Source organism: Peromyscus californicus, unplaced genomic scaffold, assembly GCF_007827085.1.
Source record: "Peromyscus californicus insignis strain IS unplaced genomic scaffold, ASM782708v3 Scaffold_17__1_contigs__length_78620276, whole genome shotgun sequence".
NCBI classification, from domain to species: Eukaryota; Metazoa; Chordata; class Mammalia; order Rodentia; family Cricetidae; genus Peromyscus; species Peromyscus californicus.
The window spans coordinates 71,791,215-71,935,393 of NW_026294469.1; the positions used below are offsets into that span (position 1 = coordinate 71,791,215).

The following is a 144,179-nucleotide window of genomic DNA, read 5'->3' on the forward strand; positions in this document are numbered from 1 at the left end:
AGCACACACGCCATGCGTTCCTGAGTAGCTCACCAAGGCAGTGGCAAGGACAGCGCCAGGCAGTTGACTCCAGAGCACTGTGGAGAATCTGGGCTCCAGGATCCCACGCTACACTTCCCCATCTCTACAGCTTGCTGTGCTCTGGCTATCTCTCCATGCACGCTTTCCCAGGCTCTGGTTGTCTCCAGAGACGAGGCAGCCTCTCTTCAGCTTATCTACGGCCAAGAGAGGGGGGCACAGATGGCAGACACCTCTGGCGAAGGTTTGACATCGGCAGCGTGGTGCAGCTGGGGCTACAGAGCACGACCCTCCTTCTCTGCTCATTGCTTGTTCCTCAGCTTTCTCTCTGACAGGAGCAGGACCTGTGTTTACTCCAGATGCCTGTGTCTCACCACATTTCACAATAGTGCCTTCTAATCCACCATCTGACTCACAAGTTGATACTATGATTTTGGAAAACATTATCATGGGGAAGATGGGGAAAGTCAATAAAGGATTTCTCTGTAGTATTTCTTAAAACGTGTATGTGAACCTATGATTATCGCAACAACATTTCAATTAAAAGAAGAATTAATCAAGATACTATTTAAATGTCAAAATAATTATTGTGGGTATGGGTAAAATTTATTACATCTGCCAATCTTTTTAATTGAATTTCTACCTATTTTATTATTTTTTTTAAAGAAAGTAAGAGTGAAAGGAGATAGCTAAGACTAAGAAACCAGCAAAAATTAACAAAAGAAGAATGAAAATAATTAAAAGTGCCTAAGTCCTCTCATCAAAACGAGCAAGAAAAGTTTTCTATTGTGGAGTGTTTGTCTGTTGCTGACGCCTGTAAATTAGTCAAGAGTTGGTTTCAATGGGTTCTGAAGAGCTCGAAGAATAACCTTGTGAATTAGCCTGAAGTAACTAGCGCCTGCTTCCCAAGTCAATATCAAACGAAATCTCTGCCAGTCTTCCTGAGGAAAATGCAGCCCCCAGACTCTGGACTGGGTACTCGAACCCACGAAGCCGTATGTGGCGCAGATCTGACACAGGGTCTGTCCTGTGCGTGAGTTTCGAGCCTGTGTGTGAAAGCCCCGGCCTCCAGCATTCTAGGAAACAGGGATTCTCAGATCTGAGGTCAGACTCGAGCAGGCATCCTGATCGGACAGGACTTGGGTTCATCTAAGAAGGAGAAGTTGAGGCACGGACATGCACAGAGGAAAATGCCATGTGGCAAGGCAGAGACCAGGTGCTACTGTGTCACCTGTCATGAGAAGGCATAAACAAATGTCCAGCGACCCCAGACAGGACATCTGTGATTGACTGGTGGAGCCAGTTGTTTATTGTAACAATTACAGGACAGGTGAAAAGTACTTACGGGAACATGGGAGCCTCGAAGGCAGCGGCGCTGTTGACAAACCCAGTATGAGTGACCGTTCATAGCAGCTGCATTCCTGGAGCCCCCTAAATTATTGCCAGGCAGCTGGGTCCCTGGACCTATTCTTGGTAGAAGGCAGCAGAGGTGAATTTGGTCACGGGGTATTGTGTACAAACAAGACACTTAAAAAAAATCCAAAACTTGAAAATAAATACATTGGAAATGTGATTTAGAAACAGTCTATAGTCAAGAATCTTTTAAATGATGAGAATAAAGGGCCCATGGAATATGTTGAGTCTTGCAATAATTGGCAAGTTGCAGAGGAAAACCTGCAGCTGCAGAGAAGTTTCCAGAAGAGCCGGGATATAATACACACAATGAAGGGGACAAAGAAGGCCAGTGGCAACCGCACAGCAGAAAATCTGCAGAGAAAAAACTCACAGGCTGGGGAGATGGCTCACGGGGAAGGTGCTTGCCGCTCAAACCTGATGACCTGAGTTCGAACATCCAGAGCCCATGAGCTGCTGGGCAGAGCATCATGTGTCTGCAGTCCTAGTGCTCCTGTGGTGAGAAGGGAGGTGAAGACAAGGAGAATCCCTAGAAACTCATGGGCCAGCTGGTCTGGAATGCACTTGTATCCAGCAAGGAACAAGATATCCTGAGGACACCCAAGGGTTGTCCTCTGCCCTCCTCACATGCGCCCTCACATGAGTATTCATGTAGGTGTGTGTACACACACACCCAAAGATCCAAAAAGCAACTTGCATAATACTGATAGTAAAGCCTCTGTTTATTTTTTATTCTTTTTTATTTTATGGGTGTGGTTGTCTTTCCTGCTTGCACGTCTGTGCACCATGTGTGTACCTGGTGCTTACAGAGGCCAACGGAGGGCCTAGGATCCTCTAGAGGTGGAGTTGCGGATGGTTGTGAGAGTCATGTGGGCGCTGAGAATTGAACCCAGGTCCTCGGGAAGAGCAGTCAGTGCTCTTAGCCTCTGAGCCATCTCCCCACTCTCTGTTCTTTCTTTCATTATCTCCCCCTACAAGCTACAGAGTTGGTTTGCCACTGAGCTGTGTCCCCATTATCATTTTCTTTTAAAGAAAGATTACTATAAATCAACCATGATTTTATTTCAAAGATTTATTAAAAAAAATGACCTAAAACAAAAAAAAAAGAGAGAATAAAAAAGTACTAAGACCATGACAATGAGGCATCCAAGAGGTTTGGGAAGGACAAGTGACATACAGAGACGGTCAGCTAAGGCAAGTCACACCACCAAGGCAGTCGCGATAAAATTATGAAATATGACAAGAGAGACATAAATTAGCCAGCCGTGTGGTAGACTTAAGCATGTTGCAAGAAGGCGGTATAAGTACTTTAAAAAAAAAATGAAGAGTCTTGTTAAATGGAAACTACTTAGAAAAATAAAAATTTATAGCACCAAGTGCAGAGGATCTTTACGTACACAGATAGAAGAAGTTCACAAGTGATGAAAAAATCTCAGACTTGAATGTTTCCAGAGTCTTAAGAGGCCAGAGACTCTGAGAGCGCTCAAGTCGTGGCAGCTCACAGGGTAACTACTCTTCTACCTGACCTGCAAGAGTGTAAGTTCCTTCAAATAAAAGTCCCTTCATGATTTGGGCTGGCCTCTATGTAACTGGAGTTTTTGGAGCGAAGGAAGGTAAAGCCTCCAGGAACCCCAAGAGGCCAGGCTCAGCCACCCATCTCCAATTTGCCAATTACAGAGCTCAGCGCTGGCGAAAAGAGGAGACTGATAGATGTAACCACAGTGGGAAGACGTCCGCTGAACCCTCCACCCCAGTCCATCCGCCCATCCTTTACCTTCAGTTTTAATGAAGAAGAAATTAGGGCAAGGGGCAAGAGGTACGTATAATCAAGCAGTCCTTCCTGGTCAAGCTGCAGAGTGCTTCAAAGAAGCTCTGATTTCTGTCTTCATGTAAAGGACTCAATCTGATCCCTGTGAGACTCATCCCTTCTGCTTGCTCCAGGAATGCAGTAGCCTTGGCATCATGGGTAATTGCCTTCATCTTGGATGTGGTCTGCCCTGTGAACTTTTGTTCTTCTGGAGAGCCATAGAAATTCAAGAGGAGCGGTTAAGGACAAGGACTTCTGTCTGTGCCGTCAGATAAAGTAAAGGACAGGGGCAGATGTAAGAGGAGGGCAGAGACACCAGGTGTCCCCTTGGTTTTATTTACCTCCTGGGCCACAGTGAGGAGCCAGCCCTTCCTAGTGAAAGCACGTCTAAGTGTGCTTCATCTACAGCACAGCCAGTGTGCCTTCACCTCTGAGGCACTGGCTCCCCTCGCTGCATCTTGTGAGGACAGAGGGAGCTTGCCCTGAGTCCTACTGGCATTGGCTCCTGTAAGCCACACAGCTACTCTACAGGGACATGTAATTCACTGCTTTTTAGATTTGGGAAGCACAAAGATACCTGCTGTCCATGTTGAGCGGGAGGTCTTTCCCCCACCCCATTCATTTTCCCCATCCCGTTCCTGCACTAGCTTGCCAGCGGTGGACACTCAGGCTCTCTTGACGGCGCTCTGGAGCAGCTCAGAGCATGTACCGAGTCCCATCCTCAGAGGGACAAGCACTTTCTATGTGCTTGGCGTGCACACAGTAGTGTTGGTTTCAACATCTGCTAAAGATGGAGCAGTGTCCCAGAAATGAAACAATCTTGCCCGCTCGCCCCTGGTGCCCATGTATCCAGTGGCTCTATGGGTAAGCAAAGTCTTTACAGATATATCAAGTTGAAATGACGTCATTAGGTTGGGTCGTGATTCCATCTTAAGCCCTCACTTACCCTTAATGACTTCTCCAAAGACCTTCTCCTAAATGGTCACTCTGGGGACGAGGGCATCAGCATACGAACTGGGGCAGGGTTCTACCCAGAACAGAGATTTGCAACACTCAGATAGGTGTCCGTTGCTTTCCTTGAAACTTAAACCGCTGCCTAGTGGCTTTAAAGAAACATTGCGTTCCTGACAGTTCTGCAGGTTGATCATTTGGGCCCAGCTCAAGCGCACTGAGATGCGTCACTGCAGGCCAGCAGGAGTATTTGCCCAGGATGGTCTTCCATTGAGGAGACTGTCTGCTTGGGGCCCTTTCACTTTGCAGAGGGCTAGCTCAAGTTTGAGCCTGAAGTGTCTGAACAGAGCTACGTGGGGGTGTGACAGTCCTCAGGGCTCCTCGCAGAAGGCCAGGCTAGGGACTGACGCAGAGCCACATCCACCTAAAGGGATGGCCAAAGCAAGTCACAGGCAAGCTGAGAGCCCAGGAGTGAGGAAGTGCCCCCCACCCCTGGATGGGGGATAGCAGGAAGACCTCATAAGGGATGTATGGAAATCGGGAGGGGAGTCATTCATCACACTATGAGCTACCTGCCTGCCGCCAATTCATTTGTTTAATTTTGTCAAATTCCAAACAGTAATTTTATTTAAACATGACAAAATGATTCTAAAATTCATCTTAAGTAATTAAAATTAATATATTTTAAAATTTTTTGAAAAGAATAATGAGGAAGTCATGCTAATCCGATATTAAAATTTATGAAACAATTATTAAAATGATGTGGTACTGGTCTATGATGATGGCTGTTGGAAGAGACCAAGATTCCAACCTAGGGCACAGTTTACATAAAACCTCCATAGCTGAAAGAAAGCAGTCTGACCCAGCTACAGGTAAGAGGTAAATAAATACATAAAGCTAAGGAGCCACTGAGAGGAAGTCCGGTCCAGTGTGTGTCTGAGCTCTTGATGTGGACGAGAGGGAGAGTCTTTTACCTGATAATGCAGAAACATGCCATGTCCTGAGAGAACCCAACATTCAGCAAAACAACTCTACCTTTAATGTCAGCAAGAGATAAATAGTTACCCAGTATGAATAAACTGTGCAAAGTACTGGAAAACTGTTGGAAGCATAGCTAAGGGCCGGCAGGATGGCTCAGTGGGTAAAGACACTTGCTGCTACATTTGATCAAATCTGAGTTTGATTCCTGGGACACACATGGTGGAGGGAGAGAGCCAACTTCAGAATAATCATGCTCTTGGTGGCAAAGTATGTTGGAAACTAGTGATGGGTACAGAACCATTAAGGAATGGGGAATCCTGTGGGCATGGCACGATAAACTGTGATCTCGTCTGTCCTCTGTTTTCTAATATTGCAACATGAACAGAGGGCACCCAGGAGGTGTGTCTGGTTGGTGACCAAATGTCCTGCAGGTGCATCTGGGTGAGCCAGTGTTCACTTCAGGATGCTTATGAAAGGAGGGGATGTCCCTGCTCTCAGGGTTCCCACATGCTACCTAGCCACAGAGGAACCCTCTGAACTGTATCTGCAGATGATCATTCTGGACTTTATCACAACTAAACTCCTGGGATCATTTTATCAAATTCAGCACTGGGGCGGCATGCTGAGACCTGCATGGAAAAGCCACGCTGGGCCCCCGTCTCAGCCGTGGCCCTCTGGGTGTCTGTGATGTGTGTCCTGGTGCACTAGCCTGTTGATCCTAGCATCATTCTTACTGCAAGCCTTTGATCTGCCGAAAGGCACTACAAAGCCTCCAGCCCAGGTAGGCACATGGTGAGCTGCACAATGTGCCTGCAAGGAGCTGTGGGTCCCTGGGGGTCCCTTGCTGTGCATTGAGCAGCTAATTGGGCCTTTTCGGGTCAGCAATTAGCTGGGAGCTATTCAGAACCCCTGACAGGGTTGCCTTTATCTGCAAACTAGCTCTGTGCTGAACAATAACGCCACAACCAGGCCTGGAGACATCCCACTCTGTACAAAGCAGGCCGAACCTGTCAGCCTAGACAGAGCTCCGAGGCTGTGGAATTAGCATGTCACTCAGCAAGTGAGCCCTGCCACCGCTGGCCTCAGAAGGACCAGCTGAGGACAGAGGACATTCCTTAGTGAGAGAAAGGGTTTCTCTAGTTTCAGTAATTAAAAATAAAATGACAACACAAATTTTACATACTAGGAGAACTCACCATTTATATTTTCCTTTCAAACACTGAAAAATATAAAATATTTCACTTAAAAATGATCTCGTAGAGCTGCTTACAAAAACAAAAAGCTATGAAAGCGCATAGGAGACTAGTTGAGAAGAGAGGGACCAGGAGAAGCAAGAGGGGATGGAGGGCAAACAGGGTCAAATCAGACACACACACACACACACACACACACACACACACACACACACACACCCCATAATAAACCTGTTATTACGTATAATTAACATGTGCTAATAAAAAATTTTCAAAGGTTAGGACTTGGGGAGATGGCTAGTAGGTAAAGCGAGAACTTGAATTCAAAACCCCAGCACACATGTAAAAAGCCGGGCATATTTGAATGTGTTTATAATCCCAGGGATCCTATGGAAGGATGGGAGATGGAGACAGGGGAATCCCTGGATGCTTGTGCCCTGGTGCCCTGGAGTCTTCATCAGCAAAGAAGAGACCCTGTCTCAGACAAGGTGGCAGCTGAGGGCCAATGCTCTCCCCTCCATACGCATGCCTTAGCACACAGGTACCTGCCCTGTACTACCACAGGATTATGTTCACACATGCACATGCAAGCACACGCACACACGTGGTGGTAGGAAGAGTACACTTTGGAAGGTGACAGGAAAGCCATCCCCAGGCATCTGACACACTCCTGTGGTGATACTGTGTTCCCCAAAATATTGTGCATCCTAATAAACTTATCTGGGGTCAGAGAACAGAACAGCCACTAGATATAGAGACCAGAAAATGGTGACACACACATCTTTAATCCTAGCCTTCCAGAGGCAGAGATCCATCTGGATCTCTGTGAGTTCAAGGCCACACTGGAAACAGCCAGGCATGGTAACAAGAGCCTTTAATCCCAGGAAGTGATGGCAGAAAGCAGAAAGGTATATAAGGCGTGAGGACCAGGAACTAGCCTGGTTAAGTTTTTAGGCTTTTGAGCAGCACAGTTCAGCTGAGATCTATTTGGATGAGGACTCAGAAGCTTCCAGTCTGAGGAACAGGATCAACTGAGGAACTGGCAAGGTGAGGAAGCTGTGGCTTGTTCTGTTTCTCTGATCTTCCAGCATTCACCCCAATAACTGGCCTTGGGTTTGGTTTTATTAATAAAACTCTTTAAGATTCATGCTACACACTCCACTCACTCCTGCTTTGGGTAGTTAAGAGGGGAACTCTCTCCTTCATGGGCGATCCTCACCCCGGGACCTGATGTTCACACTTGCAGAAAGCCACTGGCCTTTCCCAAATGGTCCTTCCTCTCCTCTCCCGAGATCCTTTCCACAAAGCTGTTTTCCTTATGCTTCATGACTGGGTTGTGGGTTTCTTTTTAATTTGTTCTTATTGTGCTTCCAGTGGGGTGGTGGGTCTTTTGGCTGATGTAAGCAAGCATGGTCTTTCCTTGAAGGGGGTCCCCAGAGGCCCCCCACATCCCTCAGACTGTGGAGTCCAGGTCCTTCTTGGCCCTGCTGTCTCTGCCCAGTGGCTCAGGAGCCTCAGCATCCTTTCTGGAGAGGTGTGAGCTCTCATCACCAAGGGAGAGGCCCCCAGGTCTGAGCTTGACAGCTCTGTAATTTCAGCATTATTTTAATACAGCATGAGCACCCTATATATTTACCCGGCTTCATTTTACAGCTGCTTTCTAAGATAATTGTTTTGTACTTGTCTTTGCTAGACTTCAGTAATTTGCCTCTCTTTCTTCTTTGCTATTTTTTCTCTTCTCCTAATTGTTCTCCATCTCTGCTGGGGGAAAAAAAAAAGGAAAAGCACTCCCACAATGCCCTGGGCTCTCTGTAGACCCTGTGCCGCTGGCTAGGTTGTATGGAGTGTGTTGATGTGGGAACCTGGAGATACTCTCAGTTGACTTTACCAATGTTGCCCCCTGTAGAGGCTTAGGAACCCTTAAAGAGAGTGCAGGGGCTGAGGGGAGAAGCCAGTGCTGGTCCAGTCTCCCCTGGCAGCTCCTGATGTGGGGATATGTCATCAATCAGGGGAAGGCTTAGGAGGTAGGGGGCTTAGTTGGTGAATTTACCGTACAAAACCAATTTGATGTGTCTGTGACACTGATTTTTCACCAAGAAACAAGCATTTGCCACCCTGCCACAAGTTTACTATTCTTTGTGTGTGTGTGTGTGTGTATTTGTGCACGCGCATGTGCATGTACACACACACACACACACACACACACACACACACACACACACATTTCTGCACCATTGGGTTGACAACTGAGTCGTCTCCCTCCCTCCTGTGATGTCAGTTGCTGGGCCAGCCTGGCAGAGAGAGGGAGGAAGAACAGCTAGGGGGGGAAATGAAGCCTTTTACAATTGTGACCAGTGGGGTTGAGACTGTGTGTCATGTGTCAGAAACACCGCAGCCCGGCAGATCTCCGTGGATGTATTTCGCCTCTCCTGACACATCCCCAAGCTCCTGGGATGCCAGCCCGCACCTGTAGCTCTCCAGGCTGACGGGCGGGCGACCAGGCAGCTCAGCAGAGAGGGAGGACTGGGCGTGCGTGCGTGCATGGGGAGCTGAGTCCAGCCACTGCCTGGTAGACAGCCGGTCCAGGGCTCCAGGATGACATGCAGTCAGGAGCGCACTGACAGACAGACCGCTCTGCCGTCTCTGCTGCTACTGCTGCTGCTGTTTACTCGGCTCACAGAAGGCTCAGCTGGCACCTGCGTGGCATCTCACAAGGAACTGGGCTGCCAGGCGTCTCCATGTCATCTCTGAAGGGTCTGCAGGGTGAGAGGAAGGAACAGGAGGAACGGGCGAGGTGCAAAGAGGGAGCCCCGTGGAAACAAAGCCTGGAGATCAGCAGACAGTCTGGAAGGGGCAATTACCAGGACTGGTAAAGGCTGTTTGCTTTCTTCCCACAGTTGCAAAATAAAACATAGATGCCTATGTGTCTACAGGAAGGTTAATTGGCTTTCGTATTTCCCTTCAGTTTCTAATTAATTAAAAAAAATAAAAAATCCTTGCTTTGGGGAACCAAAGCTTTTTTGTTTTTTTGTCTATATTTATAGGATGGAAATAGTCAAAGTACATTTTTAATAACAAAATTGGTGGAAATAACCGAAGAGAAAGTTTCTAAACTCTGGAGATTGTGTTCCAATATTCTGTGTGCAGATAGGTGAACAGAGAACCCAGGGTCAGGGTCGCAGCAGGAGGCGGGTGATGAAAAGCCCAGGCCTCCTGAGCTCCTAGGTCACAGGAAATGGCCCACCGTGCCACAGGTGCCCACTCAAGAGCCTGATTTCACTTCCGGGCAAGTCCTTGCAGATTTTATTGCCAGTGCCTGTGAATGGCCGCTTACAGCTTGGGGTAGCTGTCCTCCCAGATGCCCCAGAAGGGAATCTACCAGAGACAGACTTCATCAACAAGGAAAAAACAGCACACAGTACCACAGTCCTCTGGAGGCAACAATTACAACACGGATGTGGTATTTCTCCAGAGGTCAATCATTCTTGGACTGCCTTTATCAATTACAGAAATGCGTCCCTTTGTGAACTAGTGGTATCTGTTAACTTTTGTTAGCGTTAGTATAAATGCTTGGTTATATATATATACAGGTTCCTATGACATATATGTATACTTATGTGTGCATACATTTGTTTAATTTTGAGTTAAAATACATGTATTATGATAATCCTCAATGTCAGAGTTTTTGGTTTTGGTTTTGCTTTTTTTAAGTCATTTTGGGAAGAATGCAGTTTGGTAATCATTAGTTGTCAGGATCCACTTGTGTTTTCTGGGGCCTCTGCTTTTTATATGTTAAAGAGATCATTAATTTGTCAGAAGTTATGCAATTTTTTTGTTTGCCATTGACATTCTACATTTGTTCATGATATGGGTTTGTTTTTTTGCTAGCGTGCTGATTAAACATCCCATAAGCAACTGTTTATACACTATTATTTTGTGTTTGGGTCTTCAAAGTCCCCAGTTGCCCTGGAATCTCTCTAACATCTTACTGTCTCATGACTTATGATGGGATACTTAGGCCCGCTGTACACTGTGCTGTTTGGGTGGACAAGACAGAAGTTTTGTTCCCTATATAATTAATTGATTAGTTATCTCTTCAATGACAAGGAATTCGTGGATTATTGAATGACAAAATATGTAAAGAATTTGACTCCTTCTGGCTCTCCTCTCTGCTCAGTGGTGTTTCTGGCTAGCTTCACAAATATTAGCCCACGTTTGGCCAAGTTAAATGTGTGCACCCCTATACTCTTGTTTTTTCAAGTCTTTATAATATGACACATTCACTAGTCTCCAGATGATTTAGCATTTTAATGTTTTAATTTGAGAATAAATACTATCTTTAAAAATATTCACTCATCCCATAGGAAAATATGGCTTTGTATTTTCATTTTTTAGAGATTTTATGTATTCTGAGGTTTTTAAATATCTTCAAGAGTTTTAATTCTCCCTCCCCACAGTGGCACATGTTCAAGTTGAAGCTGTGGCAGATAATTTTCTACTTACTTTTTTCTTCTAGGGTTTTATAGCTGTAAATAAAGAGCTTTTATTTTCTAACTGTCTTAAAATTTGTCACTGTTTTGGACTCATTTATAGTTCTCAACTCTTTCTTTTAATTGATACCATGTGTTTTATTTATTGAAAAATATTCATTAAATAGCCATCTCGATAAATCAATATTTATGACAAACCTATAATAATTTTATCTCAAAACCTATTATCTACAGCTCCTTTTCATTGCATTAAACCAAAAGAAACATTCTTTAATATGTTAAATCTGGAGACCTTCTCAAATAGGGCCTGATTTTAAATGGATTGCTTCTCCATTGAAAGTGCATGCTACTTACTTAATGTGGCTTCACTCATTGCTAGTGTTAAGGAAATAGCCTATCCGTATTGATTTGAAGAGGCTTCTGAAAGAAAAGACACATTCAGGATTGACATGGTGTAGTTTTGGGATCAGTGTCTACCTTTGCTCAGCCTCTGGCTGTTCTCATTTCTCTGGGAGGCCAGCTCCTTGTGGGCAGCTCATCCATTGGACTCTTCTGAGAACTCTGCACTCAGCAAATGATCAAGAAATTAGATTAGAAACCTTACCCACTTCAACGTACTATAGAGCAATGTGAAGGATAAAAATATCCCATTCTTTCAAGTAGAAAATAAGCCTGAATTTGCAGTTTTGAGATTATTTCTGTAGTAATCATTTCAATTATACTACTTGAAAATGTTCTCATTATTTATCAGTCAACTTTGGTAATTTTTCTGCTAGAAAATAGTTCACTTTACAAAAACTTCATTGTTAATGTAAAACTTAAAAATTATTTTTAATAATTCAAAATATTTTCTATAGTGAGAACTCCTTTTTTTACAGTCATGGATTTGATTGCCTGACATCTTAGCACCTTGATTATAACTGTCAAAAATTTGTCTACACATTTTGTTATTTTAGAAATTAACATTGAATGAACCTAAAAAAGCAACTTTCCCCTGCTTAGTTTCTGATCTATCAATCTGATTAATCTTCATTTTCTTTCTTTTGACTTCCTGGCTTCCCCCTTGAAAATCTATGGAGCTAAACATTTAAATAATTTATTTTCACCTTTCCTTGTTTAAAAATTAAAGTACCATGTCTACAAATTTCCCTTTGACTCTGTCTTTGACAACCTGGCACAAACTTTCCATTATCCTTCATTTTAAAGACCCTGAAGTGATCTGATTGCTTCTGAGTCGAGGTTATTTGTTAATCAGACACATCGCCTTCGTTAAAGCTTTTAAAACTCCATTTAAAATTATTGCCTCAGCACCAGAGAATACGGTATAAGTTTGAGAAGGTTTTACATCTGTGGAAACATGTTTTGAAATTGACACATAGATCTTCTTTCCCCAAATATACAGACACACTTTTTCTACCTCTCTCATTAAACACAGCTACGACCCTCTGAAGTTGTATACGTCAAACAAACTGTGAAGCCCTGAGTTAAAGCAAAACAGAGAAGTCGTGGACCCTGGTGCCCAAGGATGATGGAAATTGCCCCACCTGGGTCCTCTATTTGCCCTATTCACACAACAGACGGAGATGAGGAAGGGAGTCACTCAGAACCACTGCTAAGCGCCTACAGAAGCAAACCATGGACAGTCTGTTCTCTTGGGGCAAAGGATGAGAAAGCAGAAACTTTTAAACATCCTCCACATCCCATTCCAACAAGATACGCAGACATATGTTTACCCAGCAACGGTCCCAGACTCCCATCTTGCTGGGCTGTACCCAGGAGTTCAGGGCCCTTCTGGGGAATGGTGCCTTTCAACCCAAATGTCCTGGTGAGAGTGTAAACGTAAATATGGACTTCTCCACAGAGGTTAGCGGGAAGAATCATTTTTCCCCCAGTGCTAGATGAAAAGCACTACTGGGGCCTGTGGAATGGCTCAGCAGGTAATATCATTTGCCACCAACCCTAGTGACTTGAGTTCAATCCTTGGAATCCACATGGTGGAAAGAGAACCAAGAGAACTGAATCCTATGAGTTGTTCTTACACACACACACACACACACACACACACACGGAAGTGAATAAATATAATAATAAAAAGTTTTTTAAAAAAGAGAAAAATCCCTGCAAACTAGAATCCTTTATTTACGAAAATATTTTTCATGAATGGTGGAGGAGTTAAGACAGATTCAGATGAACAAAAACTGAAAACTCATTTGTCAGCTAACCTATGCAGGAATGGCCACAGGAATTTTTGTAAACAGAAGGTACAAGAAATGCAAGAAATTTGAATATCTGGAATTCAAATAAGAGCAGGAAAGAGTGAGCACGCAAGTGAACAGAGCAGAGATTACTTCTCTACATGTTTTCATGTTTGTGTGTGACAGCTGATGCACATCATGATACTATCTAATGTGGGGTGCAGGAACACAGGGCAAATACTTGATGCCACTGTGAATGGAGGAGGGTAAAGGGACCCCAAAGGAAATAGTTTCTACATGTCGATCTTACTAAAAATGTTGACAGTCTAGACTGTGATATGTTCTGGACATACCATGTTTGGAGCAGTCACTTAAGAGCTGTCCAAAGAGATAGACTCAAAATATTACAGATGAATCAAATTAAATTCTGATAATCCCCAGGAACACAGAAAAAAGAAACCAGAGAAACCCCAAGTAGACCAAATAAACTATGATAAAAATAATGACACCAATAGATAAGCAGTTGACAATTAGTTTAACAAATGATTTAAAAGTATCACAGTAATGAATAAGATCTGAATTAAAAGAGTGAGAGACAGATTGACAGAATGAATGAAAACAACCCAGCTATAGTTCAGCTGCATGAATCTCAATTTAAATGTCAAGATGTAAGTAGGTTGAGTTTAAAAGGGTATAAGAGATATACCATGTACACATGATTTAAAAGAATGAAGAATGGCTATATCATCGATAAAATGTATTTTAGAGGGAAGGAAATTACCAGTAAATAGAGGAGAGACATTAGAGACAAGGACGTTAATCCACCAGATAGACTAAACAGTCCCAGGGGACTCTAAGAACAGTTACAAAAACAAATGGAACTAAGACAGAAGATACGTGTCTTAGGGTTTCTCTTGCTGTGAAGAGACACCATGACCATTTAATGAGGTTGGCTTACAGTTTCAGAGGTTTAGTACATTATCACCATGGTGTGACATGGTGGCCTGCAGGCAGACACAGGGCCAGAGCTGAGAGTTCTACCTCTTGATCTGCAGGCAACAGGAAGTGAACTTTCTCACTGGGTGTGGCTTGAACATATACGAGACCTCAAAGCTTGCCTCCACAATGACAGACTTCCTCCAACAAGGCCACACCTCTTTTTTTTTTTTTTTTTTTTTTGGTTTTTCGAGACAGGGTTTCTCTGTGTAGCTTTGCGCCTTTCCTGGAACTCGCTTTGGAGACCAGGCTGGCCTCGAACTCACAGAGATCCGCCTGGCTCTGCCTCCCGAGTGCTGGGATTAAAGGCGTGCGCCACCACCGCCCGGCACAAGGCCACACCTCTTAATAGTGCCACTTCCTGTGAGCTTGTGGGGGTCAATTGCGTTGAAGCTACCACAATAAGCAAACTTGTAAATCTATTTGGAGAAATCAAAGCACCTTTCTCAATAATTATTGGAATAACCAGAGAAAATATCAGCAAGACTATATGAAAGAACTCAACAGCATTCCTCCCAACAGAACCTGCTCAACCTTACACTAGCTCCCAACAAGCACACCCAGACTCTCTGGTACCCTTACTCAAATCTCCATGATTTTGAAGTATTGAGAGCATGTTGAGGGAGCAAATGAGAAACCAATAACCCATAGATGACATGAAATCCCCAATAACATGCAAACAAAGTACTACACCATGCCAGATGCCTTGACACAAGCGATAGATGAGGTTAAAGTAGTTCCATTAAAAGTGGAAAGAATGCCCTAACTACAGAACCGGTGGGATGTGGCTTTAAGCATGGTAGACGGGAAACCTAACTGTACACAGTATGTAGCTCAGCAAAGAAGAAAAATTGGATAGCCTGAACACTAGAAAAGGAGAGAAAGATAATCAGCTCAAAGAAAATAAAAGAAAGGGAGTAATAAAAGAAAGTAGAAATCAATGAAATTTGGAACAGCAAGAAGGCTCAGTGAAACATGTTTCTTGTTTAACAACAAACAAAAAAAACCATCGTCACTGAAAGCAAACAACCAAGCAAGCCACAGATCTCATGCACATATCTCCTCAGAAATGTGGATGAATGATTATCCAAGTACTTCAAACTTTGCTGGTGACATGGCTCAGCAGTTAAGAGCACAGACTGCTCCTCCAGATGACCCAGGTTTGATTCCCAGTACCCACATGGAGGCTAACAACCATCTGTAACTCCAGTTTCAGGTTAAACTTCAGTATCTGCCTCCTTCTTCTGGTTTCCATGGGTACTGCATGCACGTGTTGCACAGACATACATACAGACAAAATGCCCAAACACATAAAAATAAACAAATGTAAAAAAAAAAAATTAAAAAACATTTCAAGCGAAATTCAGCCATGAGGCTGGAGATGGCTCAGCAGTTAAGAGATTTGCTTCCTGGTGTTTGTGCCGTTGACACCCCACCTTCTCACCCCCTCCCCCGAGGGAGCCCTTAGGACCCAGCAACAGTTGGTCATAACTCCGGCTCCAAGGGATTCAGTGCTCTCTTCTGGGCCTCTGTATTTGTGAGTAAATGCCTCCCTAACTCATATACATAATTAACAAATAATAAAACAAATACAAATTCTATCCTATGCAAAGTTAGTTTTATTACAGGAGTGCCAGGTGGGTTTAATATTTTTAAAAATCCAATGAGTGCAATCCATGCATCAGAAAGATAAAACGGAATGACCACGTGACCATACCAACTAGGACAGACACATGACAAAACTTAAGACCCCCTAACAATCGAATCCTCTCTAAGCTGGGGCTAGAGGTCTGTGCTCTCAGCTTGACAAAATCTTTAAGACTACAGAGTGTTTGTCTTCAGTGATGGAAGAGTGGGTGCTGTTCGTTACGGTGGAGAAATAGAGAAGGAGGCTCGCTCTCCTCACCACCGGACAACTCAGTGTTGGAGAGCGTAGTCATTGCGAAGGGAAAGCAGGAAAAAACAAGCCAGCTCCGACCAAAACAGGGAAGCAGAGCTGGTGCTGTATGCGGAACACACAATGTCAGCAACAGAGAAAGGATGCCACTCCCCCGCAAACTGATGCTCATACTGAACTCATTTCCTATCAAAAGTCCAGCAGGAGTCTAGACAATTATCCTAAAGTTTACACGGATAGGTTGTAGCTTGGACAGCTGAAGCATCAATGAAAATGAATGAAGGGCAAAGAGATGCTCGGCCTGGATCCAAAGCTCACTGCTTGGTGAAGAGCAGTGTGGTGTGTGGAGGGAGGTACACAGGACCTAGGATAGATGGGCAGAGCAATGGGCTGGGCCGTCACCTCACAAGGAGGACCAGTGGATTTCCACAAAGACTGGAAACGGAGAAGAGCCCTTTTAACTCCACTTCACGTGGAAAGTAACTCAGAGTGAACTCAGAGCAGAAGGTTGAATTATTAATTGCTTTTTTTTTTTCCAGAAGAAAACATAGGACTATTTTCAGGACAGGCCTATAATCCATCAGACTGTTTACCCCGGGAGAGAGTTCAGAGAGAAGGGGACAGGACCTGTGTGGACACTTATAAAAGGTTGCGGAGGGAAAGCAGGTGGGAAGGATTTTAGGGAAGGAGTCACTGGGTTCAGATGCTGCCGAAGCAGAACCAGGGCAGTGGTAAGACACCGGAGACACTCACTAGAGCAATTTCCTTCCATCCAATTGTTGACTAGTGTCATAAGTATGAATATGGCTGGAGAGACGACTCAGCAGGTACAGGCGCTGTACCTTAAGCATGAAGATCCGAGTTCAAGTCCTGGATTCTACAAGGTAGCAGGAGAGAACCATTTCTCAAAGTTGTCCTCTGACCACCACATATGTGCGTACCTACACACACACACACACACACACACTTTTAAAAAGAAATAGTTTGCTAGCCTACATATCCTTCACCTTCTGCCTGAGGCTTTGTGAGGTGAAGCGTTCTGCCCAGCGGCACACAGTTTGGAGTCTGACACTGGCTGACAGAGTCCGACAGCCCTGTAGGCACTATAGTGTGGAAGGCGAAGGGCAGTTATTTGGGGGGGTCCACATTGGTCTTTCGGTCCTTTCTCCTGGCTGCCAAAGTGCAGTTCACATCCTGAAGAGTGGCCCTGAGACACGCACTGTTTTCTTCCTGTACGAAGTGTTCACATGATTCTTTCCGTTTGACCTTCCAGAAGCAGTGTTCGCCACACTTCTGAGTAGAGAGGACTCGTGTGGGGACCGCCTTGTCCTTTTGTTGTCCTCTCTGTTCTCTCTTACCAAAATCTGCTGCTCACAAGGGTAGAAAACCCGAAACACAAAACTATGTGTCCCCGAACCTCAAATGGAGCCTTCCAGAAGGGTGTTGTTAATGTGTCCCATTTTGTGGAACTCAATCCCAAATTCATTTTTATATTTGGTCACATCTGAGTGGAATGAGGGTCCCCGACACTAGAGACGTCTGGCTCACATGTTTTTCCACTGTTTTTTCCTTTTTGACTCTCTTTTCCATTTCCAGCATTTTCCCACTGTGTGCTCAATTCCATCAAGCCTGGATTCTCAGAGTCCCACAAGTGTGAAGCTAATCACATCCCAGACTGCTAATACCGACCCCCTGCAGTGTCTGGAATTTGCATAGTTGTTTATTCACTTGCTTTGGTGAGGGGTCATTTCACCATGGACCTCATGGTCGGGCAGACACCAGCTCATAGACACGCACCACAGACAGATAGATATCTTCAGTTAAATATTCATGACGCCCCACATGAGCACAGGGTTGTCATACAAAGCAATGACCAGCGTTGTCATTCTGAGGCTTCATTCCTCAGGAAACACTGAGCAACGCATTATTACATCCACCCTGTGACAGACGAGTGCCAGCCCGGAGACTAGTAACAACAAATGACGGTACGGTGGGTAAGGGAGCCTGAGGTCCAGCATCCCTGCTCATGTGGCCGTGGTCTTTCTTCAAACAGGCCTGAATGCCACGCTGAAATCCTTTTTCCATGGATGTCTGTTCCAAGAGAATGAGGTTGGTGAGCAGGAAGGGAGTCAATGGGGGAGAGTGTGGTGGAGTAGAATGGGGGGCCAGGGAGAAAAGGAAGTGCATTCTTCTTTCTATTTCTCTGGATTTTATTTTAGACATTCAGTTATTGTATCTTATTAGTGGGTGTCCTTTAAAGGGCAATCATGCAACCTTTGGATTCCGCGTTTCCCTTCACTTCAGCTCATGTGTAATTTCTGTTGTGGGAGTTTAACATGGAAGGTCACGTACCAAAATGAGGAAAGGGGCATTCAGAATCTGGTCCATGACCAAAGGCTGACATAAGCCTAGGGAAATAGACAATGGGTGGAAGTCACATTTCAATCCCAAAGTTGCAATTCCCAAGGTCTATTACGGCCACAGATCCCAACACACAGCCCCCTCAGCCTTATGCTCACTTATAGATAAAGTAGTGCTCTTTGGGCAGAGCTGGTAGCTGTGATTAATTTAATTGAAATTGCAAACTATATCATTGGACTCCAAGGACACCAACGTATTACTAGAATTCACATGAAAGCCATACCTTGGCTTGAAATAGACATGATCTGAGTGTTTTATGCAGAAAAAAATGCATAACAAAAATGCACCCACATGGATATAGCCACCTTGGGTATATTAATGCATCCATTAAACAAACACTGAGATGTTTCATTTGTATTTTTATAAACCATGTAACAGGTACTCTAGTAAACTGCAGGGGCCCAAAATAGGGTAATTAATTCTTATTGATAAAGAGTTTATAATTTAATGAAATAGTACAATGCTTCAGAAATGACACACTTATTGCAGAAGATACTGGAAATCTAAGAATATACAAAATGCCTAATAACTACGGAGAGGCAGTACTTGGGAAAGATGGTTTAAGGACACAAGTTTCTGAAGAAAGGTCAGGAAACAAAGTGTCAATGTCAGGAGCCACATGGACAGCATGTGGAAAAGATGGGAGGTTGGATTCTTTGAAGAGTCTAAATTATCCCTCTTCCAACTGACTCTATTCCTGGGCATGGGGCAAAGCAGGGCTCTTGCCTTGACTGAAGGTGCTGCTGTATCAAGTCTAGGGAGAACCAAGGAGCCTGGAAGCCGGCCTTACCCAATCAGAAACCTCCAAGGCAGTGTCTAAACCCCTAGGAGCCAGGTCCAGGAACACCAGAAACAGAACTCTCTACAGACGGTGGTTGGGGGTGGGCAGAAGCCATTAAAGGTAAGAAAGTTGGTTGAGGCACACTGGCAAGGTCTAAGAATTTGTCAAAGCCATATTTGAAGAGACTGGGTAGCTAAACAATTCTCCAACGTTTCAACATTTTTGGATAATTGATCAGCAAATGCATCCAGTTGAGCACTGTGTACAAGATGGTGTGTTGTGATGCAGGAGCAGGAGATTCAGAAATGTAAGAGAAGGTTCAGGATGTATGGACCATCCAGTCTCTTCAAGCAGCTTAGAGCTGATGTACTTCAGGTTCTTCAAGCATGTTGATCTGTGAGTGTGTGGGAATATTAGGGGTCACTTCAAGCATAGAAATATGGGGAAGGAAGCCTTCTGTTATGACAGAAGGCACTGATGAACACAGGGGCTTATTTGACCATCCCTGTGGTGAATGGAGTCTACCTGCTTACACTTTTAAATAGTTCTAATTAACAGGGGGATTGGCAGCGGCTGTCCAGGTCTGCTCCTGTGCCTGAGTCAAGGACGGTGTCTCACTGAGTGATGCTGCCATCCCTTGAACAGAACTTAAAGATAATGTGGGCATATTTGACAACCATCCTAATTACATTTTAAATCTCAAAATCACTTTTTCTTTGCTCAGGTTATTTTTGGTCTTGGAAAAATAGTTCAAACCTCATGTTTTCCTTACTAACAAGGAACCGGATGCTTAGTGTGACTTTTTATGACTATGTCCTGTATCAGAATAGCAACTCCAAAATACTTATAAGGTCAGGGCTTGCCTGGATAGAGATTTCTGGTTATAGTTACTGGATCTGCAAGGGTGTTGAAATACGTATTTTCAGCCTTGAACTTTCTCAGTGTTACATCTGTTTTCTGCCTTCCGGAGCTGAAGGACCTTGAGTATTTTGTTTTGTTTTTCATGTGTGCATGTGCATGCATGTGTGTTGTGTGTTTCATGCATGGGTGTGTCTCTGTATGTAGCGCATGCCTATGAGTGTGTGGGAGTGTGCACAAAAGCAAAAACCAGAACAGGACGTCAGGTTTCTCCCTCTGCCTCCTCCACTTCATTACCTTGAAAGGGGCCCTTTCACTGATTGGCAGCTCGCGGCTCAGGCTAGGCTGGGTGTTCAGTGAACGCTTGGCATCTGCCAGTCTCCACTCATAGGTGCTGGCGTTGTAGGCACACCAGTGCCTGGCTTTTTACATGAGTGCTAGGGACTCAAACTCAGGTCCTTATGCTTAAAGAGCAAGTGCTCTTAACCACTGAACCACCTCTCTAGCTGTTGGAGCTCACCAAACTCTCTCAGAGCAATGCTCTGTAATTTAAAAAATAGTTTGTTTCCCATGCCACCTTCCTCACTGTCATTACAGATGTCAACAACAGCAATGTCGTAGCCACTGCCATCTGTATAACTTATCTGCCCCAAGCTCTTCATGGTTTTGTTGAACCATCACACCAACCTCACGGATAACCCATTTTTAAGTGAGAATGCTAAGTGTCAGGGAGATTGCTTTATCCAAAGCGACGTGCTAGAGCTTGACTCTGGAAGACCAGATGCTGGAGGCCCCAACTCCTCCTGGCAGGCAGGCGTGTTGAGTCTTGTCACCAACACGCTCCTTTCCTGACAAATTTCAAAGCCAACACATGCTATTTACCGGAAATACAAAGCAGAAAGCCACCAGCCTCTTTAATTGTTCACATGTGAAATGAGATGCCCAAGGATGACCTCACCTATAAGCAGCGAGTTCTGGGAAGTGTGAAATCAAGGCCAAACCTCAACTACTCCCAACACAAAATATGTGGATGTGGAAGGAGGGGTACCCACTCTCACCTCTTATTCAGTGCTATTGCCTTCTGGTACCTGTACACCCAAGCTGAGTGACAGCACTTCAGCTGTCTTCAATGGCTGCTGAGTGACAGCCTCGAATGTAACAAGTGCCTTCCAAGGTCTGCATCCTTTGGTCATTGGAGAACCTGCTCAGGACACTAAGCACTTAAAATACTGTCTCTTCCCACAGGGGAGCAATAACCCTCATGTTACTGAGCTGGGAAGAAGCACACACAGTCAGAGCCAGCCCTGAGGTGTGGACACCTCACTCTGTGCTCTCCTCATTAGGATGAGAAAATATTATCTTCAAGTTGTAGGGAGACTTTGTAAGGGAAAAAAAACAAGCAAGATTATTCTTGACTATGCAATCGTTTCTGCTGTGTGAAGGGTTTCTGCTTACCAGCATTCCTCCGAATTTTGAATTTGTTTTAACTCTGATTCAAGGTTAAACTTGGAATCTGAATTCTATTAAATAATAAAATAAATTTACGAATAGTAAAACCTTGGTTTTTTTTCCCCCACTGGGATTAGAATGTTTTGAATTCGGGCCAACATTTCCTTCTGTCAGAAATCACAGATAAATTGAATTCAGCCTTAGCCAAACCCTGTGGCTTCCCCCATTACAAATACTATGTTTTATTTAGTTTTAATTCCCATTTTACATGGTTCCTAGCCTATCACATATATTCAGATATTTGGTAAATTTTGATAATGCTAGTAATTCTAAGGCATCTGGGGCAAGACTCCTGTTTAGGATGCAAAATTCATAAATATGAAATGCTATTTTTGCATCCTAACACCCAGGAGAAATGTAAGCAGCCACTGTCCTCATGTTAGCAACTCTGTCGGCTTTGTGTGTTACAGACAGACATGAACAAAAACATTGGAGTCACTTTGTTTCGTAAATGGCAAGAGAAATAAAACCCGGAGCAGAGCTTATTTAGTTTGAAAATTGTATTGATCTCCATCTTCTCTTATAATGTATTAGTCTGGGCACTGAACTAACTTCCTCTTTATCCAATTACACAGAGAAAGAAAGAGAAAATGTACCCTTAGCCTCCCCGTATTGAGGTTCTGGTACAATTCTCAACTTCACATTTACCAAAGAAATTATGTTCTCATGGACAATTTGAAAGCGTTCACAAAAATTAATCAGTTTCAAATGTATTGCATTAAAAAAACCTATTGCCTTTTTTACTAGTACTGTTGAGTTTTTTCAGACATTTCCATCTATCTTTACAGCTTCTCTCTCTAAAATAGTAAAATCCTGCACTACAGTTTTGAACTTGGAATTTTGCTGAAGAAAATGTTTTTTCTTCAAAACTAGCTGCACCCATGTCTTCATTTCCTGCACAAAGACACGGAGTAGTCTCAGTTTTTAACCCCAAACCTCATTCCCTCCAATAAAAACCACGGAAGGGAATGGATCAATGTTTATTCAATCTGCCCTTTGGATCTACCAGTCCTTTCTTTCCCCATGCTTCCCTGGTGAGGTATAATCAACTCCAGGCTCTTTGATTCTTTACTTTCTGCTTACTCACTGCAAAGCACCCGAACATTTCAATCCTCAGATCACAGAGGGTTGGGCAGCTCTTGGCTTTACTTCCGAAGGGAGTTGTAACCCCTACACCCATGGAGAAAGGACGTAAAAATCACAGTGGCCCTGCTTAGCCACAGGAAGGACTATCCAAACAATGCCCTGTGCTTCCACACGCGTAGTCCTTGATGTGGGATGCTGGCTCTTGGAATGGGAACTGCCATGGGCTAGAGGGATGTGTTTCATTAGCACCCTGGTTCTCTAAGCATGAACACTGAATGTAAATTGTGCTCCTTATTCACTCTGGACCAAGGACAAGCTGCTTTGCCATTACTAAGCACTATCATATGAATGAATTTAAGAGGGGAAGTTGTATCTGTGGAAATATATTTGCCCAGATCACAATTTGATTAGCAATTAAGACCAAGTTTCCACAGCTGGTCCTGTGTGTGGTCAGCTTGCTCGTTCTGACGACTTGTTTCGCTTGGAGTCCCTTCTGCATTGCAAGGTCAGCTGGAAGAGGCTGGAAAGGCACCAGGAGTGAATGCCCTACGACTTCAAAGTCCTGGGGTCATTTCTTCCCAGCTTGGTGAAGAATCTCTATTTCTTGTACCGTCAAGCAACAAAAGAACATATGCCAGCATTAAAAAAGAAAGAAAAGAAAGAGAGAGAGGGAGGGAGGGAGAGAGAGAGGGAGGGAGGGAGGGAGGATGGAAAGAAGGAAGAAAAAGAAAGAAAGAAAAGAGAGAGAGGGAAGGAGAGAGAGGGAGGGAGGGAGGGAGGAAGGAAGGAAAAAAGAAAGAAAGAAAGGAAGGAAGAAAGAAGGAAAGAATTTTTTTTCTAATGAGCCAATTCAGCATATCACATGTTCGAGGGAAGGGAGTAATTGTTTCTTGGGGACTTGGTGCTGAACCAGCCACTTTCCTGGACTCCTACTTCTCTCCAAGTGACTAAACTTTAAGTTAAAAGTATGAGCTACGTGTACGGATCTGGAATTCACAAAATTACTTCCTCTGACATCCTTATGCCTCAGTCAGAGATAATTTGATTATAATTGAGCTTCATAATTGAGCAACATGCAAATATGCTTTGTGAACGGATTTCCAACTACCAAAATACACTTTCACCCAAAAAGCAGAATGCACACGTGTAGCACATCCCCCCCCCCCCGCCACATCTTTATTCTCACTTGATTGAAGAAATAAAATAAATAAATCCAAGAAGCCTTGCTGGGTTCTAGTGGGAAACATATTTCAAACTCCAGACAGGGAGGAGAAAGAGAGCAATTGTGATTAATCACGTTCATTACCAAGTCACTCTTCTGACCAGCACGCGGTGTGGAAGGTCTCATTACTCCCTTCTGTAAGAAATGAGGGGAAAATAAGCAAGAAGAATGCGGAAAAGTCAAATCCTTGGGTACATGTCTGAAGCTGGTAAAACTTCATTAGTCAGGTAAGGCTGGGTGTCCCCTCTGGGTTTGCTGTGGGTACCTGAGAGCAGGCACACAGTGACCGAATTGTTTCAACTTATCCAAATAGCATTGAAATGGACTTAATTGTTGCACTAGAGGAAAAACCATGTGTCCCCAGAGACTATTAGTGGCATTTAAAAGGCTAAATGTATCATAAAACCTGTCTTTAACAGAATAAAATTGTACAGACCAACACAATTTTCGTTAATGTTTTCCACATTTCTTGAAATGAGAGAAAGAAGGGAGAAAGAAAAAGAAAGGAGAAAGAAAAAGAAAAAGAGACAGGCTGGAGGTAAGTGTCCCGAGTCACTGAATTTTAGGAGTGTTTTAAATATACAGACCAAATAGCTTTTAAAAAGTTCAAAAAATATTTCTAAGTTCAGTTTGAATAAAAACATTCCAATCTGAGAAGATAAATTTAGTCCATGTTTCTTTCATAAAGTGGGGTTTTAAACAAGAGTAAAGTTCCAGCCACCTCCCGTTCTGAGCCTTCAGAGTCACAGAGGCTCTGTAGCCGGCCTCATTGACTATATTTTTTTTATTTAATTTTATTTCTCATTATTGGAAAATACTGTCCAAGGCAGTTTTCTTACGCTGCTGATGTTGTGCCTGGTGGACAAATTCTCCACTTCTTCCAAGTGATATCCCGACAGGAAAGGGTGGAGAAAAGGCTGGTGAAGCATTGCTTTTATTCCACCAAAGAGACAAAGGGGGATCCCTACTCTTTAGAGGGGTTCAGTATATAATGGGGGGATCAAGAGCCCAGACAAATAGCGGATCAAACCTGAACTATAAGAACAAATGTTTTGTTTATCTGTCCCAGTTTCTCACCCGCTGGTATATCTGGTATTAAGAAAGCTCTTTCAAATAACTTTTGTGAACATAATTGTTACGTTACCCATTTAGTTGCTATAGGAATGTGTGAGGCAATGCTCTGTTCCCATCACAGCCCGTGACTTTTCATACCTAACTGGCATATTCCTTCCCCATTTTCTCCCCTGGTCCTTAGTGATCCAGTTAGTCAGGGGTTCAAAGCAAAACAAAACTGTGGGTATCACTTTGTTCTTTCTTTCAAGCCTCAGAGTTGGGACCTGTGGCCGGAGATTTCCTGTAACTGAAATTTTAGGATTTCTTTTTCTGCTGCAGTTCTCACATGATCCCCATTCAACTCTCAGGTGAGAGGAAACAGTGCTAACTTCTTTATTGTTTGTCAGGGGACAAACATTCAAGACCTGCATTTCTAAAAGACACAGAAAATGTGGCAAGTGGCTGTGACAGAGGTGTGACCACAGAGAGAGTCAGAGGCTGGCTAGTGCCTGTTCTGTTGTACTACAGAAAACCCCAGCAGCACCCCATGTTCTTCTCCATTTTACCTTATTATTTTTTTTATTTTTATTGTTTTACTTTTGAGGCAAGTAAAATCTCAGCTATTTCAGGATGGCTTTGAACTCACTATGTAGCCAAGAATAACCTTGAACTCCTGATCCTCCAGCCTCTACCTCTTCATTACAGACATGTACTATTGTATCCAGTAAATGCTGCACTGAGGATAAAGCCCAAGGCATTGCACATACCAGGAAAGCATTCTAGCAGCTCGAGCTACATTCCCAGCTCCAGGACCCCATTTTCAAGGACTGGCCAAAACCAGCTGTGGCTCTAGACGTTCCATGAAATGACACTGTGGCCGAAGTGTGACTAGGTTAAGAGGTCAGGGAGCTAACAGCTTTTGATGAGAGATGGCCTTCTCTTGTCTAGGGGACAGAATGGATACAGGGCACAGGAATTTTCTACCTCGTGTGGCTTTCTCATGTCACACGTGAGCATGGCATCCTGGTGAAGTAGTGTGTCCCACAAGCCCGTGGGCTGTCGGAACAATGTCGTTTGCTGCCTCTGGACCCGAGAACAGTCTTTGCACCAGCAGCATGCAGAAAGGGTCAGTGGTGACCGGCAAAACTGGATTTGGTCATTCAGCCAAGTTACCCTCCGCCTGCCTGCTGCCATGCTCAGCCTCGTGGATCTTCTCCCAGACACCTCCCATTGCTCTACCTGCTTGGGCCCCACAGGAGCATGGGAAGCTCTTCACATTTCGTCACCTCTTGTTTTGAATTGCAGTGTTCCTGAAGCTCACTTTTGCTTTGCTTTTCTCCACTTTTATTTCTCCTTAAAAAAACAAAAAAACAAAAAACCTTCTTTTGTGTGTGTATGCATATGTGTATGTGTGTGTACATGAATATGGGGGAAGGGCAGATACCCAAGCATGGTAACTTCTGGTATTGTTCCTCAGGAAACATCCACCTTATTTGTTTTAAACAGGGTTTCTAACTGAAACCTCAGACTCCTGTTCAGTTAATCTGGCTGGCTATCAAGCTCCCAGGATCCTCCTTTTCCTTCCTTCTCAGCACTGGGACTGCAAGCATATACCACCATGGTCACCTTTTCACACGTATGCTGAGTCCTAGTGCTTACGCAGGTCCTCTTCTACACCCTTTAAAACCTACTTCGTCTCCTCATACTCACCGGGAGCCATCTTTACCACTAAGGCAGTCTCAGTGCTGTGGCAGGAGGAACAGTCCTGTCTGTCCGTCCAACTTTGCTTGTGTAGCTTGGCTCGTCTCATTGGCTTGTCATCTTTTCTGAAGGAGAAGAATGCACCTCTCTCCCTTCTCCATCTCTAGCTGTTGACTACAGGCCTCTTGAAGGTGAGAACCAGGTCTCCATCACCCTTGTAGCTCCCAGAGTGCCTTGGGTGGGATCTACTTCTATGCAGCGCTCCATGGAGGAGGAAAGGACTCCTGTCCAAACCCCAGTGCTGCAAAACCTGCATGCTTTCCCAGAACCGTGAGCACACCAACATTTACAGGATGCAATACGTTCTTCTAAACTCCCATAGACTGTACACCAACTCCTGAACCCATTCCTTAATTTTATTTCCTATTATCCAGGGAACACATGTTTTTCGAATTGATGGATTTAAATATACACTGGCCCTGAATTCAGTTGCTTTTCTTGCCAGTTTAGGGAGAGAATCAGATTCCACTATTCCCTATACTCTTATATATTTTCCCTGATATACGCCACAGAAAGGATTTCTGAAAGCCCCTGAAAGACACGTAATAAATCCAGTGCGTCTCCTTTCTTACGGTTTTGTGTTATATTCAGAAATACGATAGTTCTGTTTCATATCTGTGTTCCCTTAAGCATAGCATGTAAATAGTGAGTAAATATTTATTGAATTCAAGATGAAGAATGCAAGGGAAGGAAGGAGAAGGAAGAGAGGGAAAGTGGAGGGGGGGGTACGGGAAGAAACAGTACATCATCCCCCATCTTATTCTAATTGCTAATGAGATACCTAGCTCCCTCCTCTTAGTTTCAAGGCCCAGTGGGGGCCTTGTGCTGTGATTTTCAGTGTAGATTATGAAGAAGCCACAGGGTGAGTCACTGAAAAGGAGACTCAAAGGTTTCATATGTTAAGATGAGGCAGAAGGCCGCTGTAATTGTGACTGCGCACTACTGTCAGCGGATGGAATGACTTCTCCTCTCCTTTCCCTAACTCCCAGGTATTTTAGTGCGAGTTGTGCACAAGTTCATTTTCAATACACGGATGTCCAAACGAGTCTTCTTGAGCCATTCTCTTAGGTACTTCCATCACCAATGGTGTTTGGTGGCGCCTCGTTTTCCCCACCACTCTAAATAAAAAAGCAATTAGCTTCCTTCTGACTTCAGGCGAGGTTCTCTGGCTCAGGACAGAGGTGGCTGCAGAATCCTAAGAAGGTAAAAGAGTACCTTCCAAAAGCAGTGTGCACCCCTCTACTGAGCTGAAGATTCATGCTGATCTTGCAGGGGGTGCTGCCTCTATGGGTGGTGAGATCCTGAAGGACAATCTCGTTTACGTTGGGCAGCTCCGGAAGATGCATCCACAGTCCCCTTCTACTTTGAAATGAATCAGGATGGCTGCAACAATGGAGCTCTCCAGTGCACAGTCCCAGGCAGGTAACTGCTGGATGGTTTGATCAGATTTGCTCTCTCTAAAACCCTGCACTGCGTGGTTTACAAAAGGCTGTCATCCTGGGTTACTATGTTCAAGCTTCAAACTGCACATTTTCCAATCTTTGTCATTATGCCCATTGTACAGATGGGACAGGAGACGGACTGGTGGATCACAAAGTTGGACGTTCAAGTCTTCAGACTGCGTGACTGCTTTCAGGATATGTGAGTTCTCAGTACAAATGGTATGGTCTATCTTTGAAGATTTAGATGATGTATTTTTCTTTTGGAAAATATTTGTAAGAGGGAAAAGCATGAACACAAGTCCCCAGTACCATAAGTTGTGCAGTCGGATGTTCTGTGTTTGGGAAGTTGCAGGGGTCAGCATACCTGGAATACAACTGATAAGCTTCACCCTGGGAAAACCACCTTCTGGATCATGGTATCTCAGCTGCCAGGTAAGCATTAAATAATGCCTTCTTATGTGACTGTGCCTTCTCACTGGTGTTCCTGGGTGTTCAGTGACTTCAGCATTGAATCCAGAATCACGGCCAGATGAAAAATAGTTTGTGTTTTCGGACAATAGTTGGGGCTGTAGCTTCTCACTCATCTTGTGAATATTTTCAAGGCTGCAGATAACTCAGCAGCGAGAAGATGTTGTGAGCCTGCGAGCAGCAGCTGTCCATCCACCCACTTCTGTCACTCACAGGCTCTTTCCTTTTGAGGGTTTGGCTGGTCTCCATCACGCTTTTCCACACCCCCCTGCTGTGGGGCTGAAGGGTGAGCCTTGTCCTTCCTTAGTAAGGGCTGACAGTGAGAAGCATCACTTAGTGAGCTTGTCACTTAGTGAGCGAGTTGTTATTCCATCCCAATGTCCTTTTCAGAGGAATGCCCCTAACAAACTGGTACACAGGTGAGTCGCTCAAACCCCTTACCTGTTACAGGGGACGTCACAAGCTTTCTGAGATAGGTCCGCCCTCCTACTGCAGATAGTGTGAGGGGAGTGTGTGCTGCTGTTCTGTTAGTGTGTGTGTGTGTGTGTGTGTGTGTGTGTGTGTGTGTGTGTGTGTATCTGTGTCTGTGTCTGTGTCTGTGTGTCTATTTGTCTGGGTATGTGCACTCAGGTGGAGGTGCCCATAGTGGCCAGAGGCATGGGCTCCTCATAGGCTTAGAGTAACATGTAGTTGTGAGCTGTCCCACATAGGCACTGGGCAACAGACTTGTATCCTCTGAAAGAGCAGCAAAAACACAATTAACTGCTGAACTATGTCTCTGTCTCTTGTGAATTGCTGTTAAAGCTATATATCTATTAATTGCTGCATTAGTATTATGCCTATTAATTAATAATTAGACCAATATGTTCATGATAAAAATAATTCTTGATGCAAGAAATAAATGCGAGTGGTCTGAAAGATCATTGGAGTTTGCAATCTCTAACTATATTAGAATTTTAAATTTGTGTTAAAATTATTTAGTATTTCTCTTTTTCTACCAACCAGTATCCTTCTAACTTAAAAAAATTTAAATTAAATACTTATTAATTTCTGTTAGTTACATGTGATAACAGGATTCAATGTAACCCTTCTGTACATACAAATTTTGATCAAAATGAGCACATTTTTATTTATGAAAGTATGCCGCAGGAAACAGTGGAAAATACACCACAATGCAGATTTAAGTAAAGCTTCCATAACATGAAACATCCAAGATACTTGGACATTTCTTTGAGTCTTTTCTCTGTTTTATTTTTTTGACTTGAGATTTTCTTCTCTGAGACACTTTATGTCAATACTACTGCATATCACATGTGGTCAATGGCCATAGCTGTGGAACTGACATACCCTTAGATGTTTTTAAGATTCTGCTATGATGAATGTGTCCAAAAAAGCATACACGCAATTTATTCATATTAGTACATTCCTAACATATGTTTGTAAATGTATCCTTATAGAATAGAAGTATTTGTTGTTACACGTCTTCCTATTATTATAAAGTATTGCATGCATTTCTAAAACTATTTTCCCACACACTATTTTGTCTGAGAAGATGACATTCTAGCTTGCAATGATAGCTATGTGTTTTTAAAAAAGCATTATATTTTTGCACAATCAAATGTAACAGTTTTTCTTCCCAGTTTCCTTGTACTTTTAGGTAGAGAAATTACTTTTTGAATATTTTTAATAAAATTACTGCTTCAAAGGGCAGACACAGGGTCCTGGAAGGGACAGCTGTGACCTTGAGTGATTTCAGGGTTATTGTCCTCACCGTGTTTGAGTGTTTCAATCTGTTGCACCCATGCCGATATTAAGTGAAATAATTTTAAGCGCTCTATTTTGTCTTATAGTGCTAAAAATCTGCACAGCTTCATCACAGAAAGCTTGGGAGATGTTGTGTCTAAAGAACAGACAGAGAGGTGGCTGTCCCTGTGCTGGAGGGACGGCTATTACAGGCTGCTGTCTGGTCTTCCTGTAGAAGGCTCTGGACTTTTACCCCACACAGGATGTTTCCTTCTGCTGCATCCCATCCACTTAGCACTCCACCAGAGCATTTCCTGGACCACGTCGAGCCTGTCACTTTTGAGAGCTGAGGTATATCATCACAAATTCAGCTAGCTGTTCTATTTGTAGTGCTGAAACTGCTTCCGGTATTTCAGTTTTAAAAACAATGTAAAGGACGTCCTTGAAAACGTATGTTTTAAAACATGACTATGTTTTTGAGGAGTACTTTTAATGTGGAATGTTGAGACCGAAGGCTATGAATTATGTAACTTTATTCCTATTTTCAACTTTGTAATGCGCAGGGTTAGAGTGTACTATCCGTTTGCAAAGTTCAGCTTTTCAATTTTAGTTTGACTAAACATGGTTCTATCATTAAAATGTGTATGTGTAATAATATTTTAGTTAAAATATGTGTTCCATGAATTCTTTATGTTTTACTGTCCACTATGGTTAAAGATCATTTTTCCCGAAGGAAGGGAGAAATGGCATAATTAAATTATAACCATATATATATATATATATATATATATATATATATATATATGATGAAAGAAAAAATATCTCTTTCCTACCTGCCATTTTACTGAAAAGGTAAACTTCAAATTTTATCCACGAAGCTGTGGATATCACATTGTGTATTTTTGTCCAAATAAGCATTATTAACAGCTTGTTTTAGAGTTTCTTTCATTAATTTTACATGTGGAAAAGATTTTTTTGAATCTGAGATTGTACAGACATTCACCCCGCCCCCAGCTGTATTTTTTCCCCTTTCTTTTCCATTTTAATTTGATTTATTCAGAACTCTTTCTGGTCTACAGTGAGGGCAAACTCTGTGTTTTCCCTCCACTTTTTAGTCACCCACCAGGCCGCTCTTCCCTCACTTTCCTTCCCGCGGTCACTGCAGCGTCCCTCTTGGGGCCCTTGCTGCACTTCACTTTGGCTTCATCCCCCCCACCCCCAGTTTTATTTGCTTCGGTGACACACAAGGATAAAACATTTTTCCAGAGCTTAAGGCATCAAAGAAATGCACACAGCTTAAATCGAAGGACAGAAACAACTGCCCCCGTGCCCACAGCTGCCTGTGAGCAGCGGTGGGAAGGTCTCTGCTGACGGGTGGATCGGGAGTTGACCACAGGCGTGACTTTCAGGAGGAGGAGGAAAGTGCTCTGGTGTTGTCAGTTCTCAGACAGATGGGAGGTGGGACTCCAAGGCCTAGATTAGAGAAAGCTGAGAGGAGGCCTGGCCACTGCCTCCACATCCTGCAGGGAACGCGCGCTCAGCCCCTCTGCAGAAAAGGGCCAGGTTTCCGGGGCAGAATTCCCGGCGGACACACAGCATTCAGGTTTTCGGAAGATCGATGTCTCTTCTTGCAAACACTGCGTTCTTTCCCATCCCTAGGCGTCCCTGTCCTACTGCCTGGCTGTTCAGGTATTTCCGCTGCGTCGATGCCCAGCAGAATGGCAGCGGGCATGCTCTCCATCTACTTACTTTGCACTACCCTTCCTGCTTTTCAGCAATGCTTCTGCCCACCGGAAAGACTCTGAGTAGGGTTTGCCCTGTTCAGAGTCTGGACGGCAGTATTTCCCTAGCTGCCAAGTTGACGTCACAGTCTTTGTCCCTTGAAATAAGCTCTGTCTTTCAAACTGAATATTTACCTGCCAGGCCTCACTGAGCTCATCTCAAGTGCTTGAGTTACTAAATGGATCCCATGCTAGCTAGGATGGCGTCGTCCCCTGGTTTTTGCGTCACTACAGGATTTGGGGCAGTTTGAGTGAACCCCTGATGTGCCATGGGCAGGGGACAGTTTCCTGGGGTTGGCCTTATGAGCAGAGAAATGATTTCCAAGGCAGAGTTTCTTTTTGCCCTGTCCCTGTGCTCTGCACCCTTCCCAACTGTCAGGGTCACACGGCCACTAGAAGGTGGACCACCACCAGCTGACCCCAGTGGAGACTTTTGAGAGTAATCAATCATCCTCTGGGTCTTAGGAGAACTTAGCTGGCACCCTCTGGGGGATGTGTTAACTGACTTTCGTTGTATCACTTAAAATTAGTATCCAATACTTATGATCGATTCTTTATATGTATTTAATTAATCTCATTAAAGTTGCTTAAATTATTTCAAATTAAATATACTTAGTTTATTTTTAATCAGAAAATAAGTAACTAAGGAACTACTAGATGGTCTGAAGTCTTAGGTGGCGAATTTGAGCCCTTTTCCCAGTAATACCAGAGAGCTAATGATCAGGCTATTGTGAGCTGGAGAAACCTACCTCTCATGTTTACAGTGAGAAGTGACCAAGGACAGGATCTAAGCATAGATCTTCCCACAGAGGATGTCTTAGTGTGTTGTTAACCAGGCTGTCACAAGGTTTTGGCTCTCTGACTGCCCTTCTGTTGCTGGCCACCCAAGTCAAAAACCACTCTAAGGAACACGGCCTTTCACAATCAAACCAGCTGCTGGGCAAATCCGATTCAGGAGAAGTATGCTATCTCATGGGAGTAGGGACTAGAGTTTGGACTTCTCTCCATGTTGGCTTTGAAAAGCCTTACTTCATCTCTGAAGTGTCAGACTTCCTTTCTGACTATGCTACTGTTTCAGCCTCAACACTACAAAGTAGCGTTATAGGATCCACGTCTCCTTCTTCATGATTTTATTTTGTTTTCGCATTCCATCTATCATTGTACTGGCTCATCTGCAATCTGCTGCCTTTTCCCACTAGCATTTCCTGTTTCATCTGTATAATCTGCCTCCATCCCGCTCTGCCCCCGTACCCACTGCTCATCCACCTAAATCATGTTTTATTTCTGTCCCGGAAGGCCTTATGGTAATTAAATAATGGTGTTTCTCCTAATATTTCTAGGAACACTTTATTATTTTATAGTCGACATATTGGATGCTGTGAATTGGAATGGACTTCAGGCAATTGCTTACTTTCAATATTGGTCTGTCATTGGATTATGTCTAAAGGATAAAATCAGGCATCTATGTTCTGATGTCATGGATATAGTTGAAGCTAAGACATTGTCTGGGTAGGCAATGCCCCAAACTGTAGCTGAGTTTCTGCATAGTTTCTCTTTTGGCACACAAGGAGCAGACACTGAAGTGAAAGAAAACATTCACTGTGACAGGCCGAACTTATCAAACAATGCCATGCTAGATGGAGACACCCTGGCAGTTCCCTGTGTTCATACAGGGGCATGTTCTAAACCCTCCACCCCACTAAGTATCCCTTAAACAGCAAGAGGTACCAATCATGTGTGCATTGTGTTTTCTTAATGCATACATACCTGTGATGTAAAGCTCAATTCATAACCTAGGCATGGGCATGATAAGATAATAGTAATTAGTAAAATAGAAACACTACAAAATTATACTATAATAAAAATGACTTAAATGTGTGAATTATTTATTTCTATAACATTTCATTTAACATATTCAGACTGAGGTTAAACTCAGATAAATCAAATGGCAAAGAATGAGAGACTGATGATGTATTAGTCTTCAACTGTAATGACTGTGATATAATTTAAAGCAAAAACAAAAGGCACTTCCACCTGGGAGGCAGCCTGGGGAGGAACAGGAAGTGCGGTGGGGAGAAGGGAGCTCCATGTGAACATGTGGACCTTCCACATCTGGAGTTCCTCATTCATAAAACCCGGTCTTCATCCAACTATTGTTCTGATCACCTTAGACACTCCCTGCCAGGCACCTGGTCTGCACTGAGCCTCAGAATCGTTGCTTTCTTTTCTTCTAAAACTCACAGGGCTGTCCAGGGGAGGTGCAAAGCCAAACTCCATTACTGTAGGTTTTTGTGTTTGGGATAGCCACAGCTCACTTGAGTATTCACACCTGAATTTTAATGTTTCTAATTATAAAAGTTCCCCTCTTGATCTATTGAAGCACACCACACGTGTTCTAGTTTGTGAACTCCTGGCATGGGCATTCAGCACAGTAACAATCACTTTGGAGCACAGTTTGTGATATTAGACATGTCAGCAGTGAACGAGGACTTAGAGACAGGAGTTCTGCGTACTCAAAAATGATGCCGGGAACTCCCACTTGAGGACTATTTCACATATCACACGAAATACTAATTAGAGAAGAAATTTAGGTGGTTTCCAAATTCATTAACATAAGGACCAACTAGTACATGCTTTTAGAGAATATTCCAGAAATTGTAAGCTTCATTATTTTTAGGCAAGGCTATACAAACTGATTTTCCCCACCCACATTGCTAAAAGGCTCAGATGAATATAATGTTTAATTAAATGAAAAAAATCTCAAAGTGCTTTGTAAGATGTGAATTGATTAGAGAAATGCTACTCTGAGCGCCGTCGGCTACAATTAGGCTCAGAATCTTGCTGTCGATAAATTTGTCTTTGTCTTCCTGTGTCTGTGTGCTTTCAAATCTGAGTGTTCTTTTTATACATTACAAGGAGGAATGCTTTGCCACATATTTAGAACAGGAGTACAGTTGGTCAGGCAATGATTTCTCAAATAACTTCAGAATATCCAAAAGGTAAAACCAATAGTGGTTTTATATTGTCTTTGCGGGAGATTACTTGTGCGTGTGTGTGATGTTTGGCCAATCCAAGAGAAGGCACATGGTTTAGATAGAATGGAGTCTTCCCAAGACCATTACAGACTTGAAAAAAAAAAAAACCCTCAAATGTTATTCTTCCTCTTTCTTTTCTAGGGTTTTCTATAAGTTCATCTTCCCTGAAATAAAGTGGAAAGTTCCTATTGTTGGATCCTACAACAGGATCAAAGCCTATTCCCCTTTATGATTTAAATGAATCTAACAGAAGAGAGACTTTCTAGAATATTCTCTGTGTCCTCGGATCAAAAGTGATTATACTTGCTAGCTCTAATTTCCAGCGAAGCATTAGTCACTCCTCTGCAGGGCTTCAGCACCTCACGTCTTCAAAGTGCTCAACAGTTATTGATTATCTAATCTCCCGTCAGCCCTGTGGGCAGGTCAGCTCAGTCCCTTCTTCCTACAAACTCAGAGGTCAAGTGCTCTGCCCAGGAACCCCGATGCCAGGACTACACCTGAGCTTGCTTGCTGCAGAGCAGAGGGCTCAGATGATCATGTGATCGTCTTCACAGCTTAAGATATAGCGGAGGAAAACAAACCAAGATAGATTTTAACTGCTCGGCGACAAAATGGTAAATATTTAAAGTTGTTATTTTGTGTTAGACCTGGCTTAGAGCTTTTATCCGGAAATCATGGCTCGTTTTGTAAAATTATGGTAATTTTAAAGACAATTAAAAAATTAAACAGGTTCCTGGTGGAAAGGTCAATTTGAGGAAGAGACGACTTACCTCCTCTTTAATAATTGAGCTGACTGAAAATGGGGCTGGTTTGCTAGGGGCACTGTGAGCCTTTTTATGAGGCCATTTTTGATTGCCTGCTTTGATGAAGAAGTCCATTTAAGACAGGAAGTGTGGCAGTCAGTCACCAGCCACCAGAGTTGTGCGAGATAATTTTTTGTTACAAGATCAGTCTTATCACCTCCCTTGACACAGTAGACTCTGCTGGGTGGAGACTTCCCAGGGCCAGTGTGTGCTAGAGGTCAACTTCGTGGGCTTGCAAAGTCACCAGGCCCCTCCTTCTATTGATGTTTTCTTTATCTTGCACCAATAAATCCGGGGACACCATTTCTCATTTCACTTTTTTTTTTCTTTCAAAATGTTGGATGTCCTTTGGCAAACAGTGCTTCCATGGAACTTCTGGAGTTTGGAAGAATGGGGTTCATTTGTTCAGCTGCACATCTCTCCACTTATTTCTACTGTTAGGTGGAAGACAGACAGGAGCGGCGGCGGCGGCGGCGGCAGCGGTGGTTAAGGGGCCCTGTCGGACACTGCTCCTGTTCCTGCCCGTGCAGGGGCCTGTCCAGACATGGTGGTTGTGGAGTCTAGCCCCAGCGCTCAATGGAAAGCTTCAATTGAGAATAAGTAAATAAACTGTATTAACTGCCTTAGTTGTGACGGCATTGGGAAGAATGTGAGCAGACTCAAGAAGGGGCCAGATTTGAGGAAACCTGAACTATAGCTGTTCCCTGAGGGTCACAACGCCCTTTGTGGCTAACTGTGTGGTTCGGTTGTTTCTACCATACCAGAAGCTGAGGCACATGTTCCCACACATCAGTTGATGAGGATCTGTATGTTCAAGACATTTCATCTTTATTATAGTCTCATTTACATTGTTGTGTGGCTACCTCCCTTTATTGGCTTTTCTAGGGGATCATGGGAAGAAACACCCTAAAGGTCGATCTGGTCCACCACATTTTATGAGAGGGAAATGGATCACCTTGCTGAATGAATATACCATTAGCCTCATGAATATTCATGAAACATGTAAATCCACAAGGCCGAAACTACTGGGTGGTTCCCTGCTTAGGTCAGACAACTCCAATCTCTCTTTGGTTGCTTTGCTTTGCTAAACAAACTCTTTGAACTGTCTGTGTCACTCAACCGAATTCTTTTCTTCAAGGAGGCCAGCGCTGAAAGATCCCCATAGCACTAGAGATTTGTCCAGGTTCATACACAGGAATTTGGACGACATGCAGATAGGAAGATATTTGCCCTGGTTTGACTCAGAAAAGTTTGCAAAGATCAACCTGCTACCACTATCATTTGAGATGCATCTGTGTCCTGTAGAAGAAATAAACGAGAAAGAGGAAATATGTTCCTGAAGTTTCTATCTTGTCTCTGAAATGGTGGGCCTGAGTTCTAGAAAGATCATTGAAGGATTAAAACTCCCATGACTCTATCATTGGAATAGATAAGAGAAGTAATCATGTTCAGAAGCTGCCTGAGTGGGTGGCAACGTCTGAAGTGGCATCAGGAGATGCCTCCAGAGTGATCACTCTAGAGATGGATAGGCTCCTGAAAAGTGAGGCACCTCCCCACTTTCTATTATGGAGTACCTGGTTTAGTGCTGGCAACTACCATCCACCCACTGGTTGAGGTTCAAAGCCCTTCTCTGTCTTTATGAGGCCAAGCATCTGGACCTCCTTTAAGCCCAAAGAGGTTTCTTGTTCATCTACACGTCCTAAATAAGATCTGAAATCTCAGGATGACTAAGAAAGAAGATTTGAATGTGTGTGTGTGAGAGAGAGGCATAAGACTTTCTATCCTGCCTGTGGGCATTTCTGTAGTGCCTACTCCATTACAGATCTTGTGGTTTGGGGCAGCTAATGGCATTTTTGAATCTCAGAACCTGGATTGGTTGGAAGTATCTGCTTGTCTGTACAGCCCTCCAGGTGAGCTTATTTTTCTCTGGAAGGAAGGAGAGGATGGGGAGTAATGGAACCTTTCTATTCAGCTTCTAAAATGAGGTCTTGGAATTGGGTTCCCATTACAGTGATGTCACAGAAACAGTAGAGTGATAACTTAACAAGGTGATGTCATAGAAACAGTAGAGAGATAACATGGTGATGTCATAGAAACAGTAGAGTGATAAATTAACACAAATACTAACCAATTGGTCAACCACTTGCTACAGTTTCAACTTTGTTTCTCACTTTGCTTGTCTGCTTCTTTTAGAAGCGATTTCTTTATGCATACTTAGTGTTGCTTCTTAACTTTATGACAGCCATGAACTCTAACAGGAAGAATACCCCAAACTCACAGGTGTCTGAACTGCCCTATCATAAACCCCCAGTTCTAAGATTTTTTTGTAACATTAGCAAAATGAGTAGATTAATGAAAATGATGAGGGGGAGACAATGTCAGGGTGACAAGCTGGGGGACGAAGGGGTTTCCATGGCTTTCAACCTTTTCTGGGGAAGGCAGGTGGGGGTGGGGAGCAGGGGTGGGATCAATTGCAAGAACATGCATCATGCATCTCAATAATGAGCAAGGCACAGAAATGTGCAATGTGGGCCCTTCCTTGTAGATAACATGTGGAATATCTGCTTGCTATAAAAACCAACCATAAATCACTTGCTATCTGAAAACAGTTACAAAAAAGAAATCTTAGAATATGAGCTAAAACAACAGTCCGTCATTCTTCCATGCATGTTGACAGACTGACACTTTTACTAGCAATACAACATGGGGAGACCCGCGTTTGACTCTTTTTGAAAACAGGGGGTTTATGATAGGGCAGTTCAGACACCTGTGAGTTCAGGGTATTCTTCCTGTTGGAGTTCATGGCTGTCATAAAGTTAAGAAGCAAACACTAAGCATGCATAAAGAAATCCCTTCTAAAGGGAAGAAGCAGAGAGGCACCATATCTTACCCACAGCCAGGCGACTGTTTCAGCTCTTCCAGCCGTGATTCTAACTGTTACAAAATGACCTTGTAGAATTGGGCTGGTAACCTTCCATCTTCCTTCTGTCCATCAGCTCCACAAGAGAAAGATGGGCCTTAAAGCAATCGTATTCGTTTGCTGGGGGTGAGGCTACAGGCAGCTTAGAGAACACTGCTTCTGGTGTATGGTGTGTGTGTGTGTGTGTGTGTGTGTGTGTGTGTGTGTGTGTGTGTGTGTGTGTGTGTGGTTTGTGTGTGTCAGTTCATGTTGTGGGTGTACACAGAGCACAGGAGAGGACATCTGGTATCCTCCTCTGTCCTTCTCCTCATTACCTCAAGGTAGGGTCTCTCTACCTCAAGGTAGGGTCTCTCACTGAACCTGGAACTCACCACTGTTTGTCTACGTTGGCTGGCCAGCTAGCCCCAGTGACCCTCTGTGCCTCTGTCTCCCAGTGCAGGCATGCCATGCACAGCCACACCGGCTTGAACATGGGTGCTGAGGAACTTAACTGAGGTCTTCAAGCTTCCACAGTAAGCAGTTTTACCCACAAAGCCATCCCCCCTAGCCCCCTGCTTCTAATTTTTAGACTATGCAGCTATGACCTATGGCATTACTTTTTGTTTGGCGGGGGGAGGAGAGAGAAATCACTTATATCATGACTTTTTGAGGAAACACAGCCATCTGCTTTTTAAAATAAGCAGCACTTTCAGTTTGTAAATAAAATTGCATCCGTTAGTGTGTCTGAGGCAGACGACAGAAGTCTTTACTGGTGGCCTAAGCGATGAGGGTACTGGGCAATAAATATATCAGCATGCAGCCTCACAGGAAGGGACAGCAGCTTTGCTGTCTTGTCGCTCACGCTTAGCATAACCGTGTTTCCTTCTGTGTTGACACGTCATGGCACCAGAATGACCACTGTTATTCTGGTTCTCCTCTCCTAACTCACACGGTCATCAGGAACAGAAATGGATTCTGGGTCTTCCCTCTCACCACCTGGCAAGTGTTACGGGAAATTCACCTTCCCCATTTGATTGGCTGAGTTCACTATGGAAGTAGGAAAACAGCTCACAGACTCCTTCCTGTTTTTATGGCCTCCGGTCTCTTTTGTGAGGGGTGGATGGCAAATGTTAGAGGTCCTGCTGGGCATTGTCTTTGCAGAGCTGTGAGGTCTCTGGACACAGCAGTCTGCAGTGCACCCAGGATCGCTGTGTGCCATGTGTGGTTCGGGGCCACCCGATGAAAGAATAGGAGACACGCTGTCATCAGGGTCTAGGGGGTCCAGCCCCTCGACAGTCCCCTCCCAGGGCCCGGGAAGAATCTACAACCAGCTGATAACTAATCTTTGATGAAAAGAAATGAATCTATGTACACAAAACTCCTTAGTCCATACACTTTATTATTCTGTGTGAGTTCTCTCTCTACACAGCTTCTATTCTGCTCTCATGTCTAGCTCCTTTCTTGCCTGATTTCTCTCTATATTCATCTACTGCTCCCTCTAAGTTCTATCTTAATTCTCTCATCTTAATTCTGCCTCATCTAGGTCCTTTTCATCTTGTTCTTACCCAGCTAGTACCTCCCCATCTGATTCTTCCTCATCTTCCATCTCGTCCACACGTATTCTCTGGTCAAAATCCTCCTTATCCCTCCCCATTCTCCACCTCTCTGTCCCCTCCGAAGTCTCTCAGGAGTCCAGTTATAAACCTAAGCAATAGCAATCCCCTGGTTGACCAAGGTCAACTGGCTTGAATTCTACGGGGTCATAAAGGTAGGTAAGAATTTTCCTCAGGCAGTGACCACCAGGCTTCCAGGGTCAAACGGAGGGTGATAAGAATCACATAGAGGGGCAGTAATTGTTAATTATCATTTGCAACCCAAAAGGGAAGTGACTAATTAACTAAAGGCTAAATTGAGGTAATATCTAAGAAGAGGGATCTTATGTGCTCAATTATAACCTTAAACATGATTGGTAGAATATGTTAAGAATCTATAAGTTGCTAGGTCAATGGGAGAAAATAAAACTGTCTTTTTTCCTGTGGCTCCTATCTGTCCAAGCTATCTGCTGTTTTTCTGCAGGGTGGGGGAAAGTGTGCTCAGTCGCTAGGCAACCTGTGTACAGGTAGATGCCTCTGGTGATAGTTGAAGGGAGATCTGGAACTAGAGGTAAGGTTTGGGAAAGGAGGAAGTTAAGCTTAATTGGCACATCTGTCAGGCCTTCTCAAACAGGTAGCCTGGACACTTAAATCTGTTTTTAGAGAGTACAGAGGTATAAGGTACTTTCCTCTGTCTGGGGATGAACCTGGCTGGATGCTGCCAATGATGATAATTACAGGGAGGCTTGAACTGGGGTTCTGGCTGAGCATAGCTGTCAGTGCAGAAGGTTTTCTAAATATTCCTAGAAGTGGTTAGGTAAAGAGTTAGAGGTCTATAAAGTTAGCAAGGCTGTAAGAAATGAAGGTCTGAGCTAAATTGTGTGAAGCTATTACTTAACGTCCCCCTGACCTAGGTGGTATCTTCTTGTGGAATTTACCTTAAATCAGGAGACAAGCATGTGGACTGTTATTACTGTTAGTCCTTGAAAGTGGGAAAGGGAGATATCTGATTCCAGAGGAAGCCTTTCCTGAGACTGTTCTCCAAATACCTTGAATGTGTATGTCCAGAAAGTAATCAGTCCACACTGTTAGCTCTTCTTAGGGAAAATCAATTGGGAAAACTATGAAGGCACACATGATTTTCATAACAGAAGACAGCTGATATATAACAAGCCAAGTAACACTAAAAGCTCCTTGGAATTTGGCTTCCTCTGAAGGAATTCCTTGATCCCTCCAGGTAGTGACTTTGCCGTAACAGCTGAGTTCTTATAATATATTCCTGCAGCCCACAGCACACTATGTGGACTGAGGACCACAGCGCTCCTTGCTTTTTCTGTTTCTTGAAAGAGATATGCACTGCTCTCTGAGGATTTAATATCTGACCCCTGAGAAGAGACTTCCCTCATTCTGACTGACACCATCCCAGAGCTAGTCAATCTCACAGAATACAAACAAAAAGTTTAAAATCTCTTCTGTTGACCCCAGTGACTGCACAGCTGGAGGCTCCTAAGACCCTTCCCCCAACATACAACCTTTCTATCTGCTTCCTTCTTGTGAGGGTTCATCCTAACCATCAACTCAATTAGATCAAGTCAGCCAGGAGACACACCTTTTAGCGTGTCTATGAGAACAGTTCATGAGGTTTAGCTGAGGGAAGAACTGCCTTGAACATGGGCAATGCTGTCCCCACAGACTCCGGTCTTCACCAAAAGGAAAAGGAGAAAGAGAAAGCCAGCAGAGCATGTTCTCAGTTTTCTGATCTTCCCAGAGGTGAGCAGCCCTCCTTTGCTGCCATGCCTTCCACACCATGATGGACTTGACCCTCACTGTGAGCCAAAACCAGCCCTTCCCTTTAGCTGTGTCCTGGCGGGTGTTTTGAGTAGTGGTGAGAAAAGCTATTAGTGTCACCTAAATTCTCCCAAATCACAAAGTCTTTGCCTGAATCAAGTCTCTCTACAAAACAAAACAAAACTTTTGTAAGAGCTACCTGTAGACATAAGTCTTGTAGGACGTAAACTAATCCTGTCGTCCAAGTTCAACATGTTTAAACACGTGTGAAGGATGTCCTACTCTTCCGATGACAGATCCTGCTGCTGTGAAAGCAATGATAAAAGCATCTTCCACCCAACTTCCTTTGCGAATGAAGTTGTGTTTCAGTGTCGGCAGGCTTAGGGCCTCACTGAAACACGACTTAGGGACAGGCATATCATATGGAGTGGGGAGATGAACTTGAAGAGGTCTCAGGACACTTTCTCACCTTCTAGGAGCAGAAAGGGAGAAGGTGACTTCTGTTTCCCAAGGGTAAATGACTGTGTGCTTGCTTTTTCTTTCAGGCACCGAGGATATTGTATTTCCTCCCCATGTGAGTATTCTGGACAGTCCTTTAAAAAAATCATTGGACCTATCACAACCTAAATCTCAGAAAAGATGTCAATGTGTTTCAGCGCCTGTGCACACAATTAATCTCCATCTATCTCTGGTAATATAAACACACCTGTGGGATGCTTTCCACTGAATACATGAAAGGAAAACTCATAATAAATCTCCGACTGATCGCCTTATCGTGACTGACAGCGCTGCTGCAGGACCCTTCTTTATGAGAATAATTTGGGAGTGTATAAAAGCAGGAGACTGATTTCTGCAGAGGGCTTCCTTTCCCTCAGTATTCATTCCAAACAGTGCAACTCCCTCTCTTTTTAATAATAAAAAAAGCACTTACAAAATATGGTCCCCATATTTAATTTTTATAACCACATGTGCATGCGCGCGCACACACACACACACACACACACACGAGTTATTACTTAATGCCTGGAAGACCCACAATGCTAAATACGAACTGAACATGGAGTTTCCCTCTGCCCCTCTCAGGCAGGGCTGTCCTTGTTAAACAGAGATCAGAGAGGAGACTCCAGGAACGCTATAGCGGAACCCTTAGGATTCAAATCATTCTTAGTTATGGAATGCTGTTATGGTTCCAGTGTGATGTTCTTACCCACACTTGCATCTCCAGCTAGTCACAGTAGACTGAGAGGTACTGGGAACCTTAGGAGATGGAGTCTTGTTAGAGAGTCACTGGGGACATGACACCTGTCCCCTGATTCTCTCGTTCTGCTTCCTGTCTAGGAAGCTGAACAGCTTTCACACACATTCCGGCTACCAAGATACCCTGGCCCAGCACATGACCACGGACAGTCGCTCTGAAACCTTTGGTCGAAATCTTTCTCTCCAGAAATTATTCCTATTGTAAGAGAAGGCTCAGTAACACAAAGGGCAGTTGCATCTCTAAAATCAAGTTTCTCACGCTCTGGGCTAGTGTCCTCCCAATTTGATGAAATTCCCTGAATGTTGGGTGAGGAGCATGTTTTATTGAGGAGGAATTGGGAAGCAAAAATTTGCATAAAATGGACTCCATGTTTTGTGTGTGTGTGTGTGTGTGTGTGTGTGTGTGTGTGTGTGTGTGTGTGTCATGCATGTGTGATTTTTGTTTTATTTTATTTTGTCTTTTTGATTTTGTGTTTGTTTAGACCATTGTTTTTTGTTTGTTTGTTTGGGTTTTTTTTTTTTTTGGGAAAGAGATAGAGACAGAGAGAGAGAGACATGAAGTTGGATGAGTGGAAAAATGGAAAGGATCTTGGAGGAGTTGGGGGAGTGGAGAGAATATGATCAAAATATATTTAGTGTAAAATTTTTTAAATAAAAAAATAACAAATTATTAGGTGAGTTCCAAGGGGGCAGATGGGCTGTGAATGTAGTGCAGAGTCCTTGCTTTCCTGTGGTGGCTAATGTTGGTTGTCAACTTGACTAAAACCAACCTGCCTGGCACTCCTGTGAGAGATTTTCTTAACCAGGTTATTTGAAGAAGAAAGACCCACTCTAAATCTGGGCCACACCTTTTGGTGGCAGTCCACACAAGTGGTCACAGAAAAGGGGAGCTTTTGCCTGCCTACTCCCCTCGTTTTCTCTGGCAAGTTTCTCTGCCCTATTGCTGAGGCATCTCTCCACTATTAGAACCAACTTCTCCAGGATTCCACTGCAGACCTAAGATCAGTAGCTCTCCAGGAATCTCTAGGACTCCAACATCAGACTGGGACTGATTAGTGTCACCTACCCTCAACCCCATGGACCAAGTAACTCCTGACTGTGCCTTTCTGTCGTGGGATGGCTCCTGTTGGACTATCTGGACCACAGGCTGTAGGCCAGCCTAGTCAATTCCATGCGTGCGTGCGTGCGTGCATGTGTGAGTGAGTGTCTCTCATTCCACAACGTACTGGCCACACATGAAATCGGTGCTGGCACATCCATATCAGCAAACCCATGCTTGCTTGTTCAGCTTTTCTTAGCGTTTCTCCTGACCAGTGTCCTCTGTCCCGGGATCCCAGGCCGGGTACCATGCCCTGTTGGATCCGCAGGTTCCTTTAGGTTCCTTCTGATTGTGATAGTTTCTCAGTCGTCCCTTGGTGGTTGCAGTGTCTCCCTGCCCTAGTTAGGGTTTCTGTTGATGTGGTAAACACCATGAACAAAAGCAGCATGGGGAGGGAAGGTTTATTTCAGCTCACACTTTCAGGTAGCAATTCACCCCTGACTGAGGAAAACCACTGAAGGCAAGAATGGAAGCAGAAACCATGGAGGAGCAGCCCTTACTGGATCACTTCCAGGCTTATGTTCAGCAGCCTTTCTTGTGCATCCCAGGCCCAATTGCCTAGGGATGGTACTATCCACAGTGCGGAGCCTCCTACATCAATTAGCAGAAAAGAAAATGCCTCGAAGACACGACCACAGGCAGACCAGCTGAAAGAACCTTGGTCACTTGAGGTTCTCTCCCTTATCAGGTGTGTCAACTGACACCCAAGATCAGCTACCACACCCCATTACACTTATGTCCCCTGGCGGTTGTACTGTTTTGGAAGGTTCTAGAAACTTTAGGACTCACAACCTAGTTATAAGAAGCCGATCAGCATCACTTACCTCTGAAGTTGGATCTGGACTGCCTAACTGATCCACTCAGTGGTCACTTCTGCTCCGCAGCTTTTGGCAAGCAGGACAGCCAGTGCAGTCCGCACTCAGGAACAGGTGGGGATGAAACTTAGACTTCCACCGGTCTTATGTGATGGCGTCTTTACTTCTTTAAGGATTATACTTTCTATTTCTCTTTAGAAACTCTAACCATTTCAGGTCTGAACACCAGCTCCTCTTGATTCACACGGCTGCATACATCCTGGTCCCTGAGGGCCCTGTGTTCCTCCGGGTTCCATCCCTGGGTCCGCCCTCTTGTAACCACAGTGTAGCTCCTTGTTAGTGTGCTGCAGATGGGTTGTTTGCTATCTGACATTCTGTGTATCACTAGGTTGTGATTTATTTGACTTTTGTTCCCCCTTCTCACGTGGAACCCCAGAGTTTCAGTGGTTCTAGCATGAGATTTCTAATTTCTTGGGTCCAAATGACCACTGGGTACATGCACAGTACAGCACCACAGCCACATTTCCGGTTTTCTAGATGATTTCTTCTGTGGCCAAATGACATGCTCTCCTGCTGGTCCCAGCACAGGCTGGGAGAGTTTGCTGGTCTTCATCTCTCCCTCTGACCATTCACAGTATGCTGCCCTATTTTGTCTGGCTCAGGTTGCAACAATGTCTACTACCACAGCCAAACAGAGACCCCTGTGCCTAATCTAGAAGTCTTCTTCCCTTCCCACCTGGCTTTGACCTCTCCCCTCACCACAGGAACCTGCGTTTCCCTTTCCAGCTCATGTGGCTACGTTGTTAGATGATCAGTTTTACAAGTTAGGAGACGAGAGTGCTCTGTATGCCACCTCGGCACCATTTTTTTTTTTTTGTGCTGTTCCCCAGAAATCTCCTTTGGATGTCCTGGTAGCATATTTCATATACTGACCCATTGTCTTCATTAAAGGAAAGAGAAGTTTTGATCAAGAGCGCTAACCTCTGAGGTTACAGAGATGGCTCAGGGGTAAAGCACTTGCTGAGTAAGTATGAGGACCCATGTAAAACTGGACACAATTACAGGTGTCTTTAATCCCATCATTCACTCCTGCAGCAAGATGGGAGCTAAAGATGGGAGAATGTCTGGAAGTCAGAGGGCCTGCTGCCCTGGCCTGTGCAGTGGCCAACAAGACACCCTGGCTCTAAAGAAGCAGAAGGCAGGGGCTCACACCCAAGGTCATCCTCTGACTGCCATACACGTGTATCCTCGTTCACCCTCATGAACACAGACACACACACACACACACAGAGACACACACACACACACACACACACACACACACACACACACACACATCATGGACACACCTTCCTGGGTGCTGTCATCCTTCTGACAATGATGTCTAAGACTAAAAGCTCTTTCTGGCAGTTCTTCAGGGTGAACACATACTCTCCTATATTAATTTTGGACCTACTTGCCATACATAAGAAATTTATGCTCACCTAAGATCAAGACACAGTCCTCGCCTAGTGATTAACTATGGGTGTAGCTTAACAATGGAAGGACTTGAAAGTTAGAAGTGGATAATTATGGAGAGTTCTACACGAGGTAAGCAGAGGATGCGATGATTTCCAGATGGAAAGGTGTGGATGGAGGAAGATGCTGGCCTGGGCTTGAGAACTGGAAATCACGTGACCTGAAGCTGCCACATTTGCTATAGCAGGAACCAGACTGTACCTAGACTCTAGACCAAGCAACAGGCCAGGAGACCACTTAGTCACCTGGGGTTTCTGTTCCCACGTGGGATGCCATCCAGAAGCTTCTAAATGCACGGTCCTGGGAACAGGCCACAAGTTTGCTCAAGAATACACTGTTAAAAATACCATCTTGAAAATGGAACGAGAACATCCTGGGGGCTGGCGATTGCTGAGGACTAGGCAGCACAGGAAACTTTCCAGGGGTCACAGGAAACTTCTTGGTGGTTAAAACAGTAAGTCACGGGCTAGGAAACAGCTCAGCTGAGTGCTTGTTGCGCAAACACGAGAACTTGAGTTTGGACCCCCAGCACCCCCACAAAAGCCCACAGTAAACCGTCTCACCCAGCTGTGGGCCCTGCCAGGTTATGCTAACAGCTGGCCTACTGGTAAAACGGTGCCATGAATGTTATAGGAGTAACTGATCTTTGGGAGTTGGAATTAAGGCCCACTCCACAAGCTGGAACTCATGCCTGACGCCGTTAATAGGGCCCAGAACCTGGGGCTAGGTAGGTCATAGGCCCTAGGGGGAAACCTACTGCTATTATTTTGTCCGACAGATACAGTATCCCTTTAAAGACTTTGTTTTACTCACTGGTTACGGCCGTTCTGTGTTCTCATCAGAGACGCGTCTATTTGCAGCAGATGGTGGTGAACATGGAGACTTACAACCGGCCCGGGTGCTCAGCCCTCAGCAGGACATCTGTGTCATGCTCCGCCTTCCAAGGTTCAGGGATCATCACAGGAGAGAGGTGGGAAAGATTGTAAGAACACAGCGGACGCCTATGGAAAGCTGTTTTCCGGATACGTCAGTGTCGTCGCTCATACGAACCTGTAGAACTCGTGACAGTGTGCGTGAGACTGTGCAGGATCAAACCAGTCAGAATCCCAGCACTGAGGAAGGAGGCGGTCATGAAGTCCCACCCCTACCTGAAGAGCTATTGTCAAGTGATGGCCGTTGGGGAGAGAGAGAGAGTTTTCTTCAGGGACCCATGCTCCCGCAGAGGGTCCTGCGCCCTTGCACTTGCAGATCGCACTAAGTGGCCTCAGTGGGTTTAGAAAGACAGAACCCATAAGGACGGGAGGGTAAAGTGGTGGTGGGGATACGGGAAGAACGGTAGGGGAGGAAACGGGTGGATACGATTAAAACACATTCTACGCACATATGAAATTCCCAAACGGTGAATTGGGAGGGAAAGAATAGAGAAGTCGGCCTCACTCTGCTGCTGCTGCTGCAACTGATCAGCAGCTCTGGGGGACGTCCTGTCTTTGTGGACATGTCTGGCCACTGGCTCCAGCCCAGAGCCTGTATGCCAAGATGGAACAAAGCTGTGGGCTGGATGTTCACGAGCAGGCTGACGGCCTATGAGCATCCTGGTGACAAAGCGGCTTCCCCACTCCGCTCCTATTGATCGCCCATCAGTCATCAGCAAGTGGCTGTGTTAGACATGACCCTTGGGCATTTCTCCAATGCAAAGCCACTTAGCATTAAAATTGCCGGGTGTCCTAGGTTTTCCTGCAAGCCTGTTACCACCTGTGTGTAGCTCAGCAGGAGTCCTGGATAGTACACCAAAGATCTGAGTTGACCTGTGACCTCTATGACACAGCATGACATGTTTTTCCAGGGCAGGAAGTTCTCATGGAAATAAACCAAATATATAGAACAGCACTTTCCCCCCACTGACAATTTAAAAGCAAAGGTACTTCTTATAATTATTCTCTTATCAATATTTCTATAGTCTGAGGTAAACAATTCCATCTTTAGTAGTACTTTAAGTTTCAAGGGAATAAGCACCTAGAGAATTAAATGTCCTCGCATTTCATAATCTTACAGGCTTAAAAGTAAATATTTTAGAAATTAAAAATGTGTGAATTGGTGACTTCACTCAGCTCTCAGCGTTGTCCCCCCACGAGGGCTGGGGGATGTCCCCTGGGAGCCCTGCCCACTGGAGAGGTAGCATGCAGCTCAGAAAGAGCCAGGGAGGCAGTCACCTCAGCTCTCCTCCAGATTCTCCAGTGTGTGTGCATGTGTGTGTGTGTGCGTGTGTGTGTGCGCGCGTGCGTGTGTGTGTGCGCGCGTGCGTGTGTGTGTGTGTGTGTGTGTGTGTGTGTGTTGGTTAATTGACTTTAATTGTCAACTTGACACACTTTAGAATCATCTGGGAAGAGAGCTTCTATAGTGGATTGTTTACGTCAGGTTTGCCTGGGGTTATATCTATAGGGGTTTGTCCTGGTTACGTTTGTTGATGTGGGAAGGTCTAGGCACTGTGGGCAGCTCCATCCCCTGGGGCTAGGTCCCGGACTGTATAAGAGTGGAAAGAGTTACCCCAAGGTATTTTATATCATTTGTGGCTATTGTAAAGGGTGGTGTATCTCTGATTTCTTTCTCAGTCTGTTCGTCATTTGTACATAGGAGTGCTACTGATTTTTTTGAGTTAATCTTGTATCCTGCTACATTGCTGAAGGTGTTTATAAGCTGTATGAGTTCCCTGGTCGAATCTTTGGGGTCACTTATGTATACTATCATGTCATCTGCAAATAGTGAAAGCTTGATTTCTTCCTTTCCAATTTGTATCCCCTTGATCTCCTTTTGTTGTCTTATTGCTCTGGCTAGAACTTCAAGTACTATATTGAATTGGTATGGGGAGAGCAGACAGCCTTGCCTTGTTCCTGATTTTAGTGGAATCGCTTTGAGTTTCTCTCCATTTACTTTGATGTTGGCTGTTGGCTTGCTGTAAATTGCCTTTATTGTGTTTAGGTATGTTCCCTGTATTCCTGATCTCTCCAAGACCTTTATCATGAAGGGGTGTTGGATTTTGTCAAAGGCCTTTTCAGCATCCAGTGAGATGATCATGTGGTTTTTCTTCTTTCAGTTTGTTTATATGGTGTATTACATTGACAGACTTTCATATGTTGAACTACCCTTGCATCCCTGGGATGAAGCCTACTTGATCATGGTGGATAATTGTTTTGATGTGTTCTTGGAGTCTGTTTGCCAATATTTTATTGAGTATTTTTGCATCAATGAGCTGAGTGCTAGGATCCAAACTCAGTTTCTCATGGTTGCTTCTTCCTGCTCCTGACTGTGACTGTGGCTGTGGCTGTGGCAGTGGCTGTGGTTGTGGCTGTGACTGTGACTGTGACTGTGATTGTGGCTGTGACTGTGGCTGTGGCTGTGACTGTGACTGTGGCTGTGGCTGTGGCTGTGACTGTGACTGTGGCAGTGGCAGTGGCTGTGGCTGTGGCTGTGACTGTGACTGTGACTGTGGCTGTGGCTGTGGCTGTGACTGTGACTGTGGCTGTGATTGTGACTGTGACTGTGGCTGTGGCTGTGGCTGTGACTGTGGCTGTGGCAGTGGCTGTGGCTGTGGCTGTGACTGTGGCTGTGGCTGTGGCTGTGACTGTGGCTGTGGCTGTGACTGTGGCTGTGGCTGTGGCTGTGACTGTGGCTGTGGCAGTGGCAGTGGCTGTGGCTGTGGCTGTGGCTGTGGCTGTGACTGTGGCTGTGGCTGTGACTGTGGCAGTGGCTGTGGCTGTGGCTGTGACTGTGGCTGTGGCTGTGACTGTGGCTGTGGCTGTGGCTGTGGCTGTGACTGTGGCTGTGACTGTGACTGTGACTGTGGCTGTGACTGTGACTGTGACTGTGGCTGTGGCTGTGGCCGTGACTGTGGCTGTGGCCGTGACTGTGGCAGTGGCAGTGGCTGTGACTGTGGCTGTGGCTGTGATTGTGACTGTGGCTGTGGCTGTGATTGTGGCTGTGACTGTGACTGTGACTGTGGCTGTGGCTGTGGCTATGACTGTGACTGTGGCTGTGACTGTGACTGTGGCTGTGACTGTGGCTGTGACTGTGGCTGTGACTGTGACTGTGGCTGTGATTGTGGCTGTGACTGTGGCTGTGGCTGTGGCTGTGACTGTGACTGTGGCTGTGACTGTGGCTGTGGCTGTGACAGTGGCTGTGGCTGTGGCTGTGGCTGTGACTGTGGCTGTGGCTGTGACTGTGGCTGTGGCTGTGGCTGTGGCTGTGATTGTGACTGTGGTTGTGGCTGTGACTGTGGCTGTGGCTGTGACTGTGACTGTGACTGTGGCTGTGGCTATGGATGTGGCTGTGGCTGTGGCTGTGGCTGTGACTAGCTCCCTTAAGTTCCTCCCAGCTTCAGTTCCCAATAATGAAGGACTACAACCTGAAATTGTGAGAGGAACCTTTGTCCCCTAAGTTGTTTTTGTCAGGATATTTATCACAGGAACATAAAGGAACACAGGGCAGGGAGTGTATGTATATATGTATGCGTGTGAGTATGGAGTGTGTGTGTGTGTGTGTGTGTGTGTGTGTGTGTGTGTGTGTATCTGTCATTGTCCACCTTATCTCTTGAGCTAGGACCTCTCACTGAATCCAGAGCAGGGCTGGCACCCAGCAAGTTCCAGTAACTCTTCCGTTTTCATGCCCACCACAGTCGGCACTTGGGTTACTAGTGAGTGTGCAAGACCAAGCCCAGCCTTTTTACTCAGGTGCCTGGATCCAAACTCAGTTTTTCCTGATTGTGAAGTGAGTGTTCTCGCCCACTAAGCAGCCTCTCCAGCCCTGACACTGGGTTTTGTTTTGCTCTCTTGGTGCTTCTGCCTCTGGGTCACTCTGAATCACCTCGGAGGAAAGTGTTCATATCATGATGGAAATAGTTTAGTGTATGAACAGGGGTCACGGTCACTGCAATGCTTCTGAGCACAGGCCAATTCCCTACAAACAAATGAAGCTGACGGGGAGCCCCAGGAACCCAGAGCACGGGGCTCAGCTGCTTCTCCTCTGCCCTTCCCTCTGCCACCTCAGAAGGGCCGCTGGTGACTAACTTTCAGGTAAGTTACAGCAGACCAGACTTTGTGAGTTCTGGCTTCTTGTTGACTAAAATCCACATAAAGACAGGACCAGCAGTCTGGATATGTGCTAGGCTATTCCTGGCCATCTGGACAGATGTGTGCTGGCTTCCATTCTGTACCAAGGTACCCTCTTGGATATAGAAAACTTCCAATGCAGTTTGAATCTTAAGGAAAATTCCCATTTCCGAGTTTACAGCATAAATCTACATTTGACTTTAAAATTTTCTGTTCTTAGTAAAACATTAAAAAAAAAAAGTAGACCAGAGTGGATAAAACATAGGCTAAAAATAAAAATTAAACAATGCACATTTGAAGCCTCTGAAAGTATTTTTCAGAATTTTCTACTTTCTTTTACTATGATTGCATGGAAGTCCCCACATGTATTCACAAATATGCTTTAATTTTACAGACCTAGAATTAAAAATAATTGCATTTCAAAATTTCTGATTAGTATGCCATATTACCTCAATTGCTTTAACTATGTTGACAATTTTACACATTTACATACACACACAGCTTTTAAATAAATATGCATATGTCAGATATAAGAATCTACTCATATTAATATCAGTATTTATCATATAGTACATGTATAATCACCAATATATACATATGAACACATTTCCATCATTCCATGTCAATTTCAAATTTTATAAAATATTACATGCTTGATGTGGCTTTTAATTATGTTCAGGTTTTTTTTATATATACCTGGAGATTGAACCCAGGGTCTTATAGATGCTATGGAAGTATTCCAACATGGATCTACATGCCCAACTTTTATTTGCCTTCTTATTTCGAGACAACATCTCTTTCAGTTGCCCACACTAGCCTTGAATTCACTCTGTGTCTTGGGCTGGACTCAAACTCATGACCTTCCTGCCTTGCTGGAATTACAGGCCTGTGTCTCCATGCCTGGCTTATTCTGGGCATTTGAAAATAGAGAAAGACACATAAATACTTTGTAATTTCTCATGTTGCCTAGAATAAAGACCACGAACCCTACGACTCTGAAGTAGCAGTGAGTCAATAAGTTCCTGAGATGCTTAGAAAGACTGTTGTGAATACCAGACATCTCATTTGCATGTGGCTGACATCTCCCACACACACTTGCCACCATCCTGCACTGTGTCCCTTGCAGTTTGTGTGTGTGTGTGTGTGTGAGTGTGTGTGTGTGTGTGTTTCTGAGGTTCCACCCCAGGGCCTTGCACTTTCTAGCCAAGTGTTCTGCCTCTGGGTACATGTCAACCTACCACTGTCTCCCTTGCTACCTTGAGTGTTTCCTCTGCCACCCTTTGCTTCATCTTTTACTGACAATACCTTTTCCTTACATCAGTGGTGACTCTCAAGGTCTCTGTCTTATGAATGTAGGGACTTGGGCTAGTGCCCTGATCCCAGGCCTCTCCCACAGGCCAGCACAGTTCTGGGGGCAGTCTCCGATCAACTCCTTCCACTCAAAGTTTGTTTCTCCTATTTTGCTAAACCTGTCCTTTGTGCTGTTTCATCCTGAGTTCCATGAGGACCTGAGAAACCATCCTGCCTGTATGATCAAGGAGTGCCTTCCCATCCAGTACCCAGAGGGTTGGAGGGAGGGATAGGCAAACTCCCTTCAGGAGGCCCAAATTCAGCCCACACATTTCCCATTGCTTTTTCTGCATGTCAACAACATGGGAATCAAACCTTCTAGAGCTCTGTGTCGCCCTGAGCTGAATGTATTTGTCACCTGATGGGGCCGTTGCTAACAGCTGGCCTGGAGAACTGTGCTGAAGCAGAATTCAAGAGAGCAAAGGAAAGCTTTCTTTAATCTTTTCCAAACCAGTCTGGAGTCTGTATCACTGAAAGATTATGAGAACATCCTGCCCTCTACCTAACACAGGCCAGATTACATTTACTAGATTATATTCATTATGTAATTGGCTCAACTGAGTTATTTACCCTGTTAAAAATCTCTGTGGGGATGGGTGACATTCTCATACAGTCCACATTCAACCCAGAGTGTAAGGTTTGGCCCTTCTCATGGCCGCTGAGCTTTCCAGCCGTGACTTCCATTTCCCCTTCCACTCTCCAGCCACCCCTGCCACACACAGTCTTCTCAAGGTGACTTCCATCCTTGCTCATGCTTGGTCCCTGTGGTATGTTTAATATATACCTGCAAATTTGTTGACATTCCTCCTTTCAAAAGGTAGAGCCTAATTCCCCTCTGGACTTGGCAAATCACTTCCAATGAATACAACGTGGGCTAAGTGATGCTACGTGACTCGCTGGCTGTGTCATGGAGGGGATGGCTGCTGCCTGCTTATTTCTCTTTGGCATCACTCACTGGGGAACCCAGCTGCTGTGTCTTCTAGTGGCTGTCCCTCATGAAGCACCCCAGGTCAGAATGCCCAGTCCTCCCATTCCTGACCTACAGAAAGATGAGAAGTCGTCTTACACCACCGAATTTTCCATGGCTTACTCTGCACCAATCAATAAACGATCCTCTTCACAAGGCCGCCACAACTCTCTCTTACCGTTTTTGTTCTTGACTGGCCTTTCTTTGAGTGGACCAACTTTGAAAACACTACTTCAATTCTTTGCCTCAATTATCCTTGAATGAGGATAATAGCTCTTATCTTTAAGACTAATAAAGAGATTGCAAATGAGCATGTTTGGTGCCAGCACTGTGACTCATGCGTGCAAACCCAGCATTCAGAAGGCAGAGGCAGGAGCATTGCTGAGGTCAAACCCAGCCTGGCTCCATAGTGACTTAAGGCCAACATGAGCTACAGAGGGAGACTCTGTTTCAAAAATCCAAACAAATTAATAAACAGCATACAAAGAAAATGGCAGTTCCTGGTGGGCCACAAGACCCAGCCAGTAGGGTGCTATTTTATTTGTGTTGAAATGTGATTTTATTTGTATGTTAATAAATAAGTTGCCTGGGGGTCAGAGCTAAGAGCAAGCCATTAAGCAGAAGTCTGGTAGTGGTAGCACACGCCCTTAATCTGATCACATGGCAGGCAGAATCTCTGTGTGTTCAAGGACACAGCCAAGCGGTGACCCGAACCTTTAATCTCAGTACAACCATAGAGACCTGGAGGACTGTATAGACAAGCAGTGATGAGGAAGTCATGTGGTTGGGTTTACAGCCAATGAGAAGGCACAACAGAAAAGCAATAAAAAGACAGGACACAGGAAGAAGGTCTTTCTCTCAGGGGAAGGATGGCAGCGAGTGGTAAGATAAGGTGGTCTTAGCTCTTGGCTACTGCTTGATCTCTGGGCTTTTAACTCTTTGTTTGGCTCTGTGTTTCTTATTTAATAAGACTGTTTAGAATTACACTACAAGCCAGTGTGGACGTGGGCCATGAGCTCATCATCACAGCCCCAGACCACCTCTTCTTAGGTGTGCAATAGTTATCTTCCTGCCCTTCGACTCCTCTGCCTCGCATTTTGCTTGTAGAAGGTGATAACTCATCTTGTAGAAGGTGACAACCAGTGTCACTCATCTTCCATCCACAGTGGAACTTGCTGTGTTGCATGCACCAACACCTTTTAGTAAGCAGGATTTCAAGTTAAGAGATTTCACATTGATCAGAAGGTGTCTGATGGATGAGGCGGGCTGCCTTGACTCCCCCAACCATAGTGCGTTCTTCCTGTTCCAGCTGCTGGGGGTAGGGGGTGTGGTGCTCCCAGGAACCGGCTCTGGAAACTGAGCCTCAGTGTGGACTGTGGATGGCTCCTTCCACTTGTAGATATGTGCACTGAAATACAATAGAGCACATTCAACAATTTTCAGAACTGCTCGGGACGTGCCAGCAGAGCGTCTCTCCGCACCAGATGCTTGGCTGTATTGTACTGGCATGCTCAGACACCGGCTTTTCAAGGTATGCGTTTTCCAAAGGCAAAAATCAACATTTGGACAGCAATTATTCAGAAGGAAATTTCATGTCCCTCCACTCGCTTTGCTGCCCATGAAGATTCTAGAGATGTTTCCTTGGATGACTTTGTACTGCGAAGGATGACCCCACACTGAGATTTAGTATGGGTTTGAAAAAATGGAAAACAAAGAAATAAGACTAAGACTTAGTGTGAAATCCATCCGAGGAAAGGAATCAAACTTCTAACACAGCTGCTGTTTGCCAAGCCTCAGCACAACTCTTGTGTGAAGACTTCACAGCATCAGGGTTTAGCAAGATGGTCCCCACTGGTGAGAGAAACTATCAGAAGAGACCTCTTCAGATGTGACTCTGCATGCATCCAAGCTGCACAAACTTTCCACATCACTCTCTGCCTGGATATCCAGTTGACATTTTGCATGAGAATCAAGTTAGTTCACCATGAATAATCACAGTGCCTTGATAATCTGCACAAAAGTTTTCCAGCAGAGACCTTTGATTTGTCTGTCTTCATCCACAAGGGAATTATAATCAGATTAGCTACTGCAAGCCATCCAACAAGGAGAGGAAAAACCCTTCATTCCCCCCCCCCCCAATCTGTGTCCCAGAGCTCAGTATGGTGGTGGAGGGCATTAGATTCTTCACAGACCACACTCTGGTCATTGGGAAAGACATCCCCAAGTGCTGTAGTTGGGATGGCAAATGTCCCCCACAGGCTCACATGTTTAAACTTTTAGTCTCCAGATGGTGGCACTGTTTTAGGAGGCACTTGAATCATTAGGCTGTGACCTGGTTAACTGAATGGTTGGGTGGAGGTGGGCCTTTCCCATGACATCTGCTTTGGGTTCTGCCTGGCGTACTCTGCTTCCTCATCTGCCAAGGGGTGAACAAGGTGCTCTACAAGCTTCCTCTGGCATGAACATGGTTCTGCTGTCACACCTTCCTCACCATGGTGGACCTCTCTGCTTCCTCATCTGCCAGGGGGTGAACAAGCTTCCTCTGGCATGAACATGGTTCTGCTCTCACACCTTCCCCACCCTGGTGGACCTCTCTGCTTCCTCATCTGCCAGGGGGTGAACAAGCTTCCTCTGGCATGAACATGGTTCTGCTCTCACACCTTCCCCACCCTGGTGGACCCAGATCCCCTGAAGCCATCTGTCAAAATAAACCATCTATTAAGTTGCTTGCATCAGATATCTTGGCATGGCAACAAGAAAAACAAACGTCACACCGTACCTGCAGGTGTAGCCTCTTGGCTTATGCTGCAGGTGGTCTGGCTGTTCATCTGTTCCAGAGGGAAGCAGGGCAGGCAGTGGCAGATTTCTCCACTCCTCCCAGTGAACACTGCTGTGTGCTGTACTGGTCTGGGTCGAGGCCTGACCCCTGTGCTCTGTAAACAACTACCAGGAAGAAAGTATGAAACTTCTAGAAGAGACAATTTCTTTAACAAGATTTTGACAAAAACAACAACAACAAACAAACACACAAACAGTTGAGGAAACAGAAGTGGTTCTTGGATTGTTTGGAAATTAAGAATTTGAAGTCATAGAAAACACAATGAAGAAAAGATACCTAACTGTTGTGACCATGTTCTTTCTGGTAAAGACAGGTCTTAGCTGTGAATTATTGTATTCTATTGAGTGTTTAGTGGGAAAACCCTTCATGGTAGGCTTAGCTTTGTTGTCTGATTCTCACTGGTGGGGGAGCATAGCATGCATTGGAGGGTTAATTGATGTGATTTTATTGGACAAAGCCACCTAACTCGGTGTGCTCATAAAATGGATATCTGTTTGACAGAGTTGTAAGTGATGTGTGAAATCTTGTTAACAAAAGTCTCTTACAGGGCCTTCAAATACACTTGTTCTCAGCTCTCTTCCATGTGATTCCAAAATTCTAAATCTGCAATTGTTTTCTGAGGCATTTTACTTAATGCAAACATTGAGTTAATGAATTGGATTAAGTTAATGAATAGGATTGAGCTAATGAATAGGATTGAGTAAATGAATGGCTGATGGACAAGACGAAGATATTGGATCGTAAATGCATGGCACAATCCTCTACCATATACACCTTGAAATGCATGTTAATGTACCTATAGAATCCCCTCCCATGAATATGTTTAAATAATAAGTATTCAGTATGTTCAATCCTCCACACCCCTTTCCCTTACTGATGGCATGCTGTAGTAGTTGTATGGAACAATTCATGGGCATGGACATGCCATTATTCTTACCTCTGAATTGTATTTTGATGACTTTAGTGTCTTTCTGACATCTACCTTCTGTTCCAGGGTTCAGCAGTGAGATATAGCTCATTCTTATACTCTTACATGTAGCCTAAAAAAGAAGGAAAGGAAAGAAAGAAATGAAAAAGAGCGATTGTAATCACCAACCTACAGGGTGTGGCATTCGAAGCCCAGGGGAACTCCCATTTCATGGCTCCAGGTGGTTGTGTGAACCTTTTCTGTCACAAAAGAGAGCAGAAACAAGGTGCAATGATAGCTCAAAGGCACAGAAGATAGGACCTGTGAAATCAATCATGGAAAATGAATTTACTCTTCAAATATTTTCTTGAATAGCTGAGAGAGCTCATTCACAAGTATGCAACTAGTGAGTGACTGTTTAAGGTTAAACTGTAAGTATCTATTTAAAATTAAAATGATTTTGTTAACTGAGAGTCTCTTTGCTCTGTTTGTACAGCCCTTCCTAAATCAGCATTATTAAAGTATTGCTATATTGGGCGGTGGTGGCGCACGCCTTTAATCCCAGCACTCGGGAGGCAGAGCCAGGTGGATCTCTGTGAGTTCGAGGCCAGCCTGGGCTACCAAGTGAGTTCCAGGAAAGGCGCAAAGCTACACAGAGAAACCCTGTCTCGAAAAACCAAAAAAAAAAGTATTGCTATATTAATTATTATATTAGTATTATTAATGATAACTAATGCATTACTTTATTAAAGTAAAAATGTGTCTGCCTAGAAACTTGAAAGCTAGAAGCCCACAGCTATGTAAACCAGTTGTGAATATAACACAGTTGATTCTTGCTGATCTAATTTATAATGATTTATTTAGGTTTCCTGTAACAGACTCAAATATCAAATGCCCAACAGAGATGAAGGTAGATATTTCACATGGATTTTCAAAAGTCAATAAATTACCTGCAATGTTTATCTCATCTTGGAAATGTGCTGGTCTTTAGAATGAAGGTTAATCATGGTTCTGGTTCTTATATGTTTTATTTAATTTCCCATCTGCACACTAACTGCTTCCAATCAGGGCATTGTGGATTGTCCTAAGCTTCATTGTATAGCAGTGGGAACTGGAACTAGCTTCATAGGTGGCTGCCACACACCTTTCTCCAACTTCAGGCCTGGGAATCATAGATACAGCTGAGAGGCAGTCCTTCTGATTGGAAGGCAGCCATACTTGGAGGAGGTAAATGCAGTTAAAAGCATAAGAGATGCTTTCTGGTCAACAAGGCAGGACCAGGCTATTTAAACTGAATCCCTACCTTGTATCCTCCATACCTGGGGTGCGGAGAGTTCACAGATACCCACATCACCTGTTACAACATCACTTTTAACTAGATACATCACCAGTTATAACATCACTCTTACCTAGACACATCACCTGTTATAACAACGTCGTTCTTACCTGGACACATCACCTGTTACAACATCACTTTTACCTAGACACATCACTTGTTATAACACCACTGTTACCTAGACACATCACCTGTTATAACATTGAGCTTACAGAGATGAAACTAGCCGGGTGGTGGTGACATAGATGAAACTAAGCCTGTGACGAACATGAATAGGAGTGTGTTCCTTGGAGTAAGCCATGTGACTGTCATTTGCTTGGGGAAGGATCCCACAGCCTGATATAGTTGCCAGCCTACTAAGCTTTTCTAAGCAGCCTGTCCATGGAGGTGTTTCCCTTCTCTGTGCTATCAAGAAGTAGTTTCTTCCAAATAACTTGTGAAAATCCAGGCAGACGTCACAGTAAGAGTGTCCTCCTCCCAATGTGACAGTGCCTGTTTAATCTAAGGTCACTCTTGCAGATATTTATACAAGAACCTTTGGGAATCCTAGATTTGATTTTCCTTTAAGCTAAAGAAAACTCACCTTTATTAGTATGAGAATAAATAGATTTTATCTATTTATTTAGAAGACCTATTCGCTAACCATATTGATACAGATCCCAAGATGGCAGAGATAAGCCCAATTTGTTATCCTTTAATAAAGTTTCATTTTTCCTTAATGTATATATTTTTTACCCATAATCCTCCACAAGCACCTGAAGTGGATACTGTGAAATGATTCAAGGATGGCCACAACCTACCTTCCACCTATCTCCACGAACACCAGTTACAAGCCAGTTAGCAGGGATTACAAATGACATGTGTGTTGAATGATTCATTTACAAGTTTCTGTCCATCTAGATTCACCAAGGTCATTGCCAATTTAAAATATTATATAATCTACAATAACTTAAATACGTGAATTTTGGCAATTTTGATCAAATAAGTCATTATAACCATAAAATATAATGATTCTCCATCACTACCTTAACCAAAACATGTTTGATGAATAGCTCCAGCCACTCATTTTGCTGAAGTTCGGCATTTTATGAGCCTTGAAACATTTATTATGGGTGATAGTTTTCATTTCTACCTAAGTCAAATTTTCATTTGACCTCTAGCAAAAACTAATCTCAAATATCTAAGGCAACCTCAGACACACAATAATTAACAAAAATGACTTCCAGGGCTAGCGGTGGGGTCTAAATTTCATAAAATGATTTCTGTGTGGATTTAAGCTGTATTATAACACATTTCCAAACAAGACAATTATTTACTGTATTAAAATGACCACAGCTACATTTTTGAAGACAAATAAAACAAAGAGCTTTTAATATCACTGTTCCCCGGCATTATAATTCACAGTTAAGCCCAACAGAATAGCAATTATTTATTTGGAATACCACACAGGTCCTTGCTTTGCTAGGATTTTAAAATTTAAATGCTTTTCCTCCTTGTATAGGCTCGCGTCCCTCAAGTAGTCATTTGAACACAGGATAATGAGGGTATCCTTCGCAAATCATAAATCAAATACCATGCTTTGATCCTCATCGCTACCGTGATAGCATTAACAGCAGTTTATTTGGAAGTATGCAGCACACTAAATTATATGGTTGCTCTTCTGTTTCCTAGTTTATGCTTTCCTCTTGGCTACATCTAGTAATTTTTTATTCAGATCACCATATACTCTATGCATTCCATATTTATAAAAATTCCTAAATACACGCTAGCTACATCTTTGCAATCGTGTGGTTCTTAATGATGCCCTGTTCTGAATTAGAATGAACGTAAGGCGATGTCAGGATGGTAATCTGTTGCCACGTTTGCACATGATAAGATGTCTTTTCACCCTTAATATCCAAGTTCTTTCTTTGTGGTTGTCAGCAATATGCACGCCATTGCTGCCCATGAATGGGCTGCTCCCATAATCAGGAAATGGGACGATTGCTTTCTAAGTTAATTAATGATAATGGCGTATTTATCTAGCATTTCCCTGATGTCCCCAGTGGAGGCTACTGGTTCATGGTACAGTATTTGTTGAACCTGGCCTCATGATAAATTGGGATTCTTTCTGCTCCCTTGTCCTCAAAGCTATTTGTTTTCTTTTAAAAGCTCCTTATAATGTTTCCTTAATGTGGATAGTAAAATAAAGAAACCTCTAGGTTCAAGTGTAAGTGTCAGCCTGGAATCCACTAATGTTGCTGATTGCTGAGGCAATCATGAACTTCTGACAAAAGGATGGGGGTAAACCTAGCTATAACAGAAAGCTAGCATACTATAGGCAGTCAACAGGAGTTTCTTCCAGGAAAAAAAAATGCATGAAATATGTGACACAAAGTGACAAGACATCTTTACGATGAGCATGGCACATCTTCTGAAGATGAATCTGACATGGTTCTGTGGAGAAGCATCAGCTGGAGAAATTTTAGACAGGTCCCTTTCAGGAACTCCCCCCAGCTTCACCCTCCTCTTGGTTCTTCTGAGAGATGGGGAACCTGAGCTGTACTATTCTCTACGCCAAAGGAGACAGCACAGACAACCGAAGGCTGCTTGAAAGGAAACCGAGCACCCTAGAGTGTTAAAGAAACACATTGACCATTTCTCTAGAAAGCGCCAGAAGTGGCATGAAAGTGCTAGATCTGGGCTCACTGTGCAAGACTAAAACTCAAGTTAAAACAAACACAAACAAAAAACAAACAGGCATGCCGGAGTGTACCTGTGATCTCAACTCTGGGGAGACAGGAGACAGAGACAGGAGGATGTCTAAGGCTTTACGACCAGCCAAACAAAATGAACTGGTGAGCTTGAGGTTCAGTGCTACATCCCGTCCTAAAAAATGAAGGTGGAGAACAATTGAAGAAAGACACCTGCAATTGACTTCTACAAGCATGTTCACACATGTTCACACACATGAATATGTGTATATACATACAATAACACACACACACACACATACACAAACATGCTCAATGCATGTGGGGAAAATTGTTAGATCATGGGAGAGAAGATTGCTGTCTTTTTATGCTTCCCACATCACTAAGCTTAACCTAACTCTGTGTACCTAGTGTGCATCATCAAATGTGCTGGTTAAACAGAGTGGTTTACAAAGGTGTTTGGGGGGGCATGGAGGCCAGAGCTCTGCTCTTCTCAGAGGCCTGGCTCCGCAGTGTTGGATCTGTTTTCTTAGCTCCTTCCGTGTGCATCTCTTCAGAAAGCACAGTTTTATCAGTCCTCTCTGGAAGATCAGAGCAGATGTCAGGCTTGCTGGTTCCGTTCCTGGCTTGCAACACCTGGCACAGAAGCTCTCCCGGGCTCCAGCTTTCCTTCAGAATATGAGCGTCTGTCCCAGATCTGAGTGTAGCTCTTCAGCCATCACCCTCACGTTTCATCCTGTGTTTGAATCAGTCCAATCTCTGACCTTTTCAACATTGCCTTTGGCCCCAACATGCTAGGATGATGATACATCAGCTCAGACATACGTCTCCTTACCTCCTCTCAAGTCCCCCTGGCAGGCAGAATTTCTCACTTCTTTTACAATGTCAAATTCCTCACTTGTGGATTTGTTTAACTTTCTGAAAATTATATTCTTTTCACCAAATAACGACCTTGAATTTGTTCACCAACTTGAGCCTCCAGGCATCACTTTTCTTCCAGACACTGGCAGGAAGGTGACTGTGTTCTTTATTACGCTGGGGCTGATGCTTCACAGCTGAAGTTTATCAGGCGTACACTAAGCTGCCTCTTAAGGTTAATGTACGGGTAGTGTCTATTCTTGAAGAAGTCCCATTAGAAGTAGGCATGCATGAAAGAAAGTGGTTTGCTCAAGCTGCCTGTCCTTTAACAACAAAAAACAAATGACCAGTCCGGTTGGCCCAGTGAAGGCTTCTAGTCAACATCACCTCTGTGTTGAAACTCAGGTGCTAGTCTTTCCTTCTCCACAGTGAGGATTCAGGGTACTGTGTACATTTTAGTGACATTTAAACACTGTAGGGAATCAGTCTTGAAAAAAAGTTGGTGTGATAACAGTTTTAATTTTTACCTTGACACAGTCTAGGATCAACTGCGAAGAGAGTCACAGTAAGAGATTATTTATATCAGGTAGGACTGTGGGCATGTCTTGAGGGGTTGTCTTAACCGCCTTAGCTGAGGTGAGAGAACCTTGACTGAAGATGGACAGTGCAGTTCCCTGTTTGTCTGGAAAAGTGGGCTGGGTGGAGGCACTCATGCATTCATTTCTCTCTGCTTGAGACTGTGGCTGTAATGGGGCTAGCTGCTTCAAGTTCCCACCAACCTTGACTTCCTCATAGTAACACACCATCACCTAGAATGGTGAGCGAGAGTCAGTCCTCTCGCCCCTAAGCTGGCACTTGTCAGGGCATTTTCTCACAGCGACAGAAACAAAACTAGAACAACACGCTAAGTACTTTGAAAGAAGAAGATCCTAGTGCCCACTTTGTCCAAGGTAAACCATTACCCACTACAGATCTCCAATGTCAGCAAGTGATAGTGAATTCACTTGTCACTGAAGTCAGACGGTTACCAATTAAATACCAGACAGGGGAGAAGAAGCTACACATTGACTGATTACTCCTGAGAAATGTACACTTGAGTATTTAAAATATATTATTTTATGAATAAGTAACAAAACTTTAAATGACCAGAAAAGTGATGTTCAATGATTTATAGGATGTGATGGCTAGTCTTGGTTGTCAACACCTGGGGAAAAGAATCTTACTTGAAGAATTGCCTCCATCGAATTGGCCTGTGGGTGTGTTTGCCTGGGACTTCTCTTGATTAGTAAATGATGTGGGAGGTCCCAGTCCACTGTGGGCAGCATCATGCCTAGGCAGGTATATAAAAAGTAGCTGAACATGAGCCTGGGAACAAACCTGTAAGCAGTGGTCCTCCATTGTCTCTGCTCTAAGCTCCTGCCTTGGCTTCCCTTGATGATGGACTGTACCCTGGAAGATGAAGTAAAGCCTTTCCTCCCCAAGTTGCTTTTAGTCAGTCTTTTAATTAGAGCGATAGGAAGCACAGCAGGATGCAGGGTGATTGACTTGAGGAAGTTTCTGTGGATTAACAAGTCCAATCTTCTGGGGGTGGGGAGTGCTGTCATTCAGTGGCTCACCTAAGTTATACTCCAATAAGATAAGAAACATCTTACTAAGGTGAAGAGTCTTCTGTAGCTCTTTTGTAGCATAGGTATTAACCACAAAGCTACATCTTAATTGAGTGTAGCAGTGATGTTTAGGAGTTCACAGCTCAGTACACTTGTATAGACACAATCAGGATCAAGAGCCGTGATGTATGATTACTCAACTGAACTGGCACTTTGTATGGACTAGCTATATGACAACCTCTACTAAACATTTGGCATTTACAGAACAGTACAGTCCAATATTCACCCCAGGAATTCCCAACTTAGTTGGAGAGACCAGCATGCTGAAAACAGCTATGAGTCATTTTACCACTGTGTTAAAGCAGCAGTGTTAGGGGTAGGCTCAAGGAATCAGATTGTAGAGGAATGGATTTTAGAGAACGCTATCAGACCATGACAGAGAAAAGCACTTTCTGAAGAGAAGACCCATGGGAAGACTGTGAATTATGATAAAATTAAACAGAAGCAGTGGAGGAATGCATTGTAGACAGACTTTCTTTTCTGCCACCAGCCCCAAATAATGATGGGGAGACTTCTTATTAATTATGAAAGTTTGGTCTTTAGCTTAGCCTTGTCTCAACCAGCTTTTATAACTTAAATTAACCCATTTATATTAATCTATGTTCTGCCATGTGTCATTACCTCTTTTTCATTTTGCATCTCCTGTTTCCTCTCTGTCTGGTTGGTGACTCCGCATTCTTCTTCCCAGAGTTCTCTCTGCCTAGAAATCCCACCTATACCTCCTACCTAGCTATTGGCCATTCAGCTTTTTATTACACCAATCACAACAATACATTTTCACACAGTGTACAAATATCCCACAACATTGCATGTCTGTGTGTCTGTGACTCTGTGAATTCACAAACTCTACTAGTTTGGAATTGAGCAAAACACAGAAGTAAATACAGTGCTTTCTGGGTGATGTCTAAGTAGGTTTCTTCTTTTAAGAAACATTTAAAATTTTTCTTTTATTTTAAAAACGTGTCAGTGTTGTGGAATATAAGTTGAAGATGTGTTACATCTGTTTATGCTGTGGAACATTTGTTTAATGATGCAAAGATATGTTGCATTCTTTTATGTTGAATTTGTTTAACTCTGTGAAGCTGTGTTACTTTGCCTGTCTGAAACACCTGATTGGCCTAATAAAGAGATAAGTGGCCAATTGCTAGGCAGGAGAAAGGATAAGCAGGGCTGGAAGGCAGAGAGAATAAATAGGAAGAGAAATTTGAGAAGAGAAGAGTGAGAAAAGGAGGAGAGGAGGATGCCAGGGGCCAGCCACCCAGCCACCCAGCCACCCAGCCAGACACGGAATAAGAAGGAAAGAAAGATATCCAGACATAGAGAAAGGTAAAATCCCAGAGGCAAAAGGAGGATGGGATAATTTAAGAAAAGCTGGCTAGAAACAAGCCAAGCTAAGGCCAGGCATTCATAAGAAAAAATCAAGTCTCCATGTGATTATTTTGAAGCTGGGTGGTGGGCCCCCAAAGAGCAAAGAGCAAGAGGAAAAAAAGCCAACAACATATCTGTGTATCTCTCTCTCTCTCTCTGTGTCTCTGTCTCTGTCTCTCTCTCTGTGCATGTGTGTGTCTGTGTATGAGTATGTGCACTTGAGCACAGGTGTCTGCAGAGGCCAGAAAAGGGTATTGGGCAGTTGTCTGCTGCCTGATGTGGGATCTGGCAACCAAATCATGTTTCTCTGCAAGAGCTGTGTACACACTTAATCCCAAGCCGTATCTCCAGTCTCAGATTCCCTCATGTAGTTGAGCATCAAATGTCAGACAGGTTGAGAGAGACCAGTGCTAGCAAGCAAATGTACCTTCTGTTTACCACATTAAGGGATTTTTATTTGATTGGTCTTTCAGAGGTTAAAAGGAGAACACAGAAGAAAAAGGAAGTAAACCTAAACCTGGTTAGGTGGATTAGACAAAACCATGAAAGAACTGTGTTATATATTGTGTACCCTAATAAAGCTTGCCTGAGGATCAGAGGACAGAGCCAGCCACTAGATTAGACACAGAGGCCAGACAGTGGTGGCACACACCCTTAATCCTATCACTTGGGAGGCAGAGACCCATCTGGATCTCTGTGAGCTCAAGGCCACACTGGAAACAGAGCCAGGCAGTGGTGGCATATACCTTCAATCTCAGTACTGGGAAGCACACAAGCCTTTAATCCTAGGAAGTGATGGCAGGTCAGAGACAGGTATATAAGGTATGAGGAAACAGGAACTCACTCTCTTTAGACTGAGGATTTCCTAGAGCTAAGAACTAGTAGCTGGCTGTTCTGTTTCTCTGATCTTTCAGCTTTCACCCCAATATCGGCTCCCAGTTTTTTACTAAAAGACCTTTCAAGACTCATATTACAACGAATATCTGACATGAGACATTCCTGATAGCTAAACAGGAAAGACTGAGAGAAGATACAAGGAGTGAGGCTGAAGGGGGACACAGAGTCTCACTGGACTGACACCATGGCACACAGAGGAAGTCATTGCCCTTGTACACAGACACACGAGAATAGAAGCCAGATTCCAAGCAGGAAGCTCTCACTAATGAACTGGCCACGTGCAGCTTGGTTGCCATTGAGTCAACAATGACTCACTCTTGACTAAAGCAGGATTGGACACTCAATGATAAGAAAATGCAGCTAAATCTAAGAGAAACATTTTAAAAATCGCAGAATACAGGGAACTTGGAGAAATCAATAGAAGCGATATTGGGGATTACCTAAATCTCCTACAAACACATCTGTGAAAGGTACCTTGCTGAGAACAATTGTTGATTTAACCCCAGGGAAGGGCTTTGGGGATGGCGCTTCAGTGGGCAAATGGGGACTGACTGGACAGGAAGAGAATAATAATTAACTTCAGGAGATCTTTAGGAGAAATGATAAACCAATGCTCATGAAGCAGAACTGAGCCTTCAAGGTGTTAGGGCAGCCTATAAATCAGCTGAAAGAATTTTACACCCCCCCCAAAAAAAACCCTTTTCCAAAAAATATTCATTCTAGGAATTATTTTTAAGCTATAATTGTAACAAAATTATTACATACAAAACCAAGTGCATTTACTCATATTTTCATATCTTGTTTAATTCTTCAAGTTTCAACCGAATGTCATGTTCAAAGCTATTTGCTATGAAAACACACATGCTTCTTCTCAGGGGACTTGCCTTGAGTGAGGTCCACACCATGGGGTTCTCAGCATGACAGGAAAAGCCACTTAAGTATGAACAAGGCTGTCTCTACCTTGATTCAAATCCATAGAACACTATGTGTTTGTCATGAAGAAGCCCAAACTCACAGATCAAATTAGGTCCCCTTCTAGACCTAACCCAGTTAGATTCAAACCAACTCCTCTAATTCTTCAGTCTCATTCGGTTTCAAAATTTCAGCCAAAACAGACCATTTGTCAAAGTATTTACAATTTCCTGCTCTAATTATAACACACGTTATCAGTCCTTTATTTATATACTCAACTAACATTGTCAGATAATTATCATGTTAGTTGCATGCCTACTCTTCCAGGCACTAATGAGGCACTAGGGGTCCAGTTATAATACCAGATTCATTGCCTAGCCTCCATGGGCTGCAGTGAACAAATTGATGGAGAGTCACAGATACATGACAGATACCTATGAGAGAACAAGAACCTCTCTGAAGTTCCTTTAAGGCCATGGGTTGTGAGGCCCATTTAGATAGAGGATATTGTTATAATGTGAATCATAAAGCTCCCCCAAAGCTCACTTGTTGACAGCTTAGTCCCCAAATCATCAGTTTTCAGAGTTGAGCCCATGGGAAGCAATTGGTTATGAGGATTCTATCCTCATTGTTAGGTCAATCCATTATGGGAATCATGGCTTAATAGGATATCTAAAGTGATGGCTCATAGCTGTGGTAGTGAGATTTGGGTGCTGTTTACTCACATCTCAAAGATGGAGAAGCAGAGACAGACAGGCTGGGATGTGGGATTGAATTATAAATCTCAAGGTCCTCCTTCGAGGTGCCACCTCACAAGGCTTTCACAATTTCATAAATAGTGCTACCAACTGGGGTCTAGTTGGTCAAGCACATGAACCTGTGGGGGACATTTCCCACCCCAAACAGCATAGTGACATGGGGCACTTTGAGGTATCGTTAGTGAGAGGAGTCCTTGCTCCCATGGTTTTGTGGGAAGAGCCCAGTGGTGTACTGAGTATCCTACATGCACATGGCTGCCCCCACAGTAAGGAATTATCTGTCCCCAAATGTGCACAGTACAGAAGCTGAGAAACCCTGAGTCAAAGGGTGAAACCCAAGCTCCTTGTACAAGGTGTGAGACACATCCTGACTCCACCCTCCCTTCCTGAAGGGTTTCTTGTCTTCCCTCAGTTGACCCGAAAGATAACTACAGCTCTCCCGTCCTGTATTGCCATGTGACATGTTCCTTCCATCTGTCCCTTCTCCACTGGGGTAATGTTTAGCATCCAGGACTCACCCATCTCTCACCTCTTCTAAGGGGTCTACCCGGCCATCCAGGCTGCACAAAGTATCCCTTGGTGTTTCCCTGGCCCCTGTGTGCATGTAACTTCACTCTCCCTACTTCAAGAGTGTCTTTCTGTTTCATTTCTCTTGCCTCTTAACTAGGCTGCCAGCTTCTTGTGTCCACGGGCCATGTCCTTGATATTTGTCACAATGCCTGTGACAGCACTCATGTTACAACCTCTTTCAGCTGATGCGCTCTAGACTGAGGAGTATTTTTAACACTTGGGGGCAATCTTTTCCTCCCTAGAGACTGTCTGTCTACAGAGTGGCTCCTACTGTGTGAGACAGGCCTTGGGCTCTTGGTGCCACACACTCAATTCAGCCTCCCATGGCTCTTCGCTGACTTGAAGTCAGCTGTAGAATGAAGGACAAGGCTCCTCACTAGATGTGTGACTTTGGACAAGCTACATGCAGCACTGAGCCTCAGCTTCTGTGTCTATAAAATGGGAATGATGGTAGTGTGAGCCTTCTGAAGTTTGTACTTTAGCTAAGATAATGTGTGAGCATGCGCGGCACGCAGCATGGATATGTGCTGGCTATGACTATTGGTATTTTCAGTGTCACTATTAGATAAAGAGCACTGTGAATAAATGATTCTGGCTTTGTTAGGCATAAATACTGATTTTACGGTTTCTTTTATTATTTACATGTGAGGAGGAAGTGATCTTTTTTTTTGCCACATAAATAATGTATGTGGATGGTTGAGCGTGCCTGCAGCACATTAAACCAAACCAGCAACTCTGACTGAAGTGTCTGTGAAGATGGCTTTCTCTCTCCTAATGAGTGCCACCAAGGACCAGCAGCCAACGTGGGCGAAGAGGCTGCTGAGGTGGGTTTCTGCCATCCTCACCTCCTACCAGAAGAAACTGGATTTCAAAGTGGCTTCTTCCCCTGAGAAAAGTGGAGCAATGAGGGGTTTTCCCCCAAGTTATTTTTGAATACCACAGACGTCATTCTGGGGGTTATGGCTTTGAAACTCTTCCCCCTTTCCCTAAACTCTCATGGACTCTCCACCTGAGCCAACATAAACCCTTAGGCAGCCCGAGCTCCTCCTTAGGGATGTTAATTCTCAGATCACACAGGGATTTGCCCCCTGGGGGCAGCAGAAGGACACCTGCTGTTTTCCCCAGAGGCCTTTTGAATGATGGTTGATTCTTTTTACATTTTCTGCCTCCTCTTGTGTTTCCTGGCTCCTTTCCCATAGTTCCATGCTTTAGTGAAAGTCCAGGCCTCTTCATTGTTTGGGTTTTTTTTGTTTTGTTTTCCCACATAATGGGGCAAGAGAGACACATTCTGAAGTTTGTTAGGACTGTCTACAACAGAGCGGAGAGGTTCTGTGGGAGTCTAGTGAGTAGAGCACATGAAACTGGCCTGTGCTATTTGTGCTATCTGTGTCCATGGGTCAGAGAATACTGGTCTGGTTCTGAACTCTCTAGGTTGTCAGCCTGTGCCATGTGCTGACTAAAAGAAACACAGAGCACACTCCATGTCTGAGCAATGTCCTGAGCTGGTGTCGAAACCCATTTCTGTGAGCACCTTCCTGCATGTCTCCAGGACTCTGTACGTTCAGTCATGATTGTGGGTAAACACCACTGGAAAGAGATGAAGGTACAACTCTTTCCTCAAAGAGGATAAAAGAGTTTATTCAGGAGCCACACATGATTAGCCATGGTCTGGAAACATAGATTTAGATTCTGCAAATACTGAGTTCCTACATGGTAACTGTTTGGTGACATTTTATAGTAATGGAACAAAGGAAACCACATTTCAAGACATTTTTCAAATACTTTGGACACACCAGGTAGGTGGGTCATGGTTGAGTGGGGCAGTCTTTGCCATGGGCTTCAGATATTATCTGATAACATTTTCAGTCTTTTGTTTCTTGGAAGCTAGTGATCTGTTGGGTTAATGTACTCCGGAAAGATTTTTACCTGATAGGTACGAAGATGTTATAGGTCAGACACAGAAGTGGATAATGAATGGCTATTAAGGTGCTCAAGATAGCCCAAGATAAATTGTAATTAAAAGATCTGGACCTGCAATGTTCTTACTTCTCCACAGTCATTGAAGTCCTAATCAGTTAATCAAATTGTAGAAAAGTCAATGTAAGTAGTGGTTTCTTTCCAGGAACATTTCTTTACAGCAGCAATGTTAAATTAACTGTAGACAAATAGAAGTTGCTCTGTGCTCTCAGGTAAGCCAGCTAGGTACCTGATTCAGCTGTTTTCAGAGTGGCTTTTCGTGGTATGGGGAGAAGACAGTCAGTGGTCCTCAGAGTCTGATGGGCTTGGGTTTGGTCCAGGAGCCCACTGCTGAGTTCTTAGTTCCTCTGAGTGTAAATGCACATAACATGAAACTTCTGGAGACTATCTTGTCATTACTTTGACAGATTAATAAATAGAAGACCGGGATAGAGGGACTGACGGGGAGATGCTCAGTAGCTGCTAGTAATTAGTATTCTAACATCCCTTTAGGTTGACTGTAAAGGAAAACAGCCAGTGAGACATCATGCCCAGGAGAGCTTGGAGAAGAGAGATGTGTGGTATCCCAAAGACTGGCAGTTTTTGTTTCTATCTATCAACCCAGGACAGCAACTGAGAGAAACACTCATAGGCTTTGACATCTATACATGTTGTTTACTTTGTGCAAAGCAATTAATGTTTTGATCAGGTTCAAAAGGCCTTAATTAGGCCTGTGAGTTCTTGGGGGGATAGATCTGCTTTTCAAATGATCAATTTAGAAGATGAAGGATTACTTTTCTCTCTGCCTGCCTGCTTTCCTTTGCTACATCGTGGGCTTGGGGTACTCCCATTCTCCACCTCACTGCCTAGCCCCAGGAGAACACCGTTGCCTCCTAGGGTTTAAGGTCCAAGAACACTTGATGCCTTCTCCTTTTCTGCTGTCATCTAATGCGAAACCCTCTGTAGCTCAGCTCCACGGGTGTCATGTCCACAACTGGGCTCTCAGTTTTGTGTTGGTGTGTGTTTGAACACACAACCAAGTGACCTGATAGGGGAGATGGAAGCAGGCAGGCAGGTGTGCCTGGAGGGTGCTCCTTCAGGAGAGGGAGGGGTAAGGAGGAGAGTAGAGGGGAATGCAAAAGAGGGGCTCTTTAGGGAAGAGGACTGAGGTAAATGCAGAAAGAGGGAGGGTAAAATAGCAACAAAGATGGAAAAGCCAAAAGGAATCATACTATTAACTTTCTGCCTTATTAAAACAAACTGTAGTACATGTAATTCTGTGTATAAATACACATACATCACTTTTTATTTTTGAGATTGTATTTTAATAACATTTTTCTTTTTTCTTTTATTTATTATTTTACTTTTTTATTTTTTTCTTTCCTTCCTTAAAACCCTCTGCTCTCCTTCAAATTCATGGCCTCTTTTTCATCAATTGTTATTGAATGCATATATGTATTTGTATAGACACATATATATTCCTGAATATAACCTGTTGAGTCTTTATAATGTCATTTGTATGTATAAATGCACACATACAGTTTTAATGACCTTTTCTTATCTGGGCTGATGGTGCTCCCTCCAAGAGTCAAAGACAACCTAACAAAAACTCCAATCAAGCATGAGAAGCTGTCTCTTGAGTTGACAGCCAGGGCTGTCCAAGAGACTCCCCAAACATACAGCCTATTGCTGTCATCCTTGGGTGCCCCAAAGATGTGGAAGGTAAGTCCTTGTTGCTGAAGACACCATGCATTTCAGAAACAGGGCCCAGAGATCCCCTGAGATGGAACTGACCTGAATACCTCCTCCATGATGACTAACTTTCATAGTACCAGAAGGTGCCATGAAAGCTTCCAAAGGAGATAGGCAATCACCATTTCTACCTAGCTATGACACCTCTGTACTACATCAATGACCAGCAAGACATGATAACCCTAAGGGTGCAGTAGTGGCATCCAAAACTTGGAAGTAACCAACAGCTCCACTAGTGGTCTTAAGAGCTGCTCAAAAAACTATGTTTGGTATTAGAAACCGAGCTAACTACTCAGTACTAGTGAAACCATGGTTATTGGAGGAGAATCTACAACCACTAATTTACTAAACCAGCTGATCCCTATTAACAATCTGTAAGCTTTTGGTCTTATTCATACAGATAAGTGTAGTATTCACCCCTCATCAAGGAAACTTCTATTTGCAACAGATGGAGATCATTACAGAAAATCACAACCAATTAAAATGCAGAGTTTTGGAGCTCAGACCCAGTGGATACATCTATAAAACACTCCAGTACCTAAGACTCAGGGAATATTGTGGAAGAGGGAGTGGAAAGACTGTAAGAACCTGGGAAGTTTGCTGTGAGACTGTGTCTCCTAGTAATATCAGAAGTCAACTCATAAAGTCTCACCAACATGGTTGCTCAAATGTGAGCTGAACAAGGACAACACCGATAGACATGTGAAATTGAGTGGGGAAAAGCCTTTGAGGCCTCAACACAAAGAGGAACCTGGGATCAGGAGAGGTGGTCTTCTCCAGGCAAGATCACACCAGTTAGTTGTGTAGTACCAAGTGGTCAGCCCTGAAAACATACATGTAAGTAACATTATAAAGACTGACCAGGTTATATTTTGGAATATATATGTTTCTACATATACATGTAAGCATGCAATAGCAATTAATGTATTTGAAGGAAAGTGGGGAAGGTTATATGGGAGGGTTTGGGAGGAGGAAAGGGAGAATTTTATAATGAAATCATAATCTAAAAACAACAACAATAGCAAGAACAAACCCTGGAAAATGGTCTTTGATTTAGAACCAGAAGTTATTTCTGTTCTAAACAGATGAACGTGTAGATAATTCACTTTTCTTTTTTGAATGTTCATCTTCAGCTGGTTCAAGGAGTTTTTTTTCCCTAAGGGTCACAAAACTTCACACATGTGAACTCCAGCAAGCAGAGTATAACACATTTGGACTTAGCATGCAGGGCATAACACATGTAGACTTCAGTGTGCAAGGTATAACACATGTGGACTTCAGCGTGCAGGGTATGACACATGTGGACTTCAGTGTGCAGGCTATCACACATATAGACTTCAGTGTGCAGGGAATCATGCATGTGGATTTCAGTGTGCAGGGTATCACACATGTGGACTTCAGTGTACGGGGTATGACACATGTGGACTTTAGCATGCAGGGTATCACACATGTGGACTTCAGTGTGCAATGTATGAAACATGTGGACTTTAGCGTGCAGGGTATGACACATGTGGACTTCAGTGTGCAGGGTATGACACATGTGAACTTCAGTGTGCAGGGTATCACACATGTAGACTTCAGTGTGCAGGCTATCACACATGTGGACTTCAGTGTGCAGGGTATAACACATGTGGACTTCAGTGTGCAGGCTATCACACATGTAGACTTCAGTGTGCAGGGTATGACACATGTGGACTTCAGTGTGCAGGGTATCACACACGTGGACTTTAGTGTGCAGGGTATGACACATGTGGACTTTCGTGTGCAGGGTATCACACATGTGGACTTCAGTGTGCAATGGATGACACATGTGGACTTTAGTGTGCAGTGTATGTCACATGTGAACTTTAGCATGCAGGGTATGACACATGTAGACTTTAGCGTGCAGGGTATGACACATGTAGAGTTTAGAGTGCAGGGTATGACACATGTGGACTTTAGCATGCAGGGTATGACACATGTGGACTTTAGCGTGCAGGGTATGACACATGTGGACTTTCGTGTGCAGGGTATCACACATGTGGACTTCAGTGTGCAATGGATGACACATGTGGACTTTAGTGTGCAGTGTATGCCACATGTGAACTTTAGCATGCAGGGTATGACACATGTAGACTTTAGCGTGCAGGGTATGACACATGTAGACTTTAGAGTGCAGGGTATGACACATGTGGACTTTAGCGTGCAGGGTATGACACATGTGGACTTTAGCGTGCAGGGTATGACACATGTGGACTTTAGCATGCAGGGTATAGACATGGCAGCACTAACAAGTGAGTTACTAACTCAGGTCTTCTGATCAGCAAACAGAAAGGGAAATATTTGCTTGCCTGACAGGAATGATTGGCCTTTGGTGAGAATGCTGAAAAACTTGCAGTTGTCAAAATCACTGCTGTTTGTACTTAACAAGTGGCAGTGTCTCCTCAGCAGATTCTGTCCAAACACTTAACTTACCACCCCTACATTGATACATGTGCCATGACATGTGCATTTACACACACACACACACACACACACACACACACACACACACACACACACATACACACACACACAGGCTTGCACACACATAATAAACAAATAAATAAATATAAAATGAAAATTTAAACCAACTTTCAGGGTTCTGTCTGATCCTGTGCAATATTTCTGGCTAAGTTGGAGTCCTGAACAACTTCCTAAATTCAGTTGTGTCAGTTCATTTCTTCAGGACCCTCGTATAGGGCCAGTGTTCCTAAGAGCCTCCAGTGTGGAGCTGATGTCCAGCCTGTGGCCCATGATCCATTAGGCGTGCATCATGGCATTTGTAGTTTGTATTCACTGTGATGGTGGTTATATCCTTAACAACATTTAGCAGTTATGAACAATGGTTTCTTCCCCCAGATCCTTTTACTAATTTCAAATTTACAAATAGTAACTGATTACCCTCAACTCTAGCTCTGGGGAAGGGCTGTGTGAGTGGCATCAGCTAACACAGAAGCAGCCTGATTTTCCCTATTGAGGCCACAGGAATTAGCCCAGCAGGCACATTCAAGTTTGATAAAGGGCTTGGATGACTGCATTGGGCAAAGGGGTACAGGTTCTGCATGACTTTTGTTTTTTTCCCATGCCTTCCTTTCCTGCCACCTTCCTTGCCCACCTCTGACAAAAACTCAGTGGCTAAAGTCTTGTGATTTATCTTGTGCTCTCTAGGTGTGGAGTGCGACCACTCCTTGGGCAAGCCAGCCCAGGGGAAGGGCTCCCACAATGGCCACAGGTTAGGGTTCTGATTCCCTGGCTTATCCTTGCCTACCCGGAGGTATGTGGCTATTGCAGAGACCCTAGAGACATGGGTCACTGGAGCCTTGAGCCACAGTTGTGTGTTCAGGTAGCTAAGGAAGTCGATATAAACATCTGTGGTGATCTGTTCATGACCTAAGGGGTTTCCACAGGAAACCACATGCAGGAAGCCAGTGCTTCTGGTGGCTTCCACGGCTCCTTTTCCTGAGATACAGCACCAGCTGTGTCTGAAGAAGGCACTCTCCAGAGGTTGGAAGCCGCCTAGCCAGGAAGCAGCCTCCTAAGTTTTTTGCTTCTGGGCCATGTAGGTCTGTTTTTATTTGTTTCTTTTGTCTTTATAAAGAGGAAATAAGCTGGCTGACTTTGAAAGTAGTTACAGGATCTGTGCTAAATCTTCCTGGCTTTCTTCAATAATGAAAGGACACTGGGCAATACCAAAGGGAAAATGCTGGAGTTATTTGGTTATAGGAACAGGAGATTCAGGGAGCTCTGGAGGACCTCAAATTCATCTTCTTACCTCAATGTACCAATTTTATCCTACCTTTTAGGAAAAGGTTTTTCTGCCATTTTTGAAATGTCCTTTTGTCCTATAGTTTTCTGAATCACGCTAATATAAATAAACCTAGCCCTGAGATTTTAAGATACACTCTCCATGCCAGGGGATGTGCAAAGCCTTCAAAAGATTTCTTTTCATTTTTAAAAATAATTTTGTAAGTTACTATACAACATGATGGGCTTCATTATGCCATTTTCATGCACGTATGCCATTACACTATTTTCTTATTCACCCCCCTCCCTCACTGCTGTCTCCCACACTACAAGTCCTCTGTCCATGATTCTGTCTTTCCCCCTAAAATCCTCTTCTGTTTCCATGCTAATTATATTACTATGAATTCCATTACTATGCCCAACCCTTTATTTTTTTTAATATATTTTTTCTTTCTATCTCTTCTCATAGTTCTTGAACACAAGCTTAGGCTTATGTCCAGAATGCAGATGGCGGGGGCCCCACTCTTGCCTTTGCAGGCATGAGGGCCCTCTGAAGCTCCCTACAGGCCTTGCAGAATAAGTGAAAGTGCAATGGCCTTGGCTGTGGGGTTAAGCTCCTGCTCCGGAACAGAGCAGCGCCCTCTAGTTTTCCCAGGACGCTTCTCCCTGGAGCCCAGCATCACCTCCCTGCAAACAAGGCCATGCATCAGCTCACCCTTGGTGCTGCCGCTCCTCCTGGACCGCCTGCCTCCGGTAACCAGGGAAACGGGTTGCCAGGGTAACCGGGTCCAGGTTGCCTCGCCCAAGAGCTGCTGTGCCCCGCGGGAGCAGCTGCCAGGACCAGCCGCCAGGAGCCAGGCCAGCCACTGTATCCTTCCTGGGTAGTTCTCTCTCTCCCCATTTCCACCTGTGTCCCTTTCTGCTACCTTTGCTCTCCCCTGGCCCAAGGAAATAAAATGAATGAGGACCCCTACCCACACAGGAGCTGTTTAGGTAGTTAGCAGGTAATTTAATTCTCCCTGAAAGGCTTTGGGCAGGCCGGCTGCACTTGGCTCCTGGGAGGCACACAGCGTCCCTGGCAGGCAGCACGGTGGGCGGGAGGCAGGGCCCGCGGGAGCCTGGCTCCAGGAGCCGCTTGGCTTGCCAGGCGTTGATAGCCAAAGCAGCCAGGTTTTTGAAAGGGACTGTCCCACCCTCCCGTCTGTTGGCATCTCTAATTTTTAGCGTTCGTGGGGTGGCAGGGTTGGCGAGCTCCAGACAGTAAATATAGAATCTAAATGTTACTAACAGCAAATTTGGCAAAGCAGTGTGGTCTAACAGGCCTTTCCAGGCGTGAGCTGACAGGCAGGCCTGCATCCAGATTGAGGGTGTCCCCTCCAGAGGACTGCCCAGGGGAAAGCAGGAAGTGTCAGCTCAGCAGTCCGCCCTCCCTCAGCACAGGGCTTTCTCTGTTCCCCAGGCACCAGGCTGGACCTTAGGCTAAAACAAGAAGACGAAGAAGAGCCATTCACAAGGAGTGCTCTTCCACTTCCCAGAGGGAACAAATGCCTGCAGGTGCTCCTTTTCTCCACTCTGGGCTTACACACAGCATGCTGAATGCAGCGATGTTAAATGCTGGGTCACCTACATTTCTCCATTTCATAAATACCACAGGATGCCCTTCTTGAGAAGGGAAATTAGCCCAAAATACCTACTGTGCCTGTGTAGTGAGCATGTGAGCCCGCACGTGCACACGCACAGGCGCACACACACACACATACACACACACACACACACACACACACACACACACACACACACACGCCTGAGTAACTTAGATGTTTCTCTTAGGGAACATTTTCCAACCAGCATCCAGAAAAAAAGATAGCTGTAGGCCCGTTGTCCCTGGCCTAACCTCCAAGCTCTGTGCCTGAAGATGAGTTGACTGGGCCCAGCATAGCCAGCTCCATGGAGGCCTTTTTCTTTGGCAAAGACAGACTTCCTCCTGCTGCCATATTTTCAAAACAAAATAATTGGCCAATAAGCCCAGCGAAAGGGTCCTTGTTTCCCAAACCCTGAAAAACAATAAAGAATTCAAGCTGTTCGAGGGGGAAAAAATCTGAACAATTAATGATTAAAAAATAATAGTACTTTATTTTGATAACTGTTACGAAGGATACAAAAGAATTGTAGACTGTTCTCTAGTACATGCGACCTTTTCAGTTGTTAAAGAAACACCACATAATGTCCTGTGAGCCAATAAAAGAAAATATAAAGGAACTGTGTACAACCTGTCTGCCTGTGTTTCAACTATCTGGGAAGAAGGGTGGTGTGTTCAGATGGTTCCCGAGGATTAGAGGCAAAAATCATCTCTCATATTTTCCAACTCTTGATGTTTCCCATGGTATTTGGACAAACAGCACCTGTCACAGACAACCTGGACATTTTTCACCTATAAATGTTAGTCTTCTGAATTAGTGACTTTTACTTATCATGGTATTTGGGGTGTATATGAATACAGACCAGGGAAATGTCAATGTTAAGGCCTTGTGCATTCTGGGGCAACTCTGTGCTGTCCCCACATTCTGAGGCTGGACTTTATTGCAGATGGACAATGTGGGCCATTCAGCAGAAAAACGTGGCTTGACTCTTAACATCATTCACAACTCAGATAATTTCTTGCTTCTGTTTTACAATCTGGTCTTTCCTGTTCTGTCCTAAGCTGCAGGGACGAAGCAAGACTTTCTCACCCCTGTCTATCCGTGACCTCTTCCTGCTGGAGAATTGTGTGTGCGTGTGCATGTGTGTGTGATTCCCAGGTCTGTAGACGTGTAAACTAGGTATACAAATCAAACATTTTCTGATAATAACTCATAAGGAAATTTATTGTAAAATGGTTGGTATAAGTATAACTTTACCATTTGTTAAAGACAAAAGGAAATCTGCATACTAATGAGATGGATGTGCTTGCTTATTTTTATATCAATAATTAAATCTTGGCTGAATATTTGATACTAAAGGATGCAGAACATCTTCAGTGTTTTTCGGAGTTGATCATTATTTTGATTTTATAATCACTAGTGCTGAGAAAGGCGCTTTGCATAAATATGTAGTACAAAATGGTAGAATTATATTTAGGGCCATTTCAGAAATTGCTGAAATTCTATCCTAATCTCAAGCCAAAATTCATGTAATGATTTTTTTTCCGTGAAACTTGAGTGAGCAGCTCAAATAGCAAATTTTAAAATCTAGCATCTTAATGCAGTGCAATCCAAAAATACTCCAATTTGGTGCTTACATGCTGAGGATGGCGGTATGAAAATATGAACAGTCTCTGTTTTCTGTAATTAAACTATTATGTTTCTCTAAGAGCAGATCACTTTGTACATGCAGTGAAAACACTGTGGTTTGCAGCAAAAAATGGTCTTAAATCTGAGCCTGGGGGCTCCGGGCAGTGTTCTTCAGCACTGGCTGGTGTGACAGCATGCACGGGGCAGAATACACGTGCTGTGTGTTCAGAACCAAGGCCTCTGTGAAGGCAGCCCACGCAATCTCAATTCATTACACATTTGATTTTCAATTAAGTTTTGCTCCTTGAATGTTCAGAAATCCTTTCCTGGTGGCAGTTTTTCACAACCCTCACATTCAGTTGTGCGGCCCCATATGATGTCTGAACCCAGAGTTTAAGAAGCTGTGGGATATAGGAAGCAAGCAACTTCTAAGGTGTGCTGGTCTCCTGAACCTTGTACATTGCCATAGGGAGAAGAGACCATAAATTATTAACAACAACTATACAGCAGGTCAGGTGGTCCTAAGGGCTGGGAAGGAAAATGAGAAGTGGGCAAGGAGAGAGGGGTGGTATGTCATTTGTCACAAAGGGATCCTGCAAGAAGTGACCCAAGAGGCTTGAGGCTCAGCAGGCGGCTGACCCTGTAGAATGAAGTTCACTGTAACACCTCGTAAAGAGAGGGAGGAAGAGATACACATGGGAGCCAGAGGACAGGCGGTCAGGTGATAGTGACAGAGGTAGAGGGCTGGAGCAGGGGATAGCTCCATAAGCCAAGGGTCACCACCAAAGCTGGCGAGCCAGCGCCCAGGAATGGGAGAGAAGCCTGGGACTATTTTACCCCGGGGGGACCATAGTGGAGCCGACCTCGCTGACACTGTCACTGTGGCCTCCAGACTGGGGGTCAATGACTTCTTTCTGTTGTTTGTGGTGCTGGGACCCCGGTGCTTTATGTAGTCATCCTGGGAAACTAATGGGGTTCCCATTGCACATGTGCGGACTCTGTGGCTTAGTGAGCTTTTGTAGCCTGTCTAAACTCAGACGGCTGAGGAGGAATAAATGACAACTGCAATTAAAATAGTTGCACTCACAGGCACCTGCCCCCTGACTGTTACTAAAGTGGATCTACTTGAACCACAGTGAAATCCAGAAGCCACCACATTTTGTCTTGGAATTTATTTTATTCAGTTTTTTTTTTTAAGCTGCCTGGTTGATGCATTAGGACCCCCACAGGAACAAAACCAACAAACACATGTGTATGACACATGTGCACGCACACATACATAAAGCAAAGAGAGCTGTTCCCCAGAACTGTCCAGGCAGTGATGGAGGTCTGTCTGCACATGACAGGACTTGGGGGGGGGGGGGGGGCTGATGATGTAGATTCTGATCTTAGTCAAGAAGATGGTCGGACCAACGGGAAACAGGTAGAGGGAATAGTCTTTCCTTCTGCCATCTGCTCTCTCGGCTCTCCCTGGATAGCAGGATGCCCTCCACACTGTAGGCTATCCACTTGTCTCAGTCTCTGCTTCCGAAACACTTCTGCAGTTGTTCCCTGGGAACAAACACTTAACCAGGAATCTGGCCACTCGTGGCTGGGTGAAGTTGATATGTAATGTTAACTATCACAAGCCTCCCATCACCTTGGCACTCAAGCACATTTTTTCTCACGTGATACATGCCATCTGAATAGACGCAGTACCAAGGGCCTGATACCTCCGGATGGACACAATTATCCAGCATCCAGCACAGCATGCTCCAACCTCTCCCTTGAAGAAGAGGTAAAATCCTCAAGTGCTGTAGCTTTTTCCCTTTAATATATCATAATATAAGGACCATGGTGAAACTGAACAATATTTAGATGGGATAATAAGTCAAGATATCTTGAGTTACATGATAGAGGAATAAGAAGGAAGGAAGCAAAATAAAGAGAAATATAACAATTGAATAGCTTAACCTTGCACACACATACACCCCCCCCCCCCCCCGTGTGTGTATCTGGCTCTATGCATGTGAATGTGGTGTGTGTGCTTGCACTTTTGCACTTGTGTGTGAGGCCAGAGCAGGAATTCTCTCCACCCCTCCCCATTTTCTTGAGTTAGAGACTGTCATTGAACCTGAACCTAGCAGCCAGCCAGCCCCGACCATTCTCTAGTTCTCTTTCCCCAGCTCTGGGGCTGCAGGTACCTGTAACCATGGTGGATCTTACATAGACTCTGGGATCCACATTCAATCCCCCACGCTTGAGGAGCAAGCACTCTTACTCACTGAGTCAATCCCTAGTCCCCCGCAGAAGCACTTTTACTTTAGGAGAACAATGTCTCAAACTAGCTCAGTATTTTAATCTCCAGAGTTGAACTAAAGATGTAGTAAAGGTGCCTGTGAGAGGCAAAATCTACTTCAGACTGGGTGCTCTGTCCTGCCAGAGCCTCATCTAGTCTCCTCAGAACAATATGTGCCAAGTGCAGGCATGTAAATGGCAGCTGGGAAAAATTACTATTCTATTTGGAGGTGCAGAAAAAGAAAGAGAACTTAAGCTTTGCTGCTGTCCTGTGGATTGTTGCCCATCGCTGGTTAAACCATGGCGAGCACTTCTGGATCTTTCTGATGTGCTGATCCCCCGTCCTTTCCAGAGAGGAAGTTGCTCATGCCACACTGAGGTGTGCTCGGTGGTTCCAATCCCTCAGATGAGGATGTCTGCTCTGGATTCTCCAGAGAAACAGAACTAATACAGTACGCACCCATGTATTCATGTGCAGGCGTGGGTGTGGGTGTGCACATGTGCTTGCACCTTGGAGCAAGCTGGAGGTCAGAAGAGAGGGTAATTTAGTGCCCAGGCTCTAGGCTAAGATGAGCTGCTTTCTCAGATCAGGTACAAAGGCCGGGACACACCGCTGCCCAACAGTAATGCAAGAGGAACCCACACCCTTCTCAGGGACACACCGCTGCCCAACAGTAATGCAAGAGGAACCCACACCCTTCTCAGGGACACACCACTGCCCAACAGTTGTGCAAGAGGAATGAACACCCTTCTCAGGGACACACCGCTGCCCCAACAGTAGTGCAAGTGGAACCAGCACCCTTCTCAGTGGAAGTTGGCCTTTGGTTAAATTTCGGTTTTCAGCTCCCTGGGAAGAGACTCAGCCTCAACGGGAGAGACTGTAAAGCTGGAGTAAGCCTGGCAGACAGGCACTCATATCTTCAGGAAGTATCCTTCACAGAGAAATGCCTGAGTGACTGTGCAGGCACTGTGGCCAGTCTGGACAACCCAAATTTAATTGTCACATCTGTGTATTGATAAATAATGTCTCTAATCCAAAGCCTTCAATGCTCCATTTCCCCATAAATTCATACTCTTACATTTAGGCAGATTCCTTTGGCTGCTTGATATTTTAAAGAAAGGTATTTGTTTTTCAATCATTGATATTCTGGCTAATAACACAGTACACCCTTGAAAATAGAGACAATTTTTTTTCTTGGCATTTAAGTGTGATTTTGGTTGTCTAGACCACTTGTCTCTGAGGCTTGTAGATCTCTTGACTTGCTCAGATTTCAATTTTATTTAAATTTTGACTCCAGCCATTATTTCTCAACCAACTTAAGGGTTATGGTCGCTACATTCGACCTTACTATTACACTAATGACCTGGTCTCCTTCGTGTGGAATTACATCATGTAGGCGATCCCCTTTGTCCATTATCCTGGGCCCTTGGGTGATCAAGCCCTCACAAAGTCATGGTATCCTGAGTCAGGAAGGGGCAGAAAGGTTCCAGGGGAGAGAATAATTGTTTTAAGGCCACCGTGGCAATGTCTCCTGTTTTTAATGCCCCGAAAAGAGCACTGTGAGCAATCATATGGGGTGCTTCTTCCTGGCACCCTGTCAAAGGAAAAATATTTTATGCAAATGGAGATATTCTGTTCCGAGAAATCATAGATCTCCAGTGATTCCTCTCCTGGGTGTAACTGGACAAGGTTTACCTTTAAAAGATGGGCAGGCTTTTACCAGTAGTACCTGCTGAATAAGAAGGGACATCAGGAAGATATTAATTGTGCTGCATTAAGCTAATAGTAAGCCAGTGTCTGCCACACTTGAGAGAGGTCACCCATGGAGCTTACTAGGAAATAATGGAGTGGGCTGAATTACTTAAGGAGGTGTTGAAAGTGACCATGTTGGTGCAGGGGATAAGAATGTGCCATGGACAGAATACTGAAGCAGAGGCCTCTGTTGGCTTTGCTTCTGATCCAGCTGAAAGTAGCTCTACTCTGGGGTCGAAGGCTGTGGAGCTGCGTAAATTGTTTTATCTCACTTTGGCTCCGGAAGAGTTACCGACAACCAGGGAAAACTAGAAACAAAAACAAACAAACAAACAACAGCAACAACAACAAAAAACAGTCCCTGGGTGTGTGGTCTGCTTGGAGTTTCTTACTATCTCCTTGAGCAGTAGGTTCTGTTCCCAGCATTGGACTGAAAAGTAGGTCCTGGGAGCTGTTATTAAAAAGACATCCCCGATGTGTTGGACCAAAGGACGCTGCGGGACAAAATTCACTCAGAGCACAGTGCAGTGTGCAATAATCTTAAGCCTCATCTGGAAAACCCCGGGAGCTCTCAGGGCCACGTCACAAATGCTGGTTGGGTGGATGCTGTGGGAAAAGTGCCGAAAGTCACCAAACACACGGGACTGAGAAGCACCCACACCCGAAAAGTCACCAAACACACGGGACTGAGAAGCACCCACACCCGAAAAGTCACCAAACACACGGGACTGAGAAGCACCCACACCCGAAAGTCACCAAACACACGGGACTTGAGAAGCACCCACACCCGAAAAGTCACCAAACACACGGGACTGAGAAGCACCCACACCCGAAAAGTCACCAAACACACGGGACTTGAAAAGCACCCACACCCGAAAAGTCACCAAACACACGGGGCTTGAGAAGCACCCACACCCGAAAAGTCACCAAACACACGGGACTGAGAAGCACCCACACCCGAAAAGTCACCAAACACACGGGACTTGAGAAGCACCCACACCCGAAAAGTCACCAAACACACGGGACTTGAAAAGCACCCACACCCGAAAAGTCACCAAACACACGGGGCTTGAGAAGCACCCACACCCGAAAAGTCACCAAACACACGGGACTGAGAAGCACCCACACCCTATGCCGCCAGCGCATCACATCTACACTCTGAAAGGTTTCCACAGAGCTAAAAGCCACGCTCACAGCGTTCTTCTCTCCTTAAAAGCTCCATGTTAGCATGTATTTGTGTGAAGACACGCTGGATACCAGCTTCAGAAAGAGCCTCATGTCTTCGTCATGAATCCAAGGGAAATGGGGTAAGATACCACATGGGCTACTGTGGCCACATCACAGGCTTCTAAGTGAAAATCCATGCATCTGTGTGATGCTGTGTGCTGTGTGTCCTACAGATGCAGAATGACACAGGGTTGTCCTGAAAGTGAAACAATTACCATTGCTTTTTCAGACTGAAAAATCCTTCAGTGAAGCATAGGCATGGTTTGTAAACCAACCAGAAATAATAAAACTATTCCATATTCTTACTGTAATTAGTTAATTAATTAATTGAGACAGCAATCCTCCTACTTCAATGTCACAAGTTCTGGGATTATAGGCATGAGCTATACCTGGCTGCCTTGAATTTTAAAAACAGAATTTTAAACCATCTGAGGGAAGCCTCCAAACTTGCTAAAAAATTATAATTTTGAGTGAATACACTTCAGTTAAGATGAAAGAAAATACCTAGAAGTTAATTGCTAATAATTATGCATGATATAAGGAAACTTCTAAGAGGTCAGTTCCATAGGAGAAACTCTGTAAACACTGTTTCAGAATGATTGGGTCTCAAATACCTGACACGCCCCAAAGTCCAGCAAATATACCATTCCTGATAACACTGACTCTGAGAGAGATACCCTCTAGCCTTTCAAACAGAAATCATTTTCTTCAACGTCAAAAATTGCTCTGCCATCCTCCAGAAATTAACATAAATCTGACTAAGGAAATATAACTTCAAAATTGAAGTTAAAAATAATTAGTTACACACACTTTGTGCTGTGTTAGGACAGCTAGGCTTCTGAGTAGTGTGGCTTGTTCTGCTTCTCTGATCTTCCAGCATTCACCCCAATACCTGGCATCAGGTTTGTTTTTTATTAATAAGACTCTTTAGGATTCATGCTGCAGACTGGTCACCTTTATCTGAACTCTTGATTCTCCTATGGAATACTGGGTTACCATTATTTCTCTTCAGCCTCCCAAGTAAAGACACTGAAGCAAGAAGTAGGTCCATGGTTTACTGAAGGTCACAAACTGAATATGCACAGGGTGTGTGTGTGTGTGTGTGTGTGTGTGTGTGTGTGTGTGTGTGTGTGTAGTGTATATAATATGCAAATACAGATAAATATATGTAGATATAAACAAAAAGGGAGGACACTATCCTTGTCACTTTATTACTTGCTTTATTCACCATATAATACACAATGCACATCTTCATCTACTAACAATTATGAGTGTCACTTTTAATGTTTACATCAATTTTTAACTGTTGTGCAAAGTTTCATTGTATGTATTGAGCTCACCTTGTTGTACAACATAATAAAAAGCAGTTTCTGGGACTGAGAGCCCAGTGGTAGACTGTTTTCCCCTCTATACATCGGAGCCTGATCATCAAAACAAATTAACTAACTACTAAATAAAGAAAGAAAAAGAAATTCAGTATTAGCCTTCCTCTCACAAGAATCACAATCTTCTCCCACAACTTGTGCCCTTAGGAGAACCTAACATGAGTTTTCAGTGAAAAGTGAGTTATCACATCAGATGTGCACCAACTTTTTCAGGCCTCTGGTGAGTGTCAGCCAAACTCTCACCTCTGTGTTCTTGAGCTTCCCTGGAGGCTCCACCCAACACCCTCAAAACACTGTTTTATGACTTCTATCCCCTGGAATACATCTCCTGCCTTAGGTTCTCTGGCCAGAGACCTCTGTCATTGAGCCAGAGAGGTTTTCATCACAACAGAGCTCCAAGGAAGAGCAGCCAATCAGATTCAAGATGAACATCACAGACTATAAGGCTGAAGTGGTGTTCTAGGCAGCATTGGTCAGAACCAGTGCTTCATGGGGTGTGGCATGAAGCCTCAAGGGAAACCTGTAGCATGAATCTTAAAAGTTCTTATTAATAAAATCAAACCTGAGCCAGATATTGGGGTGAACACTGGAAGGTCAGAGAGACAGAACAGCCACAGCTAACTTCACCTGGCCAACTTCTCAGCTGGTCTTGTTTCCTCAGACTGGAAGCTTCTGTGTCCTCATCCCAATGGCTCTCAGCTGAACTGTTGCTCAAAAGCCTGAAAGCTTAACCAGCCAAATGCTTCTAGTTTCTGGTCCTCACGCCTTATAAATCTTTCTGCCTTCTACCACCACTCCCTGGGATTAAAGGCTCGCTTTCTGGGATTAAAGGCGTGTGTCACCATGCCTGGCCATTTCCAATGTGGCCTTGAACTCACAGAGATCCAGAGGGATTTCTACCTCTGGAGTGCTAGGATTAAACGTGTGAGTGCCACCATTTTCTAGCCTTTGTATCTAGTGGTTGTTCTGTCTCTGACCCCAGATAAGTTTATTAGGGTGCACAATATTTTGGGGAACACAATACCACCACGGAAACCTGTAAATCTGGTGATGAGAACATGCTTTGTACCCACCAAAGGCCTGCAAAGGAGCAGAATTTGACATATGCATGAAACTGAAATGAAGTTAAAAGTTCTCCCCAAATTCTGACCTAGGATATTTTCCCAGGGGTACAAACTGTGGAAGATGGAGTTTCACAGAAATGGAAGCATTGTCACATACCAGCTTCTGATCAAGTCCCACAACCGAGTGGGATAAATGCATCAGGTGGAACTTCACAGAGCCATTAAAAACTAAATATGATTTTTTTCCTGGTTAAACTTTTTTTGTCAACTTGACACAAGGCAGGGTTATTTGGGAAGAAGGACCACCAGTTGAGAAAATGCCTCCATCAGACTGGCCTGTAGGCAAATCTGTACGGTGTTTTCTTGATTAATGAATGGTATGGGAGGGTACAGAGCACCGTGGGTGGTGGCATCTCTTGGAAGGTCATCCTGGGGTGTCCTAGAAAGCAAACTGAATAAATTTGGATGAGCAAGCTGGAAAGCATCATTCCTCCATGGACTCTGTTTTAATTCCTGTTTCAAAGTTCCTACTCAATTTCTAGCCCTTACTTCCCTCGGTGATGGAATGTGACCTGAAATAAATCTTTTCTTCTCCAAGTTGCTTTTGGTCATGACGTTTTATTATAGCAATAGAAACCTTGACTAAGACAAAAATTGGTACCAGATCATGAGGTACTGCCATGACAGGCCTGACCATGTTGTTTGGGGGAAGTTGTAGAAGCATTTGGAACATTGGGCTAGAGAGGCCATTGAGTGCTCAGAGGTTAGTGATCTGTTGTAGGATCCTGGAAGATAATGCTGACAGCAGTGCGGAGGATGGAGGCCTGGCTTGTGAAGTTGTGGAGGGAAGCAAAGAGTCTAACAGGACCATTTATTCGATGTTTTGTGTTTTTAGAATCTGTGGTGTCTGGCCATGGGAGGTGAAGGGTCAGTGTGATTAACAAGAGACCACTAAAGTAAATTGTTGCCTTGCTGGGACAACTGATGCTTGATAGCTGGAATTGAGAAATTAACGTGATTAAGAAGAGACTAGCATCACGGATATGAAATCTTCTGGGAGTGTTTCCTCAGGGTCAGCACACAGAAGCTGTGGTCCAGAGGGGGGCAACAGCTGAACTTGGTAATGTGTAAGAGTCTCCTAGGTGGTACTGGTTGTGAAGGCATGAAGGGGTCATGAAGAGCAGTTGAGGTTTGGCCCTGTGTGGGAGGGCTGGGGTTCAGAAGAGAGGCCATTAGTGAAGATACAGTCTCAGTTGGGGTATCTTATTTTAAGGTGTGCTATTTTTGTTTATGTTGCATTTGTTGAACTCTGTGAAGCTGTGATACTTTGCTAGAACACCTGCTGGTCTAATAAAGAGCTGAACGGCCAAAAGCAAGTCAAGAGAAAGGATAGGCAGGGCCGACAGACAGAGAGAAGAGACAGAAGGAGAAATCTGGGAGGAAGAAGTAGCCAGAGAAGGAGAAGGACACCAGAGGCCAGCCACCCAGCCACACAGCCAGCCACAGAGTAAGAGAAGAAAGGTATACAGAAGTAGAGAAAGGAAAAAGCCCAGAGGCAAAAGGTAGATGGGATAATTTAAAATTAAAAGCTGGCTAGAAACAAGCCAAGCTAAGGCTGGGCATTTATAACTAAGAATAAACCTCTGTGTGTGATTTATTTGGGAGCTGGGTGGCAGGCCCCCTAAAAGAGCAAAACCAAACAACAACATTTTGCACCCAATGTGGGGCTCAAATATCTACAAGGCTCGAGAAAGCTGAAAAGAAAAAGAAAAAGGACATGGCTCCTTTAAGAGGCATGACTGTTCAGCCAGCAGGGCAGAGCTAAATAGAAAGGGCAAGCTAAATAAAAATCTTCTGTGGCAGCACACAGGTATAGGTTTCCACAGCTAGGAAGGTTGAATGCAGTTCTTGCTCACCTACCTCTGACCAGACCATGAGTTTTAGGTTTGGCTTTCATGACCTGAGAAGTGGGCAGAGCCAGCTGAGGAGCCATGTGTGTGGAAGATTCAGGTGTAGCTTAGCAGTTTAAATTTGCTCACAAGGTTGAAAAAGATAAGGAAGCAAACTGAACAAGCTTGGTGAAGCCAGACAGAAAGTAGAATTTTCCACAGTCTTGGCTTCAGTTCCTGCCTCCAGGTTTCTACCTTGAGCTCCTTGCCTGACCTCAGTCAGAGATGCACTGTGATCTGAGACTTATAAGGTGAAGTAAATCCTTCCTCCCTGTGGTGGTTTGAATGAGAATGGCCCCCATTGGTGTGTTTGAATGTTTGGTCCCCAGTTAGTGTAACTGTCTGGGAGGGATTAGGAGATGTGGCCTTGTTGGAAAGGTGTATCACTGGGGGTGGGCTTTGAGGTTTCAAAAACTCATGTCAGGCCCATCCTCTTGCTCTCTGCCTACAGCTTGTGGATCAGATGTGAGCTCCCAGGTACGGATCCAGCATCATGCCTGCCTGCCACTGTGCTCCTCTCATGATGGTAATAAACCGATCCTCTGAAACTGTAAGCAAGTTCCCAGGTCAATGCTTCCTTTTGTAAGTGCCTTAGTCATGGTATCTCTTCACAGTGATAAAACAGTAATTAAGACACTCCCCAAGTTGTTTTTGTTCATGGTGTTTCACCAAAGCAGTAGAAACCTAGCTGAGACAGTGTTCCTCAGCCAAGCTAAGGTCAGCCTCATCCTGGATTCCCTGCACTTTTCTCTACCTCTAGGTCTGACCCATGATCTGCCCCACACTGCTTTTCTGCTGTGGGATGTTCTGTATGGCAAATGTGTTGCTGATTGGTCAATAAATAAAATACTGATTGGCCATTGGCTAGGCAGGAAGTATAGGCGGGACAAGGAGGAGAATAAAGCTGGGAAGTGGAAGGCTGAGTCAGAGAGACACTGCCAGCCGCCATGATGAGAAACAGCATGTGAAGATGCTGGTAAGCCACGAGCCATGTGGCAAGGTATAGATTTATAGAAATGGATTAATTTAAGCTGTAAGAACAGTTAGCAAGAAGCCTGAAATGGCCATACAGTTTGTAACCAATATAAGTCTCTGTGTTTACTTGGTCGGGTCTGAGAGGCTGTGGGACTGGCGGGTAAGAGAGATTTGTCCTGACTGTGGGCCAGGCAGGAAAACTCAAACAACACTTTTCCATGCTTCTCTTATTGTGAACACTCAGTGGGTGTTCTTATATCCTAGATGCTATATGTATGCTTCTCACAATTGTGTGATGTTTACATCTGTCCTTCAAGGTGGGGAACATCATTCCCCATCATCGCAAATATTCAGTACATATTTTGTTTCTTATGATATCAAGCAGGTATAGGTGAATTTGGACTCAATAAATATTTAGCAGGGAAACATATTTCTACCTTGACTTACAACAGTAAATGAGATGAGTAGAGACCCTCATTCTTAATGGATTGTGGGGTAACACAAAAGTCAGGCAATGCTGTTTGGTACAGTGCTCTGGCCATGTACCAGAACTTCCTCATGAGAAGCATCCAAGAACTTGATTCAATTTTGAGGTTTTCTTCCATTTTGAAACCATAAGTAGTTCAAGCTCAACCAAGTATTGTATTAACACCATGAGGAATATATGTTTACTGTAGTTGCGTGTTTGAAGGGTTAGGAATTATAATTTGTCTTTGACATAGCCTTACATGCCCAACATAGTTCGTAATCTATATGCATCTTCACAAGATGATGTATATACCTCGGCATAAGTGCCTTCTAGTTCCAGACTCTACCATCTGGCTAGCTCTAACCTACATTCACTTGGGCATCCACCACCTTCTCATGCAATCCAGTTGTCCTTTCTCCAGGTGTGGCTACAGTCTTTACACCTCACAAAGGCAGTTGAGTCCAGAAGCACTTAGTGACAGCATGAAGAAACTAGGTGATGGAGGTGAGTGGCCAGGCTCTTCTCCATCCTTGTTATTCAAACTATAGCTGTGGATCTTCACTGTGAGAACTCCTGACCAAGGGCTGTGAAAACAGCAGAAGTGTAGTCACACCTCCTTCAAAGTCATGGAGAGAGCATTTGCAATGGCCAAGTAGTCAATCATTTAATTTTGGTTGTTTTGAGGACACTGTCTTGTATATCCTTGTATCCCAGTGCCTGGCCCCACCAGGACTTGAGAGAGCTGCCCAGCTGGATAGTAGGGACAGACTTGCAACAGGATCCTTTTGAGACCCCCTACTGGGTATAAGGCACAGGTTTCCATAGTGAGCCAGTGTCAGAATCAAATGAAGGGAGTGTGAAAATTCAGAACACCAGGCCATCCCCAGGAGTTCTAATTCAGCTGGCCCAGGTTTGGAACTGCAAATGTGTATTCCTAACAGTGGTAATGAGTACCTCAGTGTGAGAACTAGAACTCTTGTGTGCCTAGGTCTAGCTTGGGGTGCTGTTGATATGTAGATTCTATTTCTCAGATCCATCAAAAACTGAAATTCTTTTCCCACATAGCTCTCAGAATGTCACACTGGAAAAGAGTTCAGATCTGCTGAATGCCAGTTCCAGAGCTTGCCATCACAGACAATTGGGAGGCATTAATAGCATTGCTGGATACAACTCAGTCCCACAGAGCCAAGTTCTGGAAACTCTCACAGACCATAAAGCACAGCTTCATGTATGTGGCTATTTATTTCCCTGCATGGACAGTTGAAATGGTCTTAATGAAAGAGTCTCTCAACATCTCTCCTCCATGGCAGTTTTCTCGTTGGTGGGCAATCTTCCTGTTATCTCAGCTCTCGGTGGTACCCTTTGACCACAGTCCTTCCTCTATATCTGTATCCAGTAGACACAACCAATACATAGACATCAATCTTTGAGTTGTAGTTTTCTGGGGTTAACTCAGACTGGGCCCTTTCTTGATCAGTACTGTTTCATGCCTTGACCCTTTGCTACATCTGCCCCCATATTTTCAAAATTCTGGCTTCTTGGTATCTGTCTGTGAATGTTGGTCTTGGTTGTCAACTTGACCGGACTAAAAGATGTCTAGATCTGGTGTGTGTCTGTGGGGACATTTCTAGAGAGGATAGGTATGTAGGAAAAGTGAGTGTTGGGGGAAAATCTGCCTTTAATATCGACAGCACCTACGCACTGGTGGACCAGATAAAAAAAAGCTGGCAGGAAAAGTGGCATTCACCTGGCAGCCTTCACCACCTCCTAAGCAAGCATCTTTCTCTGCCACTGTGGTTGCTGGCTGCCTTTGTAACTCTAGCTCCTTTGACTTTGACACAGTGACTCTCAGGGAAGATCTAGATTTTCAGCTCCGATCAGGCCTGATGAACTTCCTGGTTCTTAGTCTCACTAGTGTGCAGATGGCCATTGATGGATTCCCCTGTGTGATGGTCTATGTTCAGTCACCATGGAAGCACACCCCTGGGTGTGTCCATGACAGTGTCTCCAGATTTGTTTAACCGAAGAGGAGAGAATCACTCTCACAGACTCTTTCATGAGATCAAATCTCTGCCTGATCAGAAGAAGAAAGCCTGCTGAGCACTAGGGTTCATGTCTCTGCTTCTGGACTGTGGATACAATGGGACTAGCTGCCTCACATGCCTGCCACCATGACTTCTCTGTGAGGATAGACTGTACCCTTGAACTGTGAGTCAAAACCAGAATCTTCCTTCCGTAAGTGGTTTCTGTCAGACATTTTGTCACCTTGATGAGAAAAGTAACAAATGGACCAGTCTCCTATCCTGTAAGCCAGTCCAATAAATCTCTTTTCTTCTTCTTCCTCCTCCACTTCTCTCCTCCTTCTTCCTCTTCCTCCTCATCCCTGCCTAGTGCACTGTCTAGTTAAATGAATTATAAACGGGACTTCTCTGCTCAGTAGCTGACAGGTGGAAGCCACAGGTGCCATCTGACTTATCAGCTGGAGGAGGCAAAATAGTGCTGCCCAGAGGGGAAGCTGTGAGCAGGGTATGCAACCATGCACACCAGGTCATGAGGTGTGAGCCTCTATGCCTTCAGAAGGAACACACTGGCCACCCCCACACCCAGGATCACATTGGACATCTAGCCCTGGTCCTATGTAGTCTCTATTATTCCTCAGCTCCAGAATCTATGCTGTCAAAAGCTTTCCTTCATTCCTCCATGGCTCCTTCCAGGTATGGCTCTCCTGTCCTTCAGCTTCGGGCCCTCAGTGTGGCATGCTTGGGACTCTCTTTCTCCTGGGATCAGAGCAAGCCTCTAGTATAAACACTGGATCTGGCATGTCCTGTGTGAAAACAATGCCATGCTGTACATCTACATCCTGTCCAGAAAGACCATTACCATCCCTGGCTGCTTCTCTTCAGGATAAACCTCAGAAGAAAGACAATGTGACCTTCCAAGTCTAGAAAGTTCCCCAAGGATGAAATCTTGCTATGATGACCAAGCTCTGCAGACCCCAGTTCCGCATTGACATATCCTCATTTTCTTTTTTCTTGATGAGAGGGAGGTGGCTTAAAGGAAGGCCAAAGCCAGCTCCAGTTTGCATAAGGTCTCAGAGTACATGTCTGTTGGCTTAGGACTGCTGTCTCAGGGATGATGTCCCCAAACTGTCAGTGCTACTCCCATCATGCTGCCTTCAGCGTCCTGTGGATCCTGCATACTGTGTATTGACCTGGATTCTGTCCTGACCCTGTGACCCTGCACACCGAGTTGCTAAATATGGACAGTAGCCGGGTCCCTCTGGTATGAATCCCGACTCTCTCTCCTAGTCTGGTTTGCAATGCCCCCTTCTTTTCTCTGTGGCTTCTTGCTGGGACCTTGGGATACCCAGCTTCTTGCCACTGCTCTGACCATCACTGGTCATCCAGTGTCTGTTCCCCTTGCTGCTATCTGTGGGCCTAGCTTACACCAGGTACCACAGAGAATAGCTTGTGAATATTTATGTCTCATTTTGATATCTCTGGACTGTCAGGGACCCCCTACCAGGATCTCCATTCGAGAAGTCCTTCTTGGTTTCATCTACTAGACCACAGTGACAGGAAAAGGTGGGAAACACCATAGCCAGAGACAAGATGTAAGACACCTCCTTGAGAGGCCAGGCATGGGGCTTCCTGCAGGCAGCTGGGAGCTCTATGGACAGACCTGGGGTTCCCTCAGGCAGCTGGAAGCTTTGAGGACAGGCATGGGGCTTCTAGAGGCAGCTGAGGGTTCTGAGCACAGGCATGGGGTCTCCCAGAGGTGGTTGGGAGCTCTGAGCACAGGCATGGGGCTCCTGGAGGTGGCTGGGAGCTCTGAGCACAGGCATGGGGCTCCTGGAGGTGGCTGGGAGCTCTGAGCACAGGCATGGGGATTCTGGAGGTGACTGGGAGCTCTGAGCACAGGCATGGGGCTCCTGGAGGTGGCTGGGAGCTTTGGGCACAGGCATGGGGCTCCTGGAGGTGGCTGGGAGCTCTGAGCACAGGCATGGGGCTCCTGGAGGTGGCTGGGAGCTTTGGGCACAGGCATGGGACTCCTGCAGGCCACTGAGAACTCTGTGGATATCCCTTCCAGATTGTTTCTTCACTGTCTTCTATTTTTTCTTGTATATTTAGCTAAAGCACATAAGTGAATCTTTTTAAAACACACGATGGATTGAAAAATAAATGATCATAACTGGCAAAGCTGAAAGATTATTATTTTCAGATACATGGCAGCCAAATTTATATCAAAAATGCTATCGTTAAGTCAAAGAATGGAAAAACAGGATCTCAGATATGTTAGCCCAATCAAATGTAAAATGTCAGATTTTCCAGCCACTGGAAGTTTCATATGTTGTTGGGGAAGCAAATATATTTACAACCAGAGAATAAAGTATGCATGGCATATGGATACATCAGTGACCGCTATAGTGGAGTTTTACTGCCAGGTCACTTTGGTCCAGGAGCTCAGGCAGCTGAACAGTAGGGGTCACTCACTGAGTGTGTGCAAAGCCAGTCACATGAACCGGGGCTTCCTTGATTCCCTCCTTCAGTTCTTAAGGCTGGCCCTTCACTCAAGAATATGCAAATGGAGAGGCATGCCTTTAGCCTTCGAATGTATAGTGAACCAAGATTCCAGCCTAAGTGTGAAGTTTTCAAACAGTGGTCAACACAGAGCTCAGGGTCCATCCTAGCAAAGTGTAGCAGTGGACATGACCAGCAAACACAATCACCTACCAGTCATTCTTCTCTATTGAATTTATACTTTTAAACAATGAATTCCTCTTTCCTCCCTGGAAAAATTTCTGCTTCTATTAATCCCCAGTGTTTTTCCAAATTTCAGCATATAAGTGTGTGGCAATGAATTATTAATAAACACAGGATTCTAAAGTATATTTCCACTTGTTTTGATTTATAAACTTCAGAAACTTTCTCCTCTGAGTCTCTGAGGCTAGAAGTTCAAAATCAATATGCTGGTGTGGTCAGCTCTGTAGAGGTCCTTTTCTGAGCCCCAGGCTGCTGATTCCTGGTAGGTTGAATCAAAGGGAAAATTAAATTCTGAAGGGTCTGGGGAGATGGCTCGACAGACAAAGAATGTCTTTCTGTGCAAGTGTGAAGAGGAGAGTTCAGATCTTTAGAGCCCACATAAAATGCTGTAATCACAGCACAGGAGGTGGAGACATGGAATTCCTGGAGCAAGCTAGCTAGCCACACTTTCTGAAAACAGAGAGCTCCAGGTTCACTGAGAGACCCTGCTTGGAAACACAAGAGGGAGATTTATCCAGGAAGACAGTTGATGCCAACTTTGGGCCTCCTCGTGCACACTCTTTACTTGAACTCACACCCACACATGTCATTATACCTGTCCAGGTTTGCTTTCTGCCTAAAGCATGGTGCTGATAAACCAGTACCAGTATCTAAGAATTTATTCCCATTAAATACTTCTTAGCCATTCTTTAAACTTGTTGAAATGTATTTCTTTGTCATATATCATCTTATTCTTTATTAATATCTCTCTTTTAAATTCTGAGTTAATTTTCTCATGATCACTCTTGACAGTTTGCACATTGGCAAGCAACTCTCTGCAGAGGAATGAATAAGAAAGGCCAAGTCCAATATTAAACAGTCCTACATAGGCTTGAAGAATTTGGGGGAGGGTTAAACTGTGATCTAGTTGGTTTCATTTTTACTTTAACCCAGGAGCCAGACAACCTTTCCTGTATAGGGTAAGATAGGACAAATTTTAGGCTATGGATTTTATGGCTTCTGTCACAGCTATTAAAGTCTTCAAATCGCTGAACTAGGAAGCAAAGAAACATAGCATAAACATGAATGAGGGTGTCCGTGTTCCAATAAAACTTTATTTGCAAACAGGAAATGGACAAGATCTGGCTTGTGCATACAGTCTACCTACTCTGGTTCAAATTGCTAAATGTTCTTACAAATAACCAGAGAGAGGATTAGACTGTCCCTGATGGTACTCTGTTTACAGAGGCATAAAGCTTCTGGAAGTTTAAGTCTCATCAATTGAGTAATCAATTGATCACAAGAGAAGCTTACCTTTGTCCCCAATGACAGAATGGCAGAGTGAGATGAGTTCAGTCTACCTCAGGCCCCTCTGGAATGGTCACAGGAAGAATAAAGGACTACCTGCTTCATTACAACATCTATCATATCTTCACTCTTTCTCTTACTCTTTTATCTTTGTTATAATTGGTGTTTTTTTAAGTAATTTCCAGATTTGGAAGAATGTCATGAGTTTATATATATATTTATATATATATATATTAAATTATATAAATATATAAATATTATATATATAATATAGTAGTTACTTAGCAATAATAGTATCTGTTACATTTGCTTGGAACTTTTATGCTGTATTGAGCCTTTGGCCACTTTACCTGCATAGCTTGGCTCCACTTCTTGCAATAATTCCACAAGGTAGGTACAGTTAGTTCATTATTTTTCCCCATTGGAATGCTGATATTCAGCAGTTTCTCTCTCTTCCCCTTCTATTCCTTCCTTTCTTCTTCCTTCTTCATTTCTTTCTTCCTCCCTTATCCTCTCCTCTCTTATTCTTTAGAGAACTTTGTTTCTAACCTAAATATTGTTTCTTTAAGCTGGGGACTCCTACATGCTTCCCTCCCTCATCAGATGAAACTCCTCAGGTAGATCAGTTACAGCAATATGTCTTACTCCTCAGAGTAAGGCAGAACAGTGATCCTGAGCTCAGTCCCTCCCTTCTTATTCCCTATTTTTTCATGCCCATAAAACTGAACCAGGGACTACAGCCCATCCACAAATACTGAAGTAGTATGGTTGCCATGGATATTTATGGAAATAGATATTAGTTGGCAGTAGGACACCTAAGCAGCTCTCCATGATGAGGTTGAAGGGGACAGCTACAGATGGGGAGGGGAAGAAGCATTCACTGGGATGCCTGAGAGCTGCATTTTTGAGGCTGGGGGCATTGCCGTGATCAGCCTGGCACAGAACCTTCAAAACTGGGTGGTTCTGCAGTATGAAGGATGCTGACAGACAGGGATCTAAGAAATGTCAAAAGTCACAGGCAGCTAGGGACTGGAGAGATGGCTCAGAGGACTCGCAACTCTTGTAGAACACTCAGGTTCAGCTCCCAGCATCCACTCTGCAGCTCACCACCATCTGTAACTCTAGTTCCAGGGAACTGCATGCCCTCTTCTGACCTGTGCAAGCACCAGGCATCCACATGGTGCACATTCATACATGCAGGCCAAACACTCATACACATAAAATAGCATACCTGCAAACACACACATACACTAAATGTAACAGAGGAGGTGAATTTTGAGCTACAACAGCAAGACACTTGAGAAGTAACTCATTAGGCATAAAGGTCTTTCACCCCTGAGAATTACCATTGGACCGGATGGGATGCCTGCCCTCCTCAGAGACTCATGTTTAGCTTAGGTACCCATAACACATACCCCGGCACCTCAGAACCCTCCACACATTGCTGCAAAGTGGCTTCCTGTTGTTCTTTTATAAATTATTGCTGCCTTTTAAGCCACAGCTCTCTGAACCAGCTACTGCACCTCTACCACTACCAGCAGCAGTTAGGCCACAAGGGCCATAGCCAGAGGAAACTATGTTCCCACTGGCTCCAATTCTCATAAAGCTACAAGGGCACTTAACTAAACCTCTGTCCCTCTAAAGAACTCAAGATTCAAAGGTTAAAGTGGAATTCTGCTTTTCAGAGGCTGAATAGCAAGTAGCTCACCTCCCCTCCTTGCTGCTGTCCTCCAAAAAGCCCTTGTGTTTCTCACCTGGCTCCTCCCTACCACTTCCTGTCAGCTAGTTGCTGACTCAACCTCCTGACCACAGGTGAATTTAATTTAATCTAACACATCTTTGCATAATTAAACAAACATTCTAGAGCATAAATAAAAGTAACACACCTTAAAATAATACTCTACAACATTTCCCCCTTTTTGTCTAAAAAAAAAGAGAGGTTTTAACTTTAACCTATGACTGTACACAGTAAGAATAACTATCAAGCAAAGATTACATTCACAATGTAATAAATTTCAGTTCATTTGTGTTTGGCAAATTAAAAGAAAATACTCCATTATCTATCCTATCTTAATGAATCTAAAGTTTTATACCTAATTTTCTCTCTATCATAACTGAGGAAAACTGCAACTATAACTATCTAGTCTTCAACTCCATCAAAGACCCAGAAGGGTAATATTATTTGAGTAAATAAAAAGTGCATTGCAAACAATTTCCAAAACTCTAGCAATGACAGAGACATCTGACTGCCTGGACAGTTAACCAAAGTTCCTCTGCAACACTGGGGTATCCATCTTTCAGCCCTCATGCCTATAGTGTCTGGCAGAATTCTCAGTGAAGCAGAAATTTGAAGGACTGTCCTGTCTTGTATTGGCAAAGTTCATCAGTTGCTTTTCTCTGTGTCCTGCAGAATATCTGACAGACTCTTCTGTGAAGCAGGAATTTTGAAGGACTGTCCTGCCTTGTTTTGGCAAAATTCAACAATCACTTTCCTCTGTGTCCTGCATGTCCAGTCTGCACATCTCACTGTTAACAGTAAAAGGCAAAGAACAGTTTCTTAGCCTAGTGGCTAACCTTGCCACAATGAAAGCAAACTCCATAAGGAGTTTCTTCAATGCCCATCATCTTCTCTGAAGTAAATTGGTGCTGCCAGGAGCAGATGTGTCTCATTGTCATGAAAAATCTTACATTAACAAAACATTTTAAATGCCATATTTTATATGTCTTGGAAAGGTTTGAAGACCATATCTATCTAAAACATATCTCTATATGATCCTGAAAGCATACCTAACATATCTACAAATTTGATTGTTATAAATGACTAGCTACTAATTTATGTTTCTTGATTATCCTAAATAGTTCATAATAATAGCTTTCAAAAACTAGAACTTCACCCTACATTTCCAAATGAAGTACATAGGTACAATACCTCCAACAAAAATAGAAACATATATACAATATGTTGTAACAAAAATAACCTTAAATTTTTATCAATATATAAAAATCCTTTAAACAAGAGTAGAAACATATATACATTGTAACAAAAATAACTTTAAATTTGTATTAATATTCTATGTCCCCCTAAATGATAACAAACATCCATAACCCACCAAATAACCAAAAATCACCCCCACACCCCAGCTCTTGGGAATGTGTGTGTTGTTTTCTCAATAATGCTTCCTGTTGTCTGTGAACAAAGCATTGTTAGTGTTCCAGAAAGAATATTTGAGATAATGACCAAGTCCTTGGGAAGACCAGTAGTAACCTTTGCTGATAGATATCACCTGTCAAGTTTCAAGAGGTCTGGCCTGATCAAACCTGATCCATATTAACCCTGAAGGAATTCACAGCTTCTCATCTCCTGCAGGAACAAAACTCCAAAGCATTTTTGATTTCCATTTGACAAATATATTTTTTTACTTCTTTTTTTTTAAGTTAAGGCGTTCCTAAAGTACATAGTCTGATTGATTTCAACACTCCCTCTTTCAATTCCAGGTCTCTTTGCAGCTGTTGTTTATTTAATAATCAAAAAATTCAAAATCAACACAGCATACAGGACACAAACTCCCTGTGTATTTCCCATTTTACATGGCTTTTTTTTCCTTTTACTCTCTCTTTAAAGACTGTATTTTATGAACTATTCATTTTTTTTCTATGACTATACCCTTTTCCTTTTCTTAAGCCTACGCACATTGTTAAACATACTGTTACCTGCTTTTTCCGTCAGGACCTCTTTTATTGCATATCTTCAGCCTTTTTTGACCATATAAGAAAACTGTAGACTGCTAACCTACACGTGGATTCTCCTCATGAGGATCTCAGCTGGCTCTGCCCACTTCTCAGGTCCTGAAAGCCAAGTGTGAAACTCATGGCTGGTTGGAGGTTTGTCTGACCAGGAACTGCATTCAGCCTTCCTAAAGCTCTAGAATGCCAATGCTTGCACTGTGGCGGGCCTTTTTTAACTCAGGTTTTTTTTTTGTTTTGTTTTGTTTTTTTGTTTTTGTTGTTGTTGTTCTTGTTGTTCCTACTCAATGTGCTAGCTGTTCAAGGGTTCAGTGACCAGCAGAAACTATCTGGCTGAAACTCTTAAAGGAGCTGTATCCCTTTTTTGTTGTTCAGCCTTTTCAGGCCCTACATGGAAATATGAACCCCAGGTTGGTATGACAAATTGTTATTATTTTTTCTCTTTTGGGGGCGCCACCCAGCTCCCAAACAAATTCACACATGGAGGCTTATTATTACTTATGAATACCTGGTCTTAGCATGGCTTAGTTTCTAGCCAGCTTTTCTTAACTTTAATTATTGCATCTACCTTTTGCCTCTGGGCTTTTTTCATTTTGTATTTCTGTAAATCTTACTCTGTTGCTGCTTGTGTCGCTGGGTGGCTGGCCCCTGGAGTCCTCTTTCTTCTCTGGCTCCTCTCTTTTTTTTTTTCCACTCCTCCATCTCTTTTCTCCTCCCAGATTTCTCCTTCTATCTCTCCTCTCTGCCTGCCAGCCCCACCTGTCCTTTCTCCTTCCTCACTATTGGCCGTTCAGTTCTTTATTAGACCATCAGGTGTTTTACACAGGCACAGTAACACAGCTTCACAGAGTTAAGCAAATGCAACATACACAAAAGTAGCACACCTTAAAATAATATTCCCCAACAGCTCTCCCCTTTCCCTCTCCTTAGGCACCTTTTCTGGGCCCCGTGAAGAGGGTTTTAAAGCGCTGGAGTTGAAGACTCGGGTTTTCTGGACTCCTACATCGCTTTGTTGGCTGGGCCCCTTGCTCTGCAGCAAATGAATATCAACCTTTGCTCAGCCCAATCTGACTTGGAAGAAAAACTTCCGTTCCTTTGTGGGAGTTTCCATGACACCAAGAGATTATGGGCTCACGAGAGCTGCATCTCTGTATGGAGCTGCTTGCACACGAGAACCGAGTGGGCGGTTAACGACTTCTGTTGTACTAACACGCGGACATAGTCGACAAGCCCTGTGGACACCTGGTCAGGTTCCCACGTGGCCTCCCTCAGGGAGACATTGTGACAGCGCTTTGGCCCAGCTGGATCTTGCTGGGGTTGGTCGGGAAGGATCAGCCAAACAGATCAGTTAGCATTTTAGTCCCTGTGCTTTTATTTTTGCTGAAATCTCTTGAGCGAACAGTTGCATCACTAATTGCTAAATATGACATTATCAGACTGTGCTTCCTGGGGGTAATCAGGGGGAGCACTTAATTACAACTGCTTTTGTCTCTAACTAATGGGAAAGAATGTTACCATCCATGCCCCTGTGCCGCCATTCCAGAGGATTGAGCTATAATCTCTAGGTGTTAACCGAAGTAGAGGGAATGACCCAACCTGTGGACATCATTGCTTTACCCGAATTTACCCAGCAACTAACAAAATAGGTCTCTTTTACTAAAGACTAATTTTCACATTAAAAAAAAGAACTTTATTATGGGCCTAGTGCAGTTAAATTGCTGGGCACAGTGGGAATCCTGCACTTAGGCTGGTAATATTACACAATGAGAAAATGGCTCAGGTGCGTACCCCGCTGCCTGGTAACTCAGACCCTGGATAATTCTCTTTCGATGAAATTCCACCAGGTGGCACAAAATGTCTCAAAGTGCCTCTGAGCATGCTTTCTGGTGAATGGGGAGAAAAGGATTGAGAAGAACAGCAGGGGCCTCACCCACTCTTTCTGAATGCACACCTCCTTGCCCTCAAGCTGCTTTTACAAAGGCAAAAAGACACATCCATAGCAATGTATGCATTCTATATGAATATCCTTTTGAATAATTTATGAGACTAGGAGGAAGACACATGGGGCATTGTGGGAGGAGGGAAAAAAAGGAAGAGGCAGGGGACTCGCAAGGTTGCCAACATGCCAAATCCAAATTCATCAATTTCGTTCAGCGGTCTTCATGTAAAAATGCTTCTGTGAATTTAAATGCAGAATCTTTCACACAAATTGTAAATGTTCTGTCATGCTGAGAAACTGTAGTGATTCTAAAGATTTGTAAAGTTTAACTGAAGTAAAAATTATCAATATTCAAAGACCAGGGGAAGTGTAATGAAATGAAGTAAAATGCTTTATTATTCTATATTCTTACCACCCCTGAGAATAGCCCAATATTCAACTAGCTCAGGGACCTGCGCTCATTAGGTTTTTTGTCAACTTGACACAAGCTAGGGTCATCTGGAAGTAGGGACCTCAACTGAGAACATGCCTCCAACGGACAGGCCTGTGAGCAGGTCTGTGGGGGCATTTTTTAAAATTAATAATGATATGGGAGGACCAAGGCCATTGTGGGAGTTGTCACCCCTGGGTGGGTGGTCCTGGGCTGCACAAAGAAGCAAAATGAGCAAGACATGGGGAGCAAGCCAGCAAACATTATTCCTCCATGGTCTCTGCCTTGGTTCCTGCCTCCATGTTCCTGCTGCAGTTCAAGTCCTGCCCTCCCTCAGTGATGGAGTCTGACTGGAGAGTTTATGGTGAAATAAACCCTTTCCAGCCAACTTGCTTTGGGTCATGATGCCTTATTACAGTGACAGAAACCTAATTAGAAAGGACCGGAGGTCTGTTAGAATGGGGTGTCTGTTAAATAAGCAGGTATAAATTGTGAGAACACAAAGTCCAGGTCAGAGGTAGCCTCAGTGACCAGGGAGTCTGAGGCTGCTCATACTAGTGTCTCAGCCCCATAAACAGACTACAGAAGTCTCATAAAGTATCACACATATTCAGGTTGAAAACTTCCCTGATGATTTTAATATATCTGTAATTAAGAAATGTCGAGCTAAGAATTCATTTCTTTTCACATCAAATAAGTGTCTAATTAGGGTTTCTTTTGCCGCGATAAATACCGTGACAGAAAACAAGTTGGGGAGGAAAGGGTTCATTTCAGCTTACACTCAGATTCTACTCCATGACTGAGGGAAATCAGGGCAGGAACTTGGGCAGGAATGGAAACAGAGGCCATGGAAGAATGCTACATACTGGCTTGCCCTTCATAGCTTGATGGTTTGTATTCTTATGCACTCCAGGACCGCCTAGCCAGAGATGGCACCACTCACAAGGGGCTGGACCCTCGTACGTTAGTCATTGATCAAGGAAGTGTCCCACCACCTTGCCTGTGGACCAGTCTGACGGAGGCACTTCCCAGCTGAGGTTGCTCTTGTCAGATAACAGTTACTTGTGTCAAATTGACAAACAACTGACTAGCACACTGTGGGTAGGTCCCAAGAGCTTCATGCTAATAGGCCCTTGACAAGCACAAGCAAATCAATGATGTGAGCTGATCTAGGAGGTGACCCTTGAAATCCTTTTTAATTTACTTTTTTTTGAGAATTTCATACACATGTGTTTACACTATTTTCACCCCTCCCTCTTCTGTGCCAATGCCTCCTGTGTCTCCTATACATTATTCTCTTCTCTCTCTCTCTCTCTCTCTCTCTCTCTCTCTCTCTCTCTCTCTCTCTCTCTCTCTCTCTCACACACACACACACACACACACACACACACTATTGAGTCCATTTAGTGTTGATCATATGTGTGTGTAACATTCTTTGATCATATTAGAAAGGAGAAGTCAACCCCTGTGGAGCTTCAAGCATTCATTAGCCTCACCCATCACCGGACACTTAAGCAGGTGCCTCTTCTCTCCCTGAGAAATGGAGAAATGAGGTGTGTATTCACATAAATATGATACAGAATTATGTTTAAATTAGAGCTTGGAAAATCCAAAGCTGAACATTCTGAGTACCAAGAAAGTAAGATCAAAGGGGTCAGTGGTGAGGGCTAAATCTGGTCCAGAAGAGAACAGTCTGCTCACTTTAGCTGAACTGTGGAGTGCATGAAAGCCAGAGGAGCCAGGTCCTAAGTTTTAGATGGAAAATTTTATTTCTATTTACTTATTTTAGCTTTTAATTCCACTTTACTTTGTGTGTGTATATGTATGTATGTATGTATGTATGTATGTATGTATGTATGTATATGTGCATGTGCACAGATACATGCCATAACCCAAGATACATGCCATAGCCCAAGAGTGGAGGTCAGAATTTAACTTGTTAGAGTTAGTTCTATCCTTCCTGTGGGTTCTGGGGATTAAAGTCAATTCGTCAGGCTTGGCAGCAGGAACCTTTCCCTGAGAGGCCATCTTGCCAACCCTAGGATGAGACTTCCAAATCTTATTTAGGGTAAAAACTAACAGTGTTTCCAAGTGAAGCTATAGCATGATGTTCTATGTATTAAGAAGTATGTAATGGCAGTTATGCATGGAGTGCATTTGAACAGAAATAGACAGAATTAATGCTTACCTATCCCTGAGCACTTTCGGGTGCTGGGGCTTGGGATAGGTACAAAATTATGCTCAGTATTTCACTCAAGTCTTGCTGCAAACAGTAAAGAAGTATTGCATGCCCATTTTAATATCAAGGGCAGGGCAAGTAAACTGATGTGTAGGAGAATTCTTTGCTTCAACACGAAATGGGAAAGGGGTGGACAGCAACTGGAACATACTTCTGTCCGGCTTACTGTCTGTTTGATATGGAGGTGACAAGATGGTTCTAAGTCACAAAGTGGCAATAGTTGCTCACGACGGAGGTGAGGAGAAAAAGTGATTTTTATTTTTTGTTTGTTTGTTTGCTTGCTTGCTTGTTTTTGTTTTTGAAATATTTCCCTGCTAGAGCAGGACATAGCATATTGATATTTTCTATTGTCAATTCAGTTGCAGAAATCATATCTGGGAAAAAACCTAAGGAGGTTTTTAAATTCAGGCTTACATAGGAAACAACACTGTGAGTAATTGGTCTTATCCCTTTTCTGATACTGGGGCACAACCATCAGGTTCACTCAGAGCTCTTCTGGGTCCATGGTCACAAGGGCAGTCTGAGGTTGCATTGCCTGTCTGTTTTGAACCCCCAAGCTGCATGACAGCAGACTTCACTTAACCATGCCAAGAATCTAATCTCTCAGAGTGCTTTACAAAAGCAGTAATCACATTTAAACTTACCTAATACCTCTTCTTAAAGTTTTCATTTATGCGGGCCACATGCATGAATGATGCTGCCCTGGAACACAGGACTGTGCACCGTGGTGAGCCTTGAGCTTCCTGGTTCCTTCCTCATCTTGGGAAGGGCTGCCTGTGTCCATGTCTCAGGGTGTCTATTTCATGGGGGTAAATGAGAAATACACAGCAGTCTACCCTTATCCACTAGAGACAACCTTAGACCCCAGATCATACTGCAGTCCCTATTAAGATACAGAGGCCCAGGACCTCTCTCTACATGTATATGTATTATGCATGCACATGTAACATGTGAATGTACTATATATAATCTGCATCTAAAACAATACCTCTCTGTATATCATTCACATGTGTACCTATATCATCTATATACTGATGCTCTGTGTGTCTTTTCTTGGCGGAAGGGCAGCACTTTGGCTCTGCTACCTCTGTTACTGCTCGTTAGTTTGTTCATCTAGTAGAAGAGGCACCTGCGATCATCTTTGCAGGATGCCAGGGACCGTGAGCAGGTGCCTAGGCAGAGACAGCCTTCCTATGCCGTGCCATCTAGAATGATTCTATGCAAAGGTCGACTTGATCTGGGTTTTGAGGAATGCTCAGGCATCAAGAGAGTAGGAAAGGGACGTCAAATGACACTGCCAACAGAGGGGTGGGACGGTGTCCTTTCATTGGCAGGTAGGTGTCCACCACAGCTGTTCACTGTGTTTCTCAAGTCCCCCCGAGGCTTTGTGACTTTTCCCACTGACTTCCATGACTCCTCTCTTTCCTCCTCCTCAGAAGAACCAAGAGCATTGAGGGAAGAGGCTGGAAACTGACTCCTGCTGAACAGGGAGATGGACAGCCACAGATAGTAATATCTGTACAGTTTCTTCTATGTTCTGTGAACTCTCCCCTTGAACCTGCTGCTTCACTGCTGTTTTTGTTTGCTCCTTCGCTTTGCAGCATTACTTCCTGTCCCCTCCCTGTCCCTTCTTAAAAATAAAGCTGTCCGCAGGTATCCAAAACATCAGAATGCAAAGCGAGCAGGCATGAGCAGCTTCAGGCTCGCTACGGTTTCCTCACACATGATCCTGTGCATAATGCCAATCACAGGGAGGCAAGACCTTTGGTGGAAAGCAGGGACAGGAATTGTTGCACTCTGTTTAGCATGTGGGAGCGATGGAATGATGGACCAATGGGATTATGAATTGCTTCAAACTCAGAAGATGCCATGACAACTGAAGTTGATGTCCCACCTTGCTGAGCATCTCACATTAGATGAGATCTGCTGGACTCTTGACTGGGAAATGAGAGCTGTGCAGGATGTTGCTCGTGTGAAGGCTTACCTCCACTCCTGCTACCAGATATGGTCAGGCTGCTTGGTAGTTCTGTCACAAGCTACAGACAGTCTGTTTCTTCGTTTCAATGTGTGTGTTGAACTATTTTTGTATCTTAAGATCTGCAGATCCTTTCCAAGGGCATTTGCTTGAGTCCCTTGTCAGATTGCTGCCACTTTGCTTCTGATATCACTGAGATGTTATTTGTAGCAACACTGGGTAACAACTATATACAGCATGCCCTACTTTCATCCACACAGGCACATCCTAATCACCCTCAAACAAATATTCCTCATCGTTTTACACAGGTAAGCATCAACGCATAAGACACAACGTGTGTGGCGGAAAAGGTGTCAGTCCGGCATCCAAATCTCACTTCATAAATTTTGTTCTCCTCTTTAGAAGTAGAAGCTTCTAGATGTTCACAGTGCCAGGCCCCCTTGTACCTGAGCTCAGGGATGCGACTTGTCTAAACGCAGGAGATCACACTGTCTAGCCAACAAGGGGCTAACAGAGTACAAGAGAAGGGGTGCGAGGTGGTGCTGTGTGCACAAAGCCCTCCAGGCAGAAGGCAGCTGCTCCCTGCCACACAATGGCCGCGGGAGCTACTAGAGCTGAATCCTAGAGAATCCTAGGTTTCAGTGCAAGCAGCCAGACCGTTTGGGAAATGTTACTTGGAAACTCGCCTCAATATTCCTTTTCTACGTTCCTAAAGCTTTCCTCTGTGCTGGATACCATTTCTGTAAATTTCCTCTGGTTTGCCTTTTGTTTGCCTATGGTGAAGATCTTAACTGATCCCCAGTACCGGACACTCCAGCGGCCCACAGTGAGAAGGTCTGCCTTCGTTCCAAAGGTTTCACTCCAGCAGGGGAGATAAGGTGGTCTTACCATCAATGTGTGTCTGATTATCTGTAACACTTACTCAGATGCAGAAAGGAAACTCGCAGTGGGTCCATGATAAGGCAGAGGATATGCCAATTTGGGGAATCTGCCCTGAAAAGATGCCCTTCAAAGGTCAAAGCCACACGTTGCTAGAGTTAGTGGCGGGGGAACAGGTAGACTGGCACATGGCCTTCAGTCTGAGTATATTGCTGGAAAATGCAGTCTAAGACAGAGTGAGCATCAAGGAGCCTGTGCGGAGTCTACACAGATGGTGCCCCCAGTAGGATTACACTTCCCAGGGAGCTTGTGAACCATATGGAGGGGAAGGTTCCCCGGCTGAGAGTTCCGCTCCATTATTTCGCTTTGGAAGTAGCTCATTGTGATCAAGCTTGAATTATCAGATGTGAGCCAATGGGTATCTGAATGTTATGTTTGCCAGAATTGGGAATCACTCGTTCTTAGCCTAATCACAAAGGATGCATGGGTCCAACCACAGTATATTCTGAGCCATGCCACCAGGGTCCTCTACAACACCACGGCCACAGGCATGTGACTGCAAAGAGAACCAGTGCCCTGAATCGTTCTAGAAATCAAGATCATCCAAGAGCACTTGGTGTCTGAGTCTCACCCACTCCCAGATATGACTTTGTGATGGGACATTGAACTTAGAGGCTGGGGGAACAGTGCCCTTGTTTTCCCAGCACTGGGTTCTGTCCATCACTGCCACCATGCGTGACATTTAAGAGAAGCCGACTGTGAGTTCCTATTCACCTTTGGATGTGTTTATAAACCAGGAAAAAATATAGACCAAAGTCAGGGAGGGGGCGGAGAAACAGGGCTCTCGCTACATGAGTTAGGGCTACCCAACCCTGGAGTATTTTAGGTCCAGTGTCCCCTCCTCAAGAGTGCAGGCCCAGTGTCCAAACACCATGGCAAACTATATCCTCCAACTGTCCCCCAAAGATCTCTAAAAAGAGGAGCCACTGAGACCGGGGAGGGCGCTCCTCGGGGGCGATGTGTTTTGTTTGTGGCAACACGTGAGCGAGCGAGCCGAGATTCCAGAGCCCAGAAGGACAGGAGGCGCAGCAGTAGCAGCACACCAGCTGGCGCGGGCTGCACAACAAACAAAAGCTGACGAAGTTGCCTGCCATGTGCACGAGCGACTTCCAAAGCCTTCAGTGACGAAGAGGGGGGGGATATATGCTGGCAGAGCGCCTGGCTCTTGTTCATCTCCGCTGCATGCCAGTCCTGCAGGGAAGGACGTGAGGCTGCAAAGGTCAGGAGAAAGGGCACTGTCTGACTGCATCCACAGGATCTCCCGAGGGACAGGGCGTTGTCACTCTGCTGCCTGCTGCCTACTGTGCTCAAGCAGCTGCCCTCACTCGCATGTCTGTGGGTGGGGAGATCCCAGGACCCATGGAGGACAGGGAGGTGGGCGGGACGTCTTCTTTCACAAACCACAAAGGCAAACGAGGGCCAATAAATAGGTATTTGAGTTCAAGAGAGACGAGGTAGCAGAATGACCTCCGAGCAAGCTCTTTTACCCTTTTCAAAGACTCCTGAAACAAAATTACGCAGTTGGCTCAGGAAGTAAGCCTGGGATGGACCAGCTGTCAGTCACCTCAGCTTGCATGCCAAGCTTGCTTCTTCTCTCTCATCCTTCACGACATCAGGAGGCTTTTGCGGAGGACCCAGCCTATCTCATCTGGACCAGGGAGCAAGCAAGGACTCCGACCCTTGGTTTCTGACTGCTGGAATAGAGTATTCCAGAATGTCAGGAAAGCATCTGAGGTCAACAGAGTGACCTCATCATCATTTTGCTGTCCTCAAGAACATTTCAGTCTCAGGTCTGTATTAGAGGATTTCTGTGTGCTAAGTGTGACTTTGCCTAATGAGAGGAACTTGAATCAAGTAAATGGACCCAGAACTAAGTCAAGGACATGTGTTCAAAAGATGTGACCGCTCGGTGTAGGGTCTCATACAGAGAACTTGGTTAGTCATGTGCGTCTTATTTTATTGGTAGGAATATAATAATGATTATATTAATACAGTAGCTGTTCCCTAGGAGGAGTGATGGACTAGGCTACAGAAGTCTCAATATATATGTAATTGGGCCAAAGGAAATGGAGAATTGAGTCATTTCTCAATGAATTTGATTAATGTAAATAATTTATCTGGATACTACTCTTCCTACACCATACTTATTCCTTAAAATATAGGGCACACTTTCCTTAAATAGATTTTCCTCCAAGCTCTCCAATTCATAGGAGACTCCACATGTAGCAGCAGGGGGAGGAGCCCCGAGCAGTAGAGCTGGAGGACCTCCACCAGCCTTACCAGTTGTTCTATTCACGTACTTCTGTGACCCAATCTCAGAGCCTCGGGTTCCTTATTCTGAAAAATTCAGAGTTTGGACCCAATAAATCATTCAGTTCTGAGCTGGTGGTTCAGTCCTATTTCCGTGAAGAGGAACTCCCTAAGAGAAAGAGTTCTTTCCATTTACACTGAAGGTGATATATCCTTAGTCCTCATCAATGGGACAATAGGCTGCATTTTTTCCCAAATATTAAACATACATTTACCATAGGATATGACAGCTTCCTCTGAGTGTTTACCCAAGAGAAATGAAAATGTATGTTCTCACAAAACAACCACACTCAAATGTTTACAGCTGCAACGTTCATATAACACCAAACTAGAAACATCTGATGTCTTCGGACAAGTGCATGGGCACGGCAGAACAAGCTGTGACAGTTGGACAAAGGAGGGGGACTCAGAGATAAGAAGGAGGTAACGACACCGGAGAGGGGGCAGGACAGCAAGTTGATCACATGCTAAGTAAGCTCAGCCACGTACACTGTGTCATCCCACATGTGGGATGCTCTAGAAAGACTGATAACCACTTGGTGGTGGTGGAGGCCGGGTTGGAAAGAGCTGTCACTAACCAAGTGGGGGCAGGACATGGAAATACTGTATAATATTTCTTCTGTGTTTGTTTGTTTGCTTGTCTTTATTTTTTCATTGAAGGCAGGGTCTCGCTGTCTGGCCCCAAACCCACCATGTAACCTGAGATGGCTTCAACATTGCATCAATCCTCCTGTCTCCTGAGTGCTACATTGGACATTTGTTAAGATGTGTACACACACACACACACACACACACACACACACACACACACACACACACACAGAGACAGACAGACAGACAGAAACAGAGAGACAGAGAGAGGAGACAGAGAGACAGGGAGAGAGAGAGACGGGGGAGAGAGGGGGAGAGAGAGAGAGAGAGGGAGAGAGAGAGAGAGAGAGAGAGAGAGAGAGAGAGAGAGAGAGAGAGAGAGAGAGAGAGAGAGAATGAGCCTTCTTCTGTAAAATTAAACTTCAATTAAGAAAAAGTATCAGCTGGGCGGTGGTGGCGCACGCCTTTAATCCTAGCACTTGGGAGGTAGAGCCAGGCAGATCTCTGTGAGTTCAAGGCCAGCCTGGTCTACAGAAAGAGATCCAGGGCAGGCACCAAAACTACACAGAGAAACCCTGTCTCGAAAAACAAAAACCAACCAACCAACCAAACAAACAAACAAAAAACAAAAAAGAAAAAGTGTCAACCAGTTGACTATCTCTTAAGCAAGCTGATCCTTTACCTGGGGAATTCAAATCTAAGAATGAGAGTTAAAACCCATTTGTAAACCAGCAGGTGTACCAGCAGTTGTCTTGTTTGCTTCCTGTTGTGGTGCACAGCTGGGAACAGACACCAATGTTTCCAGGAAGTGACTGAACTCTGCACGAGCAAGCTGGTCCTACTGGCTAAGTGCTGTCCTCACAGCAGCTCTGCCTGACTGGTTCCTGAAGGTTCCTTTCTGCTCCAGAGAGCGGCTCTCATTTGCATCCACTTCCAACATCTTCCTTCAGGCAAGCCCCAGGAGCCAGCCACCTGTAGCCAATTGCCTTCGGGCACAGGGAGGGCCGATCCTGGTGCACTCCCAGGTGCTGCAAAACAGGAACCTGACTTTCAAGGCCTCTGGCTTTCGGGCACACACAATGAAGCTGTAAGATTTCTGTTGTCGCCAACCCAGGTGTGGCAGCATTGGTTGTCACCAGTCTGGGCTGGGACACTGTACAAATCTGGGTTTCTCATCTGGTGCTTCGATCCATCCCTGAGGTTAGAGTTCATTTGGTTTTCACACCACAGCATGATAATGTTTTAAAACCCATCAAACTGATGGAAAATAGTTTACATTAAGTGACTGCATGGCATAAACTATCCTAGTCATCCGCTTCCCTTTGCAAAGACTTGCTTTGAAATATCTTGACTCGGTAGGGAGATAAAACAGCCTGTGAATGCCCACCGTGTTCATACTCCCCGAGTCACAGAGCTGGGACACTGCACAAACAGGGTCCAGATAATACAAGGAAAGTGCACACAACTGGAATGCTGGAAACTGTATAAACTGATGACATGACCACTCCATGGAATGGTCAAGGAGAAGGTTTTGATTGTAAATATGAGCCAAAGAACAGCCAGGAGCATCCAGAAAAGTTCAGAGCAAAGAGAGAAAGAAGTGAATTAATATGGTCAGCAGACTGGATCTGGCCATGAGAAAAGCAGGGAGAGAGAGAGAGAGAGAGAGAGAGAGAGAGAGAGAGAGAGAGAGAGAGGAGAGCATGGGAAAGCAGGGGTTTCTGGAGACAGACAGGGAGGCAAAACTCTAGAGTGAAACAGTGAGCGTAGCTGAAATAGTGGGGTGTCAGGAAAATGAGTGTGGAGGGGGACACCCTTGAGCTCTAGGAGCATAGAGTAGAGGAGGAGATGAGCAGAGCCAGGACGTCAGCATGGACTTGGAAACATGTAACAGGTACTTGTGATACAAGGGAGTGCAGAGGCCAGCATGCTAATAGGCACCATGGACAGTCATTGGTCCCTTCTGCCTTTTGGAATTTGGGGAAACGGATTTCCTGTATACTTACAGTAAGACTGGCTTGGTGGATCTGGAGAGGCTGCACAGTGGCTAACAGCACTTGTTGCTCTTGCAGAGGACCCGGATTCAGTTCCTCACCCTCACATGGCAACTAATGATCACCTAGAACTCCAGTTCCAGAGAATTTGACTCTCTCTACTGGCCTCTGTGGTCAATGTATCTATCTATGTGTTACATACACTTACATGCAGTTAAAGCACCCATACACACATCCATACACATATTCATACACATAAATTTTGAAAAAAATCTTAAAAAAAATAAAAGAATGGGATGCTGATTTCCTCAGACCAAGCATCCCTTCTTCAAACATGGAAACATGAAGAGCCTGTGTTTGAACCATCAATTTAGTTAGGTACAGTGGATTAAACAAAACACAATGTAAAGTCTAGATACAGCTATCAAGTAACTTCAATTAATTGCAAGTAGACAGAAATATCAATTTATAAAATACAAATTTCCAGTGATCTTTTCTAATGACAAATAATTTTCAAAGATGTATTTATTTTCATTACTTGAGTATTCACTTGCATGTATGTATGTATGTGTAGTGCATGAGTGCCTGGTGCCCATGGAGACCAGAAGGCATCAGCTCCCATGGATCTGCAATTACAGATGCTCATGAGCCCTCATGTGGGTGCTGGGAATGGAACTGAGGTCCTCTGCAAGATCAGCAAGCGCATTTAATCTCTTAGCCATCTGTCAAACCCTGAAAAATAAAACTTGAAAGTTGCTTGCGTACTGTTAATTTTTAAAAGTCTTTTTCTTCTCAACCAATGAAAGGTGACCAAACTGTCAAACTCAGGATGAACGTGGCAGAGCCACTGAAGAATGGGAGAGATCACAAGGGGGATGGTGAATACTGAGAGCAAAGGAGGCTGAGATCAGTCCCCACTGATCTGCATGGGGGGCCACGCTCTGCATGGGAAGTCAGCTGCTTTATCACCATTACAGAGTGTGGTTACCACCCACTCCTGGAGGAAGGCAGCATCCTTTCCCTGTCACTGTACCCTGCAAGTCTTACTGGAAGGAAGCAGCATGCATCCATGACAACCCAGATACAGAAGGGGTGTATGTTTGTCAGGGTTCTCCGGAAATACAGAATCAGTGAGACGGTGATAGATAGATGATATATAGATGATCGATTGATCGATCCATAGATAGATAGTCAGACAGACAAATGAATAGATGGGTGGATGATAGGTGGTGGTTTGAATTAGAATGTCCCCTAGAGGCTTTGGCATTTGCTTAGCTGGTCCCCAGGTTAACAGTGCTATTTAAGGAGGGTTAGGAGGTGGGGCTTTGTTGGAGGAAGTGTGTCACTTGAGGTGGACTTTGAGATTTTAAAAGCCGTTCTGAGTTTCCCTGTACACTTCCTGCTTAAGATGTGAGTTCTGTTTGCTGCTCTGTTCCTCATGCCTGCCTGCCGCCATGCTTCCCTGTGGTGATGGTAATAGACTCCTCTCTCTGGAACTGTGTGCTCATATAAACCCTTCCTTCTATAGGTGGCCTTGGTCATGGTGTGTTATCACAACAGAGTAACTAATATATATATAGACAAGACAGATACAGAGAGGAATAGATGGACTGATAGGTTAAATTGGTAATAAATGATAAATAAGTAGATATATTAGAAGGATGGAAATGGATGATAGAGAGATAAGACAAATAGAAAAGTGAATCAATAGAACAATTGATGTGGGATGATAGGTAGACTAGCCAGATAGATTGAAAGATGGATGATAGATGATAGATAGATAGATAGATAGGTAGATAGATAGATAGATAGGTAGATGATAAATATTATATAGATAGATGGCAGATTGATAGATCAGGGATAGATGGATGAATGAATAGATGGATGGATAATGGATAGGCAGGTGATAGATCATAGAGGGTGTGTCATCAGGGAACTTAGATGGATGCTGAGAAGGCCTATGACAGGTTACCCACAAGTTGGAGACCTAGAGAAGTTGAAGACTTCAGAAGCAGGAAGCCAACAGCATACCTTTCAGTCTAAGAGCTCAGGGAGCAAGTTGAGAGAGGGTGGTTGCAGTCCTGGTGTTGAAATCTCACAAGACATGGAGTTTTTGATGATCAAGGACAAGGGTAAAAGCACACATGTAAAGGTTCTTCTCCATTGTACTCCCTTGATTAAACTGAGAGGCTCCTACAAGATTAGTAAAGCCCACATCTGTGTGTGTCCTGCTAGCATTTCCAAGGTGATGAGGTCACCAGGGCTCTGACCCAATCAGGGATTTAATCCATGGAGGGATCTGAATCTGAACAGATTCTTATGAAGTAGATGGTGACATTGTGGAAAGTAGGGCTGGATGGAAGGAGGAGGTCTCTGGTGGCTGTACCTTGTCCTAGACTCCTAGCTTTCTTCTTCTTTCCTTCCTGTCTACTGTGAGGTTAGTAGCTTCCTCCTCCACAGGCTCCTGTCACCGCAAGATGCTGTCTTCCTATGGGCCCCAAATAAGCAGAGTCAAGGTCTATAGACTGAACATTTTGATACTGTGAGCCCAAGTAAATCCTAAAACACTCCCTCCCTTTACATTTTGTCCTGTGTCTTGTCATAGTGATGAGGGAAATGACTAATGCATGTTCTAAGTTTAGAAGCAGAGAAATAAATTTGGCTATTCTCTGTCTTCTTGTTGGGTTTTAGGATGGAGCCCCCTCACACAAAGGATAGACCTTCCCCTTCAGTCCACAGACACACATACTGATCACCTCCTGAAACCATCCCTGTGTTTGCTGTCCAGATATTCCTTGGCCTCATTAGCATGTGTTTCCCCTCAGGGTCCAACTCTGCCTCCCAATCATACTGGACACCATACCTGGGATCCTGGTGACTTCTTCATCCAATCTGACATGAGAGGAAGCCTGTTTCTTACCTGGGTACAGGCAGAGCCAAGGCCCACTACAGGTAGGGGATACTACAACCCGAGGAACACAGTTAGACACAGATGGACAGCCTCCAAGCTGAGAACGGTTCTGAGGAGAACGTTGGTTACTAGTTCAACAATGGAAAGCATCAGTTTTGAAGAAAAACTGTATGAAGATTGTGCTGCTTAAAAACAATTACGTTTTGTAAGCTGTTCTTGCTCCAGTGAACCACCCTACACCTGTGCTCAGGCAACATGAATTAAAGTCGGTGGTTCAAAGCAAAGATAGGAGAATGAGGGGGAGATGTTGGAGTAAAGAAGGGGCTTCAGAGCCAGGAAAAGCTGAATAAGAGAGGACAATGAGGTTGGACGTGATCAAAACGTATCACATGCATGTATGAAATTACCAATGAGTCACTAAATTTTTAAAACAGAATTACATTTCTTTTCATTAGTTGTTGGCCAGCAACATTTTACTCCATGGCTGTTGCTATGTTTTCCATTTCATGACCAAAATTGTCTAATTGTGTTTTTCTTGAGCTGTGTAAACACTAGGATGATGTTCATATTGCTCTTCTTGGTTTTCAGAGAGTTATGTGTCTTGTGTGTCTCTGTGCAGTGCAATTTGTAGACCTGGGTTCTAGGCAGCTGCCAGTTACTGGGCAACAACACAGACATCAGCTGCCTAGACCCTGAGGAGGCTACCTAGAAGAGAAGGAAACAGGAGAAAATGGGAGCCTCCTTAATTGCTTCTAACAAAGGCATGAGCGAGGCCATTAGTGTGATTGGAATTTATCCAGGACATTAGGATCACTCAGAAACGCCACGAGCTGTTTCACCACCCTCCCCCAGTGCCCATGGCTTGACTCTAATGTCCCTTCTGAAAGACAGAGCTCCTCCACCCCAGGTTATTGGCTCGATAGGACAACAGTAAATCTCTGGTGGCATTTCCAGCAGCACATGAGGGGAGAGTTCTCAGAAATGACCAATAATTGACCTGTGTGACCTGTTTGAGCATGTGAGGTCTAACAGACTCTGACATCACGCACAGAATTATTTCCCAATAGGTACTTTGCATGTAATGCTGTTCAACTCCTCAGAAAATGAGCAAAATAGAGTTGGGCGAGAGAAGAGACTCTTCCTTGTCTCCCAGTGATAAATGAAATTGGGTTTTGACCATTTGATGGAAAAAATTACCACTTATTATTTCTAAAATCAATGCTGAAATAATTAGATTTAGCAAATGGGATTCTTAGAAAAATGAAAAAGAATAAAGTCTTTTAAGGTCACCAAGGCGATTTCCTATAGTTAATCTAGAATTCTGTGGTCAGAATTGTCTAGGGTTTCATGTGCTTTGACACAAGACTTCAACTTTGTGTGTCAGTCTTGACAAGTGATAAGTCACCCCAATAAAAACCCAGCATGGCTGTGGATTAGTACTCTTCACATATTCTTGGACACTTGGCCTGGCACTCCTGGGATTTGGGCAAACCCTGGGGTCCTGGCTGGATGGGCAGGCAAGGCTACACGGTGGCTTCCCTAGGGTGGTCTGTGTAGCTTCCAGACATCCTGGGAGAGGCTTTCTGGAAGCAGAAGCTTCTGGATGTCTTAAGGTTGAGGCTCAGATGTCACTCAATGTCATTTCTACTGAATTCTCTTGGTTACTCACTGCTCTTGGGGACCACTGGCATTCTTTATTCTTCTGTCTCTTCTATCTTTGGGAGCAACTGGGTATGCTCAGGCTGATGTGACTGTAGATGTCCTCCATCTTCAAAGTTGGTGGTGCATGGCAGCTCCTTCTTGCCCTTATTTTCTTGAGCCAGTTGGAGAGAAGCCCTCAGTGAGCAAGGTCAGGGCCATCTCCAGATCACCTGTGCCACTAACCTTTTCAGTGGTACTTCTGCCATGTTTGATTTAAAAGGAGTTTGAGACCATCTGAAGATATTTTTAGCCTACCAACTGCCACATGTGCTTTCAATCCTGGATTTTGACTTCACATGAATAATAATAATAATAATGATAAAATAATAATAATAATAATAATAATAATAATAATAATAATGGGTCAGGCACTGTTCATAGAACCCTTGAAAGTGAACATCATTTTCTTCATGTGACCCCTAAGGAAACTGAGGCACAGCAAGGCCCACTCCTTTGTTCTAATGTGCAGTGGGACACCTAGATCCAATGTCTTTCACCTCATTATATCCATTCCCCTTCATTGCACTCCAGGAACGACCCTGAGTGTCCACCTCTGGAGGCTTCCCAGACTCTTCCCACACCTTGAGTGCCCAACCTATGGTCCACACACCACTGGCGTTTCACATAAAATCCTAAACTTAGTTAAAAATGCATTTTTGGATGATTTTTTTTTAACTCTATTGTGTAGTTCTTGGTTGTGTACTGTGTAGATGACAAGCTGTGTCACAATCTGAAAAAGTAGAACATAGCTGAAGTCTGAACAGGGCTCTCTGTAAGCCCAGCTTCTATCTGAGCGAGGCCAAAGAATGAGCTGACTGGATTGCTTCATTCCAAGACAAAAATGACACCTGAAATAGACCCTACCGGCGAGGGATAGGTTCCTCTTCTTGCCCTTTTTAAACACAGGGACACTTTGAAAGGTACAACCACAGGAAATCTGAGAGCTGAGAGACAGAGACACTGAGGAGGCCCACACGTCCTGTTCTCCTCTAGCTTCCTGAGTCACTCTAGCACTGAAGAGAGGTTGAGGGGCCAGAGCCTCTTCTGGGAGTGTTGCTCTTAGGTGCTGTGCTTTCCAGAGTTCCTTAAACCACAGCAAATCCAAGGGCGTTTACTCCCACGGAGCACCACAGTGCTCCTCAGAATCCTCGCCTGAGCTAAGAATCAGTGGTGAGATTCCCTCCCGGGTTTGGAGTGACACCTGGAAGCCAGGAAGGAGGCCCCACTAGATAAGGTAGCTCTGCCGATCACCCAAAGATGGGATGTCAGACACAGAAAATCCCAAAATAAAATCAAACACGAACATGAACCACGAGAAGAACACTTGACTTCGCTGGGTTTGCTGTTTCCTTAGGCAAACGCCCTCTAACAATAGCTAGTGTGTAGCCATGTCCCCTGGAAATAGCATTCTGGAGGCGTTCGGGGAGCCACAGGAATGCCGAAGGTATGGTGCTGTCACATCTACATGCAGCAAGTTATTTATAGAAAGCTACTGAATCTGTGAACAAGGAAGGTTCTAATTAAGTCTTCACTTTGGGCTGTGGGGTAGCTGATGGTCAGTGGACAACGCCTATTTTTAATCCCATCTAATTTACAGAGCTTTTGTTGGTGTTCCGCTGGATCTCGGAGCCTGACGGCTAGGGACTTAATAGGCTGGATTTGGAAACAAGACTTCAATCCATTTCTGTCTCTCTCCTTTGAAGTTCTAGGACATTTGAAAATGTGCTTATAAAGATGATCTTTGGCTTGGTATTTTGGTCTCTTCCTACTTAAAAAAAAGTGAATTAATCTTAATAATTGCGAAGAAATCATATATGGAGCAGTCCTCAGAAGGGTAATTACTCAAATGCAGTGGTTTTCATTAAAAAGTTAACATTTATCTTATTACAGTAATTACCTTATTGCAGTAAATTGGCAATATTTTCTTATTCCTTCAATGATATAGCATAGTAAGATAAGTTCATGCAATAAGATGTGTTTGAACTTGTTAATGAGAATCATGAATTATTTTTTTTAACTTTATTTTGGGAAGGCAACAAATAGCATGCATACTTTATGTTTTTCCTTTATGCAACACCATTAAATCGGAACAAACAGCATCAGGCAATGCCCATTCAAAGTCCATCCTTTGAGATGCAGATGCTACACACACTGTTTAGTCTGCTGTTACAGGAGACAATACCCGTTGTTCTTGAGTTTGTTGTTGGCTCGCTTTTTAGACAGTCTCACTATGTAGTTTTGGCTGTCCTGAAATTCAGCTCTCTCTGTGTAGACCAGGCTGGCCTCAGACTTCCATTGATCTTTCTGCCTCCTGAGTGCTGGGATCACAGGTATACCCTGCCATGACTGGCAAGTCTCTCTCTCTCTCTAAGTATTGGGGAGATGAACCAAGGGCCTGGTACATATTAGTGGTGCTCTCTCTGCCACTAGGCTATATCTCCAGACCTTGACTCTGGCCTTGCTTCTGAAAAAGAGATTATCACTTCCTTTTTGGATACAGACTCACTCAGTAGCTCATGCTGTCTTTTTTTTTTGTTTGTTTTTGTTTTTGTTTTGCTTTGTTTTGTTTTGGTTTTTTTCGAGACAGGGTTTCTCTGTGTAGCTTTGTGCCTTTCCTGGAACTCACTTGGTAGCCCAGGCTGGCCTCGAACTCAGAGAGATCCGCCTGGCTCTGCCTCCTGAGTGCTGGGATTAAAGGCGTGTGCCACCACCACCCACCTCATGCTGTCTTTAAACTCACAATAATCCTCCTGCCTCAGCTTCCCTAGTCCCATGATGATGACAAGCAGGAGCCACCACACCTGCCTGAAAATGGCACCTTCGAGGGACTATTCAGTGCTCGTCAGCAGGAGCTCACTGGGTTTTCTTCTAGCTCAGAAACAATCTAATTCAGTCTGAATTTCATGATCAGCCTCTCAAGTGTAAAGAAGCCCATGGTGTTCTTCATACTCACATAGTGATGGATGGGGAGGTAGGTCAGTGGGCATGAAGACTTAAGTTCAGATCTCCAGCACCCATGTGAAAAGTGGGGCGCAGCCCTGTGTGCCTGCAACCCTGGCCAGCGCTGGGAGGCACAGACAGCATGATCTGTTGGGTTTACTGTCCAGCCAGTCCAGCACAGTCACCGGGCTCCAAGACAGTTAGAGACCCGGTCTCAAAAGCAAGGTGGAAAGTGACTGAAGAGGGCATTGGCCTCCGACCTCCACAGCGTGCGCACATTTATGCATGCACACCCACAGACATTCATGCACACACATGTACACACAGAGATTACAAAGCCATAGCGTCAGCTGTGCAAGGCTGAGATTGGAATCTGCCTCCTGGCATGGTATCCCCTTTCAATTGTGATCTGTTACTAATGCGCGTCAATGTTTATGACATCAGTGTTGGTCCCTAAATTGACCATGTAGTGCTAGTAGGCCTGTGAATTCCACTCTCAAACCACCATGGCTTTTCACGGGGTTTCCTTTGCTTATACACTGACAAAATTATTTTAATGGAGCTGCTTGTTATTGTTTATTCTACCCCCTCCCCCGAATCTCACAGCCCTAAGGCTGTCAACGCATCCTGTCAAAAAAGGCCTTCACAAATGAGTTCCTTTCTGTACCAACTGCCTCGTCTGTTTCAGTGATGATACTTTTTGCTAGCAGATACAGATGCAAGATGAACCATCGGCCACCTCCAAATTAGGTAGGAGAGGATGGCTACTACTTTTCTTGATGTTTCTTTGGCATTCTGGCCGAAGTAGTGGAGAGAGAGGTAAACAGAGGCTGATGGAAGGCTGCACTTGAGAGCTTACTGATCCACCATTTTCTGGTCTGGCCCTGAAGAGATAAGCTGAATGGCAGCCAGGTGTGGTCTTCCAAACCCAAGGCTATCACGCTTTCCCCAGCCTGGGCCTCATGGGAGAGAAACTTCTGGAAGAAGAGCATTGCTCCAGGAGGCTTCTCTCACCTGGAGTTAGTCAGAAAGATCTGTCAGTAAAAGTGCACAGTGTCAGCAGCACACACCTTGAGAGATGTTTTGGGAAGGAGAGAGGCCATCAAAGGAATCCTGTCTCAAGGAGAGGAGAGAGGTCAAGCCAGACCTTGTAAAGCATTTCCTCCAACTGAAGTCGGAGCTTGCTGCCTCTGGTGTGGCCTCGTCTTTCTTCTGGTAAAGTAAGGGGGCGGGGCTCCTGTACTGGTGGACGTTGAAAGCCTCTTGGAAAGATTGATGGATGACTCTCTAACTGCATTCTATTTAGACAAAAACCCCACCTGACCTAGAATCCCGCTTCTCTTCAGTCCTGCCATTCCCGCACTACACTGAAATCTTCATAGTCATGATGGGACATTATATCTTGCCACTCAGGCTGCTGAAAGTGGGTTTTCTTATTTCTTTTGTGCAAGGAAAGAAACGTTTCTGAGAAGCACCCTTTCTCAGTGCCCATTACGAACCGTGTCTTAGAACTGCTTTTCCAAGCTCTTTCCATCGCCTCTGTTTCCTTAACTACTTTGTTCTTTCTGATACAATCTATTTGACTCTCAACATTTCAGTTTACAAAGAATCATGAATCATCAGGGAGACAGAAGAATCAAAATAACTTTTTTATCCCATTCCTTACCTGCCTATCAAGATCGCTTTAGAGGAAGTGTATCCCTGGGATAAGGCTTATACATAGAGAAGAAGTTAAGAGTGAAGATTTATTTTCCAGGACCTGGGTGATTTATAAGGGAGCATTTTTCTTTTCATATCAAGCTCTTCATCTGCTCCATAATATTTTCTCCAAATAGATAGTGTAAGAGAAAAATACAGCACGTTATTATCTTAAAATATACCTCATCGATAAAGTAAAAATATATTCCACAAATTAGAAATGTCTAGAAACAGAATTAATGCCGATCCTGTGAAAATCCTTGATTTTTGGAAGTAACCAAGTTCAGCTTTGAGCGATGTTGTTGAAAACTACAGTGTGGTGTCTTTGCTTCTTGTTCAGTTGCAGTCCACCTTCTGTTTCTTCCCTGAGGACCCTGGTCAGAGCTGTGTGATTTCACTTCAGTTTAATGACATTTGCAAGATCGGATTTTCAAATCAACCCACATTCCCAGGTGGCAGGGGGAGTGGATTTTGGAGGACACTCTTCAGCCTCTTGCCATGTATCTCCTTCTTGCCTGTCAAATGTCGCCTCCTTCTGCACTCACACAGCCATTTTCTCTTACACCCTTTGACTTCCAAGCACTGTGTCCTCCTTGAGTTCTGAAGATCAGCCTGTGGGAGCTCCCCTTCCTATGATTGTCCTGGAAATAGCCATTCTTGAGGACCAGAGAGCAGAGGACCCCACCAGCTGGTAGAGGACTTGGACTGAGACATTGCAATGGGAGCTGAGAGAAAACACTGTATTCTCGGGAATGGCATCTTCACCAGCCAAGGCTGTGGGAGAACGTGTCTTATGGTTTAAAAACTTTCCAGGACCCTCTAAACCTTTGGCTTACCTTTCCAGACAAAGGTGCCAAAGGTTTTCAGAGCCTAGGATATGTCTACAACGAGGACTGGGATGAGCGAAAGTAGAGAGAGAGTGGGAAAAAGAACAGCAGTGGCTTCAGTTAAGGAAGGATGGGATCATTTACAAGTAAACTCCGCTTGGACATTGCCCAGTATTTTAGGATGTGAAGGTAACTGTCAGATAATAGGAAATGGAAAACCATGCACAGAGTGTGAAGGAGGCAGCTTCTCGGATGTCAGATCCCTTCAGAAACCCCAGGCCACCCCAGGTTTATCCTCTATTTCTTAGCCGTGACCACAGGCAGCTTAACTCCTTTCCAGTGAGTGGTACTGTTGGAGGCAAATCCTCCTGGATGGGAGAGAGGTAGGCCATCAGGCTAGCACTTGTTACACCTGCTGGAAGGCGGGGCTACAGCAGTCCTGGGAAGAGCTTGCCTCTCATGTGCATTTCCAGTGGAAAGTTGAGGTCTAGGAGGGATCAGCCATTACTCAAAGGAGCATTGCAAGAAGAAGAGCTGGGATGAGGCAAGCATGCCTTTGCGGGCAGGCTAGACATTTTTTCTGTGTTTCTTGCCATTGTTGTAAACACTAGAATCCATTCTACTGCGAAGTATACTTACGAGGAAGAAGTAGAAGCAAATTCAAGAAGGTATGTGTGGTTTCTGACAGCATGATACACACTAGAGCTACTTGGAAAGAGAGAACTTCAACTGAGGGATTGCCTCCATAAAGGTCGTTGCCTGTGGGCGTGTCTGTGGGGGGATTTTCCTTAATGCTGATTGATGATGGAGGACCCACACTACTGTGGATGGTGCCATCTTTAGACAGGTGGGCCTGGGCTGTATGAGAGAAGCCGCTGGGCCAGCCCTGCAGGAAGCCAGCGTGTAAGCAGCTTTCCTCCCTGGTCCTGTCCCACTCCTGCTTGACTGTCTGCCCTGACTCCTGTCAATGATGGGCTGTGACTGGGACAGGTAAGGTGTAGATGTAAGTCTTATTAAATAAGAAACACAGAGCCAAATGCAGAGTTAAAAGCCCTTTCTTACCCCTCACTGCTGCTGCCATCCTTCCCCTCAGAAAGAGACCTACTTCCTGTGTGTCTGTCTTTTTATTGACTTTCTGTTCTGCCTTCTCATTGGTTGTAAACCCAACCACATGACCTCCTTGTCACTGTCTGTCTATGGAGACCTCCAGGTCTCTATGGTTGGTATTGAGATTAAAGGCATGTGTCTCCATGCTGCCTGTATCCTTGAACACACAGAGATCTGTCTGTCATGTGATCTGGATTAAAGGCGTGCACTGCCACCGCCCAGCTTCTGCTATGGCTTGCTATTAGCTCTGACCCCCAGGCAACTTTATTTATTAACATACAGATAAAATCATATTTCAGTACAAATAAAACATCACCATAGTAAGGCAAACAAACCCATTCCTTCCTCCACTTTTTTTTTTTTTGGTCAGTGCTTTATCACAGCCACAGCAAGGCAAACCGGGACTGTCTGGGTGCTCTGTGTTATGTCCCACTGATGCTCTGCCTGATACCTGCTGCCCTGCTTGCTAGGACTGCCTTACTCACCACAGCATCAGATGGAAAGAAAAGACTCACACAGCTCAGCGTTTCTGCACTGGCCCTCCCCAAACACCCATGTCTATTATAGTCAGCCTCACAAGGTATTCAGTGGATAGAAAGCCATACAGCTTTTCAGCTGCCTCCCCCCTTCGCCCCCCAACACACACACACATCGTAAGCTACAGAGCAGCCACAGCAGCCAAGTTCCCAGGGATGGTTTCATTTTAATAACTTAGGCTTCCCAAATTTGCTTTTTGCTTGTTTGTTTGTTGGCAATCTTAGTGGCTTGTGTCCTTTGACAATGCCCAGGGAATTAGGACTCATTAAAGATGATTTTTAATAGATGATAAAACACAGCTCAACACCCATTCGCAATGAGAATAAATGCAAGCACAGTGAGTCAAAATCCATCTGTGATCCAGACGTCGTTTTAGGATCCCGCTGGGTCTCAGCTATGGCAGCGTGGTGGCGTAATATTGGATACAGTCAATCTTTCTACCACTGACTTTGTTCTTCTCATGTTGGCTTGCCCTCTATACCAGCAAGGCAATTCTCTGTTGTCTGGGTCTAGCCTGGGGCAAAGGGTTGAGTGCTCAGGCTTGTAGGGAAGAAACAGCAAAGGAAGACATGAGATGGAGGAGCTCGGTGCTGACTCTGCTGAGGCAGGGGTGGGGATTGTTGGATGAAGGCATTTTCTAGACACGGTGCAGGGCCCCTCCTTTGATATATTCTGTGACCTTATAGTTTTCCCTATTTTAAACCCTGAGGAACAAAGGCAGATGGGGCATAGTGATTTTCACCAGGCCATCAGCGGGGTACTCGCGGCCTGTCTGATTCTCTCTTGATTGTTGGCAAGACTCAGGGTCACTGGTAGGGTGAGGACACTGAGCCTACACACAGCAACCTTCCCCAACCCTTTGAATTTCTCACTTGATCGTAGCCTTCATCTTCTAGGCTTCTCCTTGCTGGCGCCTCCGCCTTCCTGTCTCTCCTCTGCCTGCTCACACAGGGCTTTCCTAGCTCAGTGACCGACCCATTATGTCCCTTGGTGCCCAAGGCGCCCAGTGTTCCCAGAATTCTCCAGCAGCACAAACCTGCTTATAGGTTCCTCCTGTGCTGTCCAACCCAGCTGTCCCAGGACCAGCTACCAGCTCATTTACCCAAGTGAATTTTGTGTCCACCTCACAGGCTCAGCTACTTCCTGGAAACGGCCTTCAGGAAGTAGCTAAGGGGCAGCTTCCACAGTACTGCTCAAAGAGGGCTCTCCTGCTGGACCTGAGGGCCGGTTACCCAGCAGCTGCTTCATCTTCCCAGTCCCCTCTGGGCTCATGTGGGTATATGTGTCCTTGTATGTGCGCATGCACATCAAGAGGTGCACATACATCTAGCTCTGAACAAACACAGTGACAGCGTGTCTTCATGGCCTGTAGCTCATGCCTGGGTCTTTGCATCCTCTCTCTACATCCTTTTTTAAACCTGCCTACCAACTTTCCTATGAAATGAGGTTCTAGCACAGACACTAACATGACAGGCCACAGGCTCTTCCCAATGTCATTAGCCTCCAAGATTTCATGAGTTCAGGTTCCCGTATCACTGCCTTAAAAATACACATATATATACTCACAGAAATAATCACATATGTATGTATATGTGCTCACTCGTGTACATGCACACATATGTGTGTATGTCTACATGTATATTGTGCATGTATAACTACGTATATATGATTACATGTGTGCATTCCTATATGTGAACATAGGCACACACACATTTCTGTCTATTGTCTATATATGTATGCAAGTCCATGTAATTTTATACATAGATTTACATTAAGTATACATGTATATGTGCATGTTTGTGTGTGTGCATATTTGTGTGTACATGTGTATGTACTGTTTCTATATGTATGTGTTGACATGTATTAATGTCCATGTACTTGTTAGGTGTTGATGCATATACATGCACATATAAAAGTTTATGTACATATATGGGCATCAGTGCATGTGTATGTATAAGAGTGAGTATATGTATATGTGTGAGCATACACATGTGTAAGCATGTGTATGTTTGCTTGTGTATGAATGCACATGTGTATGCCTGTCTCCGGTGGGTCTGCTTCTCTTGTTGAACTCTGCCTGACAAACAAGGCTTGTTGAAGCTGCGAAACCATTGCAAACACGCTCTTCTCTCCTTTCGAGAGGCCCGACCAGCCATCGTGTTCTCCCTGAAGGATCCAGCTCACTTCCCAGGCACCCTGTAAAGATCCACGTCCTCACCGCGGGCACCTCCAGCTTTCTTTTTTTAAAATTTATTTTGTGTTCCTTGATGTGAAGGTGTCAGATCCTCTGGAGCTGGAGTTACAGACAGTTGTCATCTGCCATGTGGATGCTGGGAATTGAACTCAGAAGTTCTGGAAAAGCAGCCAGTGCTCCTAACCACTGAGCCATCTCTACAGCCCCATCCCTGGCTTTCTTAATTATTTACAACTCACTGTCCAGTGGACCTGAGTGTCCTGGTGGACCATGACTTATTTATTCTGTACACATCATCTGATATGATGATTAACAAGTAGGAGGTGAAGTGTTCGCTGAGTGAGGGCAGGGCAGGAGAGAGAGGTGACCCCATGTGGGTAAACGGTTGAGCAGTTGTCGAGGTAACACTTGAGATATGGAATAGGTTGACGTTGTGTTGACTGTAGGAAGTTTATTTCTACATGTAAAAGCTGAATAAACTGTGGGGAAAAATCAGTTTCCTTGGTAGATAGAGGCACTGTAAGTCAGTTTCTAGTCTGGGTACCTTTAATTTAAAAATTGATGTGCGGAATTTTGGGCCACGTGGGGATATTGCAGATTATTTTCACATTCCCACCCTAACCCGCCCCTGCTTTTGAACGTGTTTCCTGCCAATCTGGTTGGTTTGAAAACCAGCTTTGTGTTCCCCTGTTGTAAGACAATTCCCCTTCCCTTGGGAAGGTCACTTGCTTGTCATGTTCACTCAGGTACCCGTGACTCACTGTCTTCCTACACACATGCTGTCATCTTTCCTGTTTGTAGAACAATCCTGCCTCATTTATGAAGACTTCTGTGTTGCTAACAATTCTGGAAGATGCTGTGAGGAGCCAGGGCAGCCCGAGTGCACCTGCTGCAGAGCACAGTATCCCAGGCAGTCCTCCAGAAGCACATAGCATCCACCTTCTGCTTCTCAGAACCCACGGGCTGAGTGACAGCGCAGAGACTCCAGGAACGGGCTTACGTGAATAAATACTAAGTGGGGATGGCAGCAAGCTGGCGAAGGGGAGGGGAGGGCAGCGGCAGTCACAATGGTCTGGCAGACGTCGTGCTGTGCCCAGTGGTCGGGAACGTTTAGACTCTGTCTATCAAGCTCCCTGGAGCAGTCATCTTCCCAGGGGATCTGAAAGGCACGGTCTTGGGCTGTGAGGAGTCAACTCCTTTTCCTGGTGGCCTGACCTCTTACTCGTCCCTCACACTGACTATTAGTCGATTCTTTGTCCACCGTTCACATCCTACCTGCTCGCCATTGAGACTTTGTTGGTCATGGCATGGATGATGCCACACAGCATTTCCTGGGAATCTAAAATATCCCCAGGAATTCCTAACAGCCGGGACACCCTTTCCCCCCCAGAGCCATTTTGTACCACATTAGTGTGCTTATCTATATATAGATTGGAGAAAAGACATAATTCTCTGTATTATATATTTTATTCAGTAGATTTTTAGCATTTCCCATTAAATTGAAACATGTATACTTCAAACACCCGAGTGAGTATTTCTGCTTCTTACGGCATTCTTTCTACTGACTTGTCTCACTGAAGGAATGGCTCTGGCTTTTCTTTGCTTTACCTTCTAGTGCCTAACTAGATATTGAAATATATTTTGCACCCAATACATGTTCACTGAGTGAGTTCACTTCTATTATCATTTATTTGAGACACAGACCAAGTGTTTACAAATGGTGTGTGAGGACTAAAAATAAATAACTTTTAAAATACGTAGAGTTGCTATTTTTAAAGCTTAAGGTAAAATATAAAAAAAAAATCGTTCCCATTGATTTGCATTTTATGTGTATGGATGATTTTGCCTGCCTGTATGTGTACCATTGTGGATGCAGTGCCCAATGAAGCTGTATCCCTGTGACTGAAGTTGTGAGCCGCCCTGTGGCTGTTGAGAATCGAACCTAGGTCTTCTGGAAAAGCAGCCAGGGCTCTTAACTACTGAGCCTTCTCTCCAGCCTCAAGTTTAAGGGTAACTTTTGCATCTGAGCCGGATGGTGAAGTCCTGCTGAGTCCTGGCATCCGGGTTAGGCTGCCTCTGACTGCAGAGTGCCCAGCCATTCTTTTGCTGTGCCCCCCACCCCAACCCCCTTCTCCCACCCCCTACCCCTGTCTGTGTGTGCAGCCTTTCTCAGGAACCAACGCCAGAACCATGGTGTTCAACCACCACCCTTTGCTGGGAGTGTCAAGCAGGCCTTCTTGAGCTGAGTTCTGCTCCTTCCTAACTGTATTTAAAGGCATCGAGAGCATATGAGATCACACATTTATCGTTTGGTTGCTTGCTGGTGGACTGACTTCTCCATCTCAGAGGGCATACCTTTCTTTCTCTTTGTCTGATGAATCCTGCCTACCATAGTCAGGACACAGATTGTGTACTCAGTAAATGTATGAGATGGATGCTGAGTAATGAATGAGAAAATCTACCTCCCCTTCACGGCTGTAACATGTTAACGTGTCAATACTACAAAAGCTTACAGGATCCTGTCCCCGTCATCCTTGACGTACTCATGATGAGGAAGCTGGGAGAGGAGAGAGAGTCTCTGAGCTGAGATGTGAAGCCTGGAAAGAGACAGAAGTTAGCTCAGGCCTGTTTCCTGCTGTTGATGGGAAAGTCTGATTCAGTCAGTTGCCAGCAGGACCCCGCCAAAGCCAGGAAGCAAAGGCCAATCCAGCCAGAAGTACGCCTGGCCAGCAGGGGGCGCTCCCCGGGCAGAAGCCCTGGTTGCTAGGCAGCGTTCTAAGGGAAGCTGTTAAGGTTTTGACACTCCTACTGTACCTGAAGCCCGACATCCATCTTAGGCTAAAGAGCAAAAGCTGACGTTCAGAACAGCAACCAAGAAAAGAGACTCCCTAGATCATTTGATATTTTCTTGGGGACTCGTTAATATTTGGTTTGTATTAATAATCATAAGCATGAGATCCAGAGATGCCCCTTGACGCGTGGATTGTTTGGGCAACTCCAGACTTATTTTCATCCAATCCCCTATTTCACCTCAACGAACTCACTGACCAGCAAGATTTACCTCATCCTCAAAAGAACTGTAATTCCCATTGCCTTAAGGATCTATGCAAAAAATATTTGTTTTTCTGAAAAATCAATTTCCAATTTCTTGCTTTTTCTCTTTACAAAACAATTTCAAGGCTGGAGACTAGGGCCATGCATCCATCCTTTGCGGGGGAGTCCAATGCCGAATTTTTGAGGCTTTATAAAAAAAAAAATAAGGAGCCCTTGAACACGGCCACTGTATTTCAGCGGTGGAGAGTACCTAATAAGCACGAACTGGAGATGTTTTTCATAATATTTTTATCTTTACGCTGAGTGACAGTGACGGCGTGTCCACAGAAAGTGTGAAAGTGGTGGGATGCCAGGGAGAAGTCTCTCTTTGTCAGAGGAAGCGTCTCGGGCGCTTGCATTAGACCTGTTATGATGTCAATGCAAATGCGAGTGCCATTACAGCCGACGTGAGACGGCTGCCCTTGCTCCTGTCAGTTTCAATTAGACGCTTGATGTTACCATAATGCAGTGTCTCCCCCTCCCCCACACTTAATGTACTTAAATCTGAAAGTTTCCACTTTAAGAACCGCGCTATTTCCTAATGGCACTCCACAATGAACCCGTATTAAAAAGTAATACATTTTCCATATAGAAAAAGGAATATAAAGTAAGTCCCATAAAAGTACACCACACTTAGATTTTAAAGTATATAACATTAAATATATTAAAAGCACATTGTGTCATGCTATATATATTAAATACCACGGGGAAAAAAAGCTGGCTTTGCAATTGATTTTAAGTACATGAGAACTGCATTTAATAAAATGTTTAAAATATAATTTATTACTGTAACAATTTATTAATAATGATAACTAAATGCTATTGAAGAGGTTATTCATAAAAGAATGGTTTGTCAAAAGAAAAGATTTTTCCACTCGAAAGATAAGGGCAATAGTCAGAAAGGTGTGCATTTTGCCCTTCTTGGTAATTTAACAATTCTAAAAGAAGTGAGCACATTAAAAAACCTTTCCCATAACTGCAGTTTTTTTCAAAAACCCTGACATTGGTGGAATCTTATTCCATACATAAACCTATCATTTATTGTGCTCAGCACCCCTCTGCCTGCAAAGAGCAGCCCAGATAACGTCACTTGTCTTCATGGTGAGTGGTGCTTCCTGATGTAAATGATAGTCAGTTTGCGTTGGAGCTGAGGTATAAATATTTTACATATTGCATAACATAAACAGCATTACACTTCCTCCTCTGGGAGTGTGGGTGCGTGCCTAGTGTTTGTCAGTGCCTGGAGCTCTCAAAGCAATGGTGCTCATGTCAGATCTGGAACATGTCACTTTGAGCTCACATCTTGTATTTATTCCACTCAGGCTGGTCTATATAAAGTACCATAAGCTGTGTACACCATACACAGAAAATGATTTGTGCCAGACAAATGACAGATCCATAATCCAAAGCCAGACAAACTCTACGTGCATTAAAAAGGACTTAAAAAAAAAAAAAAAAAACCAAAACCCGGGAGAGAAATAACACATATGTTGACAAATATATTCTCAGGCTCTTTCAAGAAACTGATGTTTAAAACAGAACAAGGCCATGGTGAGTATTTCCCCCGATGAACTGGAACTGCCTGCAACATTCTAGGACAGGAGCAGAGTCACCCTGTGAGTAGTGGATTATGTTCTCCATTGACCCCTTTGTCTGCTGAGGAGAGTTCCCGGTAGCGACTTATCCATCTTTCCACAGACATGTTCTAAAGCATGCTGAAGTCAGACTCCAATGGTGCTCTCAAGCCAAAAGAGATGTGAACATCTCATAACCTGCGGCTGCTACTGGACTATGCAACTCTCACAGGTCCCATGTGGGAGAGGAGAGGGGGACTGGGAGCAGCCTGAACACAGCCGGATGAACAAGATCCTCTGGGCTGCCTGATGAGCAGCTTCTTTGCGTGGGCTTTCCAGGGGGTGTAAATTAGCCCTTACTAGCTAGAGGAGAGGGGTTGGGGGAGAAGGAAAGATCGACTCTGGGCTCTTTAGTTGATGAAGGACAGGTTGACGCCTGCTGTCACCCCACAGGAGTGGTAAAGCCTCACCCTGGAGCAAAGATGATGTGTGGAGAGGAACGCCGCGTCTTAGTTGGAGGTTCATTGGATCTCTGGGGTGGGGTGGGGGCTTAATGAGAAAATAAAGATGTAAATTTCAACAATATTCTCATCCATGGAAATTGGGGGGGGGCATTTAAAAAATTACGTGCTTGTTTGTTATTTATTTGTTTGTTTGTTTGAGACAGGGTCCCAGCGAGTTGCTCAGGTTTGTGTAGACTCTCAATGTAACCCAGGCTGGCCTGAAACTCTTGAGCACGCTTCTACTTCAGTCTCCAAGTGGGAGAACTACAAGCACACACCATCACATTCAGGTCCATGACTTTTTTAAATTAAAAATTACATTTACTTCTATTTATTTATTCATTATTTGTGTGTGTGTGTGTGTGTGTGTGTATATGTGTGTGTGTGTGTGTGTGTGTATGTGGTGTGTGTGTGTGTGTGTGTGTGTGTGTGTGTATATGTGTGTGTGTGTGTGTGTGTGTGTGTGTGTGTGTGTGTGTGTGTGTGCAGGACAGGGCATGGGTGTGAAGATCAGAGGACAACTTGCATGAGCTGTTTCTCTCCTTCCACCAGATCCCAAGGGATCAGCACAGGTCTTTAGACTTAGCGGCACTCACTGAGACTCCCTGAGTCTCACCAGCCGCTGCAGATCTCTTTCCTCTCCCTCACTAGCCGGTCATTGATGGAGTGACTACACAACAGAGCGATATCGATGATGAAAAGAATAGATGTGTGGCTGGGGAGATGGCTCAGTGGGTCAGGGGGCTTGCATGGAGTCCTTCTGCAAACGTAACACCTGAGTTTGGATCCACACTCTCCGCGTAGAGTCCAGTGTGACTGTGGAGAAGGGAGACTCTCTGGGCTGGCTGGCTCACCAGAAGAGCTCAAAACCAGCAAACTCCAGACTCAATAGACCCTTTCTCAAGTGAGTAAGGCAGAGAGCAGTAGAGGAAGATACCAAGCGACCTCTTTTGGCTCCTTCAGGGTCATGACTGGATGTGCACAGCTGTGCACACATGTGCACAGAATATAACTGAGACATGCTGCAACACAGATGGTCCTTGGAAACACTATGTTTAATATACTACTACTACTACTACTATTACTACTACTACTACTACTATTACTACTACTACTACTACTACTACTAATAATAATAATAATAATAAGACACAAGAGGACTACACACCTGTGAATTCATGCATGCCCAGAGCAGACCTACAAGAAAATGTGGAAAAGTGACTCAGGGTTGAGGCCAGGAGGATGAAGGCTTACAGGGTGAGTGTATCCTAAATTTGTCGGCTGGATTCCACACAGTATACCGATACACTAACAGCCACTGAATTGTACATTTGAATTGAATAGTCATGGATCATAGCCCGACAAAGGCTCCGTGTGTACCTCTGTGTGTTTTGTTCTGTTATTTTAACCAAGTTTGGAAAGTGAACCTGCGGTAGTTAGGTCCAATGTAACACAGTCGACTCAGGTGAAACGGTAAGTTTTCGTTGTTGTTTGTTTTTTGTCAAGTTGATTAGCAGGCTAAGGGGGAGGGATAGCTATAATGTAGGGATCCAGACCTGGATCTCAGGTTAGACACTGACCACATTGCCTCATTCTGCCTCAAAGATTCACGCTCCTTCACATGGCTCTGTGTAGAGGCTTCTGGAAACACTTCATATCACTAAGTTCACGAGCAGAGAGCCTCCCTCTCAGGCTGAGGAGGCAGCTCAGTTGGTAAAGTGCTGGCCTTGGTAGCCCAAGAACCCGAGTTTAATCATCAGCACCCATGGTAAAAATCTGGGCATGCTGGTCCAATTTACAGTCTCAGGGCTGAGGAGGTGCATGAAGACCCAGGAGCTTGCTGGCCAGCCCTCAAGCATCACAGGTGAACCTCAGGTACGTGATTTCTGAGAAAACCAGACTTTGACCCCTAGCCTCCAGACGTACTCATACACACATGCACTAGCACATACATGCTCATAGGCACACACACACACACACAGACACACACACACACACACATCCCCTCTCCTCTCTTTTCCATATCTGTTCTTCCTCTTTTCCCTCCCCTTGTCTGTTTTTTTTTTTTTTTTTTTTGGCTTCATCTCTATGGTAGTTTGAATGTAATTGGCCCTCATAAGCTCATAGGGAGTGGCACAATTAGGAGGTATGGCCTTCTTGAAGTAGGTGTGGCCTTGTTGAAGGAAGTGCGTCACTGTGGGGGCGGACTTTGTGGTGGGTTTCATTTGCTTAAGCTTCACTCAGTGTCACAGTCCACTGCCTGTTGCCTTCTGATCAAGATGTAGGCAGCACCATGTCTACCTGCACACCGCCATGCTCCCTGCCATGACGATAATGGACTAAACCTCTAAACTGTAAGCCACCACCTCAATTAAATATTTTCCTTTATAGGAGTTGCAGTGGTCATGGTGTCTCTTCACAGCAATAGAAACCCTAAGAGGGAAGTTGGTACCAGGGACTGGGGTATTGCTATGATAGACCTAACCATGTTTTTGTTTGAAGGAATATGGACCTTGGGACTATGGATTAGAAAAGCAGGTGAATGCTTTAAGCACTGCTTAATGGGCCATCCTAGGAGAAGCATGGAAGACAGTGGTGTGAAGAGTTATTTGACCTGTAGAGGGGCTCACTCAAGAAGTTTCAGAGGAAAACTATTTTAATGTGTTGCCTAGAGATTTTTGTAATATTTTGGTGAAGAAAGTGGCTATATTGTGCCCTTATCTGAAGAGTCTGCCTGAGGCTAATGTGAAGAGTTTTTGATTAATTTCATTGGCAGAGGAAAGCCTAGTATACACTCTGTCATGTGGTTATTAGTGGTAACACTAATGAAGATTTATAATGAAAAGGAGAAAGCTGAGCAGGGTATATTACAAAAATGTAAATTTTGAGGAGAAAAAGAGCACCAGGAAGTGGAATGGAGCTAAGTCCTGTGTTCAAGGAGATAAACAGATTGAGAAATGGAATAAAGGGAATGGTGACCTCAGGGCAAGATCCCACCCAGCTAAGTTTCCAATTTGTGAAAAGGAACTAAAGAAAAGCTTAGAGCCAGGTGTGGTGGTGCATGCCCTTAATCCCAGTACTTGGAAGGCAGAGGATGGCAGATCTCTGAGTTTGAGGCTAACCTGGTCTACAGAGCAAGTTTTAGGATAGCCAAGCTTAGGCAATGAAAGACAGAAAGCTGGTGAAGATGTAATTGAATGAGGGGGCCATGTTCCAGCCCCAGCAAGCAGCAGAACTTGGCAGTTTCAGCCACATAGTTCTGGCTTTAGAGTTAAGGATAGAGGAAATGAGTTATGGAATTTACCTCTGAGACTAAGGAAAGCTACCAAGGCCAGGCGTGTGACAGGGGTATCCCTGCATGGAGTCCTAGAGAGGCCATTGTGTGAGACTGTGAAGTTGAAGCCTGGACTATTGTCTAATAATACTTTAACTATGTAAAGATGTGCTACATTTGTTTATGTTGCAGAATATTACTTTAACTATGTAAAGGTGTGTAGCATTTGTTTTACCTTGCCTTCCTAAGGCACCTGATTGGTCTGGCAGGAAGCTGAATGGCCAATAGCTAGGCAGTAGAGGGATGGGTGGGACTGATGAGCAGAGAGAATAAGTAGAAGGAGTAATCTAGGCTCAAGAGAGAACAAGGGAGAAAGAAAGGGAGATGTCCGAGGTCAGCCAGTCAGGCAGCCACCAGCCAACCAGACATGGAGAAAGCAGGAAAGCAGGACATGCAGAATGAAAGAAAAGTAAAAAGCCCCAAGGAAAAATGCAGATGAAGAGAAACAGGTTAAATTAAGTAATAAGAGCTAGTGGGACAAGCCTAAAATAAGGCTAAGCATTAATAATTAGTAATAAGTCTCTGTGTCATGATTTGAAGGCTGGCAGTTCAAGAAAGCTTGCTACATTTGGTATTCCAAAGTGGGGCCAATATTTCTACCTTGGGCCTGAGAAAGCTTGGGGGAAAAATGAAAACAACAACAACAACAACTCAAAACAAAAAGACTTTCCAGTAGCTCTGGTACTCTGCTGTACAGTGAGCAATTGAGCAGCCAGGATGTTAAGTAGAAACAGAGAGTTAAGTAAAAATGCCTGACACAGTGTGGGCACTGTCTTTCTAGATCTGGGGCTGTTGAATGCAGCCCCCACTTAGATGCAGCTCCCAGTTGAACGCAGCCCTCTACCAGATTGGCTCTCACGGACCTGAACAGGGGGCAGAGCTAGCCACTACAGCTGCATCAGAGAGTCTAGCTGCTGCTAAGCAGTTTAAGAAAAGGCTAGAGACACACAGTAAAGACAGGTCCAGATTGGGAAAAAACAACAACAACAACAATAACTCTAAACAGGTTACATTATGTTTAAAAATGTGTGTAGGTGATTAAGAAAAAAAAGGAAATGGGTATAGATAGTCATAAGGAAAAAGAAATAGTTTAAAAATAATAAAGTAAAGTCTTTAAAGAGAGAGTAAAGTAATATAAAGCAAAAAAGCCACATACACAGGGAGTCTGGATCCTGTATGGTGTTGTGTTGACTTTGAATTTTTTTTTCAATATTGATGAGAGAAATAAAGATGCTGAGAGACACTGGGTTATAAAAGCAGCTGATGAATTAAACCAGTCTAGATACTTTTGTGATGTCATAACTTTAAAATGGAATTAATAGAATGTATTGTTTGGGGGAAGGGGTTATGCTTTTATTTCCATGGTAAATGAAAGGCTGTGAATTCCTTCAAGGTTAATAGAGATAAGGTTTGATGAGGGGAGACCTGAAAATCTTGGCTACAGATGTAAAGAAATAAACCAAAAAAACCTACATGACAGATGACATATATACTGATTCTTCTGCATGGGAACAGTTCTGAGACTGGCCAACGAATGTTACAACTAGTTTTTCCAGGGCTTGACCATTATCTCAATTTTCTCAGGGATCCCTAAAGATGCTGTCACCCCCCAGACAACAGGAAGTAGTCTAGAGAACACAACACCCACATTCCCAAGAGGGGGTGGGTGTTTTTTGATCATTTGGTGGGTTATGGATGTTTGTCATTGTTTACGGGGCGGGGGGGAGGATAATAGGAATATAGGATGAAAAGACAACTATTAACTTCAACTATTTTATATTGGTATGGCTTTTGGTACATTCATACAAATTTAAGGTTATTTTTGTTATACCATATATATGTTTCTATTCTTGTTTGGGATATTGTGCTTATGCAGCTAACTTAAAATTGTAATGTATAACTAAGAAATGCAAGTTAATAGTCATCTAATCAAACTTGTAGTCATAGTAGGTATTTTTGCAACGTTAAACAGTTATATTTTAGATAGATAACTGATCTTCAAATGCTTCAGAGACCTACAGAATGTGGCATTTAAAATGTTTAATAACCTAAGGATTTTTGTGACAATGAGACATGTCTTCTCTTGGCAGCACCAATCTACTTCATAAAAGGATGATGGGCATCAAAGAACCTCCATATGGAGTTTGCTTTCATTTGGGCAGAACTAGCCTTTTGGGCAAGAAATTGTCCTTGCTTTGACTCCTGACAGTATACCAGACATGCCGAACACAAAGGAAAGTGACTGTCAAACTTTGCTAAGACACGTTGGGAAAAGTCCTTCACAATTCCTGGTCCACAGAAAAGTCTGCCAGACATTCTAGGCCTGTAGGATGAAGATGGATGCCACATGTTGCACAGGAACCTTGGGAGACTGTCCAGGCAGCCAGATATCTCTGTTGTTTCTCTAGTTTTGGAAGTGGCTTACACTGCACTTCCTGTATACTCAGGTAATACTATCCTTCTGGGGCCTTTGATGGGGTTGAAGATTAGATAGTTATAGTTACAGTTTTCCTTAGTTATGACAGAAGGTAAATTAGGTACAAAACTTTGGACTCATCAAGATAATGGAATATTTTCTCTGAATTTGACAAATGCAAATTGACTAGATATTATAAAAGTTATTCTTACTTGATAATTGTTCTTATTGTATAGAGTGTTGCTATGTTAAAGATAAAATCTTTCCTTTTTATTTATACAAAAAGGGGGAAATGTAAAATATTACTTTAATTATGTAAAGATGTGTTAAATTTGTTTATATTGCAGAATATTATGTAGTTGTTTGTTTTTACTCTTTACTCTTAGGGAGGCTGCCACCCAGCTCCCAAAATAAATACAAACAGAGTCTTATTCTTTCTTATAAATGCTTAACCTTAGCTTGGCTTGTTTCTAGACAGCTTTTCTTGACTTAAATTATACTGTCTACCTTTTGCCTCTGGGCTTTTATCTTTATCATATATTCCTTTCTTTACTTCTTACTCCATGGCTTGTTGTGTAGCTGGGTGGCTGGCCCCTGGAGTTCTCTTCTTTCTCTCACTCTTCTATTTCTCTCTCCCTGATTTTTCCTCCTATTTATTCTCTTTGCCTGCCAGTCATGCCTGCCTCTCTATTGACTGTTACTTTGGGTGATTTAATTGGGCCCTTATCAGAATCTCATAAAGAGTTGATGGGAGTAGTCATCATAGGAGTTGCTACTCTTGAGAGCAGAGGGGCAAGAGCTCTTAGATCCTGGTCCTGTAAACAACATCAAAGAGGTAATCAAAACAATGAACTTAAATGGAATTTTATAGGCAGCCAAAAATAAATAATTTTTGAGTGAATTAGAATGCCTTTGACTAATCTATTGACAGCAGTGAGTTCCATCCAAGACCCTAAGAAAAGTATGCATGTACTGCAGTAGACTAAGTGGGACCTCTCCTTGTCCTGTGACTAGGGTGTTTTCACTGGCTTTGTCTATCCTTTGTCCCCACTGTGTAGCCATTTCCTCTGAATTCTAATGTAACTCTGGATGCTTGTGAAACTTCTAGGCTCAGGAGGTTACAAGATTCCCACGTCCCCTACCCCAGGTTATGAAATTAGTGGATGGTGGCTGAGAGGAAGGCTCCCTGGCAAAGCTGCCTCTATGTTGTGCAGGGAGCTCCAGGGAGCAGACTGTGAGCCATCATCACTCATGCTGCACTTTCTGGTGATGCAGCTGCCTCAGAGTCACTGATGAGCTGTAAGTAAGTTCAAGGAACTGACTGTTTCACCAGGTGAGACTGGTTGGAACTGTTTCATGGTCCTTAACCAGTGCTCTCTCCAGGGTGAATACATATCTTTCCAGGAGAAGCAATGCAACAGCATCTGTTTCTGGACTTTTCTTCGTGATTCCTCACTAACTGACCCAGTGCCACCATTTGGAGATTCATTGTTGGGATATGGTCCCTAGCCACAGTAGCCATAGTCATACCAGGCACTCTGTGAGTGTTCTCCTTTGGTTGTTTTTAGAATCGGGTGAGCTCCCCTTCCTCGCTGAGCTCTGTTCCTAAAGTACACAGAGAGGGGTTTTTCATAAGAAAGTATAAAAGTGCTGTTTTCTCTTCCTATCATAACATTCACTGTGTGAGCTTAGCTGCTTCCACACCTGCTTGGAATGCCACGCCTCTGAGGGTCAGGTGACTAGGTGGGTGCTCCTCTCTGCCCAGAGTCTTGCCAGGTACTGGTCAGCCTGGGCTCACAGCTGAATGCTGTACACTTCAAGTTCCTTCAGTTTGCTCTGGGCTTACGATATCTGCCTCCTTGCTGGGTAGCTGTGGGGATGTCCCAGCGTTACGGCCATTTGTCGCCTCGCTGACCCTTCAATAGCACCACAGCCCTCTCAACATGCCAGGTTAGCTGTCCCTGCCCAACTCCTCTGCTTCCAGTTATTGAAAATTTGTGTAGTTAAGAACTCACAACAGATAAATAAATAAATAAAATTTTAATTAAAATAAAGCACTTACGTGGTTAGGTTATACCTCCTTGGATATCTTGGATAATATGACATAGTATTTTTATTTGGGGGTCTATCACCTAAATCGTGCCCTATAAGCCTCTTTTTTTTTTTTTTTTTTTTTTTGCAAAACAAGACATTCAAACTTTTCAGGAATTATAGTATAGAAATCTTTTGGGAATTACCCTGCTGACTACAGGGTGCTTGAAGCAATGATAGTATCTCCCAATAGACATTCAGGTTACTTAATTTAAGGAAGAATTTTCATATTAATGGAAAGGCTTGATAAAGTTCAAAGCTACTAAATTAGCTTATTCAAACAACTTTCTAAGAATAGATACATAAAAACTGTGATGGTAACACAGATAGGTCGATCTAAAACAAGGGATTCCATAAACTGTTTGATCCCTAGAGCATTATGGCCTGTGAATGTTCTTAATGAAGTCATAGCTAATCAGGCACTCCACAGGCAAGGTGAAGGCTGGATCCTGAGAGCAGGCTGTTCAGCCCCTGGCCTTTCCCTGATAGTTCCATACAGTGTCTCCAAGACAGTCCCCCCAGTTCTCAGACTCTCCAGTTACTCTCTGCCTTTAAATACTTCCAGACAGCTTTCCAGTTTGGGGACACTGATACTGTATTGGTTATTAATTACATATTAAGCATTTGTGTTTGTGTCCTGTTGGTATGTAGTTGGTATATTATGCAGAATGTTGATACATAGCCATTTTGGATGTTATTAGGACCCAGACATTTGATGGCCACTCTGGTGGCTTGTGTGTTCTTCCTGCTCAATATGACATTTATTTCCATCTTCCTTCCTAGCCACAGTCACAAATTTGGTCACTCTTCAGTAGGGATGAAGAAAGTTCTCTTCAAAGCCCAGGGCTCCCAGAGGTCATCAGAGTATTCTGAGATGTGCATTCCAAGTTGCTTAGCGAGCCTCCTCAGGACTTCATAAACAGCAGGTGAGGGGCACACCTGCAAAGAATACTTGATATGCACTTCAATATACATATTTATATGAGCACTGGGGAGGGAGGAATGTGCAGACTGCTCATCTTTTTAAATGCAAAAATGTGACACTCAATCTGCATATGAAAAAGTTCTTATTATAAAACTATACTAAGGTTTATATACTTTCCCAGGAGAAAATTTTCCTCATGGGAAGTAAAACAGGGAGGAGAGTTGGGCCATGTTTAAACCTCACAGAACATGGCAAACATCACCTGTGGAGCTTAACAAGTGTGTTCTGATAACTTTTTTGCTGTTTTGGAGGAAGTAACTGGGCATGGGGGAAGGCACTCAGAGATTGTTTAAAATCTTTATTAGTTAATTAGTTTTATCAACAGTGTATTGCTGTGGGATGTTCTGTATGTCAAATGTGTTGCTGATTAGTCAATAATTAAAACACTGATTGGCCATTGGCTAGGCAGGAAGTGTAGGCGGGACAAGGAGGAGAATAAAGCTGGGAAGTGGAAGGCTGAGTCAGAGAGACACTGCCAGCCGCCACGATGAGAAACAGCATGTGAAGATGCCGGTAAGCCACGAGCCATGTGGCAAGGTATAGATTTATAAAAATGGATTAATTTAAGCTGAAAGAACAGTTAGCAAGAAGCCTGCCATGGCCATACAATTTGAAACCAATACAAGTCTCTGTGTTTACTTGGTCGGGTCTGACGGCTGTGGGACTGGCAGGTGAAAGAGATTTGCCCTGACTGTGGGCCAGGCAGGAAAACTCTACCTACAGATGGCGTCCAACGTGGGGCAAGAGTTTCCACCTAAAAACCTGAGAAAAGATTCTAAAACGGAGCTAAAAACAGTTCCTAATTGTCTCTCTCAAATGAGCGGCAGCTGCTGGTTTGAGCTACTGGCGGGTTCCTAGCATGCGTGCTCGACCTGCCTATGGCAGGAATGAGGCCTTTGCAAGTGGCACTTTGAGCTGCATGGTGGATTTAGCCTTTGCTGGTGCAGAGCAAAAGGGGAGGTTTCTGGGCTACACGCTGCTTGGCTAAAAGCATAGACCCCCGATAGCTCCCAGAGCTGGCAGTAAACCATGGCCATGTTGGGAAGCTGAGGTGGGTGGATCCAGCAGCCACAGCTGCTGCAGTTTAAGGCAATAGATTCACAATAAGACAGATTCAGATGTAATAGTTTACAATGTGTGTAAAAGATACGTAGGCTTGAAAGAGACAAAAAAGATGATATATAGAGTTATAGAAATAAATACATAGTTTTAAAAAATAAAGTCTTTAAAGAGACAGTAAAGGTAGTATAAAAAATAAGCCACGTAAAAATGGATATTACACAGAGAATCTGCATTGTGTTGTCTTTGGGACTTTTAACTGCAGAAAAATATTTGATTGTAAAAGCTGTTGAGTTATGCCAAAATGTATATTTTAAAGGTACCTTGACTTCAAAATTTGAATATAAGGATATTTTACTTTGGAAAGGAGACTCTGCTTTTGTTCCCACAGAAAGCCAAAGGCTATGGATTTGTTCCAGATTAAGATACATCAGGTTTGACCAGCCAAGACCCCCTGAAAGGTCTCCGATGACACCATGGCCCAGATGATCCAACATCCAGAATGGTTTGAAGGCAACTGGCTCAGACGATACACCCTCATGGACTTTTCCATGATCCTAAAATTTTCTTTGTATTCCCATAAGATACAGCGCCCCCCTCCAGCAGGAAGTAGTAAGAGAAGCTACGCCCAAATTCCCAAATTATATGTAATTTTACTTTGTTAAGGTTAAAACCTTCCTTTTTTTAAAAAAAAAAAAAGGGGGAAGTGCTGTGGGATGTTCTGTATGTCAAATGTGTTGCTGATTAGTCAATAATTAAAACACTGATTGGCCATTGGCTAGGCAGGAAGTGTAGGCGGGACAAGGAGGAGAATAAAGCTGGGAAGTGGAAGGCTGAGTCAGAGAGACACTGCCAGCCGCCACGATGAGAAACAGCATGTGAAGATGCCGGTAAGCCACGAGCCATGTGGCAAGGTATAGATTTATAAAAATGGATTAATTTAAGCTGAAAGAACAGTTAGCAAGAAGCCTGCCATGGCCATACAGTTTGAAACCAATACAAGTCTCTGTGTTTACTTGGTCGGGTCTGACGGCTGTGGGACTGGCAGGTGAAAGAGATTTGCCCTGACTGTGGGCCAGGCAGGAAAACTCTACCTACAGTGTATACAGAGTGAGAGCCGCTCAGCACACACGCAGACTTAGATTTCTATTCTGTGACATGATGTTGTGTTTGAGGGTTTAGAACAAAGCAGTTTCATATTATTGTGGACTGATTTTGATACAACCATCCTGACAGCAACTATTTATCAGGTTTTCAATTTGAGACATCAACAAGCAACTCTAAGTATTATCTTGAAGGGGTGGATTTGACCCGTTAAAGCAGTCACATACATTCATGATAGAATTAAGACCTAAAAAAGCATTCCCAGACATCATTAGGACAGTTAGGGACTGAGAGACCAGACACCACAGGAAAATGATGGGAGGACAAGCCTAGTTGTGTGTTTCCCACATGGCCCTTAAAGTGGGCCTTAAGACCATGCTCTCTGTCAAGAATGATGGAAGAACTATAGAAACTGCAGCCTGGTGTGGGGGAAACTCTTCACCACCTCACCCACCCAAACCTAACTGTGTAAAAGAACACTGTAAACTCAATGGAGATTCAAGTTATATCACTTATGATGGAAGAAACACAGTCTCGTGTCAACGCTGTGTGTCATAATAACAGGACCAGTGCTCTGGGTCTTGATGGCTTCCATGGCTATTCTGTCTCTGGGGTTCATAACTTTGAAATAAACTTTCAATGTACTAAAATGTGGCAAATAAATTTCATATCAGGTGTGTGTGTGTGTGTGTGTGTGTGTGTGTGTGTGTGTATGTATGTATGTGATGGGATTCAAAGAAGGGAAAATGCCCTCACCTTGAGGGAAGCAAGTCAGGTAAGATGAAGAAGGCTGTATTCTGCTCACATCCTGAAGGTCTCATATTGCAATGAGGTGTCTTGGGTAGTGGAGCCCATCTACTGGTGAGCAGGCTGATGTGCATCCTGGCAGAGCAGGGGCATGCTCACTGATGCCCATGAATCCAATATCCATCCTTCTCCTCTTTTTAGAACACCTCC

At 44.1% G+C, this 144,179-nt stretch overlaps 2 long non-coding RNA genes and 1 other non-coding gene across 5 annotated transcripts; 1 reads left to right on the forward strand and 2 right to left on the reverse strand.

The window, feature by feature from the left end:
- Positions 1-28,351: 28,351 nt before the first annotated feature.
- On the reverse strand, positions 28,352-28,514 carry LOC128113123 (U1 spliceosomal RNA). The gene has a single exon (XR_008219348.1). It is a non-coding gene; the product is annotated as a U1 spliceosomal RNA (small nuclear RNA).
- A 23,823-nt stretch (positions 28,515-52,337) lies between these two features.
- On the reverse strand, positions 52,338-81,169 carry LOC128113031 (uncharacterized). Of its 3 annotated transcripts, none has more exons than XR_008219315.1 (4): positions 77,285-81,169; positions 58,068-58,170; positions 57,071-57,234; positions 52,338-56,707 (listed from the first exon to the last, which is right to left on the reverse strand). It is a non-coding gene; the product is annotated as an uncharacterized LOC128113031 (long non-coding RNA). The 3 variants fall into 3 exon arrangements; XR_008219313.1 differs by having other exon boundaries at positions 52,338-56,989; XR_008219314.1 differs by having other exon boundaries at positions 52,338-55,699; positions 77,285-81,167.
- On the forward strand, positions 78,020-104,412 carry LOC128113032 (uncharacterized). Its single transcript, XR_008219316.1, has 3 exons — positions 78,020-78,123; positions 89,945-90,019; positions 101,662-104,412. It is a non-coding gene; the product is annotated as an uncharacterized LOC128113032 (long non-coding RNA).
- The last annotated feature ends 39,767 nt before the right edge of the window (positions 104,413-144,179 follow it).